General features: G+C 37.7%; 4 protein-coding genes and 1 long non-coding RNA gene across 7 annotated transcripts; 4 read left to right on the top strand and 1 right to left on the bottom strand.

The window, feature by feature from the left end:
• Window positions 1-8,896: 8,896 nt before the first annotated feature.
• LOC121467005 lies at window positions 8,897-9,873 on the top strand. Its single transcript, XM_041707808.1, has 3 exons — window positions 8,897-9,377; window positions 9,442-9,646; window positions 9,806-9,873. Exons 1-3 carry the CDS (start codon window positions 9,279-9,281, stop codon window positions 9,871-9,873), a joined length of 372 nt encoding a protein of 123 aa, XP_041563742.1. The 5' UTR covers window positions 8,897-9,278.
• A 14,167-nt stretch (window positions 9,874-24,040) lies between these two features.
• LOC121467007 lies at window positions 24,041-24,550 on the top strand. The gene is made up of 2 exons (XM_041707809.1): window positions 24,041-24,231; window positions 24,296-24,550. The coding sequence occupies exons 1-2, from the start codon at window positions 24,133-24,135 to the stop codon at window positions 24,548-24,550; spliced, it is 354 nt and encodes a 117-aa protein (XP_041563743.1). The 5' UTR covers window positions 24,041-24,132.
• Window positions 24,551-61,967: 37,417 nt separating this feature from the next.
• Window positions 61,968-62,751, bottom strand: LOC108136686 (60S ribosomal protein L21). The gene is made up of 2 exons (XM_017258012.2): window positions 62,619-62,751; window positions 61,968-62,539 (listed from the first exon to the last, which is right to left on the bottom strand). The coding sequence occupies exon 2, from the start codon at window positions 62,519-62,521 to the stop codon at window positions 62,042-62,044; it is 480 nt and encodes a 159-aa protein (XP_017113501.1). The 5' UTR covers window positions 62,522-62,539; window positions 62,619-62,751; the 3' UTR covers window positions 61,968-62,041.
• Window positions 62,752-79,058: 16,307 nt separating this feature from the next.
• Window positions 79,059-80,080, top strand: LOC121467006. 3 transcript variants are annotated; one of them, XR_005977167.1, is made up of 4 exons: window positions 79,059-79,294; window positions 79,404-79,601; window positions 79,655-79,716; window positions 79,782-80,080. It is a non-coding gene; the product is annotated as an uncharacterized LOC121467006 (long non-coding RNA). The 3 variants fall into 3 exon arrangements; XR_005977168.1 differs by lacking the exon at window positions 79,655-79,716; XR_005977166.1 differs by having other exon boundaries at window positions 79,404-79,716.
• Window positions 80,081-82,376: 2,296 nt separating this feature from the next.
• On the top strand, window positions 82,377-121,761 carry LOC108137722 (serine/threonine-protein kinase GA29083). The gene is made up of 6 exons (XM_041707807.1): window positions 82,377-82,595; window positions 118,873-119,530; window positions 119,590-120,616; window positions 120,687-120,832; window positions 120,902-121,051; window positions 121,118-121,761. The coding sequence occupies exons 2-6, from the start codon at window positions 118,874-118,876 to the stop codon at window positions 121,394-121,396; spliced, it is 2,259 nt and encodes a 752-aa protein (XP_041563741.1). The 5' UTR covers window positions 82,377-82,595; window position 118,873; the 3' UTR covers window positions 121,397-121,761.
• Window positions 121,762-132,506: the final 10,745 nt, after the last annotated feature.

Raw genomic sequence — 132,506 nt, 5'->3', positions numbered from 1 at the left:
AGGGCGGAATAATTCGACCCACACAACAATGTTATGCACATCCTAAATGCTGAGCCGGCATGTCTGCATGCGCGGCCGACCATTCGGTTACCATGTGAGCATAACACTCTCTCTCTCATGCGCGGCCGCTGCTTGCGCCGCCTATATATACTTACGTATACATTAACATATATATTTAGATACATAAGCGTTGGCCGCGGCGCTGCTCGTGGAGCTATATGAATTGTAAGCCAAGCCAACTTTATTCTCAAGTCAAGTGAGTTTCAATTAATAAATCCCGTTTTTAACAAACGGATTTACAAAGACTAAAAATATTAAAAAACTATTTATTACATGGCGACCGTGACATGTGCGAGAGTAAATTGAACAAACATGTACGAAATAAATATCAAAAAAAAATAGTTATTAAGGAAACAAACATGTACGAAACAAATATCTAAAAAAAAAGTTATTAAGAAAACAAACATGTAAGAAATAAATATGAAAAAAAAAATAAAAGTTATTAAGAAAACAATTTATTACATGGCAGTTTACAGTTTATGGTAGTGGCAGTGGACTAAGTCTAAATTAATCAGTCTGTGAGATGACCAGCACCGGCGCCGCCTGAGTCCAAAATACTCGGACAAAATAATAATACAAAACCAATACAAAAAAAAAGAAGGAAGAAAAAGAAAGAAAAGTTGACCAGGACATGTGTGGAAGGAATGACAAACCCTTCTACACCAACGATGGAAGCTGAAGTGTGGCTTCACCACCGGCTACACCAACGAAGAAGGCACATGAGTGCGGAAGGCAGTCCGCCCTCTGCACCGTCGTGGGAGGTCCCTGCTCCTGTTGAGCAAAGAGACGCACCAAGCCTAGAAGAGGCTTTGCAGTTGTGTCCCAACGATGGACCACGCCTCACAATAGAGTACCGGGCACGACAAGAACACAACAAATTAAACCAAAAGAGCTTTGCAGACGAGCAAAGTAATGCAACAAGGGCTGCATTTAAGTTGCCTTTAATTATAAACTTCCAAACCCGAGCCGATGCGCGAAAGCGCTGCTCGAAAAATACTAACCACTGTAAATCAGTTATATGAAAACTAACACAACATTTTTTTTTTCTATTTTCAATTTTATCGAAAGGAAATTTATTAAATTATTTAATCAATCAGATGTGATAACTAAGTTCATAAATTTTAGTTTGATGACAATATTTTGCTGAGTTCTTCTCAGTCCCTAAAAGCTAGGCAGGAATATAATCAAGACAGAAATATTTACGTATTTACGAAGGGAAAAAGAAAACCGCAAGAATATGAGAGTCAAGTTTTTGCTACTTTGAAAAAAGAAAGAAAACACAAAAAACCAACAACACAGAAAATATGTTGAAAAAATGAAAACAAAAGAACAAAAATAAAAAAAAAACTACAAAAAAATGGTAAAACCTATGTAAAAACAGCAAAAAAAAAAGAAAATATATATAAACACACATCCACACAAACACACACACATATTAAACAACAACATATATGAGAAATACAAGAAAAACATGAAAAGCGCTAAAGCGCGAAAAACTTGTGAAGCATAATGATGAAAAAGTGCGACAACCTCCAGGGCAAATAACATGCAAGCAGGATTTTTATGATCACTAAAAGAATGAGAGCGAGAAAGAAACATACATAAATTTATTACAATTTGCAAATATATATATATATATATATTTAATGAGAGCTCGTAAGCGAACGCCGCCGCGATTTTATTTGCGTTCTGACTTTGTTACAAAGAGAATCGAGAATATTACCAGTAAATAATGTTTTTACACCACACATAATACGATATATTAAATCAAAAGCGGAAGTAAAAATCGCCGCTCGGGGCAGTGAAAATTCAAATTTTTTTATTAAACAAAATACAAAACCAAGCGAACATTTTTGAAAAAATTGCAGAACACAAATATTACACAATATTACATTTTCGACCATTCATTTATGGCAAACATTTCATTATCAAAACAGATCACAGACCGTTAACATACTTGTTCTCTATGACTAACCCAAGTTCCAAACTGACACGTATGAGGCTAGAATTAGAAGAATACAACTTCACAGTTGAATATTTAAAGGGAAAAGACAATTACGTAGCTGATGCGTTATCAGGAATAACCATCAAAGAACTACAAAATATAACCGGAAATATAAATAAAGTCACAACAAGATACCAAAGTAGACAGAAATCCTGCGCAGGAGAAAAAGAAATAGACTTGCCTAGGCAATCTATAGAAAAAGCTTCAAAGCCCAACGTATACATAGTTATAAACAATGACAAAGACCGTAAAGTAGTGACCTTGCACGTAAGAAATATGCTATGTCTATTTAAACATGGAAAAAAATTACTGCAAGATATGATATTAGCGATTTATATACCAATGGAATCCTTGACTTAGGTCAGTTTTTCCAAAGGCTTGAGAAGCAAGCCGGTATACATCAAATCAGCCAACTCAAAGTGGCACCGTGGGAAAATATCTTTGAATACGTTTTTATAGATAATTTCAAGAAAATGGGCAATAAAACATTGAAATCATTGAGAGTAGTGGTACTCAACCCGGTGATCCTAATAAATTCTGAAAAAGAAAAAGAAGCAATTATGTCTACATACCATGATGAACCAATTCAAGGAGGTTATACTGGCATTTGTAAAACCTTGGTCAAGGTCAAAAGACATTACACGATATATTACAGAGTACATACGAAAATGCATAAAATGCCAAAAAGCGAAGATAACCACGCATACGAAGACCCCATTAACCATTACAGAAACACCACAAACAGCTTTCGACAGGGTAATCGTGGACACGATCGGTCCACTGCCTAAGTCTGAACAAGGGAATGAATACGCAGTTACTTTAATCTGCGATTTAACAAAATACCTTGTAGCAATACCAATTCCAAAGAAAAGTGCAAAAACAATAACAAAAGCTATATTTCAAGAATTTATTCTGAAGTACGGTCAAATGAAGACGTTCGTTACGAACATGGGAACAGAATATACAAATTCAATAATCCGATATCAAAAACATAAATTCTACTACACACCATCACCAGACTGTCGGAACAGTGGAGCGAGGCCACAGAACACTTAACGAGTTCATACGCTCATACATCTCAGTTGATAAAACAGATTGGGATGTATGGCTACAATACTTCGTGTACTGCTTTAACACAAGCCTCTCTATGGCACATGATTATTGTCCATATTAACTAATATTTGGGAAAACTCCAAACTTACCAAAACATTTCAATAGCATAGATAGAATAGAACCATTATATAATATAGAAGCTTTTGCTAAGGAATCTAAATTTAGATTAGAACAGGCATATAAATGAGAACTAATAGGCAAAAACAAAAAGAAAGATACGACAAAAATAGCTTAGACTTTGAATTAAAAATAGGAGACCAGGTTTTTTTTAAAAATGAAACTGGCTATAAGCTAGACTTTAAATATACAGTACCATATATGGAAAAGAAGATAGAACCCTAATAATATAACAATTTTTATCCAAAAAACAAAACCCAGACATTTCATAAGGATAGACATAAAATTTTTATAGAATAGATTTTGTAGGATGGCCATTCATAAGAAAAAAAAAATAAAATTACATCTTCAAAAAAAAAAAAATAATTTCTTTATTATAATAATAAATAATAAGAAATAGTCGCATAAATTTTCCAAGTTTCGACTTCACTAACTTTTCCAACATTTACTATATAAACCAAAAAATAATAATAATAACAAAAAAACAAGAAAGAAAGCAAACTTCGGCAAGCCGAAGGTCATATACCCTTGCAGCTATTGCATGAATTAAATACTTTTGAAAACATTTAAATTATGATTTACTTGAGTATATGCTGAAAAACATTGAAACTATGATGATTTGCAGCTCAATTATTAGATAGTTATTTTATATATTTTTATTATTTCTATGGGAGCTATTTGCTATAGACGTCCGATTTTGATGAAATTTAAACCGTAATTCTGAAATATTAAACCATTACTATATCTCGAAGAACTAAACAAAAAATTAAAAAACAGCAAAGTTATAATTTTTTTCATTTATTTTTCCGATTGTTCCTATGGGAGCTATATGCTATAGTCGTCCGATCCGGCTCGTTCCGACTTATATACTACCTGCAATAGAAAGACAACTTTTGGGAAAGTTTCATGCAGATAGCTTTAAAACTGAGAGACTAGTTTGCATATAAACGGACGGACAGACGGACGGACAGACGGACGGACAGACGGACATGGCTAGATCGACTCTACTAGTGATGCTGATCAAGAATATATATACTTTATAGGGTCGGAAACGACTCCTTCACTGCGTTGCAAACTTCTGACTGAAATTATAATACCCTCTGCAAGGGTATAAACAAGTTTTTCTAATATATATATTTAACACAATAATTAACAAAAATAACTCCATATATAACGTTATTTTTCAAAAGAAGGGAGATATAGTAAGCTCACATATCGGGTACACATTGTACCGCTTATATCACTGCAACATTGTGGCATTTTCTTATGTCCAAATATTCCCAGCACTTCAAGTGCGGAGTAATTCGACCCACACAACAATTTTATGCACATCCTAAATGCTGAGCCGGCATGTCTGCATGCGCGGCTGACCATTCGGTTACCATGTAAGCATATCATGTATAGCTTGTGCAGCTATATGAATTGTGAGCCAAGCCAACTTTATTCTCAAGTCAAGTGAGATTAAATTAATAAAGCCCGTTCTTAACAGACGGAGTTACAAAGACTAAAAATATTAAAAACTATTTATTACACTACCACTGATTTGAATTTGTAAAAAAAAATAAAATGTATGCTCAAATATTAAAAAAATATATTATAACATATAATATTCATATTTTTATCATAACCCAATAGTTAATACGCCCATATTCTTAGGGTACCAAGTTTGAAAAGTGGCAAAAGACAAAATATTCTTGATACGTCGAAATGAAATAAACGCACACATGGTCCCGTGTATGATAATGCATGATCACGCATACATACAAAGACGAATTCAAGCGCAGGACAGCCTTCTTCAAAAAGCGCCTCTCTGCGACTGAACGACTGAACTCGTGCAATGAGTGCGTGAGCATAAAAATGAGAATAAGAATGAGAGAGCAAAAAACCCGAACGCACACGAAGTGCAGGGGCCCTCTGCTGTGAGCACGGGGTCTCCCGCTTTTCGTTTTTTTGTGTTCAAAATCGTTGTATGAAATGACCAGTCTATTTGTTGAATGATTAGTGGTCCGACGCTGTGAAACATGCCAATGGTACAAGACCTCACAGCAGCAGGCGGCAGGGAAAATGCTGACACAGATAGCAAAAGCACCCCGGGAAACCCTCTCCATAGACTTCGTTGGTCCACTACCGAGGTCTAGCAACGGCAATTACATGCTTCTAGTTATGTTTGATAAGTTCTCTAAATGGGTGGAGCTAGCAGCCGCCAGAGTAGCAACTACGGAAATCGTAATAAAAATATTACGAGAACAGATTCTCACACGATATGGATACTATCAATAGCAGCAGGTCAGAGTCAACAGGATACAGCCCGGCGTATCTACTATACGGACGGGAAATACGACAACCTGGAAGTCTGTACAGGGGTACAGATCTCAGTCAGGTCCAGGAGTCCTTTACAGGAAATTTTTAAATCACCGAAACACCGGACTAGAGAGTTTCATTCAACGAGTGAAAGAGTCGTTTTGGGGGGTCACGCCGAAGGTTCTCATGGACGCCGGGAGAGAGAGTGATGTCGGAGTTGATCGCGTCGTATCTTGCTCCGGAGTTAAAAATCCAACGGGCTGGACGTTGGGGCGAGGCCAAGCCAGGCAAACGATTTCACGAGAGTGGAAACGTTGGGTGATGTCACTGGTCCCTTCCGTGATTGGGGCGCACAAGTCGTTTTCCGTGTGTCGGAGACCAGACGGGCCGGGTGTCCGCGTACCGGTCGCATGCACTACGACGAGGGAAACTGGGGTACTAGACCAGACGGGACGGTCGTCCGCGTACAGGTCACAAATACTATGAGGAAGGAAGCTAGGATTCTAAACCAGACGGGCCGGGTGTCCGCGTACAGGTCACATATACTACGAGGGGGAAGCTAGGGTACTTGACCAGACGTGTCGGGTGTCCGCGTTCAGATCGCATGCACTACGAGGAAAGAAGCTACTGATAGACTACGAATAAAAATCACAAACGAGGGTTTTCACTTTCACTTCTTTTCTTTATTTTTTGCTAGATTGTTTTATTTATCTAATAGCGTGTTTCCTTAACGGAGCGGAATATTATGTACACTAACCTCGGAACGCTGATCAGCCCACTTATTCACTTTCCGCGTGCCGTCGCGCGTTGTGTTACATCGGACTACACGAAAAACGGAGACACGTCTGTCCCGTCTTACTATTCCGACACAAGAGACCGCCAACTCGATCGTTGTACGACCACCTTCCCCACGCTCCCTTTTTCTTGCGTTCGGGAATTCTGGTATATTCCTTACTTTCTAGTATTTTCTATTAACTCGCTAAATATAGGCTAGCATTGCCACTCGGGTTTTGAACTTAACTATGACTTACTATTCGGTTACAACTTAATATTTATTATCCATAACACGTCGCTTACAACTATAATCTTACATACTACTAACTTAATATTTATTATTCATGATAAGTCGCTTACACCTATAACCTTTCATACTATCAATCATTGTATCGTACACCGTCTAAGTGTGTACGTTACAACGGATTTACGGATTTGGAATAGTAAAGGATCGAAGCACGGTTGCATCGCATAAAAGAAACAAGCAAGTTGGTACATCGGAACATGAAAAAAGCAGCACAAGATCAAGCCAGAAAGTACAACCTACGGAAAAGAGGCTGGAGACCCAAAGTAGGAGATCTCGTATGGGAACGACAACATCCATTATCAAAGGCAGCTATTGGGTTTGCAGCCAAGTTAGCACCGAAATACGAGGGCCCATTCAAAGTGACTGGCCCACCGTCACAACAACTAATAAAACTAAGTACAACGACATTATTCAAACGCGCGATTAAAGCCAACAGCACCCGGTCACACTTATTCGATGAAGTTATTGATCGCCGATAATCATCGCCCAATAACTCGATTACCCAAAGCGTGATTATCGTCATCGTCCGATCTGATCACACTAACCGACGCCTATATAGGCGGAGCCATAGCCCCAGACCAGGCACTTGCGTTCCGACGAGCTTCGAGGAAACATCACCCAGGAGGAATATCCGGGTAAGTGTTCTGGTAGAATGTCTTGGTAGCGGTGGTGGATCCGTAAGAGTTCGACTTTAAGTCAGCTCTACGACCTGGAGAGGATCACCGACGCCCGGTGCGGTTTTGGAATACGCACCCAAGACAGGTCGTGATCACTGAGCCCGTCACGGTTTGCGTAATTCCGGCCCATATCAGTGAGTTCCTCCCAGAAGTCACGTTTCCGACTTCCACCCGGAAACGATACGTAATAAACGGCAGGACAAAATTAAGATGCCCGGCATCTCTTCTGGTATATCAAGTGTTAGTCTTACAATTAGAAAATGCGCTGTTGTCAAAATCTCTTCAAGATTATTTTCGTCATCAATCGAATACAACGGCCTGGAATTCAATGTCTTCAATTTCTGCTAATAATGTGCTCATTTCTTCCTAAGTAATTGTGCTGTCTCCTATGACTCGTTTTAAATGATGTTTTACCGAAATTCCTCCAAAGTGAGGACTTGCCGGGGGTATAAATTGCCATTGTATGCTAGGGTCGGATTTATACACTTTCATTTAATTGTTTCTATAAGGACAATATTTAATTTTTTTTAACAAAGTTAGTACCATTGTCAGAATATATAGTCTGCATCGTCCTTTTCTTGCTACGTATCGTTTTAGGGCTGCCATAAAAGCTTCATTAGTAAGATCACTTACTGCTTCTAAGTGAACGGCTTTTGTACTCATACATACAAAAACGGCGATGTATCGTTTTTACGATTTTTGTCCTCTTCCATTTGAAACTATCATATTAATAGGTCCGGCGTAGTCTACTCGTGAATGCGTAAATGGTTGTGATGTAGTAGCTCTTTGATCCGGAATCTGCCCCATTAATTGCAGTGCACATTGCTGTCGAAATCTGGTACACCGTACACAATGATGCACGACGGTTTTAATTGTATTGTATTTTTTAAACACATTATTCACAACATTGAATTGTTTATTATAATTGGATTAAAATTTAGCTCCGAAAATTGTAGTCTGCCTCCGACTCTTAAAATTTCATTATTATCTAAAAATGGATGTAAGGGTGCTTATTTACTCTTGGAGTCTATCTCCTTTTTTCCTTTCAATTTTTCGACTTCTTCTGGAAATTCTTTAAGCTGATGTATCTTAAAATTTTTTATTTCCACTCGTTCCAATTCTTCTAGTGATAAATTATTTGATCCTAACAAGATTTCTTTTTACATCGATCTAAGAATCTCATTACATAAGCCATTACTTTAATCAATTTTTCCATGTTGCTGAATTAATTTTTCATATCATGCAGAACGTTTTCCAGTTTTACCATGCTTAAATTTTGTAGTACTGTCTCCTCCTCTTCCAAGGGCCAGTCTTTCTTTTCTTTTTAAGCCATTTCGGTCCTTCCACCAAAGTTCAGACTTTCCAAGCTTGTCTAATTGCATATCTCTCGTTCCTAAAGCAGCAGGATTTTCCTTTGACCCAATGAGTATCCATGCAGTCGTTAATGCCAATTACTGGTTTTATTGTCTTTATTTCTCAAACTTTTTATCAAACTTAACGCAATTATTGAATCACTCCAAGCTAAGACATCAGTTTTCGTCGCTATGGTCGCAGTAACTAGATTCTACAATTTTGCTGGTATATGTGCGGCACACAATTCCAATTTTGGTAGAGTTTTTCAGTTTTTTGATGGATTAACTTTTGTTTTGCTTTTTTGTGCTACTATGGTAATCCCACTTGATGTATTCCCATATACTTATGAGGCAAACGACGCGTCTGCAAACCCATGTATTTCTATAGGTTCATTTTCCGATCCTCCTAGTTCGTCGTGGAATCCTAACGTTCTCTATTGCTTTTAATTTTGCATTCAAATTTATCCATTCACAAGCAACTTTTTCATCCAGAAATTCATCCCATCCAACTTCAGATATCCACAGCTTTTGGATAAATAATGTTTGCTAAATGAAGACGAAAAGACCAAATAATGGATATTTCATCTGTTTCGAAGTGTCCCAAACGCACCGTGGGATTAACCTTGCCAGTAGCTGAAGAGAGCATCGATGTCAAGCAGTTTATTCAGTTAGTAAGTTTAAGAACAAGTATTTCAGCTGGATGCACCGATATTAAAGATGTATTTCCTTTTTTAGATACCGGAAGCCCAACAAGTTCATTGGAAAGTCCCGTACCTAAATACAAATCATCAATTAAGAAGAAGTCCTTTTCGTGGAATTGGTGGATCATCAATACCTATGCATGGAAAAACATCGTGTTCAATTTTGTTCGAGGATAAGTATTATGAATTAGGAGTTTATGACAATCCCAATCTTATCTTGCCTACAGCGCTCCTACTTGGTAGAGCCCTGTTCAATTACTCAATAATTTACTTTTTTGAAAAGAAATAATTGAAAACGTGAATGGAACGTATAGTTTCTGTAAAAAATCGTATTGCTTTTGTTAATGAATCATTCTGTACATCCTTGCTAATTAATATGAATAAAAAGTTACCCTTAGATAAAACGCAAGCCCTAAAGCTAAGTTCGGGTTCTGTAAGCCCGAATGCACCCTTGGTTCCTGATTAATCCCTGGCTGAATGGCTTTCTGAGATAAACAGGATTTGTGGATCTATGGCTACTGACCTTGATTATGTGAATATAGGCAGCGATTTTTCTTCAGCTGAGACATGCAGTGATATCTATCAGCCTCAATACTTGGATAAGATACCTAATGCATACAGTTAACCGGTACAGAACCCTTTCATAATAGGCCGAGAAGATTGTCATACTTAGAGAGAGGCATTGGTGATACAACCGTTGCCGAGTTGTTAGCCTGTAACATAGTTCTTGTCAAGAAAAAGAATTGGGAAATCAGAATCTGCATCGATTATGGAGGGTTAAAAGAATGACAGTTAGTGATAACTTTCCGTCCCCACTAATCGAAGACCGTCTATCTTGAAGGTAAAAAGTATTTTCAGTTGTCGACTGAAAAGTGTATTTCATCAAATCGGTATGGAAGCTGAGTCAGTAAAATACACCACATTTATTACGCCTGACGGGCTCTTCGAGTACCTGCGTATGCCAATGGGTCTGAAAAATGGGCCTGCTGTGTTTCAGCGATTTATTTCCAACGTACTCCATGAAACTATACGTAAACGTGAGGCTTATGATTATATATGTAGATGACATTATTCTAGCGGCACCTTGTACTTTTCAAATCTTGAAATCAACTACAAGAAAATTAAATTTCTAAAGAACTGCGTTGACTATTTAGGATACAATGTCTGTACTATCACTTGTACCTACAAACGAAGCACACATACAAGCCATTCGTAAATACCCTACACCCCTTAACTACAAGTACCTCCATTCTAGTTTAGGTCTGTTTTCATACTTTCGTAAGTTTTGCTAAGCCGTAATCTGATTTGCTTAAAAATAGAGGACCGTTTCCGAAGAAACAACTGGAAAAATAAGATTTTACTAGTTTAAAGAAAGCCTTGTCAAGCCCGCCTGTCCTTAAGATGCGAGCTCTCACGTGCTTAGAGCCATAATGATGCAACGCCAAAATGATGGAAATTTGTACCCAAGCAACTGCCGTTAAATCCCGTTTAGTTTTGAACTTTAGACCCCACGTCGATACTTTGAGTCGGCAAACGGAATAATTAGATCCCGCGATAGATAAAGTTTGAAAGTGAAAGTGAAAGAGTCGTTTGGGGGGTCACGCCAAAGGTTCTCATGGACGCCGGGAGAGAGAGTGATGTCGGAGTTGATCGCGTCGTATCTTGCTCCGGAGTTAAAAATCCAACGGGCTGGACGTTGGGGCGAGGCCAAGCCAGGCAAACGATTTCACGAGAGTGGAAACGTTGGGTGATGTCACTGGTCCCTTCCGTGATTGGGGCGCACAATTCGTTTTCCGTGTGTCGGAGACCAGACGGACCGGGTGTCCGCGTACCGGTCGCATGCACTACGACGAGGGAAACTGGGGTACTAGACCAGACGGGACGGGTGTCCGCATACAGGTCACAAATACTACGAGGAGGGAAGCTAGGATTCTAAACCAGACGGGCCGGGTGTCCGCGTACAGGTCACAAATACTACGAGGGGGGAAGCTTGGGTACTTGGCCAGACGGGTTGGGTGTCCGCGTACAGGTCACATATACTACGAGGGGGGAAGATAGGGTACTTGACCAGACGTGTCGGGTGTCCGCGTACAGATCGCATGCACTACGAGGAAAGAAGCTACTGATAGACTACGAATAAAAATCACAAACGAGGGTTTTCACTTTCACTTCTTTTCTTTATTTTTTGCTAGATTGTTTTATTTATCTAATACCGTCTTTCCTTAACGGAGCGGAATATTATGTACACTAACCTCGGAACGCTGATCAGCCCACTTATTCACTTTCCGCGTGCCGTCGCGCGACCGTGTTGTGTTACTTCGGATTACACGAAAAATTACTGCCGGAGACACGTCTGTCCCGTCTTACTATTCCGACACAAGAGACCGCCAACTCGATCGTTGTACGACCACCTTCCCCACGCTTCCTTTTTCTTGCGTTCGGGAATCCTGGTAAATTCCTTACTTTCTAGTATTTTCTATTAACTCGCTAAATATAGGCTAGCATTGCCACTCGGGTTTTGAACTTAACTATGACTTACTATTCGGTTACAACTTAATATTTATTATCCATAACACGTCGCTTACAACTATAATCTTACATACTACTAACTTAATATTTATTATTCATGATAAGTCGCTTACACCTATAACCTTTCATACTATCAATCATTGTATCGTACACCGTCTAAGTGTGTACGTTACAACGGATTAGTAAAGGATCGAAGCACGGTTGCATCGCATAAAAGAAACAAGCAAGTTGGTACATCGGAACATGAAAAAAGCAGCACAAGATCAAGCCAGAAAGTACAACCTACGGAAAAGAGGCTGGAGACCCAAAGTAGGAGATCTCGTATGGGAACGACAACATCCATTATCAAAGGCAGCTATTGGGTTTGCAGCCAAGTTAGCACCGAAATACGAGGGCCCATTCAAAGTGACTGGCCCACCGTCACAACAACTAATAAAACTAAGTACAACGACATTATTCAAACGCGCGATTAAAGCCAACAGCACCCGGTCACACTTATTCGATGAAGTTATTGATCGCCGATAATCATCGCCCAATAACTCGATTACCCAAAGCGTGATTATCGTCATCGTCCGATCTGATCACACTAACCGACGCCTATATAGGCGGAGCCATAGCCCCAGACCAGGCACTTGCGTTCCGACGAGCTTCGAGGAAACATCACCCAGGAGGAATATCCGGGTAAGTGTTCTGGTAGAATGTCTTGGTAGCGGTGGTGGATCCGTAAGAGTTCGACATTATGTCGGCTCTACGACCTGGAGAGGATCACCGACGCCCGGTGCGGTTTTGGAATACGCACCCAAGACAGGTCGTGATCACTGAGCCCGTCACGGTTTGCGTAATTCCGGCCCATATCAGTGAGTTCCTCCCAGAAGTCACGTTTCCGGCTTCCACCCGGAAACGATACGTAATAAACGGCAGGACAAAATTAAGATGCCCGGCATCTCTTCTGGTATATCAAGTGTTAGTCTTACAATTAGAAAATGCGCTGTTGTCAAAATCTCTTCAAGATTATTTTCGTCATCCATCGAATACAACGGCCTGGAATTCAATGTCTTCAATTTCTGCTAATAATGTGCTCATTTCTTCCTAAGTAATTGTGCTGTCTCCTATGACTCGTTTTAAATGATGTTATACCGAAATTTCTCCAAAGTGAGGACTTGCCGGGGGAATAAATTGCCATTGTATGCTAGGGTCGGATTTATACACTTTCATTTAATTGCTTCTATAAGGACAATATTTAATTTTTTTTAACAAAGTTAGTACCATTGTCAGAATATATAGTCTGCATCGTCCTTTTCTTGCTACGTATCGTTTTAGGGCTGCCATAAAAGCTTCATTAGTAAGATCACTTACTGCTTCTAAGTGAACGGCTTTTGTGCTCATACATACAAAAACGGCGATGTATCGTTTTTACGATTTTTGTCCTCTTCCATTTGAAACTATCATATTAATAGGTCCGGCGTAGTCTACTCGTGAATGCGTTAAATGGTTGTGATGTAGTAGCTCTTTGATCCGGAATCTGCCCCATTAATTGCAGTGCACATTGCTGTCGAAATCTGGTACACCGTACACAATGATGCACGACGGTTTTAATTGTATTGTATTTTTTAAACACATTATCCACAACATTGAATTGTTTATTATAATTGGATTAAAATTGTAAGGATGCTCTCTGGCCGGGGTACAGATCTCAGTCAGATCCAGGAGTCCTTTACAAGAAATTTGTAAATCACCGAAACACCGGACTAGAGAGTATCATTCAACGAGTGAATGAGTCGTTTGGGGAGTCACACCGAAGGTTCTCATAGACGCCGGGAGAGAGAGAGTTGGTGTCGGAGTTGGTCGCGCCGTACCTTGCTCCTGGGTTAAAAATTCCACGGGCTGGACCTTGGGGCGAGGCCAAGCCAGGCAAACAGTTTTCGCGAGTATGGGGACGCCGGATAGTCCCGCTGATCACTTCCGCGATTGGGACACGTAAGTCACTTTCCACGTGCCGTAGGCCAAAATTTCACCGGGCTGGACCTTGGGGCGAGGCCAAGCCGGATAGGATTTGTCGGACACGAGGGGGGATTGGAGGAGAAAGGATGGCGGTACGATTGACCAGTCGGGAATGATGTCCGCGCGCAGGTCACATGCACTACGAAGAGAAAAGCTATTGTACTAGACCAGACGGGCCGGGTGTCCACGTGCCGGTCGCATGCGCTACGAGGAGGAAAACTAGGGTACTAGACCAGACGGGCCGGGTGTCCGCGTGTCGGTCGCATGCGCTACGAGGAGGAAAGCTAGGGTACTAGACCAGACGGGCCGGGTGCCCACGTACAGGTCACATGCACTACGAGGAGGGGAATCTAAGGTACTAGACCGAACGGGATGGGTGTCCACGTCGGGTCTCAAATGCTACGATGTGGGGAACCAAGATACTGGACCAGACGGGCCGGGTGTCCACGTACAGGTCCCAAATACTACGGGGAGTGAGGTTAGGATACTAGACCGGACGGGACGGATGTCCACGTACAGGCCCCATGCACTACGAGGGGGGAGGTCAGGGTACTAGACCGGACGGGACGGATGTCCACGTACAGGCTACATGCACTACGAGGAAGGGAGCTAGGCTACTATAAATAAAAAGAATCACGATCATGGAATTCAATCATTTACTTTGTTTTATTATTCTATTTTATTATTATTATTATTATCTTTTTATTTATCTACTGTCTTCCTACGAGTCCGATACACCGTCTTTGCTTGACGGATAGGAATTTTGCATACACTAACCTCAAAAACACTCACTAGTCCACTTCTTCACTAACCGCGTGCCTTCGCGCAGTCGAGGCGTAACTCGAATTATCCGGCAAGCGAGTTAAGGGAGGCGCGTCCGCTCCGTTCTACTTTTACGGCACGAGAGACCGCCTGCTCGATCGGTGTGAGACCACCTTCCCCACGCTCTCCTTTTCCCGCTTTCGGGATTTCTAGTATATTTCTTAATTTCTAGTATTTTTCCTTACCCACTAAAAATCTGCTGGCGTTGCCACTCGGGTTCGGAACTTAGCTTAATATTCAATTTCAACTTAAAATTTATTATTCATTATGTGTCACTATATATAACTATAACTTACATACTACTAACTTAATATTTAATATTCACGGTCAGTCGCTTATACCTATAACCTTACATATTATTCTTCAAAAATTGTATTGTACACCTAAGTGTGTACGTTACACCCCCCCTTTCTTCCCGCGGCGCGATAAAGAGGCGCCCGTCGCTCTTGATGGTGACGATGAAGCGGAGTCCGTCACCTCCTATGGCTATGCGGACTCGGCGTCCGCGGCCGGCCCGGGTCGCTACCTTCCTCTCGATCTCCTGGACGATACGCCTGGGTAGGTAACGTAAACCGTTACCACCAATCCAGCCCTCCGGCAACGGGCAAAAGTCGTCCTCCCCTCCTGTGGGTTCCGTCAACTTCAGTGCGGAATTCGATACGGCTTCTACGCCGTCCGTCGTCGTGGCATTCGGTGGGGTATTCCTAGCGGCGGATTCGGTCGAATCGATCTCCGAAATATCCATTAGGACCTGGTCCAGCAAGCGATCTTCCCACTCGGTCAGCTGGTCGATTGGATGAGCACAGCTGGGGAAGTGCTGGGGATCTACGGCCCCGTCCCACCGCTGTCCAGCGTCGCCTCGATAGGGATAATCTGGCCGAGATCTGGCCGATGTGTCCACGTCCCGCAGATCCTGCTGCGGCGACGTCTGGAAACACCGGCGGAATAATGGCCTTTCCCCTTCGTCGTCCTCGCTGTCGGAGATCAGTTCGAATCCCGCCAGGTATACGGGATCCGGGGAGTCTGATGTTATGATCCTGGGTTCGGGGAGTCCCGCTTCCTGTACGGGTTCTACCTCCTGTACCCGAACTTGGTTAGCCGGAGAGGTCTGGGTACTCTGGCTAGACATTTTCGTCTCCTTGACCCGCTCCACGACTGGGGATGTCTGAACCCCTAGAGAAACCGACACAGGGGGCACTACAGTACGTCGGGGCGGGGTCCTCGGTTGTCCTATCCTCTCGCCGACTGCCTTCTCGACATCAACGTCGGGATCTATCACTCTGCTGTTTTCCAACGCCGGGGGCAGAGGCGGGGATGGCGGTTCGTCGACGTAGGGTCCCTCTGCAGGTAACCCCGGGACTTTGACTACCACCGAGCGGACGTCGATGCGCATGAACGAGACGTGTCCCGCGTACCGGCAGACCTGGTCTTCGGACGTATGATGGTATGAATGTTCCACGTCCGGGAATCGCGGAGGACTGGGCTTTGGGTAACCCGGATGGCCTGACCGAGGGTCGCGTCGGGTCCACGGGTACTCCTCCTCCGAGGTGGGCCGTCGGGACTCCGCATAGTACGGCTCCCCTGGCCGTCGTCCGTTGGGGTAACCGCTGGACCCACCTGGTGAGCTTTCCCTGGAACGTGGGGGCCTGCTGAACATCTCCGAATCCTGGTCACTGGCGTCGTCTTCGTCGTCTTCCAGGCGGTAGGGAGCGGACTGGGGCGACGTCGGATGATGATATTGTCGCGACCCGTCGGGTCGGGGGCTCCACAAGCCTCCGCGGAGTCCTGCGAACCGGGATCCTTCCGGAGCCTGGGAACAGTCGTCTGTCTCCACCGAGCTACCGTCTGTTTCGCCGTCCGACGTGAGGAACTCCCCTTCCATCGCTTCGTCGCCTCCGTCATGATGACCCGTCTCCATGTGGAAGACCTCCGTGTCGTTGGAGTCGTCCGACAACACAATTACTTCATCCATCTGAAACGGTAAACTTAACTTATTGATATTGCCCCACCTCTTCGAACTCCCTACCTGACGGTGTAGCTAACAAAGGACTCGGCCTTAATCTATTATAATGGTTATACAATAGTTACTCGACTGGTTACACAATGGTTATTCGGTGGTTATACAGTGGTTATACAGTGGTTATACAATGTTTACTAGACTAGTTGTTATACTATTCTGCGGCTGTATGCCGCTTACTGCATCGGGTCGTTCGATCCGACAATACTATCGTCGATCCTATCCGGAGGGGCTTCTGCGTAGTACGGTTTGAGCTGGGATATGTTGGCGATGCGTCGCCGTCGATCTCCGGGACGTTGCAGGCGTACCAAGTTCGGAGATGTGAACTTCGTAACGGTATAAGGGCCGTCATACTTGGGAGCAAGTTTGGCGGCGAATCCCTCGGCTGCTTTCGATAAGGGATGCTGACGCAGCCAAACTTGACCGCCGAGCGTGGGTCTCCATTCTCGCCTTCGTAGGTTATAATGTCTCGCCTGGTCTTGAGACGCTCGCTGAAGATTCGCTCGTACGATGTCGAAGATGCCTTTGAGGTGAGACGCCTTGTCTTCAGGACCTGTATGCACGACCGCCGATCCGGGGGTGAGTTCATCATACAGCATCGCAGGCAAGCGTGGTTCTCGTCCTTGAGTTAGGAACGCGGGACTATACCCCGTCGAATCCGAATCTGCTATTGATCGCGAGGGATATCTCTGGCAGCATATTATCCCACGAACTCTGGTCGCCTTCCGACAGCTGGGATATCAGCGTCTTCACAGTGCGGTTGGTCCTTTCTGTGGGATTCTCTTGTGGACAATATGGAGCCGTGTACTGGACTTCTACGCCGAGCTTGGTGAAATAGTCTTTCAGGACCCGGCTTGTGAATTGGGTTCCATTGTCGCACACGAACTTCCGGGGAATGCCCACTCGTGCAAGTATACGTTCCCGAAACGCTTTCTGCACTTGAGCTGCGGTGGCTTTCCGGAGGGGTATCAGTTCTATCCATTTCGAAAATACGTCGTGAAACACCAGAAGCATGGTATTTCCTTGTTTTGACCGGGGTAGCGGGCCTACAAAATCCGCGCAGAGAATGTCGAAAGGTTCGCTGACAACCCGGGTTAGCATCTTACCTGCCGCTTTGGTTTGTTCCGTCTTAAACTTTTGACAAGATTCACAATGGCGAACATGGCGTTTCGCGTCGCGATACATACCGGGCCAGAAATACCTCTGGGTCAGACGCGTAATTGTTTTTCGGACTCCCAAGTGTCCTGCGGTCGGGGAATCGTGACATTCACGTAAGACGCGGCTTCTCCGAGAAGTTGGCACACAGAGCTTCCACGGGAAGTAGTCCTCATCATCAGCTCGGTAACCCATGTTCCTGTAGAGCTGGTCGTTTTCGATCATGTAGTCAGCGAATTTCTCGGGTTCCTCCTGTATTTGCTCCTTCATCCTTTTGATCCAGTCGCAGTGGTCCTCGAGTTCGACAGCACCCTGCAGTATCTCACAAGGCTGTTGAGAAAGTGCGTCGGCCACGACGTTTAATTTACCTCGTCGATAGCGTACGTCGAATTGGAATTGCTGCAATTCTAGCGCCCAACGCGCTATTCGGCCAGAAGGACTCTCAATAGAATTTAGCCACTTGAGGGCTAGATGGTCAGTAACGACCTCGAATCGGTACCCTTCCAGACAGCATCGCATCTTCCTGATTGCCCAGATTATGGCCAGACACTCTTTCTCCGTGGTAGTGTAATTTTGTTCCGCGGGGGTTAATCGGCGGCTAGCGTATGCGATGACCTTCTCTTGACTTTCGGAGCCCTGTGATAAAACTACGCCCAAGCCGACGTCACTCGCGTCTGTTTGCAAAATGAACTTCTGATCGAAATCCGGACAGCCTAATACGGGAGCAGTAGTAAGGCATCTTTTAATTTCTTCCAAGGCGGCTTGCTGTTCTGGTCCCCAGGTCCACTTCCGTCCTTTCTTTAGTAGCGCGGTCATCGGTTGCACAATAGTCGCGAAGCTAGGGACAAATCGCCGATACCACGATGCCATCCCGATCCATTGGCGGAGTTCCTTTAAGTTAGAGGGAGCCTTCAACCCGTTGATCGCAGACACCTTCTCGGGATCAGTCTGAATTCCGTCACTGCTGATGACGTGGCCGAGGTAAACGAGTTTCTGCTTGAAGAAGCAACACTTCTTTGGATTTATCCTTAAATTCGCAGCCCGCAATCTGCGGAAAACTTCCGAGAGATGAGTAAAGTGCTGTTCTTCTGTCGCGCTTATGATAATAATATCGTCTAGGTAAGCGAAGGCGACCGGTTCCATTTCCACGCCGATTACACTATCCAGAGCGCGTTGAAACGTGGCGCTGGCAGAATGCAACCCGAAGGGCATGACCTTCCATTGATACAATCCTCTCCCAGGGACCGTGAACGCTGTATATTGGCGACTATCCCTAGCCATGGGAATTTGCCAATAGCCATGCTTCAAGTCCAACGTGGAGATATATCGGGCGTGGCGTAATTTCTCCAGAATGTGATTGATTCTCGGGACTGGGTAGGCGTCGGGCACTGAGTGTGCGTTTAACTGACGGTAATCTATACACATGCGCCAATCGCCAGTTTTCTTCTTGACCAATACGATGGGAGCGCTGTGTGGGCTTCTGGAGGGTTCGATGGCCCCGTCACGGAGCAGTTCGTCTACTTGGGCATCGATGACATGTTGCAACGCGGGGTTCCGGGGATAATATCTTTGTTTTACGGGCTTGTCGTCGCGCATGACGATGGTGTGCTCGGCGACGTGAGACACCCCGTGCAGTTTCTCGAATAAGGCCAGTTCCCGATCGATGAAGCTTTGTTGCGCCGGACTCAATAATGTGCTCTGTCGCTGTTCTTCGTCTTCTACCGTCCCCATCCTAATGGGCGCACCGGCATTGATGTTCGGGGTTATAGTTCGCGTGGGAATAGGACTGGGTATCTCTGCTTCTTCTGGCCTGGCAGTTCTGGCTGTAAAAAATGGTCTCAAGCCGCTTGGGCTTCATTTTGCAAGTCGAGGGTAGCTCGACCACATCGCACCTGTGTTCCCGCTACTTTGAGGAAGTCCATTCCAAGTATTATACGATCTAACATGGTGGGCATTACTAACATGGGTAAGAGCACCGTAGTGCCGGCCAACGTAACCGAGGTTCGCCAGAGTTTTGTCACATCCAGACATGACCGATCGGCCAACGCTATTCTAGTGACAACATCCTGTAACTCGTCTGCACTCGCGGCCAGTCGAGTAAAACTTTCACTGACGAAACTCCTCGATGCCCCTGTATCAATGGTGGCGTCCACACGTTGTCCTCCGACTTCTATCGCTGCTGTGATGAGCCCGCCGTGTAATCTCAACGGGGGTTTTACTGGGGTCGGGTTGCTGCTCCGTTCGTCTCCGCCGCACCCGGGTTCCGGCGGAGGCGTTCTCCGTTTCCCGACACATTTCGACGGCAACATTCTATCGTTAAAACTCCTGGTCGCCCACAGTCCCAACAGAAATCCCGACGTGGATTGGGGCAGTTCCTTTGGAGATGTCCGTTCTCTCCACAGCGATTACAAGCCCGTCGTATGTCCACTCGAGAAGTTCCTTGACCGATCATCTGGTGGGTCACGTGTCCTGTCTGCGTTAAAATCACCGGATTCCGGAATGGGTTCGGCGATCGGCGAAGTTGAGGTTCTTCTTGCTTCCTGTCCATGGTTGCTTTTGGCTCGCGTCGAGTCGTCTCGAGTTGTTTGACACTCTCATATTCTGTGGCCATGTGGGTCAACTGTGTCAAAGTCGCGAATTCACTGCGTTTAATATACAGTCGGTATTCTGGAGCCATGTTTTCATACGCCCGGTACAATTCTTCCTCTTCTCGATAACCGGCTTGCTGCATCTTGGTTCTGAGCTCGATCAAGTAGGTCTTGAAAGGCTCTCCTCTCCGCTGAACGTGGGTCCGTATCTCATCTTCCAACCGCTCGAAATATCGAGGTGGTAGGAAGAAGTCGAGGAATTCCCTCCTGAAAGTTCCCCATGAGGCCGACTGTAGGTGGCTCGTGCGAAACCATCGTGCCGCTGGGCCCTCCAAGATCTCGGACATAACGCGGGGTACCTCCTCTGGATTTATCCTGTAAGTCGTCATCTTTTCCTCGAGCGCGGCGATGAGAGTCAACGGATCTGAACTCCCATCGAACCGTAAATTCCATTTGTGCATCTTCTCGGGGAGCAGATGTTGAGTTGGAGCCGTGCTGCTCCGTGTGTCTTGTGCTTGTAGTGCGTCGATCCTGGGTGGATCCTCCGATGGCGGGCTGGAGTCCCGATCGATGTAGCTCCAGACGTCATGGGAATGGTGAGGGATTCTGCGAACTGTCCCGTCTCACCGTTCCTGCTTGGAGGGTTCGGACTTGGGGCCCGGCTACTATATTGCTCCTGCAACTGAGCCAGTCGGTCCCACACACTTTGTGGGAACGACCCTGTGTTGACGAGGTTGGCGAATGCCTTCCTGGTCTCCTCGACGGTTCCGTCGGTTTTAAAACCAAACTCCAGGGCGAGAGCGCTGAGTTCGTCTTTTCGGCGAGCGTATATCCAGCGGACTCCAATACCTGGATTCTTAACAAAATCGGCTTCTTCGTACTCACCGTCAGATTCCTTAGGGTTACTCATCATTGGTTATCCTCTTCGATTTAGTTTGGTGTGAACTTCCTTCTCAAGTCTTCTAGATCCTTCCGGAGATCGGTTCGGGTGACTCTACCCTTCCTTTTCTTCAGTGGGTCTTTAAGCCACTTGGGTGATCCTCTAGCTAGTCTCGGTGTCCCTGCTCGGGCGCCACTTGTAAGGATGCTCTCTGGCCGGGGTACAGATCTCAGTCAGATCCAGGAGTCCTTTACAAGAAATTTGTAAATCACCGAAACACCGGACTAGAGAGTATCATTCAACGAGTGAATGAGTCGTTTGGGGAGTCACACCGAAGGTTCTCATAGACGCCGGGAGAGAGAGAGTTGGTGTCGGAGTTGGTCGCGCCGTACCTTGCTCCTGGGTTAAAAATTCCACGGGCTGGACCTTGGGGCGAGGCCAAGCCAGGCAAACAGTTTTCGCGAGTATGGGGACGCCGGATAGTCCCGCTGATCACTTCCGCGATTGGGACACGTAAGTCACTTTCCACGTGCCGTAGGCCAAAATTTCACCGGGCTGGACCTTGGGGCGAGGCCAAGCCGGATAGGATTTGTCGGACACGAGGGGGGATTGGAGGAGAAAGGATGGCGGTACGATTGACCAGTCGGGAATGATGTCCGCGCGCAGGTCACATGCACTACGAAGAGAAAAGCTATTGTACTAGACCAGACGGGCCGGGTGTCCACGTGCCGGTCGCATGCGCTACGAGGAGGAAAACTAGGGTACTAGACCAGACGGGCCGGGTGTCCGCGTGTCGGTCGCATGCGCTACGAGGAGGAAAGCTAGGGTACTAGACCAGACGGGCCGGGTGTCCACGTACAGGTCACATGCACTACGAGGAGGGGAATCTAAGGTACTAGACCGAACGGGATGGGTGTCCACGTCGGGTCTCAAATGCTACGATGTGGGGAACCAAGATACTGGACCAGACGGGCCGGGTGTCCACGTACAGGTCCCAAATACTACGGGGAGTGAGGTTAGGATACTAGACCGGACGGGACGGATGTCCACGTACAGGCCCCATGCACTACGAGGGGGGAGGTCAGGGTACTAGACCGGACGGGACGGATGTCCACGTACAGGCCACATGCACTACGAGGAAGGGAGCTAGGCTACTATAAATAAAAAGAATCACGATCATGGAATTCAATCATTTACTTTGTTTTATTATTCTATTTTATTATTATTATTATTATCTTTTTATTTATCTACTGTCTTCCTACGAGTCCGCTACACCGTCTTTGCTTGACGGATAGGAATTTTGCATACACTAACCTCAAAAACACTCACTAGTCCACTTCTTCACTAACCGCGTGCCTTCGCGCGGTCGAGGCGTAACTCGAATTATCCGGCAAGCGAGTTAAGGGAGGCGCGTCCGCTCCGTTCTACTTTTCCGGCACGAGAGACCGCCTGCTCGATCGGTGTGAGACCACCTTCCCCACGCTCTCCTTTTCCCGCTTTCGGGATTTCTAGTATATTTCTTAATTTCTAATATTTTTCCTTACCCACTAAAAATCTGCTGGCGTTGCCACTCGGGTTCGGAACTTAGCTTACTATTCAATTTCAACTTAAAATTTATTATTCATTATGTGTCACTATATATAACTATAACTTACATACTACTAACTTAATATTTAATATTCACGGTCAGTCGCTTATACCTATAACCTTACATATTATTCTTCAACAATTGTATCGTACACCTAAGTGTGTACGTTACAAAATTTAGCTCCGAAAATTGTAGTCTGCCTCCGACTCTTAAAATTTCATGTAAGGGTGCTTATTTACTCTTGGAGTCTATCTCCTTTTTCCTTTCAATTTTTCGACTTCTTCTGGAAATTCTTTAAGCTGATGTAGCTTAAAATTTTTTATTTCCACTCGTTCCAATTCTTCTAGTGATAAATTATTTGATCCTAACAAGATTTCTTTTTACATCGATCTAAGATTCTCAGTACATAAGCCATTACTTTAATCAATTTTCCCATGTTGCTGAATTAATTTTTCATATCATGCAGAACGTTTTCCTGTTTTACCATGCTTAAATTTTGTAGTACTGTCTCCTCCTCTTCCAAGGACCAGTCTTTCTTTTCTTTTTAAGCCATTTCGGTCCTTTCCACCAAAGTTCAGACTTTCCAAGCTTGTCTAATTGCATATCTCTCGTTCCTAAAGCAGCAGGATTTTCCTTTGACCCAATGAGTATCCATGCAGTCGTTAATGCCAATTACTTGTTTTATTGTCTTTATTTCTCAAACTTTTTATCAAACTTAACGCAATTATTGAATCACTCCAAGCTAAGACATCAGCTTTCGTCGCTATGGTCGCAGTAACTAGATTCTACAATTTTGCTGGTATATGTGCGGCACACAATTCCAATTTTGGTAGAGTTTTTCAGTTTTTTGATGGATTAACTTTTGTTTTGCTTTTTTGTGCTACTATGGTAATCCCACTTGATGTATTCCCATATACTTATGAGGCAAACGACGCTTCTGCAAACCCATGTATTTCTATAGGTTCATTTTCCGATCCTCCTAGTTCGTCGTGGAATCCTAACGTTCTCTATTGCTTTTAATTTTGAATTCAAATTTATCCATTCACAAGCAACTTTTTCATCCAGAAATTCATCCCATCCAACTTCAGATATCCACAGCTTTTGGATAAATAATGTTTGCTAAATGAAGACGAAAAGACCAAATAATGGATATTTCATCTGTTTCGAAGTGTCCCAAACGCACCGTGGGATTAACCTTGCCAGAAGCTGAAGAGAGCATCGATGTCAAGCAGTTTATTCAGTTAGTAAGTTTAAGAACAAGTATTTCAGCTGGATGCACCGCTATTAAAGATGTATTTCCTTTTTTAGATACCGGAAGCCCAACAAGTTCATTGGAAAGTCCCGTACCTAAATACAAATCATCAATTAAGAAGAAGTCCTTTTCGTGGAATTGGTGGATCATCAATACCTATGCATGGAAAAACATCGTGTTCAATTTTGTTCGAGGATAAGTATTATGAATTAGGAGTTTATGACAATCCCAATCTTATCTCGCCTACAGCGCTCCTACTTGGTAGAGCCCTGTTCAATTACTCAATAATTTACTTTTTTGAAAAGAAATAATTGAAAACGTGAATGGAACGTATAATTTCTGTAAAAAATCGTATTGCTTTTGTTAATGAATCATTCTGTACATCCTTGCTAATTAATATGAATAAAAAGTTACCCTTAGATAAAACGCAAGCCCTAAAGCTTAATTCGGGTTCTGTAAGCCCGAATGCACCCTTGGTTCCTGATTAATCCCTGGCTGAATGGCTTTCTGAGATGAACAGGATTTGTGGATCTATGGCTACTGACCTTGATTATGTGAATATAGGCAGCGATTTTTCTTCAGCTGAGACATGCAGTGATATCTATCAGCCTCAATACTTGGATAAGATACCTAATGCATACAGTTAACCGGTACAGAACCCTTTCATAATAGGCCGAGAAGATTGTCATACTTAGAGAGAGGCATTGGTGATACAACCGTTGCCGAGTTGTTAGCCTGTAACATAGTTCTTGTCAAGAAAAAGAATTGGGAAATCAGAATCTGCATCGAATATGGAGGGGTAAAAGAATGACAGTTAGTAATAACTTTCCGTCCCCACTAATCGAAGACCGTCTATCTTGAAGGTAAAAAGTATTTTCAGTTGTCGACTGAAAAGTGTATTTCATCAAATCGGTATGGAAGCTGAGTCAGTAAAATACACCACATTTATTACGCCTGACGGGCTCTTCGAGTACCTGCGTATGCCAATGGGTCTGAAAAATGGGCCTGCTGTGTTTCAGCGATTTATTTCCAACGTACTCCATGAAACTATACGTAAACGTGAGGCTTATGATTATATATAAAGATGACATTATTCTAGCGGCACCTTGTTTTACTTTTCAAATCTTGAAATCAACTACAAGAAAATTAAATTTCTAAAGAACTACGTTGACTATTTAGGATACAATGTCTGTACTATCATTTGTACCTACAAACGAAGCACACATACAAGCCATTCGTAAATACCCTACACCCCTTAACTACAAGTACCTCCATTCTAGTTTAGGTCTGTTTTCATACTTTCGTAAGTTTTGCTAAGCCGTAATCTGATTTGCTTAAAAATAGAGGACCGTTTCCGAAGAAACAACTGGAAAAATAAGATTTTACTAGTTTAAAGAAAGCCTTGTCAAGCCCGCCTGTCCTTAAGATGCGAGCTCTCACGTGCTTAGAGCCATAATGATGCAACGCCAAAATGATGGAAATTTGTACCCAAGCAACTGCCGTTAAATCCCGTTTAGTTTTGAACTTTAGACCCCACGTCGATACTTTGAGTCGGCAAACGGAATAATTAGATCCCGCGATAGATAAAGTTTGAAAGTGAAAGTGGAAGAGTCGTTTGGGGGGTCACGCCAAAGGTTCTCATGGACGCCGGGAGAGAGAGTGATGTCGGAGTTGATCGCGTCGTATCTTGCTCCGGAGTTAAGAATCAAACGGGCTGGACGTTGGGGCGAGGCCAAGCCAGGCAAACGATTTCACGAGAGTGGAAACGTTGGGTGATGTCACTGGTCCCTTCCGTGATTGGGGCGCACAAGTCGTTTTCCGTGTGTCGGAGACCAGACGGGCCGGGTGTCCGCGTACCGGTCGCATGCACTACGACGAGGGAAACTGGGGTACTAGACCAGACGGGACGGGTGTCCGCGTACAGGTCACAAATACTACGAGGAGGGAAGCTAGGATTCTAAACCAGACGGGCCGGGTGTCCGCGTACAGGTCACAAATACTACGAGGGGGGAAGATTGGGTACTTGGCCAGACGGGTTGGGTGTCCGCGTACAGGTCACATATACTACGAGGGGGGAAGCTAGGGTACTTGACCAGACGTGTCGGGTGTCCGCGTACAGATCGCATGCACTACGAGGAAAGAAGCTACTGATAGACTACGAATAAAAATCACAAATGAGGGTTTTCACTTTCACTTTTTTTCTTTATTTTTTGCTAGATTGTTTTATTTATCTAATACCGTCTTTCCTTAACGGAGCGGAATATTATGTACACTAACCTCGGAACGCTGATCAGCCTACTTATTCACTTTCCGCGTGCCGTCGCGCGACCGTGTTGTGTTACTTCGGATTACACGAAAAATTACTGCCGGAGACACGTCTGTCCCGTCTTACTATTCCGACACAAGAGACCGCCAACTCGATCATTGTACGACCACCTTCCCCACGCTCCCTTTTTCTTGCGTTCGGGAATCCTGGTATATTCCTTACTTTCTAGTATTTTCTATTAACTCGCTAAATATAGGCTAGCATTGCCACTCGGGTTTTGAACTTAACTATGACTTACTATTCGGTTACAACTTAATATTTATTATCCATAACACGTCGCTTACAACTATAATCTTACATACTACTAACTTAATATTTATTATTCATGATAAGTCGCTTACACCTATAACCTTTCATACTATCAACCATTGTATCGTACACCGTCTAAGTGTGTACGTTACAACGGATTTACGGATTTGGAATAGTAAAGGATCGAAGCACGGTTGCATCGCATAAAAGAAACAAGCAAGTTGGTACATCGGAACATGAAAAAAGCAGCACAAGATCAAGCCAGAAAGTACAACCTACGGAAAAGAGGCTGGAGACCCAAAGTAGGAGATCTCGTATGGGAACGACAACATCCATTATCAAAGGCAGCTATTGGGTTTGCAGCCAAGTTAGCACCGAAATACGAGGGCCCATTCAAAGTGACTGGCCCACCGTCACAACAACTAATAAAACTAAGTACAACGACATTATTCAAACGCGCGATTAAAGCCAACAGCACCCGGTCACACTTATTCGATGAAGTTATTGATCGCCGATAATCATCGCCCAATAACTCGATTACCCAAAGCGTGATTATCGTCATCGTCCGATCTGATCACACTAACCGTCGCCTATATAGGCGGAGCCATAGCCCCAGACCAGGCACTTGCGTTCCGACGAGCTTCGAGGAAACATCACCCAGGAGGAATATCCGGGTAAGTGTTCTGGTAGAATGTCTTGGTAGCGGTGGTGGATCCGTAAGAGTTCGACTTTAAGTCAGCTCTACGACCTGGAGAGGATCACCGACGCCCGGTGCGGTTTTGGAATACGCACCCAAGACAGGTCGTGATCACTGAGCCCGTCACGGTTTGCGTAATTCCGGCCCATATCAGTGAGTTCCTCCCAGAAGTCACGTTTCCGACTTCCACCCGGAAACGATACGTAATAAACGGCAGGACAAAATTAAGATGCCCGGCATCTCTTCTGGTATATCAAGTGTTAGTCTTACAATTAGAAAATGCGCTGTTGTCAAAATCTCTTCAAGATTATTTTCGTCATCAATCGAATACAACGGCCTGGAATTCAATGTCTTCAATTTCTGCTAATAATGTGCTCATTTCTTCCTAAGTAATTGTGCTGTCTCCTATGACTCGTTTTAAATGATGTTTTACCGAAATTCCTCCAAAGTGAGGACTTGCCGGGGGTATAAATTGCCATTGTATGCTAGGGTCGGATTTATACACTTTCATTTAATTGTTTCTATAAGGACAATATTTAATTTTTTTTAACAAAGTTAGTACCATTGTCAGAATATATAGTCTGCATCGTCCTTTTCTTGCTACGTATCGTTTTAGGGCTGCCATAAAAGCTTCATTAGTAAGATCACTTACTGCTTCTAAGTGAACGGCTTTTGTACTCATACATACAAAAACGGCGATGTATCGTTTTTACGATTTTTGTCCTCTTCCATTTGAAACTATCATATTAATAGGTCCGGCGTAGTCTACTCGTGAATGCGTAAATGGTTGTGATGTAGTAGCTCTTTGATCCGGAATCTGCCCCATTAATTGCAGTGCACATTGCTGTCGAAATCTGGTACACCGTACACAATGATGCACGACGGTTTTAATTGTATTATATTTTTTAAACACATTATCCACAACATTGAATTGTTTATTATAATTGGATAAAAATTAGCTCCGAAAATTGCAGTCTGCCTACGACTCTTAAAATTTCATTATTATCTAAAAATGGATGTAAGGGTGCTTATTTACTCTTGGAGTCTATCTCCTTTTTTCCTTTCAATTTTTCGACTTCTTCTGGAAATTCTTTAAGCTGATGTAGCTTAAAATTTTTTATTTCCACTCGTTCCAATTCTTCTAGTGATAAATTATTTGATCCTAACAAGATTTCTTTTTACATCGATCTAAGAATCTCAGTACATAAGCCATTACTTTAATCAATTTTCCCATGTTGCTGAATTAATTTTTCATATCATGCAGAACGTTTTCCTGTTTTACCATGCTTAAATTTTGTAGTACTGTCTCCTCCTCTTCCAAGGGCCAGTCTTTCTTTTCTTTTTAAGCCATTTCGGTCCTTTCCACCAAAGTTCAGACTTTCCAAGCTTGTCTAATTGCATATCTCTCGTTCCTAAAGCAGCAGAATTTTCCTTTGACCCAATGAGTATCCATGCAGTCGTTAATGCCAATTACTTGTTTTATTGTCTTTATTTCTCAAACTTTTTATCAAACTTAACGCAATTGTTGAATCACTCCAAGCTAAGACATCAGTTTTCGTCGCTATGGTCGCAGTAACTAGATTCTACAATTTTGCTGGTATATGTGCGGCACACAATTCCAATTTTGGTAGAGTTTTTCAGTTTTTTGATGGATTAACTTTTGTTTTGCTTTTTTGTGCTACTATGGTAATCCCACTTGATGTATTCCCATATACTTATGAGGCAAACGACGCGTCTGCAAACCCATGTATTTCTATAGGTTCATTTTCCGATCCTCCTAGTTCGTCGTGGAATCCTAACGTTCTCTATTGCTTTTAATTTTGCATTCAAATTTATCCATTCACAAGCAACTTTTTCATCCAGAAATTCATCCCATCCAACTTCAGATATCCACAGCTTTTGGATAAATAATGTTTGCTAAATGAAGACGAAAAGACCAAATAATGGATATTTTATCTGTTTCGAAGTGTCCCAAACGCACCGTGGGATTAACCTTGCCAGAAGCTGAAGAGAGCATCGATGTCAAGCAGTTTATTCAGTTAGTAAGTTTAAGAGCAAGTATTTCAGCTGGATGCACCGATATTAAAGATGTATTTCCTTTTTTAGATACCGGAAGCCCAACAAGTTCATTGGAAAGTCCCGTACCTAAATACAAATCATCAATTAAGAAGAAGTCCTTTTCGTGGAATTGGTGGATCATCAATACCTATGCATGGAAAAACATAGTGTTCAATTTTGTTCGAGGATAAGTATTATGAATTAGGAGTTTATGACAATCCCAATCTTATCTTGCCTACAGCACTCCTACTTGGTAGAGTCCCTGTTCAATTACTCAATAATTTACTTTTTGAAAAGAAATAATTGAAAACGTGAATGGAACGTATAATTTCTGTAAAAAATCGTATTGCTTTTGTTAATGAATCATTCTGTACATCCTTGCTAATTAATATGAATAAAAAGTTACCCTTATATAAATCGCAAGCCCTTAAGCTAAGTTCGGGTTCTGTAAACCTGAATGCACCCTTCGTTCCTGATTAATCCCTGGCTGAATAGCTTTCTGAGATAAACAGGATTTGTGGATCTATGGCTACTGACCTTGATTATGTGAATATAGGCAGCAGATTGTCATACTAAGAGAGAGGCATTGGTGATACAACCGTTGCCGAGTTGTTAGCCTGTAACATAGTTCTTGTCAAGAAAAAGAATTGGGAAATAAGAATCTGCATCGATTATGGAGGGTTAAAAGAATGACAGTTAGTGATAACTTTCCGTCCCCACTAATCGAAGACCGTCTATTTTGAAGGTAAAAAGTATTTTCAGTTGTCGACTGAAAAGTGTATTTCATCAAAACGGTATGGAAGCTGAGTCAGTAAAATACACCACATTTATTACGCCTGACGGGCTCTTCGAGTACCTGCGTATGCCAATGGGTCTGAAAAATGGGCCTGCTGTGTTTCAGCGATTTATTTCCAACGTACTCCATAAAATTATACGTAAACGTGAGGCTTATGATTGTATATGTAGATGACATTATTCTAGCGGCACCTTATTTTACTTTTCAAATCTTGAAATCAACTACAAGAAAATTAAATTTCTAAAGAACTGCGTTGACTATTTAGGATACAATGTCTGTACAATCATTTGTACCTACAAACGAAGCACACATACAAGCCATTCGTAAATACCCTACACCCCTTAACTACAAGTACCTCCATTCTAGTTTAGGTCTGTTTTCATACTTTCGTAAGTATTGCTAAGCCGTAATCTGATTTGCTTAAAAATATAGGACCGTTTCCGAAGAAACAACTGGAAAAATAAGATTTTACTAGTTTAAAGAAAGCCTTGTCAAGCCCGCCTGTCCTTAAGATGCGAGCTCTCACGTGCTTAGAGCCATAATGATGCAACGCCAAAATGATGGAAATTTGTATCCAAGCAACTGCCGTTAAATCCCGTTTAGTTTTGAACTTTAGACCCCACGTCGATACTTTGAGTCGACAAACGGAATAATTAGATCCCGCGATAGATAAAGTTTGAAAGTGAAAGTGAAAGAGTCGTTTGGGGGGTCACGCCAAAGGTTCTCATGGACGCCGGGAGAGAGAGTGATGTCGGAGTTGATCGCGTCGTATCTTGCTCCGGAGTTAAAAAATCCAACGGGCTGGACGTTGGGGCGAGGCCAAGCCAGGCAAACGATTTTACGAGAGTGGAAACGTTGGGTGATGTCACTGGTCCCTTCCGTGATTGGGGCGCACAAGTCGTTTTCCGTGTGTCGGAGACCAGACGGGCCGGGTGTCCGCGTACCGGTCGCATGCACTACGACGAGGGAAACTGGGGTACTAGACCAGACGGGACGGGTGTCCGCGTACAGGTCACAAATACTACGAGTAGGGAAGCTAGGATTCTAAACCAGACGGGCCGGGTGTCCGCGTACAGGTCACAAATACTACGAGGGGGGAAGCTTGGGTACTTGGCCAGACGGGTTGGGTGTCCGTGTACAGGTCACATACACTACGAGGGGGGAAGCTAGGGTACTTGACCAGACGTGTCGGGTGTCCGCGTACAGATCGCATGCACTACGAGGAAAGAAGCTACTGATAGACTACGAATAAAAATCACAAACGAGGGTTTTCACTTTCACTTCTTTTCTTTATTTTTTGCTAGATTGTTTTATTTATCTAATACAGTCTTTCCTTAACGGAGCGGAATATTATGTACACTAACCTCGGAACGCTGATCAGCCCACTTATTCACTTTCCGCGTGCCGTCGCGCGACCGTGTTGTGTTACTTCGGATTACACGAAAAATTACTGCCGGAGACACGTCTGTCCCGTCTTACTATTCCGACACAAGAGACCGCCAACTCGATCGTTGTACGACCACCTTCCCCACGCTCCCTTTTTCTTGCGTTCGGGAATTCTGGTATATTCCTTACTTTCTAGTATTTTCTATTAACTCGCTAAATATAGGCTAGCATTGCCACTCGGGTTTTGAACTTAACTATGACTTACTATTCGGTTACAACTTAATATTTATTATCCATAACACGTCGCTTACAACTATAATCTTACATACTACTAACTTAATATTTATTATTCATGATAAGTCGCTTACACCTATAACCTTTCATACTATCAATCATTGTATCGTACACCGTCTAAGTGTGTACGTTACAACGGATTTACGGATTTGGAATAGTAAAGGATCGAAGCACGGTTGCATCGCATAAAAGAAACAAGCAAGTTGGTACATCGGAACATGAAAAAAGCAGCACAAGATCAAGCCAGAAAGTACAACCTACGGAAAAGAGGCTGGAGACCCAAAGTAGGAGATCTCGTATGGGAACGACAACATCCATTATCAAAGGCAGCTATTAGGTTTGCAGCCAAGTTAGCACCGAAATACGAGGGCCCATTCAAAGTGACTGGCCCACCGTCACAACAACTAATAAAACTAAGTACAACGACATTATTCAAACGCGCGATTAAAGCCAACAGCACCCGGTCACACTTATTCGATGAAGTTATCATCGCCCAATAACTCGATTACCCAAAGTGTGATTATCGTCATCGTCCGATCTGGTCACACTAACCGTCGCCTATATAGGCGGAGACATGCCCCAGACCAGGCACTTGCGTTCCGACGAGCTTCGAGGAAACATCACCCAGGAGGAATATCCGGGTAAGTGTTCTGGTAGAATGTCTTGGTAGCGGTGGTGGATCCGTAAGAGTTCGACTTTAAGTCAGCTCTACGACCTGGAGACCGACGCCCGGTGCGGTTTTGGAATACGCACCCAAGACAGGTCGTGATCACTGAGCCCGTCACGGTTTGCGTAATTCCGGCCCATATCAGTGAGTTCCTCCCAGAAGTCACGTTTCCGGCTTCCACCCGGAAACGATACGTAATAAACGGCAGGACAAAATTAAGATGCCCGGCATCTCTTCTGGTATATCAAGTGTTAGTCTTACAATTAGAAAATGCGCTGTTGTCAAAATCTCTTCAAGATTATTTTCGTCATCAATCGAATACAACGGCCTGGAATTCAATGTCTTCAATTTCTGCTAATAATGTGCTCATTTCTTCCTAAGTAATTGTGCTGTCCCCTATGACTCGTTTTAAATGATGTTTTACCGAAATTCCTCCAAAGTGAGGACTTGCCGGGGGAATAAATTGCCATTGTATGCTAGGGTCGGATTTATACACTTTCATTTAATTGCTTCTATAAGGACAATATTTAATTTTTTTTAACAAAGTTAGTACCATTGTCAGAATATATATGTCTGCATCGTCCTTTTCTTGCTACGTATCTATTTAGGGCTGCTATAAAAGCTTCATTAGTAAGATCACTTACTGCTTCTAAGTGAACGGCTTTTGTGCTCATACATACAAAAACGGCGATGTATCGTTTTTACGATTTTGTCCTCTTCCTTTTGAAACTATCATATTAATAGGTCCGGCGTAGTCTACTCGTGAATGCGTAAATGGTTGTGATGTAGTAGCTCTTTGATCCGGAATCTGCCCCATTAATTGCAGTGCACATTGCTGTCGAAATCTGGTACACCGTACACAATGATGCACGACGGTTTTAATTGTATTATATTTTTTAAAAACATTATCCACAACATTGAATTGTTTTTTATAATTGGATTAAAATTGAGCTCCGAAAATTGTAGTCTGCCTCTGACTCTTAAAATTTCATTATTATCTAAAAATGGATGTAAGGGTGCTTATTTACTCTTGGAGTCTATCTCCTTTTTTCCTTTCAATTTTTCGACTTCTTCTGGAAATTCTCAAAGCTGATGTAGCTTAAAATTTTTTATTTCCACTCGTTCCAATTCTTCTAGTGATAAATTATTTGATCCTAACAAGATTTCTCTTTACATCGATCTAAGAATCTCATTACATAAGCCATTACTTTAATCAATTTTCCCATGTTGCTGAATAAATTGTTCATATCATGCAGAACGTTTTCCTGTTTTACCATGCTTAAATTTTGTAGTACTGTCTCCTCCTCTTCCAAGGGCCAGTCTTTCTTTTCTTTTTAAGCCATTTCGGTCCTTTCCACCAAAGTTCAGACTTTCCAAGCTTGTCTAATTGCATATCTCTCGTTCCTAAAGCAGCAGAATTTTCCTTTGACCCAATGAGTATCCATGCAGTCGTTAATGCCAATTACTTGTTTTATTGTCTTTATTTCTCAAACTTTTTATCAAACTTAACGCAATTGTTGAATCACTCCAAGCTAAGACATCAGTTTTCGTCGCTATGGTCGCAGTAACTAGATTCTACAATTTTGCTGGTATATGTGCGGCACACAATTCCAATTTTGGTAGAGTTTTTCAGTTTTTTGATGGATTAACTTTTGTTTTGCTTTTTTGTGCTACTATGGTAATCCCACTTGATGTATTCCCATATACTTATGAGGCAAACGACGCGTCTGCAAACCCATGTATTTCTATAGGTTCATTTTCCGATCCTCCTAGTTCGTCGTGGAATCCTAACGTTCTCTATTGCTTTTAATTTTGCATTCAAATTTATCCATTCACAAGCAACTTTTTCATCCAGAAATTCATCCCATCCAACTTCAGATATCCACAGCTTTTGGATAAATAATGTTTGCTAAATGAAGACGAAAAGACCAAATAATGGATATTTTATCTGTTTCGAAGTGTCCCAAACGCACCGTGGGATTAACCTTGCCAGAAGCTGAAGAGAGTATCGATGTCAAGCAGTTTATTCAGTTAGTAAGTTTAAGAGCAAGTATTTCAGCTGGATGCACCGATATTAAAGATGTATTTTCTTTTTTAGATACCGGAAGCCCAACAAGTTTATGGAAAGTCCCGTACCTAAATACAAATCATCAATTAAGAAGAAGTCCTTTTCGTGGAATTGGTGGATCATCAATACCTATGCATGGAAAAACATAGTGTTCAATTTTGTTCGAGGATAAGTATTATGAATTAGGAGTTTATGACAATCCCAATCTTATCTTGCCTACAGCACTCCTACTTGGTAGAGTCCCTGTTCAATTACTCAATAATTTACTTTTTGAAAAGAAATAATTGAAAACGTGAATGGAACGTATAATTTCTGTAAAAAATCGTATTGCTTTTGTTAATGAATCATTCTGTACATCCTTGCTAATTAATATGAATAAAAAGTTACCCTTATATAAATCGCAAGCCCTTAAGCTAAGTTCGGGTTCTGTAAACCTGAATGCACCCTTCGTTCCTGATTAATCCCTGGCTGAATAGCTTTCTGAGATAAACAGGATTTGTGGATCTATGGCTACTGACCTTGATTATGTGAATATGGGCAGCGATTTTTCTTCAGCTTAGACATGCAGTGATATCTATCAGCCTCAATACTTGGATAAGATACCTAATGCATACAGTTAACCGGTACAGAACCCTTTCATAATAGGCCGAGAAGATTGTCATACTAAGAGAGAGGCATTGGTGATACAACCGTTGCCGAGTTGTTAGCCTGTAACATAGTTCTTGTCAAGAAAAAGAATTGGGAAATCAGAATCTGCATCGATTATGGATGGTTAAAAGAATGACAGTTAGTGATAACTTTCCGTCCCCACTAATCGAAGACCGTCTATTTTGAAGGTAAAAAGTATTTTCAGTTGTCGACTGAAAAGTGTATTTCATCAAAACGGTATGGAAGCTGAGTCAGTAAAATACACCACATTTATTACGCCTGACGGGCTCTTCGAGTACCTGCGTATGCCAATGGGTCTGAAAAATGGGCCTGCTGTGTTTCAGCGATTTATTTCCAACGTACTCCATAAAATTATACGTAAACGTGAGGCTTATGATTGTATATGTAGATGACATTATTCTAGCGGCACCTTATTTTACTTTTCAAATCTTGAAATCAACTACAAGAAAATTAAATTTCTAAAGAACTGCATTGACTATTTAGGATACAATGTCTGTACAATCATTTGTACCTACAAACGAAGCACACATACAAGCCATTCGTAAATACCCTACACCCCTTAACTACAAGTACCTCCATTCTAGTTTAGGTCTGTTTTCATACTTTCGTAAGTATTGCTAAGCCGTAATCTGATTTGCTTAAAAATATAGGACCGTTTCCGAAGAAACAACTGGAAAAATAAGATTTTACTAGTTTAAAGAAAGCCTTGTCAAGCCCGCCTGTCCTTAAGATGCGAGCTCTCACGTGCTTAGAGCCATAATGATGCAACGCCAAAATGATGGAAATTTGTATCCAAGCAACTGCCGTTAAATCCCGTTTAGTTTTGAACTTTAGACCCCACGTCGATACTTTGAGTCGACAAACGGAATAATTAGATCCCGCGATAGATAAAGTTTGAAAGTGAAAGTGAAAGAGTCGTTTGGGGGGTCACGCCAAAGGTTCTCATGGACGCCGGGAGAGAGAGTGATGTCGGAGTTGATCGCGTCGTATCTTGCTCCGGAGTTAAAAATCCAACGGGCTGGACGTTGGGGCGAGGCCAGGCAAACGATTTTACGAGAGTGGAAACGTTGGGTGATGTCACTGGTCCCTTCCGTGATTGGGGCGCACAAGTCGTTTTCCGTGTGTCGGAGACCAGACGGGCCGCGTGTCCGCGTACCGGTCGCATGCACTACGACGAGGGAAACTGGGGTACTAGACCAGACGGGACGGGTGTCCGCGTACAGGTCACAAATACTACGAGGAGGGAAGCTAGGATTCTAAACCAGACGGGCCGGGTGTCCGCGTACAGATCACAAATACTACGAGGGGGGAAGCTTGGGTACTTGGCCAGACGGGTTGGGTGTCCGCGTACAGGTCACATATACTACGAGGGGGGAAGCTAGGGTACTTGACCAGACGTGTCGGGTGTCCGCGTACAGATCGCATGCACTACGAGGAAAGAAGCTACTGATAGACTACGAATAAAAATCACAAACGAGGGTTTTCACTTTCACTTCTTTTCTTTATTTTTTGCTAGATTGTTTTATTTATCTAATACAGTCTTTCCTTAACGGAGCGGAATATTATGTACACTAACCTCGGAACGCTGATCAGCCCACTTATTCACTTTCCGCGTGCCGTCGCGCGACCGTGTTGTGTTACTTCGGATTACACGAAAAATTACTGCCGGAGACACGTCTGTCCCGTCTTACTATTCCGACACAAGAGACCGCCAACTCGATCGTTGTACGACCACCTTCCCCACGCTCCCTTTTTCTTGCGTTCGGGAATTCTGGTATATTCCTTACTTTCTAGTATTTTCTATTAACTCGCTAAATATAGGCTAGCATTGCCACTCGGGTTTTGAACTTAACTATGACTTACTATTCGGTTACAACTTAATATTTATTATCCATAACACGTCGCTTACAACTATAATCTTACATACTACTAACTTAATATTTATTATTCATGATAAGTCGCTTACACCTATAACCTTTCATACTATCAATCATTGTATCGTACACCGTCTAATTGTGTACGTTACAACGGATTTACGGATTTGGAATAGTAAAGGATCGAAGCACGGTTGCATCGCATAAAAGAAACAAGCAAGTTGGTACATCGGAACATGAAAAAAGCAGCACAAGATCAAGCCAGAAAGTACAACCTACGGAAAAGAGGCTGGAGACCCAAATAGGAGATCTCGTATGGGAACGACAACATCCATTATCAAAGGCAGCTATTAGGTTTGCAGCCAAGTTAGCACCGAAATACGAGGGCCCATTCAAAGTGACTGGCCCACCGTCACAACAACTAATAAAACTAAGTACAACGACATTATTCAAACGCGCGATTAAAGCCAACAGCACCCGGTCACACTTATTCGATGAAGTTATCATCGCCCAATAACTCGATTACCCAAAGTGTGATTATCGTCATCGTCCGATCTGGTCACACTAACCGTCGCCTATATAGGCGGAGACATGCCCCAGACCAGGCACTTGCGTTCCGACGAGCTTCGAGGAAACATCACCCAGGAGGAATATCCGGGTAAGTGTTCTGGTAGAATGTCTTGGTAGCGGTGGTGGATCCGTAAGAGTTCGACTTTAAGTCAGCTCTACGACCTGGAGACCGACGCCCGGTGCGGTTTTGGAATACGCACCCAAGACAGGTCGTGATCACTGAGCCCGTCACGGTTTGCGTAATTCCGGCCCATATCAGTGAGTTCCTCCCAGAAGTCACGTTTCCGGCTTCCACCCGGAAACGATACGTAATAAACGGCAGGACAAAATTAAGATGCCCGGCATCTCTTCTGGTATATCAAGTGTTAGTCTTACAATTAGAAAATGCGCTGTTGTCAAAATCTCTTCAAGATTATTTTCGTCATCAATCGAATACAACGGCCTGGAATTCAATGTCTTCAATTTCTGCTAATAATGTGCTCATTTCTTCCTAAGTAATTGTGCTGTCCCCTATGACTCGTTTTAAATGATGTTTTACCGAAATTCCTCCAAAGTGAGGACTTGCTGGGGGAATAAATTGCCATTGTATGCTAGGGTCGGATTTATACACTTTCATTTAATTGCTTCTATAAGGACAATATTTAATTTTTTTTAACAAAGTTAGTACCATTGTCAGAATATATATGTCTGCATCGTCCTTTTCTTGCTACGTATCGTTTTAGGGCTGCCATAAAAGCTTCATTAGTAAGATCACTTACTGCTTCTAAGTGAACGGCTTTTGTGCTCATACATACAAAAACGGCGATGTATCGTTTTTACGATTTTGTCCTCTTCCTTTTGAAACTATCATAATAATAGGTCCGGCGTAGTCTACTCGTGAATGCGTAAATGGTTGTGATGTAGTAGCTCTTTGATCCGGAATCTGCCCCATTAATTGCAGTGCACATTGCTGTCGAAATCTGGTACACCGTACACAATGATGCACGACGGTTTTAATTGTATTATATTTTTTAAACACATTATCCACAACATTGAATTGTTTATTATAATTGGATAAAAATTAGCTCCGAAAATTGCAGTCTGCCTACGACTCTTAAAATTTCATTATTATCTAAAAATGGATGTAAGGGTGCTTATTTACTCTTGGAGTCTATCTCCTTTTTTCCTTTCAATTTTTCGACTTCTTCTGGAAATTCTTTAAGCTGATGTAGCTTAAAATTTTTTATTTCCACTCGTTCCAATTCTTCTAGTGATAAATTATTTGATCCTAACAAGATTTCTTTTTACATCGATCTAAGAATCTCAGTACATAAGCCATTACTTTAATCAATTTTCCCATGTTGCTGAATTAATTTTTCATATCATGCAGAACGTTTTCCTGTTTTACCATGCTTAAATTTTGTAGTACTGTCTCCTCCTCTTCCAAGGGCCAGTCTTTCTTTTCTTTTTAAGCCATTTCGGTCCTTTCCACCAAAGTTCAGACTTTCCAAGCTTGTCTAATTGCATATCTCTCGTTCCTAAAGCAGCAGAATTTTCCTTTGACCCAATGAGTATCCATGCAGTCGTTAATGCCAATTACTTGTTTTATTGTCTTTATTTCTCAAACTTTTTATCAAACTTAACGCAATTGTTGAATCACTCCAAGCTAAGACATCAGTTTTCGTCGCTATGGTCGCAGTAACTAGATTCTACAATTTTGCTGGTATATGTGCGGCACACAATTCCAATTTTGGTAGAGTTTTTCAGTTTTTTGATGGATTAACTTTTGTTTTGCTTTTTTGTGCTACTATGGTAATCCCACTTGATGTATTCCCATATACTTATGAGGCAAACGACGCGTCTGCAAACCCATGTATTTCTATAGGTTCATTTTCCGATCCTCCTAGTTCGTCGTGGAATCCTAACGTTCTCTATTGCTTTTAATTTTGCATTCAAATTTATCCATTCACAAGCAACTTTTTCATCCAGAAATTCATCCCATCCAACTTCAGATATCCACAGCTTTTGGATAAATAATGTTTGCTAAATGAAGACGAAAAGACCAAATAATGGATATTTTATCTGTTTCGAAGTGTCCCAAACGCACCGTGGGATTAACCTTGCCAGAAGCTGAAGAGAGCATCGATGTCAAGCAGTTTATTCAGTTAGTAAGTTTAAGAGCAAGTATTTCAGCTGGATGCACCGATATTAAAGATGTATTTCCTTTTTTAGATACCGGAAGCCCAACAAGTTCATTGGAAAGTCCCGTACCTAAATACAAATCATCAATTAAGAAGAAGTCCTTTTCGTGGAATTGGTGGATCATCAATACCTATGCATGGAAAAACATAGTGTTCAATTTTGTTCGAGGATAAGTATTATGAATTAGGAGTTTATGACAATCCCAATCTTATCTTGCCTACAGCACTCCTACTTGGTAGAGTCCCTGTTCAATTACTCAATAATTTACTTTTTGAAAAGAAATAATTGAAAACGTGAATGGAACGTATAATTTCTGTAAAAAATCGTATTGCTTTTGTTAATGAATCATTCTGTACATCCTTGCTAATTAATATGAATAAAAAGTTACCCTTATATAAATCGCAAGCCCTTAAGCTAAGTTCGGGTTCTGTAAACCTGAATGCACCCTTCGTTCCTGATTAATCCCTGGCTGAATAGCTTTCTGAGATAAACAGGATTTGTGGATCTATGGCTACTGACCTTGATTATGTGAATATAGACAGCAGATTGTCATACTAAGAGAGAGGCATTGGTGATACAACCGTTGCCGAGTTGTTAGCCTGTAACATAGTTCTTGTCAAGAAAAAGAATTGGGAAATAAGAATCTGCATCGATTATGGAGGGTTAAAAGAATGACAGTTAGTGATAACTTTCCGTCCCCACTAATCGAAGACCGTCTATTTTGAAGGTAAAAAGTATTTTCAGTTGTCGACTGAAAAGTGTATTTCATCAAAACGGTATGGAAGCTGAGTCAGTAAAATACACCACATTTATTACGCCTGACGGGCTCTTCGAGTACCTGCGTATGCCAATGGGTCTGAAAAATGGGCCTGCTGTGTTTCAGCGATTTATTTCCAACGTACTCCATAAAATTATACGTAAACGTGAGGCTTATGATTGTATATGTAGATGACATTATTCTAGCGGCACCTTATTTTACTTTTCAAATCTTGAAATCAACTACAAGAAAATTAAATTTCTAAAGAACTGCGTTGACTATTTAGGATACAATGTCTGTACAATCATTTGTACCTACAAACGAAGCACACATACAAGCCATTCGTAAATACCCTACACCCCTTAACTACAAGTACCTCCATTCTAGTTTAGGTCTGTTTTCATACTTTCGTAAGTATTGCTAAGCCGTAATCTGATTTGCTTAAAAATATAGGACCGTTTCCGAAGAAACAACTGGAAAAATAAGATTTTACTAGTTTAAAGAAAGCCTTGTCAAGCCCGCCTGTCCTTAAGATGCGAGCTCTCACGTGCTTAGAGCCATAATGATGCAACGCCAAAATGATGGAAATTTGTATCCAAGCAACTGCCGTTAAATCCCGTTTAGTTTTGAACTTTAGACCCCACGTCGATACTTTGAGTCGACAAACGGAATAATTAGATCCCGCGATAGATAAAGTTTGAAAGTGAAAGTGAAAGAGTCGTTTGGGGGTCACGCCAAAGGTTCTCATGGACGCCGGGAGAGAGAGTGATGTCGGAGTTGATCGCGTCGTATCTTGCTCCGGAGTTAAAAATCCAACGGGCTGGACGTTGGGGCGAGGCCAAGCCAGGCAAACGATTTTACGAGAGTGGAAACGTTGGGTGATGTCACTGGTCCCTTCCGTGATTGGGGCGCACAAGTCGTTTTCCGTGTGTCGGAGACCAGACGGGCCGGGTGTCCGCGTACCGGTCGCATGCACTACGACGAGGGAAACTGGGGTACTAGACCAGACGGGACGGGTGTCCGCGTACAGGTCACAAATACTACGAGTAGGGAAGCTAGGATTCTAAACCAGACGGGCCGGGTGTCCGCGTACAGGTCACAAATACTACGAGGGGGGAAGCTTGGGTACTTGGCCAGACGGGTTGGGTGTCCGCGTACAGGTCACATATACTACGAGGGGGGAAGCTAGGGTACTTGACCAGACGTGTCGGGTGTCCGCGTACAGATCGCATGCACTACGAGGAAAGAAGCTACTGATAGACTACGAATAAAAATCACAAACGAGGGTTTTCACTTTCACTTCTTTTCTTTATTTTTTGCTAGATTGTTTTATTTATCTAATACAGTCTTTCCTTAACGGAGCGGAATATTATGTACACTAACCTCGGAACGCTGATCAGCCCACTTATTCACTTTCCGCGTGCCGTCGCGCGACCGTGTTGTGTTACTTCGGATTACACGAAAAATTACTGCCGGAGACACGTCTGTCCCGTCTTACTATTCCGACACAAGAGACCGCCAACTCGATCGTTGTACGACCACCTTCCCCACGCTCCCTTTTTCTTGCGTTCGGGAATTCTGGTATATTCCTTACTTTCTAGTATTTTCTATTAACTCGCTAAATATAGGCTAGCATTGCCACTCGGGTTTTGAACTTAACTATGACTTACTATTCGGTTACAACTTAATATTTATTATCCATAACACGTCGCTTACAACTATAATCTTACATACTACTAACTTAATATTTATTATTCATGATAAGTCGCTTACACCTATAACCTTTCATACTATCAATCATTGTATCGTACACCGTCTAAGTGTGTACGTTACAACGGATTTACGGATTTGGAATAGTAAAGGATCGAAGCACGGTTGCATCGCATAAAAGAAACAAGCAAGTTGGTACATCGGAACATGAAAAAAGCAGCACAAGATCAAGCCAGAAAGTACAACCTACGGAAAAGAGGCTGGAGACCCAAAGTAGGAGATCTCGTATGGGAACGACAACATCCATTATCAAAGGCAGCTATTAGGTTTGCAGCCAAGTTAGCACCGAAATACGAGGGCCCATTCAAAGTGACTGGCCCACCGTCACAACAACTAATAAAACTAAGTACAACGACATTATTCAAACGCGCGATTAAAGCCAACAGCACCCGGTCACACTTATTCGATGAAGTTATCATCGCCCAATAACTCGATTACCCAAAGTGTGATTATCGTCATCGTCCGATCTGGTCACACTAACCGTCGCCTATATAGGCGGAGACATGCCCCAGACCAGGCACTTGCGTTCCGACGAGCTTCGAGGAAACATCACCCAGGAGGAATATCCGGGTAAGTGTTCTGGTAGAATGTCTTGGTAGCGGTGGTGGATCCGTAAGAGTTCGACTTTAAGTCAGCTCTACGACCTGGAGACCGACGCCCGGTGCGGTTTTGGAATACGCACCCAAGACAGGTCGTGATCACTGAGCCCGTCACGGTTTGCGTAATTCCGGCCCATATCAGTGAGTTCCTCCCAGAAGTCACGTTTCCGGCTTCCACCCGGAAACGATACGTAATAAACGGCAGGACAAAATTAAGATGCCCGGCATCTCTTCTGGTATATCAAGTGTTAGTCTTACAATTAGAAAATGCGCTGTTGTCAAAATCTCTTCAAGATTATTTTCGTCATCAATCGAATACAACGGCCTGGAATTCAATGTCTTCAATTTCTGCTAATAATGTGCTCATTTCTTCCTAAGTAATTGTGCTGTCCCCTATGACTCGTTTTAAATGATGTTTTACCGAAATTCCTCCAAAGTGAGGACTTGCCGGGGGAATAAATTGCCATTGTATGCTAGGGTCGGATTTATACACTTTCATTTAATTGCTTCTATAAGGACAATATTTAATTTTTTTTAACAAAGTTAGTACCATTGTCAGAATATATATGTCTGCATCGTCCTTTTCTTGCTACGTATCTATTTAGGGCTGCTATAAAAGCTTCATTAGTAAGATCACTTACTGCTTCTAAGTGAACGGCTTTTGTGCTCATACATACAAAAACGGCGATGTATCGTTTTTACGATTTTGTCCTCTTCCTTTTGAAACTATCATATTAATAGGTCCGGCGTAGTCTACTCGTGAATGCGTAAATGGTTGTGATGTAGTAGCTCTTTGATCCGGAATCTGCCCCATTAATTGCAGTGCACATTGCTGTCGAAATCTGGTACACCGTACACAATGATGCACGACGGTTTTAATTGTATTATATTTTTTAAAAACATTATCCACAACATTGAATTGTTTATTATAATTGGATTAAAATTGAGCTCCGAAAATTGTAGTCTGCCTCTGACTCTTAAAATTTCATTATTATCTAAAAATGGATGTAAGGGTGCTTATTTACTCTTGGAGTCTATCTCCTTTTTTCCTTTCAATTTTTCGACTTCTTCTGGAAATTCTCTAAGCTGATGTAGCTTAAAATTTTTTATTTCCACTCGTTCCAATTCTTCTAGTGATAAATTATTTGATCCTAACAAGATTTCTCTTTACATCGATCTAAGAATCTCATTACATAAGCCATTACTTTAATCAATTTTCCCATGTTGCTGAATAAATTGTTCATATCATGCAGAACGTTTTCCTGTTTTACCATGCTTAAATTTTGTAGTACTGTCTCCTCCTCTTCCAAGGGCCAGTCTTTCTTTTCTTTTTAAGCCATTTCGGTCCTTTCCACCAAAGTTCAGTCTTTCCAAGCTTGTCTAATTGCATATCTCTCGTTCCTAAAGCAGCAGAATTTTCCTTTGACCCAATGAGTATCCATGCAGTCGTTAATGCCAATTACTTGTTTTATTGTCTTTATTTCTCAAACTTTTTATCAAACTTAACGCAATTGTTGAATCACTCCAAGCTAAGACATCAGTTTTCGTCGCTATGGTCGCAGTAACTAGATTCTACAATTTTGCTGGTATATGTGCGGCACACAATTCCAATTTTGGTAGAGTTTTTCAGTTTTTTGATGGATTAACTTTTGTTTTGCTTTTTTGTGCTACTATGGTAATCCCACTTGATGTATTCCCATATACTTATGAGGCAAACGACGCGTCTGCAAACCCATGTATTTCTATAGGTTCATTTTCCGATCCTCCTAGTTCGTCGTGGAATCCTAACGTTCTCTATTGCTTTTAATTTTGCATTCAAATTTATCCATTCACAAGCAACTTTTTCATCCAGAAATTCATCCCATCCAACTTCAGATATCCACAGCTTTTGGATAAATAATGTTTGCTAAATGAAGACGAAAAGACCAAATAATGGATATTTTATCTGTTTCGAAGTGTCCCAAACGCACCGTGGGATTAACCTTGCCAGAAGCTGAAGAGAGTATCGATGTCAAGCAGTTTATTCAGTTAGTAAGTTTAAGAGCAAGTATTTCAGCTGGATACACCGATATTAAAGATGTATTTTCTTTTTTAGATACCGGAAGCCCAACAAGTTTATGGAAAGTCCCGTACCTAAATACAAATCATCAATTAAGAAGAAGTCCTTTTCGTGGAATTGGTGGATCATCAATACCTATGCATGGAAAAACATAGTGTTCAATTTTGTTCGAGGATAAGTATTATGAATTAGGAGTTTATGACAATCCCAATCTTATCTTGCCTACAGCACTCCTACTTGGTAGAGTCCCTGTTCAATTACTCAATAATTTACTTTTTGAAAAGAAATAATTGAAAACGTGAATGGAACGTATAATTTCTGTAAAAAATCGTATTGCTTTTGTTAATGAATCATTCTGTACATCCTTGCTAATTAATATGAATAAAAAGTTACCCTTATATAAATCGCAAGCCCTTAAGCTAAGTTCGGGTTCTGTAAACCTGAATGCACCCTTCGTTCCTGATTAATCCCTGGCTGAATAGCTTTCTGAGATAAACAGGATTTGTGGATCTATGGCTACTGACCTTGATTATGTGAATATGGGCAGCGATTTTTCTTCAGCTTAGACATGCAGTGATATCTATCAGCCTCAATACTTGGATAAGATACCTAATGCATACAGTTAACCGGTACAGAACCCTTTCATAATAGGCCGAGAAGATTGTCATACTAAGAGAGAGGCATTGGTGATACAACCGTTGCCGAGTTGTTAGCCTGTAACATAGTTCTTGTCAAGAAAAAGAATTGGGAAATCAGAATCTGCATCGATTATGGATGGTTAAAAGAATGACAGTTAGTGATAACTTTCCGTCCCCACTAATCGAAGACCGTCTATTTTGAAGGTAAAAAAGTATTTTCAGTTGTCGACTGAAAAGTGTATTTCATCAAAACGGTATGGAAGCTGAGTCAGTAAAATACACCACATTTATTACGCCTGACGGGCTCTTCGAGTACCTGCGTATGCCAATGGGTCTGAAAAATGGGCCTGCTGTGTTTCAGCGATTTATTTCCAACGTACTCCATAAAATTATACGTAAACGTGAGGCTTATGATTGTATATGTAGATGACATTATTCTAGCGGCACCTTATTTTACTTTTCAAATCTTGAAATCAACTACAAGAAAATTAAATTTCTAAAGAACTGCGTTGACTATTTAGGATACAATGTCTGTACAATCATTTGTACCTACAAACGAAGCACACATACAAGCCATTCGTAAATACCCTACACCCCTTAACTACAAGTACCTCCATTCTAGTTTAGGTCTGTTTTCATACTTTCGTAAGTATTGCTAAGCCGTAATCTGATTTGCTTAAAAATATAGGACCGTTTCCGAAGAAACAACTGGAAAAATAAGATTTTACTAGTTTAAAGAAAGCCTTGTCAAGCCCGCCTGTCCTTAAGATGCGAGCTCTCACGTGCTTAGAGCCATAATGATGCAACGCCAAAATGATGGAAATTTGTATCCAAGCAACTGCCGTTAAATCCCGTTTAGTTTTGAACTTTAGACCCCACGTCGATACTTTGAGTCGACAAACGGAATAATTAGATCCCGCGATAGATAAAGTTTGAAAGTGAAAGTGAAAGAGTCGTTTGGGGGGTCACGCCAAAGGTTCTCATGGACGCCGGGAGAGAGAGTGATGTCGGAGTTGATCGCGTCGTATCTTGCTCCGGAGTTAAAAATCCAACGGGCTGGACGTTGGGGCGAGGCCAAGCCAGGCAAACGATTTTACGAGAGTGGAAACGTTGGGTGATGTCACTGGTCCCTTCCGTGATTGGGGCGCACAAGTCGTTTTCCGTGTGTCGGAGACCAGACGGGCCGCGTGTCCGCGTACCGGTCGCATGCACTACGACGAGGGAAACTGGGGTACTAGACCAGACGGGACGGGTGTCCGCGTACAGGTCACAAATACTACGAGGAGGGAAGCTAGGATTCTAAACCAGACGGGCCGGGTGTCCGCGTACAGGTCACAAATACTACGAGGGGGGAAGCTTGGGTACTTGGCCAGACGGGTTGGGTGTCCGCGTACAGGTCACATATACTACGAGGGGGGAAGCTAGGGTACTTGACCAGACGTGTCGGGTGTCCGCGTACAGATCGCATGCACTACGAGGAAAGAAGCTACTGATAGACTACGAATAAAAATCACAAACGAGGGTTTTCACTTTCACTTCTTTTCTTTATTTTTTGCTAGATTGTTTTATTTATCTAATACAGTCTTTCCTTAACGGAGCGGAATATTATGTACACTAACCTCGGAACGCTGATCAGCCCACTTATTCACTTTCCGCGTGCCGTCGCGCGACCGTGTTGTGTTACTTCGGATTACACGAAAAATTACTGCCGGAGACACGTCTGTCCCGTCTTACTATTCCGACACAAGAGACCGCCAACTCGATCGTTGTACGACCACCTTCCCCACGCTCCCTTTTTCTTGCGTTCGGGAATTCTGGTATATTCCTTACTTTCTAGTATTTTCTATTAACTCGCTAAATATAGGCTAGCATTGCCACTCGGGTTTTGAACTTAACTATGACTTACTATTCGGTTACAACTTAATATTTATTATCCATAACACGTCGCTTACAACTATAATCTTACATACTACTAACTTAATATTTATTATTCATGATAAGTCGCTTACACCTATAACCTTTCATACTATCAATCATTGTATCGTACACCGTCTAATTGTGTACGTTACAACGGATTTACGGATTTGGAATAGTAAAGGATCGAAGCACGGTTGCATCGCATAAAAGAAACAAGCAAGTTGGTACATCGGAACATGAAAAAAGCAGCACAAGATCAAGCCAGAAAGTACAACCTACGGAAAAGAGGCTGGAGACCCAAAGTAGGAGATCTCGTATGGGAACGACAACATCCATTATCAAAGGCAGCTATTAGGTTTGCAGCCAAGTTAGCACCGAAATACGAGGGCCCATTCAAAGTGACTGGCCCACCGTCACAACAACTAATAAAACTAAGTACAACGACATTATTCAAACGCGCGATTAAAGCCAACAGCACCCGGTCACACTTATTCGATGAAGTTATCGATCGCCGATAATCATCGCCCAATAACTCGATTACCCAAAGTGTGATTATCGTCATCGTCCGATCTGGTCACACTAACCGTCGCCTATATAGGCGGAGACATAGCCCCAGACCAGGCACTTGCGTTCCGACGAGCTTCGAGGAAACATCACCCAGGAGGAATATCCGGGTAAGTGTTCTGGTAGAATGTCTTGGTAGCGGTGGTGGATCCGTAAGAGTTCGACTTTAAGTCAGCTCTACGACCTGGAGAGGATCACCGACGCCCGGTGCGGCTTTGGAATACGCACCCAAGACAGGTCGTGATCACTGAGCCCGTCACGGTTTGCGTAATTCCGGCCCATATCAGTGAGTTCCTCCCAGAAGTCACGTTTCCGGCTTCCACCCGGAAACGATACGTAATAAACGGCAGGACAAAATTAAGATGCCCGGCATCTCTTCTGGTATATCAAGTGTTAGTCTTACAATTAGAAAATGCGCTGTTGTCAAAATCTCTTCAAGATTATTTTCGTCATCAATCGAATACAACGGCCTGGAATTCAATGTCTTCAATTTCTGCTAATAATGTGCTCATTTCTTCCTAAGTAATTGTGCTGTCCCCTATGACTCGTTTTAAATGATGTTTTACCGAAATTCCTCCAAAGTGAGGACTTGCTGGGGGAATAAATTGCCATTGTATGCTAGGGTCGGATTTATACACTTTCATTTAATTGCTTCTATAAGGACAATATTTAATTTTTTTTAACAAAGTTAGTACCATTGTCAGAATATATATGTCTGCATCGTCCTTTTCTTGCTACGTATCTATTTAGGGCTGCTATAAAAGCTTCATTAGTAAGATCACTTACTGCTTCTAAGTGAACGGCTTTTGTGCTCATACATACAAAAACGGCGATGTATCGTTTTTACGATTTTGTCCTCTTCCTTTTGAAACTATCATATTAATAGGTCCGGCGTAGTCTACTCGTGAATGCGTAAATGGTTGTGATGTAGTAGCTCTTTGATCCGGAATCTGCCCCATTAATTGCAGTGCACATTGCTGTCGAAATCTGGTACACCGTACACAATGATGCACGACGGTTTTAATTGTATTATATTTTTTAAAAACATTATCCACAACATTGAATTGTTTATTATAATTGGATTAAAATTGAGCTCCGAAAATTGTAGTCTGCCCTTGACCCTTAAAATTTCATTATTATCTAAAAATGGATGTAAGGGTGCTTATTTACTCTTGGAGTCTATCTCCTTTTTTCCTTTCAATTTTTCGACTTCTTCTGGAAATTCTCTAAGCTGATGTAGCTTAAAATTTTTTATTTCCACTCGTTCCAATTCTTCTAGTGATAAATTATTTGATCCTAACAAGATTTCTCTTTACATCGATCTAATAATCTCATTACATAAGCCATTACTTTAATCAATTTTCCCATATTGCTGAATAAATTTTTCATATCATGCAGAACGTTTTCCTGTTTTACCATGCTTAAATTTTGTAGTACTGTCTCCTCCTCTTCCAAGGGCCAGTCTTTCTTTTCTTTTTAAGCCATTTCGGTCCTTTCCACCAAAGTTCAGACTTTCCAAGCTTGTCTAATTGCATATCTCTCGTTCCTAAAGCAGCAGGATTTTCCTTTGACCCAATGAGTATCCATGCAGTCGTTAATGCCAATTACTTGTATTATTGTCTTTATTTCTCAAACTTTTTATCAAACTTAACGCAATTGTTGAATCACTCCAAGCTAAGACATCAGCTTTCGTCGCTATGGTCGCAGTAACTAGATTCTAAAATTTTGCTGGTATATGTGCGGCACACAATTCCAATTTTGGTAGAGTTTTTCAGTTTTTTGATGGATTAACTTTTGTTTTGCTTTTTTGTGCTACTATGGTAATCCCACTTGATGTATTCCCATATACTTATGAGGCAAGCGACGCGTCTGCAAACCCATGTATTTCTATAGGTTCATTTTCCGATCCTCCTAGTTCGTCGTGGAATCCTAACGTTCTCTATTGCTTTTAATTTTGCATTCAAATTTATCCATTCACAAGCAACTTTTTCATCCAGAAATTCATCCCATCCAACTTCAGATATCCACAGCTTTTGGATAAAAAATGTTTGCTAAATGAAGACGAAAAGACCAAATAATGGATATTTCATCTGTTTCGAAGTGTCCCAAACGCACCGTGGGATTAACCTTGCCAGAAGCTGAAGAGAGCATCGATGTCAAGCAGTTTATTCAGTTAGTAAGTTTAAGAACAAGTATTTCAGCTGGATGCACCGATATTAAAGATGTATTTTCTTTTTTAGATACCGGAAGCCCAACAAGTTCATTGGAAAGTCCCGTTCCTAAATACAAATCATCAATTAAGAAGAAGTCCTTTTCGTGGAATTGGTGGATCATCAAACCGTGTTCAATTTCGTTCGAGGATAAGTATTATGAAGATTGTCATACTTAGAGAGAGGCATTGGTGATACAACCGTCGCCGAGTTGTTAGCCTGTAATAACTGACAAGAACTAGTTAAGAAAAAGAATTGGGAAATCAGAATCTGCATCGATTATGGAGGGTTGGAAGAATGACAGTTAGTGATAACTTTCCGTCCCCACTAATCGAAGACCGTCTATCTTGAAGGTAAGTCTTGTCGACTGAAAAGTGTATTTCATCAAATCGGTGTGGAAGCTGGGTCAGTAAAATACACCACATTTATTACGCCTGACGGGCTCTTCGAGTACCTGCGTATGCCATTGGGTCTGAAATAAGGGCCTGCTGTGTTTCAGCGATTTATTTCCAACGTACTCCATGAAATTATACGATTTTACTAGTTTAAAGAAAGACTTGTTAAGAAGAAGATGTTACTGCAGGATATTGTGAGAAATTCTCACCTAAGTAAGAATTATAAAATTAACCATGTATTTCCAAGTGATCGATATGAGATCACCGACTTAGAAAAATGCCAACATAGCTACAGCTACCTTACAAGGGCATACTTGAGGCTGCCAGACTTAAGCAATAGGTGCAATCGTGTATAATAACTCTTAAATTGTGCAGTTGAACATGTTTATAAATATATGTAGATCGAGGTCGATCTAGAGTAATGATTGGCCCAATGTTGGCTTTTTAAACTCAAATTCAATTAATGTATATTGTAAATAACAAAAAAAAGCACACTAAGCCAAGCGACGAGGAAGAGAAGAGATGTCGCTTGCAACAAATAAAAAAATCAAAGAAAATAAAAATTAAAAATACAAAGTTTATATAAGAAAGGAGTCAAATCCTTCAACCCGGAGATTACAGCTGTTTTCAAAATTAAATATTCCTTATAAGACCTACTTTTCGATTAATATGCGCGTATGTTCAAAAACATTGAAGCGATGACGATTTTTAGCCCATTTATTCGGTAGCCCTTATGTGTTTTTTTTTACAAAAATTCAACTTTTTCGTTTTTAAATGCTAACGTATTAAGAAAAAAAACAAACTGGTATGTCACATACCGCAAATTTTAATATGACAGTCTAGTCTGTTATTATAAGGTGTCGAAGTCAAATGTTGCAAGCGAACAGCAAGTGTTTACATTTGACTTTCATTTGAGGTGCAATTTAAAGTTCATAATTCTCCAACAGCAATCTAAAACGTTTTAATTTGAAATAGATATTCAGTACACAGGTTTGTATTATATGTGGTTATCTATATTTTGCTTGTTTTGTTCGTGTATTTCTTAAAATTTTTAAATTTAGCACGTGGTGGTCCCCTGTAGAGCTTTTGTAATAAAAATTATACTTTTAAAATTCTTAAGAAAATTTTTAGGTTTGTTAAGTTCTTGATTTAAAACACGCTTCCTGCGACTTTTTGCGAAATTTAATTTTTTCGAAAGCAATCTGGAAGTGTGGCGTAAGCAAACGGGCAGTCGCGACAAACTAACAGTCTTTTTTTTTAAGTGAACAAATCGATGTCAGTATTCTTGATGTCAACAAAAAGGCTTTAAGGGAGAAAGCGCTAATGTTTTCCGTAAATGTACTGCGAAAATGTCAAAAAAAATGACAGTAGAAAGAAGAAGTTTATACAAGTATATTCGAAATGGATGGCAGAAAATCTAAGCTTTTATTTAATTGGAAATAAAAGCAAAGTAGCGGGCAAAAAGAATATCTGTTGGATGTCCAAAAGTGCCATTTCATTTAAAAGGAGTAATAGGCCTGAGAAAGCAAGCAACCGACAGACCTCACCATGCAAGGAAGCACTGACAAATTAGTAACTTGACTGATGTTTCTCAGAGGGCTATGGACATATCGGACCCTATAATCTCGTCGGTAAATTTAAAGAGGCGCATTCAAAAACACAAGCGTCTTACTCTTCCCCCAGAACTCATTACCCTATTAATATGCGAATCTGAATTTGCAGATGAGTCTTTAGAGAGAACCCAGACTTTGAATTTTGAAAAATATATATAAAAAAAAAAGAAAAAAAAATGTTTGAAAAAACTTTGGGGCGGGGGTGAGGATACCCCCACTTTTCCAAAATAATAGTAGGGGTATATATAGCACTAGAAAAAAAACTGCCCCAAAATATCTTGCCTAGTCTGAAAGTTATTATTTTTTGCCGAAAACCCAGTCAAATTCCCCATAGTGCTATGGCAGCTATTCTGAAATTTTAAATCATTACAATACTCAAAAGAGTTTTTTAAAAATTGAGGTATAGGAAGTTACTTTTTTTTAAATTATTTTTTTTATTTAATTTGCTATAGTCGTCCGATCCGGCTCGTTCCTGCAATATAAAGACGGTTGGACAAACGGAAATGACTAAGTCAACTCTCCTAATGATGCCGATCATGAATATATATACTTTATAGGGTCGGAAATATCACCTTTACTGCGTTGCAACCTTCTGACTGAAATTATAATACCATCTGCAAGGTTATAAAAATGTTTTAAGAATAATAGTATCTATATTATCGACGGTTTTAACTATCACTATCGAAAACATCGAGTGGGGGCACTGTCGCAGTTCTTACAGCTCTGTTAGGGATGCAAAAACATCGAAGTCACTATCGATGGCATCGATGTTTTTAAAATTCGCGATACATTGAGGTTTTTTTCCAACATCGATGATTTTACTACAAGTAAGAGACGTTAAGCACCCTGTACGCAATCTTGATAAATACATATTCACATTTTTTTCAATTTATTAATTATTGCTATAGTTTTTTTCGAAATACTTGTGTATACCGGAGACCTCGAACGAATCCGAAAGAGCGTTCATCAAAGCGGGACAAGTTGCAAGTGACAAGTGTTCTCTCCTTCAAAAAAAGCTTTAAGCTGCTGTTGTTATTAGAAAAAAAAATGGCTATAGACTGATGCAATAGCTGAGATACTAATAAAGCTAAAAAACAACTAAAGTTCCATTAATTTAATTTTTTGTTTTTTTATGCAATGGCTGAGATACTGATAGCGACAAAAAATGTACTGAAGTACCCTTTTTGTTTTTGCATATTTCATATATAGTTTTTGTTTTTTTTTTTTTGTTACATAAATGTTAGTTTATATTAAGGGGCATTAAGACAATCGTTTAATTAGTATTTTGAAAAATTTTGAAAAATTTTAAGGAAACAAAAAAAATTTGAATAACATCGTTGTACTTAATTTCAATGTTTTTGCAATTCTATTGAGTTTGTTATTAGGACGTTGCACTATGGTCAGAACGAGCAAGTGGCACTTACGACACCAAGCAATGCTTGTTATGCGAGAGCGCCCGGGGGCGTTCAAAACGAGATCGCGAGAGGTGAAAGAAAAGGGACAATAAAGGAACGGACGAACTAATTTAAAATACATACGAAACAGCATACTACATTCTAATTTCATGATAAGAAAGATAAGATTAATGCTTTAAAAATCGGTAAAGAGTCGGTAGTAGAAATGTGTTGTAATAGAGTTTATTATACTCATTACATAGTACTCTAAAAGGTTCATGCATATAATAGTTTAATCGACAGTGGTTTAAAATAAGAGGAACATAGTTCCAGTAATTTTATTAGGCACAGAAAAATGTAGGTGATCCAGTAGCTCGGGACTCTCTACTTCTCCGTGAATAAGTTTACGAATAAATGTAATACCAAGCATCGTTCTACGATTAGCTTAGGTTAGTAAATTAATTAAAAGAATTAACTTCTTTTAATTAATTTAATTAATTTAGGGTCAGATGGTAAGATTAGGTTTGCATCCCAATTAAGGCCCCGTAAAGTAAAACGTAAAAAGTTTTGCGCAGACACTATCCGGTCTATATGTACACCATATTATGGACTCCAAACCTGAAAGCAATACTCCAGAACTGGACGAACTAATAAAATGACATAGGGATTATCAAATTACTTAGATTACCTTTTTATGAATCCAAGCACTCCCCTGGCTTTATTTACCACGGAATTAATATGGTCAGAAAACTTAAGTTATGGGTATAAAAGGACGCCAAGGTCATCAATATGTCTTTCTATTCAACTCACAAGCATCTAGCGTATAAATGGCACATTGAGGCTTGACTCGATAAAATGCCATTACTTTGCAATTAGTGCTTTTTAAGTCCAATAGATTTACAGAACACCATGTTTAAAAAACATTATGGTCCGTTTGTAAATTTGAACAGAGGGAAATACCGCTATGTTACCGGCGTAACATCAGGACACGCGACTTGTCAAAACTAGAGGGAGATCGTTAATAAATAAGGTAAACAGAAATGGACCAAGGTGGCTCCCTTGTGGAACGCCTGAAGTAACTTTGATCATTTAAGAGACAGTGCTTTTAATGAGTACTCGTTGTGTCCTACCATTCAGATAACTCAAAATCCATGTTAGATAATTTAAAAACCCTAGTAAATCTAACTTCCGTACAAGAAGGAGGTATTTACAGAATCAAACGTTTTACTAAAGTAAATTTATACGAAGTTCCAAGAGGTTTGTCGACGAAGTCTTCCATCTTATAAACCCGTGTTGGCATGGGGATATAATCGAAATACAGAGATGTTGCAAATGGGGTGTAATTATGTTTTCAAAAAGCTTGGTGATAGCGGACAACGGAGAAATACATCTATATTTAAACCTCTTGTATTTGATTTAATTCCCTTTTTATGAAGGGGAATAACAAATGACTTTTTCCAAATAGGTGGGAAGTCAGACGTTTTTTATGGATAGGGCAATCAATTTACGTAGTGGTCTGCACAGGGTCTATGCGCAGTATCTAAACACACAGCCGGATCAACGAGAACGGAGTTTTCATTTAAATTCGGACCAAAGATTAAGTTATCAGTTAATCAGTGCTTGTCGTTGAATTTTTAAACGACAGAAATGCTGGGTAAGAGGCGGGTTTACGCTTAGTGTTAACAAAATTATAAAAGTGTTTTGGATCTGGTGAAAACTTGAGTTAAATAGCCATTTTAACACTGGGCGTTAAGCACGATAAAATTCGACCGCACTTAAGTATCTGGACGTAAAACATGTATTATAAAGCCTGGACTTAACATTTTTTAGACGTGACAACTCTTTATTAAACCATGGAGCTTATTGGAGTAAGACACATAGTGTAACGGAACACACTATTGGAAGAAGGAGTTCAATGGATTATAAAAGATATTAATGGCCTCAGCCATGTTAGTGCATGAACAAAGTTCGGACTAGACAAAGCCAGATGTACATGTACTTAATCGACCAAAGTTTTTCTTACGAAAGCAGTGTACTCGTTAACAGTTTTTTCAAAAATTTTCCCTAAACCTTCCATCAAAAATCAGATCTAAAGCTGGGTGTTAGGGATCTTCAGGTTGCGTAAGTGGCAAAGTCCTTAAAAAACAAACGCAAGGCTGCGAGTTGAGCGCCAAAAGTAGATCCTTATTTTTATTGCACTTACTTACTTCCGTAACGCAGCCTTTTGTAAGCCGCCTAGTTGCAACAGCATGGTTTTCAAATTTCTTTGGGGGGAGAGCGACATAGCGGGAGCGTTACACCGATTAACTCCGACATTAGGCACCTCGAATCAAAATAGTTAGAAAGAACGGGGAAGAGCGGGAGCGTAATACCGATTAACTCCGGTATTACCACCACTAAGTGTGAGGGACCGAGGGAGTAATATGTCAAGAGCGTAGCAATGTTTAGATTTGCCGTTTCAAACAACTCCCCAACGATATACAACTCCTAAGACAGAAGTTTAAATAGGTAGAAAATAGTATCACCGTTAGAGCGCTTGCCGTTCCAACAGCGTCCAAATACTGAGATCGACAGAAAAGAAAACTTAAAGGGAGGTAAAAAAACTACAATAACAACAAACTAATCACCAAATTAGATGTTCCAAGGTATTTAATTTATTAAACGCGAATTAAGCACAATGCACACGCGAAGTGAACGAAAATTTGTTCAACGGGTATGACATTACATTGACGGATTCATTGAAGCTTAGAGACAGAGACAGCTATAAGAATACTGCTTGAGATTTTTTAGTTTTAGTTACCCAATTACGTCTAGTATTTTACTATCGGGTATCGGGTTTTGTCAATTTTCTTCATTCACTGCTCATTGAAATCGTCATAAGTTTGTCTTGCTCGCAATTACGTAAAATCGTATAATTAAAAAAAATAAATGAGCAATGAATGAAGTCAACAATGTAGTGTCATAAGCCCAATAATAATACAAAATAATGAATATTTAATAAGTTTGAATGCAACCCCTTTGGTTTACGACAAAAATGAAAATATCGGAGCGCAAAACAAAAACACGACCATTCACTGTGAAGAGCGATACTACGAGTTGGAATATAATCGATGGCACTATTGATACCATCGATGTTTTTTAATTGTTCTAAACATCGATGGTTTTTGGTCACTATCGATTGTTTTTAGATTATCTGGGCATTGAACACAGCATGTAAGTGAAGTTTAATTTGTCTTAAATTAATTTTAATTTCTTATGTATTTGGCCATTTTTAGTAAATTGTTTACGTTACCTCAATAACGGTGGTGTCGGTTGCATGCAAAGAAGTTGGCAATGGACAAATTTGTGACAAGTATTATTTTAAAGATTTTTGTACATGCGTTTGAATGTCGGAACGGGTATTGAGCAAAGCTGGACAAATTGTTTCCGATCGCAGGAACTGCCTTAAATTAAATATTGTGGATGAATTCTTATTCATTAAGAAGAACAAAAACCTGATCTCAAAACAAGAATACATTTTTTAGTTGTTAAATAATTTTTTTTACTCTAACTAAAAACGTCGATGTTTCATCGATGTTTTGTTTGAAAAACATCTAAAACATCGATGGTCCCAAATATCTATTGTTTTCCAAGTGTCTGCGAAAAGGTAACTCTGCTGTAAAGTGCAAACGAAATGTTTTTCGAATCACTTTTAGCTGCACAGATATACAATGTTTGATGACAGTTAAACTTTTATTTTCTAAATGCTATTGGCCACAAATCCAGTTTTTAATTTTTCTTTACCAATTTAATCAATCAATTTTTAATTTTTCGTTAGGATTTTTTTGAAATTTTGAATAAAATTTTTGAAATTTTATTCATAGCTCCTAACGACGCTCCCAGTTGCTTATAGCGTTACAGGCCATCAACGGGGCCGGTGATGGCTCATTTGAGTTTTTGTTTCTCTTATTAACATCTATGTTAGTTTAGGGCGAAGGCGGGAGCACAATAAAACTCTCTCTACAAATTCACCTCGTCTCCCAATAAAAGTTTCCGCCACTAATAAAACTTTACGCCACTCGTTTTCGGTTTTATTTAACTAGAAAAAAATACTCAATTTTTTCAGAAAGTACTCAATTTTTTTAATCTACAGCAACGGCAATTGTTATTCTTAAAACAAAAAACAAACAAAAAGATTTTTATATAATTCCGTAAAGTTAGTAACTAAAAGTATGAAATATACAATACATATTAGTTTAAAAACAATAATATATTACTATTTTTAAACAAATATAAAATTTAAAAAAAAAAATTTCAGATAATTACGACACCTTTTTAAGAAAATAAACAAACATCCAAATATTTTATTTTTATTACAAACAAGTAAGGAAGCAAACTTGGACAAGCCGAAGTTCATATACCCTTGCAGCTATTGCAGAAATGAAATATTCTTGAAATATATATCTTGCCTAGTCTGAGAGTTATTAATTTATGCCGAAAAACCCAGTCAAATCCCCATAGTGCTGTGGCAGCTATTCTGAAATTTTAAATCATTACAAAGCTCAAAAGAGTTTTTTTTAAATTTAGGTTAGGAAGTTACATTTTTTTTTAATCATTTTTTTTATTATATTTATTATGCTATTGTCGTCCGATCCGGCTCGTTCCGATTTATTTACTACCTGCCAACATTTGAGAAAGTTTCATGCAAATAGCTTTAAAACTGAGAGTAGTTTGCGTAGAAACGTACGGACAGACGGACATGGCTAGATCGACTCTCCTAGTGATGCTGATCAAGAATATATGTACTTTATAGGGTCGGAAATCTCTTCTTCACTGCGTTGCAAACTTCTGACTGAAATTATAATACCCTTTGCAATGGTATAAAAACAAACAAAAATTGTATTTTGTATATTTGCCTAGTTTGTACTGTTAACTAAAAGTAATACATATACAAAATATATCAGTTAAAATACAAATATATATTATATATATATATATTACAAAAAAAATTTAAAAAAAATCTTCAGGTAATTAAAACACACTGCAAGCAGTAACCCAACAAACGGTATTCTTGAAAAACAATTTTCGAGAACAAAAGGTAACATGCAAAGATGCGCGCAGTCTTTTTTGTTTCTTTTGCTTAATTTCGTTGCTGTTGAAATTTAAGTGAGAAAAAATGTGACTTAAACAACATAAATATTAAGTTGGACTTATAAAAACAAAATGTGAATAAAATAAAAATTATAAGTTTTCATATATACAGTGTACGCTCAAAACATCAAAATAAAAAAAGCGCAAACTTAAAACTAATTGGCTGTTAATTTGAAAAACTAAAAGAACTTCGTTATTTTTTTTAGCAAACACTGCAAAAAGATATCAGTTTTAATCTATTATGCATTTATTTAATGCGTTTTACATTTTCTTTTTGTTTAATTTCAGAACAACAAATTTAAAAATATATGGTCATTAAAGTTTTTTCATATGAATTTTGTTTTAAATTTCAGTTTTATAAACTTGTTTTCTTGATTTGAGTGCTCTTTATTCACTTTTTTTAATTCTGTTTATGGTGAACTCGACATAAAAGTGACCTCTGTTTAGTGGGTACAAAATTGAAGCCTTATTCGTTAAATACTTTCAAATTGGCATTTATATTTTTATCAAAATTACATTTATAACAAACTATAACCTTGAGTTTTGCATTTCGATTTATGTATACAAAAATACAAAGTCGCTGACATCAACAACAATATCAAAAGGGGAATTACACGCCCAACACTTGTCGCATGTTGCAAATGCATGTAAATTACGTACATTTTCCGAATTTGCATTCAAGCCTATATATTGGAAAGCAGATCGCTCATAAATTGGAAATGCATTTAACTTTCACGCACTATAGAAGCTTTAACGACAAAAACTGCATCAAGCTATTTTATCTAAAACCAACAACAATTCCATTCCCCTTTTTGGAGATTTTGTTTTGTTGCTCAAAAGTTTTACATAAGCTCGTTGTACATTCATACATTTGATATTTGAGTTCAATTAGCTTTAGCTTTCAAAAAGTTGCATATTCTTAAAATTACACTCTTTCCGATAGCTTTCCTTGGAAACATTTTTTTTAAATTCTTGTAAACATTCTATACATGTTGCTCTGGAACGAATCTATAGATGTCTAACGCAATGCTTGTTTTGGGACAAGTCCAGAAAGGTTTCCGAGTCACGGTTCTATGTTCGTTCTAATAGTTCGTTGTAGAAAGCTTATTTCGTAAAATTCAAATAACAAGGAAAGCCGAGCGTTTCCGAAGTTGAAAATTCATTACACTGAAACGCATTAAGAACGATAAAAAATGACTTAATAAAGAATGCTTGCTTTCCTGTCCTTGTCCCGTCTTGTGTAAAGATAAAATAAAGTGAAAGCACTGAGACGGACCCATTTGTTAGTTGCAAGTCATTATTTCCGAATAGTTATGCAAGTTGTGTGTGAGTCAACCGCTAATTTACATATATAAAAACCTGCAATTCATAACCCATAATATAGACAAACATATTAGGCTTGCCAAAGATTTTTTTTTATTTTTTTAACGTGCCCTTTTAATAAATCTTAAACTTTTATTTATTGACTGAGGTTTGAGCACTATTTTTACTGGAAATCAGTCCTTTTTATTTGTATTCCAAAACGCAGCCACGCTGCGTCCTCTTGATGTACAAAAAATTTTTAAGAAACCGCGTTAAATAGAAGATTATTTGTTCTAAATTTTTTGGGAACCATAAACATAATAAATCCCTGCCATGAACTGGAAAAAAATTGAATATCAACATATTTTTCTTTGGTGACTTTTTGAACGTTTTGAAAGCTAAGATTTTGCAGCTTTTATGTTTAATTAAAAAATACAACTAAGAAAGCTTGACGAGTGGGCTAGACCAGCATAAACAGGAAAGAAAGCAAACTTCGGCTATCCTTAGCTTATATATCCTTGCAACTATTGCAAAAGTAAATTAGTCTTGTATGTTTAAACATTAAACTTGAATAATTTTCAGCTAAATTATTTGATCGTTTCTATGGCAGCTATATGATATAGTTCTCTTATTTGATTTTCTTTCTTTTGGACATAATAATGGTTTAATAATTCTGAGTTACGCTTTTAATTTTATACAAAAAATAAAAGAGTAATTCTGAATTATAAAACCATTACTATGTCCAAAAGAACGAAAACAAAAAATTGAAAATTAGAGAAAAGTTTTTTTTAAATTTATTTCTTGTAAATATTTTGATTGTTTCCAAGGAAGCTACTATATGAAACAGTCGTCCGATTTAATCAAACAGAACCGATAAACAACCATTGTATCTCAAAGAACTATACAAAATTAAAAACAGCAGTTACAATTTTTTTCCCCGATCTTAATACCAATACTTACAATAGAAAGACAACTTTTGGAAGTTTCATGCAGATAGCTTTAAAACTGAGAGACTAGTTTGAATATAAACGGACGGACGGATATGGCTAGATCGACTCTACTAGTGATGCTGATCAAGAATATATATACTTTATAGGGTCGGAAGCGTCTCCTTCACTGCGTTGATAACTTCAAACTGAAGTTATAATTCCGTCTGCAAGGGTATAAAAACAGTATGATATAATTTTTTTCCCGATTGTTCCTATGAGAGCTATATGCCATAGTCGTCCAGTCCGGCTCGTTCCGACTTGAAGTACCTCACCTGCAATAGAAACAAAACTTTTGGGAAAGTTTCATGCAGATAGTTTAAAAACAGAGCGACTAGTTTGCGCAGAAACGGACCGACAGACAGACATGGCCAGATCGATTCTTCTAGTGATACTGATCATTATTATATATACTTTACATAGGGTCGAAAAGGTCTCCTTCACTGCGTTGCAAACTCCTGACTAAAATTATAATACCCTCTGCCAGGGTATAAACATCTATGCCAGCTGAATCAAAATACCCAAAATGCAAAAGTTTGCAAATAGTGGTTTTCAATAATTATATAGAAAATCAATTCATTTATATTTGAACCAATCACTACAGAATTTTATAGCAAATCAAATAAAAGCTGCTTAGGCAACGAACTCGTATGGAATTGGAGCCAGAGCGATGGGATCCTCCAGCCTCTTAACGAAGTGCGCCTTCTTCGGCTGCTCAGGCTGACGCTTGAGGCTGACCCATTGACCCTTCTCCTTGGCCTCCTTCAGCAGCCGCTCGTTCTCCTTCACGCGACGCAGGAAATCCTCACGGCACTTGGAGTGGTGGATGTGCTCGATGCGCACATTGACACGCTTGGCAAGGATCTTACCGCGAACACGTTTATTTACAATTACACCAACAGCATGCTGAGTCACATTGAAGATCCGACCGGTCTTGCCGTGATAAGCCTTGTAGGGCAAACCTTTCTGTACGGCACCGTGTCCCTTTATGTCCACGATGTCACCGATCTTAAAGACGCGCATGTATGTGGACAGTGGGATGACACCATGCTTGCGGAAGGGACGGGAGAACATATCTCGTGTGCCGCGGCGGTAACCTTTCGAGTTGGTCATTTTATCTGATCTAGTTCCCTGCAACAATATGAAAATTTTAACATAACGAACAATATTCCAAAAATAATGTTTGAAATTACGAAAAATTTTCACTAACCTTTTACGTATTGACGTCCACGCGCTCGTTAAGTTAGGGAAAGAAAGAAAGATGGCTACCTCTATAGAGATGCCACTTTGTGACATTTATCTAGGCTTTCATATCGGGACCTAACGATTAATACCGTATTCACACACAGTCTATCCGTTGGAAACAGAGCACATCCAGCATCTGCATTCCTTTAACAGCTGATCTAAAAAGAATTGGCCCATCGAAACATAAACAAAGATTGTTTAAGTGGACTCTGCGAGACTGAAATGAATAATTTACCGACTTTTTTTTGTTGTTCAACTGCAAATATTAACGGTGGAATTTCATAGCAGATTCAATGAATCATGAAGAAACATCGATTTTTGCAGACATCGAAGTTTTCCTGTTTTATATTATAATGTATGTTATTGCTTAAAAATAGGTGCTTGTCAACAACAGAAAAGCTAAGTCTTGTGCGACCGTCGGAAATCAGTTGGCCAGCCTGGTTGAATACCCTTTTCGTCTTGCATTCAAAAGAAGTTAAGGTCTTAGCATCTACAGCTATATAAGCTTTTGCCCCATTTTGCAAGCAGAACTATTGCTGTAACGCAACGGCGATTTTCCAATATATACCTCCATTTCATTTTGTATTAGTTGAAAGTTGAGCTTTGTCCTTTTCAATATCTAAGGCGATATAGATGTACGTGCCTTATATGGTCGAGAAGGTTTGTTGTGTTGCTGGCCGTCGTTATAGACCTCCTGCATTAGTTGCATTTGCAATGTGTTTTTCAAACAGCTAATTTTAACAATCAAAACTTCTACCATTTCGATCCCGGCTCCTCCAAATTTGCATTTGAAATTCCAAATAAAAGTACAAGTGTACCCAAATGCCTGAAAAGAAGCATAGGCATATTAATAAAACTTAATTATCCGAAATTTATTAATGTCCTCCACGACATTAGCCACCACCGTCGACAGAACATTGAACTTAAAAAAAGTATAATATTTACAAAAAAATTAATTAATTTTCATACCTACAATGCACATGTCCACTTCGCATTTGAAGCCAAACATCGATGTAACCGATGAATTGAATTGAATTGAATTGAACAGCTAATATACAGATTCGATGTCAACTTTTATTTAAAAGTTTAAATAGCCATTTAACCACTAAACAGCTGTGGCTCATGAAAACATAAGCAAAGATGGTTGACCTGTTGCCTTTTTTAAAGTTTTGATGAGCCACAGCTGTTTAGATCAGCTTAAATCGGAAGCTGTAAAATGGATGTTCTCTGTGGAAAGCGAAGTTTCACATTTGTTGAAAATTCCAACCGTTTCCAACGAATGGACAGTGTGGAAAGAGAGCATAACGTCGACATAGAGGGAAATACTGCCATTTTACTCTGAGAATAAATATGATATTTGAAAATTGGTAAGGTAAGTACGGATGCATATTGTTTCTTCCTGTTCAAAATACATTTTACATAACTTTTAATTAAGACCACTGTTGTTGCTAATCTTCTCTCTCAGCTTGTTTTCGCATGAACTCTGATCTGTGTCAGCACTTGCGTATTATATTCTGCAAAAACTTTTAAAGCATTTTTATGAAGAGATATGGATACACAAGTTTTTATACCTAATTGGACTAACATTTAAAAGGCTTCTGATAAATTGGCTCGATGTGCCAGAGTTTATAAATGAAGTTTTATAATAGGCTCCCAAAATATTAAAATAAATAAAAACAAAGTTTTGTTGGTAAAGCTAGTACTCAAATCGACGAACAGTTTCGCCAGCGAAAAAACTTTATTCTTTCTAGTGAGACCGAAGTTTTCAGATTCACCAGAGTACGTGTTCATCTGTAATAATGTCAAACAGCTGGGCTTGTTGACAAACAAATTAATTTGAGAAAGCAAAATCGAAGATGTTGAATATAAACGATTTAGCTTGCATGATTACATATTTTATTCTTTTCGCCAGGGCTTGACAAACATTCATCGAGAGTTCATCCCAGATGTCTGGCAACGCTGCATATTTCTAGAATTTTTTCCGTCGATCTGAGTATCGACACGAAAAAAGGCACCTTTGAAAAGTGTACGGTTATTTGCCTCTCGCTCTATCTCATAGGCATCAAACGGGTTTCGATGAAAACATCGGCCGTTATTGAGGTAACATAAACACTTCATTAAAAAACGGCCAAATACATAAGAAATTAAAATTAATTTAAGACCATTGGCGCATTAAAACGCATTTAGCCTAATGCGCATTTATTTACACAGGGAATCCCATAATGCTAAATGCTGCATATAAAATAAATGCGATAATTAAATGCGATTAAAAATCATTCGCTCCAGAAAATACCGATGTTTAAGAATATTTTGTTCTTGCCACCACTACAACAGCTGATTTTTATATGCAAGGTTGGCGTAATTTTTGATATCTTTTGAATATAAAATCTATTTTGTACGCACGATGGAAATTCTTCTCGCAGTACCACAATGCATTACTGCTGGATCTCTGTCAGGAAATAACTCCCACATATACGGGAATCCTTGCCTATTTTAGAAACTGTAATGGTCTTTATTGCAAGCCCGTCAAACAACGCAATCAGCTTCTCTTCCTTGTCGTCCAAGTTGGCAAATGCCTCGGTCTCATTATGGATGCTGCTGAGCATTAAACAGTTGAGTAAACTCACTTATATTCAATATTTTTGGTTAATTTCTTTTGGATTTGCCAAAATTCATAAGTAAACAAACCCAGATCAGCTGTTCGTGCCACTCAGAGTAGCATTAGCTCAATGCTAATGCGCGAATGGAATCAGGCACATTTAAAAAGTCCACTAATGCCTCATTCATTGCTCATTTTTTGTTTTAACTATACGATTTAAGTGCGAGAAGGACAAACGTATGACGATTCCGATAAGCAATGAATGCAGAAAATTGACTGAACCCGATACCCCATAGTAAAATACTAGACGGAATCGGGCAACAGAAATAACACTGGGGCCGATACATCAATGAGCAAAATGGTATTTAAAAAGTACAAATTTGATCTTTCTTGGAGTTGACGACAAAACGGAATAAAACGGGAGGCTTAACTGTATACAAATTATTATTTATTATTTATAGGTAACAACTGAAAACCTTAAAACGTTAAAACTTGCGGGATAAACACAATATCATAAACAAAACAATAAAATTTTAATTTATTTTTAAACATGCAGTGTGACAATATTTTTTAAACAAAAAATCTTAAGCAGTGTCTATATAGTTGTCTCTGTCTCTGAGCTTCAATGAATTCGTCAATGAATGAGGCGAACAATGTAATGTCATACCCATATAATGAAGCCTTACCCATTTTCACAACCGCATCCGTCGAACAGCGAAATTTTAATTACAGTCTGTCCAAAGCTGGGCGAGTGGTGGAAAATGCGTTTGGCCATTTAAAGGCTAGGTTCCGATCTATTGGAAAAGGTTTTGTTCTTCATAATATATTGAATGAGCACATCAGCATCATCATTACTGGCAACTAACTGCAAATGACTTGAAGGAACAACCAGATCGGACTAATATGCCTGCCGATTTCAGTCATCCGGCAGAGAAAATAAGATCAGCTGTCGCTCAATATTGCCTAAATGGAAGCAATTCATGTTTTTTGTTCGTTTTTGTTATATTTTATCTTCGAATTTTGTTCTATTATATTTTTAATTAAAATATTTCTATAAAATAAGTTTAATCTATTTTAAATTGATTTAATTTAATTTAATCTGTCATTTTCATCACCGTGTTTTGCTCCATGTTGTGGACGCGGAAAAATCCCAAAAATGAGTTCAGCGACTCGTAGTGCTGCCACACAGAAGTAGCCCCCCGCTTGGCACCATTTTTTTTTCCTGCCTGCACGCATATAATAATTATCTTTACTTTTTTGTTAGGTTTTCAATTTTCGTCCTAACATTCTTAAAGGACACATCATGCCCAGTCTCCATCATGGTCTAGGCCTTCTCCATGTACACATGGACATTTTTGCGGTTTCCACGCAATGTCTGTTCTTGTATCATCGTTCTCGGTCTTGTATCATCGACCTGTTGCATACCGGTTTCTTTGACGCGTTCCATTTTTCATTTGTTCCTAGTCATCATTGCTTACGTTTTCGTTGTGAATGCTCAATACTCACTGCCAAATGGAAGATTTTAGAGTTGTACCGAAAAAAACATCGACTAACTATCGCATAAACTACACCGTCAAATTTTAACGGGGGACTACAGCAAAATTTTTGGAACGGCAAAACCTTATGGACCATAAGCAATAGGAACATTTGCAGTTAAAGCCAAGTACTCAGATCGACAAATTCGGTTCGTCAGCTATGAGAGAGAGCGGGAGCTAAAAAACCGGCGTACACTTTTCATCACCGTCATTTCTCACCCTGGTACCTAGATTCACGAAAAAATAAGAAAAAATTACAGAGTGCCGCCAGATTTTTGAGATGAACTCTGAACTTTCGTACGCCGCCGAAAATATAAAAAATTATTCCTTTGAGGTTTGAGTTAGCAGAGCATAGTAAAAGACGGAAAGACTCAAACTATAGCTGAAAACATTTATAGAGATACTATTTCATAATTAATCTGTATTATTTAAACAGTATAGATGTTTATTAAATAAAGTTGCAAGCTGGCGGATTAAATTTGAATTGTTTCCATTGGCGCATTAAAACGTATTTAGCCTTATGCGCATTTATTTACACAGGGAATCCCATAAGGCTAAATGCCGCATTTAAAATAATGCGATAAAAATAATTCGCCCCGAACGATTTTTGACAAAATTCCGGGAAATACCGGTGTTTAACTATATTTTGTTCGTGCTACCACTACAACAGCCTTTTTTTATATGTAAGGTTGGCGCAATTTTTGATTTCTTTCGAATACATTATCTATCTATTTTGTTTAAAAATGACTGAAAACAAGAGCGCACGCGGCAAATTCTGCTCACAGTACCACAATGCATAAGTGCTGGATCTCTGACAGGAGACACATACGGGGATCCTTTATAGCTTTATAAATTAAATTAAAAACAAGACTGCATCATTAATTTTACTGGAAACTCTTCAGAACTGGCTAAACTCCAAGAAACGGGGTCGTATGTAGACTTTAGTCCGCCACTGTATATCTTGCGTTAAAGGCAACCAACAGCTTTATCTGGCCAGAGGAATGGCAATGACCAAATACATCTATACCGTACAGCCGTACAGCAAGGAAGGTGGAATAATATATCTGGCTATTAGAAATTTTATATTAATTGGCAAAAATGCTTTCGTGTACGCTAACTGCCCCAAAATGCCGTATGTTCCGTCGGAGGCCATGTTAATGTGATGATGCCCAGAAAGGGATTTGTTGAAAATAATGCCTTATCTGGTGGCTTGGTCAACAAAACTTATAACTGAACCATCTTTCATAGTTGATGGTAGCTGTCTTGTATCTAAGTCTCGTCTATATGTAACCATTCTTTTGGAGTTGGTTGGATTTATCTCTAGTCCAGATGCTTATTTTTTCAAGTTCAGCATTACAAGATGCTATAAGTTGTTTATTTCTGTTAGCGGTCGACTTACATATGTATATTTGCACGTCATTGGCGTACAATGTACACCACACACAGGCAAGTTATTTGGTAGGTTTATATGTAGACGGAAAACAAAAGGGGCCCAAGACCGAACCATGCGGCACACCACGAGTAGGTTTTAAGAAACTTGACACTCTTGATTCAGATACTACGGCTTGCACACGATCAGATAAACATGACCTAATGAGACTGGTTGCAAAGGTTAAAAAACTATACAAGTTACTTAGCTTTTAACAGAGTATGTTATGATTTAGTGTTTCAAAAGCCTTGCTATGATCAAACAAAGCTAAAATAGTGACATAGCTTTTATCCATATTCATTCGGACATCTTCGTAAATTTTTATAGAAGCAGTTCAGCTTCGTTTTTTTTCGAAATCCTGATTGGTTGTCACTCAATAAGATAAGAATTGCAAATTTTATCTTTGAATAAAGCCCGGTACTCAGTCCGACAAATCCATTTTTCAGATAACTACCGAACATTTTTCGTCAAGGCCTTTTTTCGCCGTAAAAAACATTGTGTTGCTAGCAGTCTGAAATGAACTCTGGGTGAATATTCGTCAGGCCCAAGCGAAAAGAATAAATAATTTAATCTATGATAGTTGATGTTGGCAAAACAGAGTATTTTTCAGATATAAATTTGAACGAAAAAACTTAGAAAAACCGATAACAATGGACTTTTTAAATGTGCCTGATTCCATTGCCGCATTATCATTTAGCTAATGCTACTCCGACATGTGAGTGACATGAAGAGCTGATCTGGGTTTGTTTTCCTTTCAATTCTGGCAAATCCAAAAGAAACGAATTAAAAATAATGAAAATAAGTGAGTTTACTCAACTCTTTAATGCTCAGCAGAACATTCACTATGCGACCGAAAAGAAACTGATGGTGTTGTTTGACGGGTTTGCAATGGAGACCACCACCACCACAGTTTCTAAAAAGGGCAAGGATCCCCGTATATGTGGGAGTTATTTCCGGCCAGAGATCCAGCAGTAATGTATTTTGGAACTGCGGGCAGAATTTGCATCGCATTTATCGCATTTATTTTAAATGCGGCATTTAGCCTAATGGGATTCCCTGTGTAAATAAATAAGCATTAGGCTAAAAACGTTTTAATGGAATCCGGCTATAAAGTCACTTTCCCTTTTGTGAAAAGAGTTCCATAAATAGCTACAAACATTTATATAGATTTTAGTTATAATTTAACAGTAACATATATATAATATACATATATACATATTGAAAATAAATAATACGACATTAAGACCGTGGCACTTCCAGTTCCGAAGAACTCACGCAACTTTGGCCACTCTTGAAACAGTAAAAGTTTTCCCCTAGCGAAACGGTTTTCTGATCTGAATAGTAGGTTTATAGAGTGAAAAGAAAATGTCTGAGGGAAAATAATACAAAAACGCGTATTACCGGAGAATTTCCGTGTTTTTTTTAATTTTAATTTTATTTTTAAACAATTTATTATAATATTCTCAGTTAAGGAATATAAGCAAGCGGTAAAAAATTGCTTCTTGTTTTTCTTTTCCTCCTAGTGTCGGCAATTAATTGATAACTTCTTTCCCGATACATTATCAACTTATAGCCAAGTTATCGATATCGGATTAGACGCAATGAAGCAGAATAGGCTGTTACATTTGACAGACGTGCTTCATTGCGTCTGAACAGCTGTTCTTTGTTTTGTTTTGTCAAGGAAATTCCTCTCGTCTTTTTGTTACCTATTTTTGTTGTTGTTTTCGGTCATTAGTGTTGATAGTTTCCCACGATAGAATATCAATATGCCAAATATCGAGTAAATATGTAAAAAACATTGAATAAACATCAAACATAAACAAATTTTATAGAATGATGCACTTTGACGCACTTTGTCCTCATCTCTATCTGCCTATACAAAACCTATGTAAAAAAAAAACTACCTCTAGACACAGACGCAATGAAGCAACCCAACTAGGCCCTTAATTTACTGTTGCAGGAAAACTTTAATTAAAAAACTAAAATCTATTTTTGGTAACAACAATTCCCTCTTCCGTACAATCACTTCTCATCATCATTTGCCAACTTCTGTACTGATATCCTATTTTAGTGGCAGGTCTCTCCATGATGCCTTGGCTTGTTGGTATAGAAACGCTTCAAACTTGGCCGTCCCTATAGGCAGCAATATATTTTTTCTAATCGTTTTTAAATTAAGAGTGTCTTACAATTTATTTATGAATTAACTATATTTGTAAGAAGCTTGCATTGTTTTGGCAAATTTTTCTGCGAAAACAATCAACATTTTTGAAAAAATATTTTAATTGAGTAAACTATTGCTTGGCTTCCCCGATTTTTTTTCTTTATGTCTGCCAACAGGAGTTGTTAAATGCATGTGAAGCGTTTATAGTAGCTGGAAAACCTTGCTGCCGGTATTGTGGAGGCTCTGGAACTGCAGCACCTTTCTTGCATTTGGACACGATCTGCGTACCGACTTATAAAGGACGCTTAGTTTTGGAACAGTTACATGACACATGTTCTTGACAACCAAAAATGTTATAAAGCTTTGTCTTGGTAGTATTTTGGCATCCTCGTATAGGTTCATATCGTATGAACGTCCCAATTTATTTTTAGCAGTAGGTTATCCAGAAAAGTATTTTTCATTAACATTAAGAACAGTCGAGTTCAAAAATATCGCAATTGAATTTCGGCCTTTCATGTTGAGGCTTTAATAGCCTGGTTCCATTGCCGCATTAAAACGCATTTAGCTAAATGCGCATTTATTTACACAGGGAATCCCATAAGGCTAAATGCCGCATTTAAAATAAATGCGATTATTAAATGCGATTAAAAACCATTCGCCCCGAAGGTTTTTAGAAAAAATACCGGAAAATACCGATGTTTAACGATATTTTGTTCCTGCTGAAAACAGCTGTTTTCTATAAGCAAGGTTGGCGCAATTTTTGATGTCTTTTGAATATAAAATCTATACCGTATAAAAATGACTGAAACCTAAAGCGCACGCTGTAAATTCTGCTCGCAGTACCACAATGCATTACTGCTGGATCTCTGGCAAAAAATAACTCCCACATATACGGGGATCCTTGCCCTTTTTAGTCTCCATGGTGGTCTCCATTGCAAACCCGTCATAACAACGCAATCAGCTTCCCTCCTTGTCGTCCAAGTTGACAAATGTCTCGGTCGCAATATGGATGTCCTGCTGAGAATTACAGAGTTTAGTAAACTCACTCATGTTCATTAATTTTAATTAATTTCTTTTGGATTTGCCAAAATTCAAAAGTAACCAAGCCCAGATCAGCTGTTCGTGCCACTCACATGTCGGAATGGCATTAACTAAATGCTAATGCGCCAATGGAATCAGGCACATTTATAGCCTGATTCCATTGCCGCATTAAAACGCATTTAGCCAAATGCGCATTTATTTACACAGGGAATCCCATAAGGCTAAATGCCGCATTTAAAATAAATGCGATTTTTAAATGCGATTAAAAACCATTCGCCCCGAAAGTTTTTAGAAAAAATACTGGAAAACACCGATGTTTAACGATATTTTGTTCGTGCCACCACTACAACAGCTGTTTTCTATAAGCAAAGTTGGCGCAATTTTTGATGTCTTTTGAATATAAAATCTATTTTGTACAACAATGACTTAAACCAAGAGCGCACGCTGCAAATTCTGCTCGCAGTACCACAATGCATTACTGCTGGATCTGTGGCAAGAAATAACTCCCACATATACGGGGATCCTTGCCCTTTTTAGAAACTGTGGTGGTCTCCATTGCAAACCCGTCATAACAACGCAATCAGCTTCTCTTCCTTGTCGTCCAAGTTGGCAAATGTCTCGGTCGCATTATGGATGTCCTGCTGAGCATTACAGAGTTTAGTAAACTCACTCATGTTCATTAATTATACCCTTGCAGAGGGTATTATAATTTCAGTCAGAAGTTTGCAATGCAGTGAAGGAGACATCTCCGACCCTATAAAGTATATATATTCTTGATCAGCATCACTAGTAGAGTCGATCTAGCCATGTCCGTCTGTCCGTCCGTCTGTCCGTCTGTCCGTCCGTCCGTCCGTTTATATGCAAACTAGTCTCTCAGTTTTAAAGCTATCTGCATTTCCCAAAAGTTGTCTTTCTATTGCAGGTAGTATATAAGTCGGAATGAGCCAGATCGGACGACTATAGCATATAGCTCCCATAGGAACAATCGGAAAAATAAATGAAAAAAAAATTATAACTTTACTGTTTTTCAATTTTTTGTTTAGTTCTTCGGCATTTCGTAATGGTTAAATATATCCGATTTACGGTTTAAATTTCATTAAAATCGGACGACTATAGCATATAGCTCCCATAGGAACAATCGGAAAAATAAATAAAAAAAATTATAACTTTTCTGTTTTTCAATTTTTTGTTCTTCATATAGCAATGGTTAAATATTTCAGAATTATGGTTAAAATTTTATCAAAATCGGACATCTATATCATATCATATAGCTCCCAAAGAAATAATAAAAATATATAAAATAACTATCTAATAATTGAGCTGCAAATCATCATAGCTGCAATGTTTTTCAGCATATACTCAAGGAAATCATAATTTAAATGTTTTCAAAAGTATTTAATTTATGCAATAGCTGCAAGGGTATATGAACTTCGGCTTGACGAAGTTTGCTTTCTTTCTTATTTTAATTAATTTCTTTTAGATTTGCCAAAATTCAAAAGTAAACAAGCCCAGATCAGCTGTTCGTGCCACTCACATGTCGGAGTAGCATTAACTAAATGCTAATGCGCCAATGGAATCAGGCACATTTAAAAAGTCCACTAATGCGGCAATGGAATCAGGCTATTAAAAAGTCCACTAATGCGGCAATGGAATCAGGCTATAACAAAAACTTTGGCCTTTGGAACGATGTGTTCATATTTTGCCACACGCACTCCTGCAACTGCGGCCGTAGTTCCATACGTGAAATCGAAATTGGATTTAGAGTAGCGACTTTTGTTTTCGAAGCTAACAAGACCACGTGTACAGTATCGATCATCTGTACGCGAATGAAATTGGAATTAATCTTTGATCATGCATTCTCATACACGGGTGCATGTGTGCGTTTATTTCATTTCGACGCATCATGAATATTTGGTCTTTTGCTGCTTTTTAAACTTGGTACCCTTAGAATATGTGCGTATTATCAATGAAAGTGTTATAGCTTCATTAGAAGTTCAAAATCGTGCATTGTTGGAACTTGTGAAATCAATGAACACACCGCAAGAGCCATTAAGGAAGTTAAAACGAATTCCATATTGACGAAATTTGACCCTGATAGTGCGGGCGCAGATGCAAGTGCGTGGTGCAATACAGTTGCATTAATGTTTGCTGAAAACATATTACAAGGCAGTGCTCTTGTCATGGCACTCAGCAAGGCTATGCAAGGAAGTACTTCTCAGTGGTTGGCGCAATTTTGTTTCAGCGGCCTGTTTGTTTGTGCAAAGATTTGTTGGTATCGAGAAATACGCAAAGGTTATACGCCCTAGTAGTTCCCCTTTTGCTAGTCCGATAATGCTGGTCAAGAAGAAGAACCGTTCAGTTCGTTTATGCGTAGACTACAGGGAACTAAACACAAATACGGGGTCAGATAAATACTCGTTACCACCTATAGCTGATCAAATTGCCCGTATGAGGGGAGTTAGTTTATTTTCTTGCTTAGACATGGCTAGTGTCTTTTATTAAATTCTAGTTCACCCGGACTCGGTCGAACGTACGGAATTTGTAACGTCCGAGGGGCAGAATGCATTTCTAGCCATGCCATTTGGGCTAAAACGCGCCACCGGTGTTTCATCGTGCAATAATAAATAGTTAACTATTAGCCCATACCTATGTTATTGTTTACATTGACGACGTTTTGATAGTTGCAGAAACGAAAGATCAGGCAATGGAAAGATTAAATGAAGTCCTTAAATCTTAAGCCAGTTTTTTATTTACCATAAAAAAGTGTACATTCCTCGCACAGAAAATAAATTACCTGAGTATGAAGTTAGTGCGAGAGAAACACGACCACATGGTCGCAAAATAAAAACACTTGTGGAACTACCACCTCCTCAGACGGTACCGCAGTTAAGGCAGTTCATAGGATTGGCTTCCAACTTCCGGCAGTTTGTGCCAAAATTTTCAGAGTTATTAAAACCAATATTCTCAAAATGCAAGGAAATGGAAAATTGAAAAACGAACATGAACAACTAAGACAGAAAATAATAGAAATTTTGACTAGTTCTCCAGTATTGACCATCTTCGATCCCAAACACCCTGTCGAGTTGCATACAGATGCAAGTATGGTTGGTTATGGTGACATTTTGATGCACCGAATAGATAAAAAGCCGTATGTACTAGTATTATAGTAAATGCACAACTCCAGTCGAGTCCAAATACCATTAATACGAGTTAGAAACTCTTGCAGTGTTGAACGCTATTAAAAATTTCAGGCATTATAAGCAGGGACTCGAATTGTGATTTTTACGGACTGCGATTCATTGAGGGTGAGCCGTTCCAAGACAACATTGACGCCTAGATAATTAACCTTCATTTGATTGCCACCGGCGCCAGCCGAGCTAACGGGCAAGTCGAACGCGTAACGAGTACGCTTAAAATTACGCTTTCAGCGGTCGAAACAAGCCACCGCTTCTGGAAAGATGCGCTATAAGAAGTCCAGTCAGCTATTAATAGTACGATTAACCGTGTCACCAAATTAAGTTCTTTAGAAATAATGATCGGCAGGGAAAAAAGGCCATTCGGTTTGTTGCCTATTACAGAAGAAGAGGAGGTAATAGATAGGGACAAAATTAGAGCGCAAGCCAAAAAAACATTCAAAAAGAGATTTGATGAAAACAATGTTGTGGCCGGGCTATCGATAGCTATATCGAATGTCGGCGCAGGGGTGATTTAATACTGAAAAATACTGAGTTCGAGAGTAAGGCCATGCTTATGGTGTTTTCATTCCAGAGCCGATCAGACCCAGTTACCAGTTTAAAAAAAAATCACCCAGGTCACCCAAGTTGGCCTGGCGATTTTCTTTTTTGTGAGGCCCGGACAAGAAAGACGACCAGAGATTTTTTTGAAGAAAATTATTACGGCTTACGGCGGCAACGGGAGCCAGTCGGCTTCAGTCAAAATTTTTTTTATTATTGTTATTAGATTTTTAGAATAATTAATTATTATATCGTTTGTTGAAAATTCGTGTGATTATTTATATAATGCTTATTTACATATTTTACATATTTTTTGGTTATTTTTTTTATTTACACATAGGCCATAATATCTACATCTTGTGATTACTACATCTGTGATTATTTATATAATGCTTATTTACATATTTTACATATTTTTTGGTTATTTTTTTTATTTACACATAGGCCATAATATCTACATCTTCTTCAAATATTTTTCTTATTTACATTTGTGACTGTGACGTATAATAACGTCATATACCCATATTATTTATATTTAAATATTGTCAAATTGTTGGTTTATTTGTATGTTTTTTTTTTATATTTTTATTTATATAAATCCATGAGTGGCCCAAGTGAGCGTGGGGATTTGAGCCCGGAGTAATATAATTTCATTTTTTTTTGCGTATACAATTACATTTTTTACCCCCTGGTAAAGGCAGTCTGCATGGTCGGGAGGGATGAGCAGGTGACCTCCAGTTCAGCAGGAGGAAAGAGTTGCCAAATGTGTGTAGGTTTAAAAAGACTAATATTTGTGTATTTTTTGTTTGTTTGTTTGTTAATTGACATTTAAATTCAAAAACGACGGTGCAGTATATGGTGTTGCGAAACATAGGACGTGAGAGTCCAACGTTTTTTGTTGTTGTGTGAGAGGGCAGGGTTAGGGGAACCACGGCCCTGGAAAATCGAGCTAGCTTGGGCAGCCCAGACCACACAGGTCCATGACAACAAAGCCAAGATTGTAAAGCACCGGGTTAATGAATATGTTTTGATTAAAAATGAAGAGAGAAATTAAACGAAGCTAGATCCAAAATTTAAGGTGCCATTTGAAAACTAGTAAACGGCAGCATAAGTATGCACACGAACATTTACGGTCTTTACCGGAAAATAAATACTTGCAGAAATAGATGATGAATTTGATAGTACGATTGATGAAAATAATTAGCCCCGAAGAGACACAATTTTTAGAGAGATAAGTTATAGCCTGATTCCATTGCCGCATTAGTGGACTTTTTAAATGTGCCTGATTCCATTGGCGCATTAGCATTTAGCTAATGCTTCTCCGACATGTGATTGGCACAAACAGCTGATCTGGGTTTGTTTACTTTAGAATTTTGGCAAATCCAAAAGAAATTAATTAAAATTAATGAACATGAGTGAGTTTACTAAACTCTGTAATACTCAGCAGGACATCCATAATGCGACCGATTCATTTGCCAACTTGGACGACAAGGAAGAGAAGCTGATTGCGTTGTTATGACGGGTTTGCAAAGGAAACCACCACAGTTTCTAAAAACAGCAAGGCTCCCCATATATGTGGGAGTTATTTTATGCCAGAGATCCAGCAATAATGCATTGTGGTACTGCGAGCAGAGTTTCCAGCATGTGCTTTCATTTTTATACAAAATAGATTTTGTATTCAAAAGACATCAAAAAATTGCGCCAACCGTGCATATAGAGATCAGCTGTTGTAGTGGTGGCACAAACAAAAAATCGTTAAATATTGGTATATTCCGGTATTTTTTCTAAAAAAGTTCGTGGCGAATGGTTTCTAATCGCATTTAATAATCGCATTTATTTTAAATGCGGCATTTAGCCTTATGGGATTCCCTGTGTAAATAAATGCGCATAAGGCTAAATGCGTTTTAATGCGCCAATGTAATCAGGCTATTATATGTCTATACGGCTGCACCATGATCCTGTGGGGATGATTGGCGGGAGCGTATGTGTAAATCCTATGAGGATGCTTGGCGAGAACAATTGTGTGAGACTGCACCACGATCCTATGTGAATGCGTGGCGGGAGCATATGTGTATACGGCTGCACCATGATCCTGTGGGGATGCTTGGCGGGAGCGTATGTGTAAATCCTATGAGGATGCGAGCACAATTGTGTGAGACTGCACCATGATCCTGCGTGGATACGTGGCGGGAGTCAGGAGGACGAGTTGGTGTCCAATTGGAAATGACTATAAATTGTGAAAATGAATGTTGTTGAGATATAAGTAACGCTGTTATTGGTTGTATGTTTATGAAATAAGTGAATGATTTAGATTGGAAGCTGATGTCAATAAATAATTGAAAGGAATAGTTGTTGTAAAGATTATTGGGTCATGATCACGCATACATGAGGATGTGTGCAGGTCAGAAAGGCCGTGTCGAAGTTCTCAGAAGTGTTTGAATTCGATGAACGCTAAAGTTATTTGGCGGTCAGATTTGGTTGTAGCTAAGTATACGTAGCTGGTTCCTGGAAAATCACGGATTCTAGGAATTCCCTCTCGTTGAGAAAGTGAGATCTCTCCTGCTCTACTCGTGGCGCGACCTAGTCATCGAGTGAGACCCGGTCTCCCAAGAGGGAGAGGGAGAGAGAGAGAACCGGAGAGCAAGAAGTTGCAAGAAGATGGTTTCTGGTATTTGAAGCGGTGGCCAGTTTGAATTTGGCTCTTGGCGCGATCGGGACTTACTGCGCAATCGAAGTGGCAGATCAAGAAAATACTCCTTCTGTGTTATGTTATAATATATTTAGTAATATTTCAGCATACATCTTATTTTTGTTTACAAGTTCCTATCAGTGGTAGCAGTAAAATGTTTTGTATACATGTATGTATTCGAATTAATAGAAATCAGTCTGCTGAGATGGGAACAGGGTATATCGCAGTCATGTCACTTTAAACTCCGAATGCTCTTGAGTGTTTGATCATCAAATCAGCTTTTGTTGTTGTTTTGCGAGCAGATGTTGCTTGCATACCCTACCTACCTACGATTGATTTAAAGGGGAGCGGGCAGAAACAAAAACAGTTGCTAGGCTTTTATTTTGCTTACACTTCTTGAATGTTATGTTTGTTGCGGAACTGCATCTTTCCCGGAGGGCAGCGCCGGCTAGCCACGGAGTCCCAGGGCGGAGTACCCCCTATGCCCTGCAGTCCGAACAATCGATTCCGACTCATCGGACGTCTCACGTCGATTTACCATCTCTACCACAAATCAAAACAAAACAAAGTTATAGCCTGATTCCATTGCCGCATTAGTGGACTTTTTAAATGTGCCTGATTCCATTGGCGCATTAGCATTTAGTTAATGCTACTCCGACATGTGAGTGGCACGAACAGCTGATCTGGGCTTGTTTACTTTTGAATTTTGGCAAATACAAAAGAAATTAATTAAAATTAATGAACATGAGTGAGTTTACTAAACTCTGTAATGCCCAGCAGGACATCCATATTGCAACCGAGACATTTGCCAACTTGGACGACAAAGAAGAGAAGCTGATTGCGTTGTTATGACGGGTTTGCAATGGAGGTCACCACAGTTTCTAAAAAAGGCAAGGATCCCCGTATATGTGGGAGTAATTTTATGCCAGAGATCCAGCGGTAATGCATTGTGGTACTGCGAGCAGAATTTGCAGCGTGCGCTCTAGGTTTCAGTCATTTTTATACGGTATAGATTTTATATTCAAAAGACACCAAAAATTGCGCCAACCTTGCTTATAGAAAACAGCTGTTGTAGTGGTGGCACGAACAAAATATCGTTAAACATCGGTATTTTCCAGTATTTTTTCTAATAACTTTCGGGGCGAATGGTTTTTAATCGCATTTAAAAATCGCATTTATTTTAAATGTGGCATTTAGCCTTATGGGATTCCCTGTGTAAATAAATGCGCATTTAGCTAAATGCGTTTTAATGCGGCAATGGAATCAGGCTATTACATATATGTACATCAAGCAAACTAAGACAATTCGACGAAATTGGTGGCTTCGATGTCCTTGCCACGACGCACCCACCCAACCTTGGGTGCCCCAAGAAAGACGTGGGAGGCACACCCCATCTCCGGCAGACCGGAGTCTATTCCTGGTGGATTAGGATCGGCTCATCTCCCCGCCCAAGGTAATTCACACAACCATCTCGGTAGCTTGTTCACATTTAATTCTTGGCGAGATTAATAAGTAAATACATTCATTATTGATTCCTACTGATAATCTATTCTTTTCGTTAGAAACTCTTAAGGCCGATCTCAGACCGTCGCCCAGATGAGAAGCGGTCAAAGCGGAAACAACCGAAAGGGAAATTTTTAGACGCTTAAAGTTCCAAGTGTCAGGCAAAGTCGCCGCACGGCACTAAATTGGAGGCGTTTGCCAACCGGGTCGCCTAATCCTAAGGAGCTCCAAGGGAAAAGAAGGGACGTGCTGATAAGGTAAGTACGCTAAACAAATCCCACAAGTTATTAAATTTCGCGACCCAATTTAGATGTAGTTGGACGCGCGGCTAGGGTTCGGGCTTGAGCCTCTAAATTTAGATTAGATTTCACAGTAAGTACTTTACAATCTTGACTGCATGATATCACAAAACAATAACTAAAACTTATTTATTGCAGAGTTCAACGTCGGATGTGGTTGAAACTGCAGCCCGAATGGAAAAACGCTAGCGGCGAAAACCAGCGCGAGTCCGCACGGAGCCAATTGGTCCGGAGGATAGCGCAGCGTGGCCGGAGGCAGTGCGTCGGTGGACTTGGAGATGACCACGTGGCCAGCGCGGGCATTCGTTCCCGGAACGGACTCACCGAGGGAATCTCCGTACCTGGCCGTCTTGGAGGCAGTCGCTGTAGCTGCTGGCGCTTGAGGCTGCTGCTGCTGCTACTGATCGCTGCTGCTGCGGCTGATGCTGCTGCGGCTGATGCTGCTGCGGCTTATGCTGCTGCGGCTGATGTTGCTGCTGCTGCGGCTTATGTTGCTGCTGCTGATGCTGCTGCGGCCAATGCTGCTGAGGCCAATGCTGTTGCGGCTAATGCTGCGGCGGCTGGTGGACGACGACCAGGTTAGGTCCGCCTGGTAAGTGTTCACTTCCCAAATCTATTAAATTTCCGGGGCCCTTTAGTTAGGGTCCCCGGCGGCTTCAATATAAAAAAAAACACTGTAATTTACAAGTTCCGGACTAATAAATAACCACTCACTTTGAGTTATTCAAACACTAATCACGAACTTAAATTTTGGGTTTTTTTCCGACCGTTCTCCTACTACTTCTTGCAGCAACTAAAGCAAAACCCTGACCTACACCAAAGTCGCTCGCCATTTTCCCTCCCGCTCTCTCAAGATGGGTCAGCGAACGTGTTCAAGGCCATTTAACCCAGTTAACAAGCGAACCGGGCTAAATTTAAATAGCTAGATCCTCTCCCGCTATCAATAGTCGGTGTCACCACCAAATCTTATCGATAGCGGGACCTGCTGACGTATCGGTTCGTTTCAGTATTTTCCAGACGGCTTCAACTGAAAATGCAACATGTTTAATGATCTACGGTTGATATCTGTTTTTATGATTCGCAGTGTAACTTGTTGTCTTTTTCCTTTGCAATTTCTATGAGGGTTGTTTTTTTTTTTTGGCAATGCAAGAAATAAATAATAAAATATTTTTATATTTTTGTGAAGGTAAATGGAACAAATACAAAAATCCTCATATATTGTTTAAATATTTTTTAACTGATAATAATTTTAATTGTACCAATATCTTGGATTATAACGAATTTTTTATATACAATTAAAATTGTTAAAGACAACTAAAAATACACTGCGAATCAATAATAAATAAATCAACCAAAGATCACTAAACATAACATTCAAAACAAGTGGCCTAAAAAGTGTAGGCAAAACAAAAGCCAGCAGATGTTTTTGATTCTACCCGCTCCCCTTAAAATCAATCGTCGGTAGGGTATGCAGGCACCATGCGCTCGCTAAAGAACAACAAAAGCTGATTTATAGGCTATTTCCACAGAGATCACACCACCTTCCACCAGTTAGTCCGCCGTTAAAATTTGACGGACTTTGACGGACTAACTTATGCGACCCTCATTCCGCGCAGTGAAACTCCGGTTTCCACAGAGCACATCCACCTTCCGATTTTAACTGATCTCAGCTGTAACAGCTGTAGACATAAACATAAACAACGATGGTTGACCTGTTGACTTTGTTTACGTTTTGAGGAGCAACAGCTGTTAGATCAGCTGAAATCGGAAGGTGGAAGTGCTCTGTGGAAATCAGAGTTTCATATTTATTGAAAATTCCAACCGTTTCCAATGGATGGACTGTGGGAAAAGAGGTATTAGTTTGAAGTTTTCTCAACCACTTAAGAGCAGTCGGTGTTTTCAGTGACACGTCTGCAATATTCCCTGTTCCCATTTTAGCTGACTGATTTCTATTAATTCGAATACATACAAACATTTTACTGCTACCACTGATAGGAATTTGTAAGCAAAAATTTCAAAATGCGCCTCTTTGCGACTGAACGACTGAACTGTGCAATGCATAAAAATGAGAATAAGAATGATAGAGCAAAAAACCCGAATGAACACGAAGCGCCGGTCTATATGTTGTACTGTTAGTGATTACGCCTAGTACTCAGATCGACGAAAACCGTTCGCCGCCTATGGGAGATAGCGAGAGGCAAATAACCGGCAAAAACTTTTCGACAGTGCCTTTTTGCACGTTGGTATTCAGATCGACGAAAAAGTACAAGATGTGTACAGATCGTTGCCAGACGTTTGGGGTGAAATCTCGATGAACATTTGTCAGGTCCTGGCGAAAAGAATAAAAAATTAAATATTTTGTGTTGTTGGATTTGAACTTGCAAGCGAAATGGAAGGTAAAACTACTAAAACACGAAAATGCCACGTATCAGTCACGATTATAATACCAAATTTAACTCTGACGTCGTTATATTCAAAATATTCGATTTTAATTTCTCAGATGAATTTGTTTTTCAATCAGCCCAGCTGATTGACAATATGACCGAAGCACACAGTGAAACTGTTCGTCCATCTAAGTATTAGGCTTTACCAAATTATACTACCCTATGCAAGGCTATACAACCAGTTAATTTTCCACAATTCCATTATCGCCACTAAATCACTGACGATAGCTTGACGCACCTTTTTTTATAAGTGCTTGGAAACAAATGTAAGCGATAGGTGGTCACACAGCATCGACAGTTTAAAATTCTACTAAAAGTTTGTTTGCTTCATTGCAAAATATCGCAAACCATTTTAACTAAAAAACTTAAATTTGCTTAATGGAACGCCGTTTGCTAATTCCCCGTTTTGATCCCGTGGCTTGCCAATAATTTGTAATCTGAAAGTGGCGCAAGCAGCGTGGTGCACGGAAGTAGCCCAAATTCATACATATGAATGTGCAAAAACAGGGTATGAACGAAAACGGCTTTCTATTAGATTTTTCGAGTAACTTGCAATTTATAAATATTCGTGCTTCAGCTTTCATCCGCGGCCCTCTGACTGCCTTATTTTAAGTTTTCGAATATAGTACCCGCAGCTGCTGGAGAACAAATAAGCAGACAACAAAAACAGGGAACCATTTATTAACTTGAATGAGTGTATAAAAACTGCCTTGTTGACCAAATGAACTACTCATTTAAATTCGCTACTCAGATTCCAAAAAATAAATAAAAACCACCAACATATAACTTATCTTAAAGCTTTTGATACGCAAGATTTTTTAACATGTATAAATATTAGAGCGAAACAAGTTGGTAGAAACCTGATATTAATATAACCGCATATTCGTTGCTAGCAACATTTTTATATCCTTGCCGAGCGTATTATAATTTCAGTCAAAAGTTTGCAACGCAGTGATGGAGACACTTCCGACCCAATAAAGTATATATATTCTTGATCAGCATCACTAGGCGAGTCGATCTAGCCATGTCCGTCTGTCCGTCTGTCCGTCCGTCCGTTTCTACGCAAACTAGTCTCTCAGTTTTAAAGCTATCTGCATAACACTTTCCCAAAAGTTGTCTTTCTATTGCAGGTAGTATATAAGTCAAAACGGGCCGGATCGGACAACTATAGTATATAGCTCCCACAGGAACAATAGGAAAAATAAATGAAAAAAAATGATTACTTTTCTGTTTCTTAATGTTTTGTTTAGTTCTTCGACATATAGCAATGGTTAAATATTTCAGAATTATGGTGTAAGTTTTATCAAAATCGGTCGACTATATCATATAGCTCCAATAGAAATAATACAAATATATAAAATAACTATCAAATATTTGAGCTGCAAATCATCATAGCTTCAATGTTTTTAAACATATACGCAAGTAAATCATAATTTTAATGTTTTCAAAAATGTTTAATTCTTGCAATAGCTGCAAGGGTATATGAACTTCGGTTTGCCGAAGTTTGCTTTCTTGTTATTTGTATAGTATAGATGACTCAATTAGAGCCGTGGTCTCGCTGTTTCCATCCGTTTTGTCGTCAACTCCAATGAATGAGCAAAATTTTACTTTTTAAATACAATTTTGCCCAGTCATGTAAAGACCCTGGTGGTATTTTATCAAATGGCATTTTTTTTTACCCAATTCAGTCTAGTATTTTTTACTATCGGGTATCGGGTTCTGTCAATTTTCTTCATTCATTGGAATCGTCATACGTTTGTCTTGCTCGCACTTACCTAAAATCGTATAGTTAAAAAAATTAGGAATGAATGAATCAATTATGTTCCTTTATAGCCCCATCATTTGTCATAAGATTTGCAGGATTGAATGCATTATAGGCCGCATTCAGCTAGTATACAGACGAGCTGAACTCCTCCATGGTATGGCTCTTGAAATTTTTTGATGATTGAATATAATATTTTTTTTTAATTTAAAGAAACCTGATCAATAAAAAATTGATTGAAATTTAAAAAAAAATATTTTAAACTTGGCAGCAGAACTTTTTGTAGGTTCATCAGAAGTGAAAATAAAAAACAGGTGTTATATATATAAGTTAAAAGATTGGTTATGATTTTTATATAAAAAAATCAAACTTTCCTTTATTGAGTTGGATTAAGAACTAACTTACTTAGATTAAACAATTGTTTTTATAGCTACGCGTCGCTCCATCGCTGCCGCCGTCTCTGCCGCTGTTGATGTTTCTGCTGACGTTCTTTCATATTATTGGTTGCTGCTCTTGGTCGCCGTCGCCGTTGGCCAAACTTAATTGTAATTGGCCAGTGCATTTTAATTATAGTTTTTGTTGTATGCACTAAGTTGAGTTCAATCAACTTTGGAAATTGACTATTCTGCATTCCCACGATCGCTGACCAAAAGGTGCAAGCTAAGTTCGTTAGAACTTTATTGAGATCATTGCTTTGCTGTTAGTTGTGCAATTAATGCTCTCTTCTTCGGTTTGGGAAATTCTATTATTGAGGGCATTGCTTTGCTGTTTGTTGTGCAACCAATGCTTACTCATTTCCTCTGTCTGAGAAATTGTATTATTTTGGGTGTTAACTCTTCCCTCCTTAAACGCAACTGTCCTCGGTCGCAACGTAGTAGAGTACAGGTCCGGAGTGCGTGGGCTTTTCTTGCGTTTCTGGCACGGAAACTGGTGTCCTTTCCGTTGACTTACGTCTTCGTAGGAGTTCCGTGATTGATCCTATTATAAGTAGTAGTAGGATGATGGCGGATCCGTAGCTAACGGAAGATTCTATGGTTGCCTTGCTTCTTAATTTTTCCAGCGCTTTTGTGTTGTTAATGTTGAGTTCCTTGACCATTTGTAGTGAGAGAACTTCCTCTAACTTAGTCTTTTCGCCCAATAGTTGGAATAACGGAGGTTCTGGTTCGACTACGTTGATTTCCTTTGACTTGAAGATGGTTTCACCAATTGTTACCGTCGAATTACGATATTGTATTATGAAAGAGCCTTGCAGTTGTAGAAGTTTTTCATCTAGTGAGACTGGTCCATTGAAGTTGTTTAGCAGGATGGTGCCTGGTAGTATTTCTTCGAAATCCGGTATATGTTGATTGTTGATCATCTTACATTCTGGTTCTCGAAGGTTTAATAGAGCGTTTACGCAAGTATCATTGCTTAAATCTAACAAATTTTCTGAATTACAAATTGTCTTATCATTATAGGATTCACAAGGTTTAATTATTGCCAATAATTGTCTCTTACATTCTAAAAAATTTTCATATTTTATATCATTGATTATTTGGGCTTTTTTTATTGCTTTAATTTTTAAAGTTTTACAATTATCTGATTCAATGGTTGGTAAGCTAATAATGTAAATAAGGTCGTTGCCATTTGTGGCTAACTTGATTCGAGCAAATTCCAATAATTCTTCTATGTTAAAAAATAAGTTATTTTCTTTTTTAAAAATTTCTTCCACTATTTTGGTTTCTGTGTTTGTAAGTACAAATGAATTTATTGTATTAGATTTGGCCCATGTAATTGCGTATATTATGTTAATTTTTTCTTCTTTTATTAATTGAATTTTATACTTTAAAATATTTGCTTTCTGATTTATGATTTCTTCCGAGCTCTGGGTAATTTTCAACATTGCATTAGTAGCGTTAGTAAGTTGGTTTATTTTTTGATTAATTAACCTGTTAATTACTACTTGTCTATTGTTGTTTTCTAGCTGCTCATTTATCTTGTCTTCTAAGATCTGATAGTCGTGGTGATCTGGCGATCCCGCCAGCCATTTCCATGCAGTACCTATTGCCCTTTTTTGTCTTTTTTGAGTTTGGAGTATGCGTAAATCCGTTTGGATTTGTTTTAGTTCATAGGAAAGATATGGGTGTAATGGATGAGATGGGGTGAGTGAATGAAATGATTCTTCTAACTTCGCCAGAGTTTCTTCATAGCTTTGTAGGTTAAAGATGTGGATGATTTTAAATGTTCCGTCTTGTTTAGCCGCTAATCCGGTTTCGAGTGAGATGATTTGTGAATTGGAATAGTCGAGGACTGTAGTTATTCCCAAGCATGTTGGTAAAAATAATCTGAAAAATTATGTTCTTATATTATTTTTATGTATGATTTTTCCGGTTTGTGTTTTAATGGTGGTCGTTCTATTTTCCGCTACTTTCTCGGGTTTGTATCTAGGTGTAAGTTTAGTTCCTAATCTTTTATCTATTTTTACATGTACAGTTTCGCCTGGCTTAAAAAGTTTTGGTAATATTTTTCCTTGATTATGGTATTCGAGGTCGGCTGTTTGTTTATTTTTAATTTTCTTTTTTATTTCTTCTCGTTTCTTTTCTATGTCTTCTGTTGAACTAGAGATTGTGCTTCTGAAAAATATGTCTATGGGTCTTTCTTTTGTTACAGAATGTATCGATTTATTATATTCTTGAACTGCTTTAAAGATTAAATCTTCAAATGATATGCTCCCATTGTCTTTTTTGAGACACCGCATGATTTCAGATAGGGTTGAATGAAACTATTCTATTTGTCCGTTACTTGTCGATGCGTACGGTGCGGTGGTGTGTAATGATATTTTGAGTTCATCTTCTAACATAAACTTTATTGCTGCTGAGCCAAATGATCGTTCGTTGTCCATTATTATCCATTTCGGCATACCGAAAGCAATTAACATTTCCCTCAACGGATTTTTAATATCTTCAGATGCTCTTGACTCTAAAATTTTTACTTGAACATATTTTGAAAACTTGTCAATTCCCGTTAAGACTCTATGTTTTTCGGTAATATAAATATCTATGTGAACTATTTCTCCTGGGTAATTAGGAATAGGGGTCGGTTGGATTTCTCCTTTTGGGGGGTGTCTATCGTATTTTGATTCTTTACAAGTTTGACAGGCTTGAACTATTGCTTGGATTTTCTTGGTAAGTTGTGGAAAGAAATAATTCTTCAATATTTGTAATTTGTTCTCTTTTGCATCTCTATGGGCTCGTTTATGATCGAGGATAATTATTTCGTTTTGTTGGGACTCCGAAGTTACGTCGTCTATTTCGTTTTGAGTAAACCTTACCTTGTATGATTTAAAATAGGTAGGGTAAATGTTTTGAATTTTTCCCATTACCTCTTCGGATGTAATGATTCCGTTTATAAGCTTCGGATCAAGTTTACTAGTTAAAATTGCAATAAGTTTTTCTTCCGTGTAAGATTTTTGTTTAATTATGTGTCTGTGGTATGTTGGGAATGGCATTTCGAAGCTATAGGATTCTGTATCGGCAGTCAGTAATAATAATTGGTTTTTAAATACGTTAATTGGAGCTTCTACTGAAAATATGAGGTTGTGTGACGAGCTTTCGTCGCTATTGGCTGATGCTGAGGAGCTGATTGAATTAATTTCTGCGGGGGCCCGGGACAACGCGTCCGCTACCACATTAGCTACTCCGGGCTTGTACCTGATCTCGTGGTTATACTCGCCAATGAGGTCTCTCCAGCGTTTAAGCTTAGCGTTATGGTTATTTACGCTATTCGAAAAACTCAAGGGTTGGTGATACATGTATATTACCACTTTTGAATACCCGTAAAGATAATGTCTTAAACTTTGGAGCGCCCAAACGATCGCGAGCATCTCTCTTTCGTTAGTTGCGTAGTTCTCTTCAGTCTTTGACAGGGTGCGTGAAATGAACGTTATTGGCCTATGATTTTGTTCCAATACTGTGCCTATTGCGTAACTTGAAGCGTCAGTAGTCAATTGAAATTCTTTTCCGAAATCTGGATAGGCAAGGGAAACCTCCCTGGAGACGAGAGTATTTTTAAGTTTCTCGAATGCTGTAATCGCATCTTTGCTCAAGTTGATAGCAGTTCTGCTTGACTTGGTCTAAGATATCCGGCCTTCTTCGCCTCTTAGAAGAATGGTTAGGGGTTTTGCTATTTTGGCGTAATCTTTTATGAACCGCCTATAATAACCTGTCATGCCCAAAAAGGAACGGAGATCTTTTAATGTTTTTGGGACTGGAAATTTTGTAATCGCTTTTATTTTATCTATGTTGGTTTTTACTCCATTTTCTGATATTGTGTACCCCAAGAAGTCTACTTCGTTTTTAAAAAAATGGCATTTCTCTATTTGAACCCTCATATTTGCGTTTTGTAGCGTTGAAAATACTCTTTCCAAGTTTTTGCCGTGCTCCACTTCGTTTTTGCTAAAGACTATAATATCATCAACGTATACATAGCAAATTTTCCCTATGTATTCTCTCAATATGTCGTCTAATGCTCTTTGAAAAATGGAAGGGGAATTTTTCAAACCGAATGGGAGTCTCGTAAATTCATATTTTCCGCCATTTACCGCGAATGCTGTTTTTTCTATGTCTGTATCTTTCAGTGGTATTTGATGAAAACCGCTCTTGAGATCTAATACCGAAAAATATTTGTTGTCCCCGAGCTGCGCAATAATTTCTCCAATTTCGGGTATGGGATACCGATCTGAGATAGTAACTTCATTAAGTTTCCTATAATCAATTACTAATCTGTACCTTTTTTCTTCGGACTGGCCGGACTTTTTCGGAACTACCCAGACTGGTGCATTATATGGTGATCTTGAAGGTCTTATAATACCATCTCTTAGCATCTCAGTTATTTGTTTTTCTACCTCTTGTTTGAGTGATATTGGGTATGGGTTATGTTTTCCGTAAACTGGAGAATCTGATGAAGTTCTGATCTCACCTACTACTTTAGTTGTGTATGCTAACTTTGAATCGGGATCTGCGAAGAGGATTTTGTGGCCTTGTACGAGGAGTTTTATTATTGATTTTTGTGACTCGGTCATATGGCTGACTTGCGGTCCAATTGTATTTACTGCTTGTGTCGCTAGTTGATGAATTTTAATTTTGCGTTTATTTCCGAGAATTAATACATCATTTTTTACATCTATTATTGCTCCTAGTCTTTTCATTGTGTCATTGCCCAAGATACCATGAAAGGTTTTCAGGGTGTCTAGTAAAAAGAATTTCATGGGTGTATCCGAAATATTAGCGAGCTTAAGTATTGCGTGTTGTGTTATTTTATTGTTACCACCGACTGAACTAACTGAAAAAGTGTTCTCATTTGGCTTTGGATTTGGTACTAATTGATTTTGAATATAATTTTGATTGGAGCCCGTGTCGATTAAGAATTTTAGAATTTTTCCGTTCCCCGTGGTTACTTTAAAGTAAGGTAGTGAGGAACGATTTATTCTAAAAAATAAAGTTCTGACATATCTATGTATTCTTGTTGTTCGTTATCGCTTTGCCATACATATTCCTCCTGAAGTTCGTTAACGTTATTTTCTTCTGCCAACTGATAATACTCTTGTTCTGAACTTGATGAAGCTTCATCTGAATTTTGCTGCGCGTTACTTCCTGTCTCTGGTTGAATATGGAACTGTCTTGGCATCTTATTATTATTTGGGGCATTAGCGGTGCTGAGAGGTCTTTTCCCTGCATAATCATTATTTGCTGGTTTGTTCATATAATTTATATGACGTGATCGAACTGACTGATCTACGTCCATGGGTACCGGTTTCGGTTGTGGTCGTGGCGGAGGTTTTGGTATGTTATAGGACGCTACTACACCGGATTGGTTTGTATAAGGTTGACTATAAGATTTGAATTGGTTAGTTTGAGTAATTAGGGGTTTTCCGGATTGGTTTGGGTTATGGTAGAGATGCGGATGGAAATTTTGTTTGACGGCTACCATCCGATATGGTTGTTGAGGTTTAGGTGGTAGCATGGGTGCCCTCCCTAAATACGGAGTTTTTGGTGTCTGGTTATTCCTAGCATTTTGATTCTCTAGCAGACTGCATAAATGTAGAGCGTGTCCTAAGTCATGTGGTTCTTTAATGGCCAGCAATTGTGTTAGGTTTCCATTAAGTCCTCTGACAAAAGTGTCTAAGGCTTTTTCCCTATACATGGCTGTCAGAGATTGTATAGTTTCTTGTGAGGCATCTAAGCTGCCAATTTGGTTCAGAATTAGTGATAATTGTTGATAAACTGCCTGATAATATTCATCTATAGTATTGTTACCTTGGTTAAGAGCATATAGTTGATATTCTAAGGTCTTTAAGTCGCGCTTGTCGGCGAGATGCGCTGTTAGGCATTTTGAAATAGCTGTCCAATCTAAGGGGGTATTATATGATTCTAATACTGCGTCCGCTTGACCAGTAATTTTGTTACGGATTGCTAAAAGAATTCCATAATATTTTGGTGAACCAATTCTGTTTTCATAGATTTTTAACACCCTCTCGACACTTCCTCCATGATGAATATTCACTTTTGTTTCCTGAAAAGTCTCTAAGTGTCCGAACAATGTCTGGTAATTTATCTAACTCACTAAGATTGTGCGTTAATTCTCTTTTAATTGTTTGGTCTGTATATTTGGAAAAATCTTTATTTGGATTAAGTATTTCCTTTACTAGTCTACTGAGATTTGTCTCTAAGATTGTTTTTATTTTTTCCTTAATGTCCCTCTCGGTCATGATTCGTGTGTTTATTTGTGTGGAACTGGCTGATGAGGGTCCGGTAAGATTCGCGAGTCTGTCTGCCAAATCTTGTTCGGTCATTTTGGGTATGGATATATGAGCAGCGAAAAGTTTAATTTAATTTTTTTAATTTTAGTTATTCAGAATTCGGAAGTTGTCTTCTAAGAATTAGGGTGTGCGATTTTTTATTACCTTTGTAATTATTGTGTGGGAATTTTTATTTTCCCTATATTTTGGATTTTTTCTTTTTAACTTACTAAAATATGTCTTCTACACTTTATATTTGGGTAAAACTTTTTCTTCTTTGAATATTTTTCGATTAAATATTTTTTATGTTTTTGTTAATAAATTGCTTAAAACTATTCTTACAGTAGTAACATATCTCGGCGTGCTCTCGTGATGACAGGCTCGGCAGATTCCGTTTTATCTCACTCTGCAACGATCTCTCCTGAGTGTGAGTTTACTAAGGGGCCTTCTCTGTACCTTAATTCACGTTCCCTTCGAACGGATACTAAAGGGATCACGGCGATAAAATTTGGACTGATTATTCCACCGGGTACAAGTCCTGTTTTTTTCAGGAGTGACAATTTACGGCACTTTTGCACTTCCGAATCTCGGTATTTTTGGTTTTTTACTTCTCGCTGATTAGGCGGAGGTTTGAAACGAAACGTCAGAATTTTTTACTTTCTGAACTTCGCGAGACGCGGAACTTGTTATCCTTTCGCGGTTTTATTCAGGTCCCTGCTCGGGCGCCAGTTAAAAGATTGGTTATGATTTTTATATAAAAAAATCAAACTTTCCTTTATTGAGTTGGATTAAGAACTAACTTACTTAGATTAAACAATTGTTTTTATAGCTACGCGTCGCTCCATCGCTGCCGCCGTCTCTGCCGCTGTTGATGTTTCTGCTGACGTTCTTTCATATTATTGGTTGCTGCTCTTGGTCGCCGTCGCCGTTGGCCAAACTTAATTGTAATTGGCCAGTGCATTTTAATTATAGTTTTTGTTGTATGCACTAAGTTGAGTTCGATCAACTTTGGAAATTGACTATTCTGCATTCCCACGATCGCTGACCAAAAGGTGCAAGCTAAGTTCGTTAGAACTTTATTGAGAGCATTGCTTTGCTGTTAGTTGTGCAATTAATGCTCTCTTCTTCGGTTTGGGAAATTCTATTATTGAGGGCATTGCTTTGCTGTTTGTTGTGCAATCAATGCTTACTCATTTCCTCTGTCTGAGAAATTGTATTATTTTGGGTGTTAACTTATATACTCGCTGTTGCGAGTAGTATGCTGTACATTCCGTTGTGACTCAGTATTTTTTAAGTATTTAGATTATTTTTGATTGGCTATTTTGTGATTTTTTGGAGATGCATTTTGGCAATTAATTTGGTAATTAAATTAACAAATGCCAACTCTATAATATGGAAAATAGGAAGGTATTGGCTTTCATTTGACCTGCGGGGCAAAAGGCTGGACTACCTACAATTGGCGCGGAAAGCACTCATATTTTTGTGGAAATCCAGCAGAAATTAATGGATGGATCATGGAAAAACTTTCCACTTGCGAATGTCCTAATTGTATTAAGTTTTGCGTTATATCCATTTTGTTTGGCAGTAAAATTGAATTTTTGGTTATATTCTTCTATTAAGGTTTGTTTACTTCTAGTAGGCCGATCAGCTGTTTTTGAATCAGCGGTTGCCTGAGTGAATGGTCGCTACAACTCTTTTAGTAGGATTTTGTTGTGCGGCCTTGTCCAGACGTCCAGCAACGCTGAGTAAATAAACAAGTAAATAGCTTTTAATTTTTTGTTTTGTTTTTTATATTGGGTAAAATGGAACAATAGCACTTGAATTTTTTTTCATATTTTGTAAATACATTTACATTAAAACCTTGCGTTGATTCGCGTGGATTTAAACCTAAAACTTAACAGATCAAAATTAACTTTTGTTTATTTTCGGCTAAAATGTATAAATACCAAACCAGTAATAATTAGACAAAACAAACAGTAACGACAAAATTTAACTAGTGTCAAAAAACACCTTGACGTTGGTTTTCCATATTTTGTATTTTTTATTAACTTTGGAAAACTTTCAAAAAAGTTGGAGTAAAAAAAGCGCATCTTTTACTATATTTATTGATATTAAAATTAATTAGTTCTGTTTTTTTTATTTAGAAACTTCGAAAATTAGCTTTTATGCCAAAAAAACGAGATCTTATCCCAAAGGGAGACGGTTCAGTTTAAATTTTATAGGTCGTTAAAGTTTTGGATGGTGTTTGGTTTAAGTAAGCTGTGATTTTACTGTATATGTAGAAACGATTTGTATATCTGTATTACCCGAGCGTGCTAATTGATTTATGCAATTGACTCCACTGTTTTTATACCCTTGCAGAGGATATTACAATTTCAGTCAGAAGATTGCAACGCAGTGAAGGAGACATTTCCGACCCTATGCAGTATATATATTCTTGATCAGCATCACTAGGAGAGTCGAACTAGCCATGTCCGTCTGTCCTTCTGTCCGTCTGTCCGTCCGTTTCTACGCAAACTAGTCTCTCTGTTTTTAAGCTATCTGCATGAAACTTTCCCAAAAGTTTTGTTTCTATTGCAGGTGAGGTACTTCAAGTCGGAACGAGCCGGACTGGACGACTATAGCATATAGCTCTCATAGGAACAATCGGGAAAAAAATTATAGCATACTGTTTTTATACCCTTGCAGACGGTATTATAATTTCAGTCAGTAGTTTGCAACGCAGTGAAGGAGATGTTTCCGACCCTATAAAGTATATATATTCTTGATCAGCATCACTAGTAGAGTCGATCTGTCCGTCCGTCTGTCCGTCCGTTTGTATTCAAACTAGTCTCTCAGTTTTAAAGCTGTCTGCATGAAACTTTCCCAAAAGTTACTTTTTATTGCAGGTAGTATATAAGTCGGAAAAATAAATTAAAAAAATTATAACTGTTCTGTTTCTTAATTTTTTGTTTATTTTTTCAGTTCAGTAATGGTTAAATATTTCCGATTTAGGGTGTAAATTTCATCAAAATCGGACGATAATAGCATATAGCTCGCACAGGAACAATTGAACAAATAAATGAAAGAAAATTATAACTTTTCTGTTTTTTAATTTTTTGTTTAGTTCTTCGACATATAGCAATGGTTAAATGTTTCAGAATTATGGTTTAAATTTTTCAAAATCGGACGACTATATCATATAGCTCCCACAGAAATAATACAAATATATAAAATAACTATTAAATAATTGAGCTGCAAATCATCATAGCTTCACTGTTTTTCAGCATATACTCAAGTAAATCATAATTTAAATGTTTTCAAAAGTATTTAATTCATGCAATAGCTGCAAGGGTATATGAACTTCGGCTTGCCGAAGTTTTTCTTTCTTTCTTGTTTTATTTATTTTTGAACAGTTAATAGGGTTTTTTTTTTTTTTAATATTTGTTTTTGTCACTGATAGTTTAAAAATATATATATATATATATATACTTTTTTTTTTTTTTTTTTTTTTGCTCTTTTTCGATGTGTGGCCTCGAATACGCCTGATTTTAATTAATCACTTTTTTTTTGTTGTTGTAAGGCCACGAAAACGCCTCAAAATAAAATTGTTCGATGACAATTTATTATATATTTATACCCTTGCAGAGGGTATTATAATTTCAGTCAGAAGTTTGCAACGCAGTGAAGCAGACATCTCCGACCCTATAAAGTATATATATTCTTGATCAGCATCACTAGTAGAGTCGATCTAGCCATGTCCGTCTGTCCGTCCGTCTGTCCGTCCGTCTGTCCGTCTGTCTGTCCGTTTATATGCAAACTAGTCTCTCAATTTTAAAGCTATCTGCATGAAACTTTCCCAAAAGTTGTCTTTCTATTGCAGGTAGTATATAAGTCGGAACGAGCCGGATCGGACGACTATAGCATATAGCTCCAATAGGAACAATCGGATACATAATTGAAAAAAAATTATAACTTTTCTGTTTCTTAAATTTTTTTTTAGTTCTTCAGTTCAGTAATGGTTAAATATTTCAGATTTACGGTGTAAATTTCATCAAAATCGGACGACAATAGCATATAGCTACCACAGGAACAATCAGAAAAATAAATGAAAAATAATTATAACTTTTCTGTTTTTTAATTTTTTGTTTAGTTCTTCGACATATAGCAATGGTTTAATGTTTCAGAATTATGGTTTAAATTTTATCAAAATCGGACGACTATATCATATAGCTCCCATAGAAATAATACAAATATATAAAATAACTATCAAATAATTGAGTTGCAAATCATCATAGCTTCAATGTTTTTAAACATATACGCAAGTAAATCATAATTTTAATGTTTTCAAAAATGTTTAATTCTTGCAATAGCTGCAAGGGTATATGAACTTCGGTTTGCCGAAGTTTGCTTTCTTTCTTGTTATTTGTATAATATAGATGGCTCAATTAGAGCCGTGGTCTCGCTTTTTCCATCCGTTTTGTCGTCAACTCCAATGAATGAGCAAAATTTTACTTTTTAAATACAATTTTGCCCAGTGATTAACGACCCTGGTGGTATTTTATCAAATGTCATTTTGTTTACCCAATTCAGTCTAGTATTTTTTACTATCGGGTATCGGGTTCTGTCAATTTTCTTCATTCATTGGAATCGTCATACGTTTGTCTTGCTCGCACTTACCTAAAATCGTATAGTTAAAAAAATTAGGAATGAATGAGGCCAGCAATGTAGTGTCATAAGCCTATAATCAATTATGTTCCTTTATAGCCCCATCATTTGTCATAATATTTGCATTCATCTAGTATAAAGGCGAGCTGAACTCCTCCATGGTATGGTTCTTGAAATTTTTTGATGATTGAATATAATATTTTTTTTTTTAATTTAAAGAAACCTGATCAATAAAAAATTGATTGAAATTTAAAAAAAAATATATATTTAAAACTTGGCAGCAGAACTTTTTGCAGGTTCTTCAGAAGTGAAAATAAAAAACAGGTGTTATATATATATACTCGCTGTTGCGAGTAGTATGCTGTACATTCCGTTGTGACTCAGTATTTTTTAAGTATTTAGATTATTTTTGATTGGCTATTTTGTGATTTTTTGGAGATGCATTTTGGCAATTAATTTGGTAATTAAATTAACAAATGCCAACTCTATAATATGTAAAATAGGAAGGTATTGGCTTTCATTTGACCTGCGGGGCAAAAGGCTGGACTACCTACAATTGGCGCGGAAAGCACTCATATTTTTGTGGAAATCCAGCAGAAATTAATGGATGGATCATGGAAAAACTTTCCACTTGCGAATGTCCAAATTGTATTAAGTTTTGCGTTAATATCCATTTTGTTTGGCAGTAAAATTGAATTTTTGGTTATATTCTTCTATTAAGGATTGTTTACTTCTAGTAGACCGATCAGCTGTTTTTGAATCAGCGGGTGCCTGAGTGAATGGTCGCTACAACTCTTTTAAGAGGATTTTGTTGTGCGTGCTTGTCCAGACGTCCAGCAACGCTGAGTAAATAAACAAGTAAATAGCTTTTGTTTTGTTTTTTATATTGGGTAAAATGGAACAATAGCACTTGATTCTTTCTTATTTTGTCAATACATTTACATTAAAACCTTGCGTTGATTCGTGTGGATTTTAACCTTAAACTTAACAGATCAAAATTAACTTTTGTTAATTTTCGGCTAAAATGTATAAATACCAAACCAGTAATAATTAGACAAAACAAACAGTAACGACAAAATTTAACTAGTGTTAAAACACACCTTGACGTTGGTTTTCCATATTTTGTATTTTTTATTAATTTTGGAAAACTTTATACATCGTCAAAAAAGTTGGAGTAAAAAAAGCGCATCTTTTACTATGAGGCCATTGATCGATTCTATTGATTATGAAAAATAATAATACGTAGCGCGTATAATTTTATTTTATATTTATTGATATTAAAATTAAATAGTATTGCTTTTTTTATATAGAAATTTCGAAAATTAGCTTTTATGCCAAAAAAACGAGATCTTATCCCAAAGTGAGACGGTTCAGTTTAGATTTTATAGGTTAAAGTTAAAGTTTTGGATGGTGTTTGGTTTAAGTAAGCTGTGATTTTACTGTATATGTAGAAACGATTTGTATATCTGTATTACCCGAACGTGCTAATTGATTTATGCAATTGACTCCACTGTTTTTAAACCCTTGCAGAGGATATTACAATTTCAGTCAGAAGTTTGTAACGCAATGAAGGAGACATTTCCGACCCTATACAATATATATTCTTGATCAGCTAGGAAAGTCGAACTAGCCATGTCCGTCTGTCCTTCTGTCCGTCTGTCCGTCCGTTAATATTCAAACTAGTCTCTCAGTTTTAAAACTATCTGCATGAAACTTTTCCAAAAGTTGTCTTTTTATTTCAGGTAGTATATAAGTCGGAACGAGCCGGATCGGACGACTATAGCATATAGCTCCCATAGGAACAATCGGAAAAATAAATAAAAAAAAATTATAACTTTTCTGTTTCTTAATTTTGTGTTTAGTTCTTCGACATTCAGTAATGGTTAAATATTTCCGATTTACGATTTAAATTTCATCAAAATCGGACGACAATAGCATATAGCTCCCACAGGAACAATCAGAAAAATAAATGAAAAAAATTATAACTTTTCTGTTTTTTAATTTTTTGTTTAGTTCTTCGACATATAGCAATGGTTAAATATTTCAGAATTATGGTTTAAATTTTATCAAAATCGGACAACTATATCATATAGCTCCCATAGAAATAATACAAATATATAAAATAATACAAATATAATAAATAACTATCAAATAATTGAGCTGCAAATCATCATAGCTTCAATGTTTTTAAACATATACGCAAGTAAATCATAATTTTAATGTTTTCAAAAATGTTTAATTCTTGCAATAGCTGCAAGGGTACATGAACTTCGGTTTGCCGAAGTTTGCTTTCTTGTTATTTGTATAGTATAGATGACTCAATTAGAGCCGTGGTCTCGCTGTTTCCATCCGTTTTGTCGTCAACTCCAATGAATGAGCAAAATTTTACTTTTTAAATACAATTTTGCTCAGTCATGTAAAGACCCTGGTGGTATTTTATCAAATGGCATTTTTTTTTACCCAATTCAGTCTAGTATTTTTTACTATCGGGTATCGGGTTCTGTCAATTTTCTACATTCATTGGAATCGTCATACCTTTGTCTTGCTCGCACTTACCTAAAATCGTATAGTTAAAAAAAATTAGGAATGAATGAATCAATTATGTTCCTTTATAGCCCCATCATTTGTCATAATATTTGCGGGATTGAATGCATTATAGGCCGCATTCAGCTAGTATACAGGCGAGCTGAACTCCTCCATGGTATGGCTCTTGAAATTTTTTGATGATGGAATATAATATTTTTTTTAATTTAAAGAAACCTGATCAATAAAAAAATTGATTGAAATTTAAAAAAAAATATTTAAAACTTGGCAGCAGAACTTTTTGCAGGTTCATCAGAAGTGAAAATAAAAAACAGGTGTTATATATATATACTCGCTGTTGCGAGTAGTATGCTGTACATTCCGTTGTGACTCAGTATTTTTTAAGTATTTAGATTATTTTTGATTGGCTATTTTGTGATTTTTTGGAGATGCATTTTGGGAATTAATTTGGTATTTAAATTAACAAATGCCAACTCTATAATATGGAAAATAGGTAGGTATTGGCTTTCATTTGACCTACGGGGCAAAAGGCTGGACTATCACAATTGACGCGGAAAGCACTCATATTTTTGTGGAAATCCCGCAGAAATTAATGGATGGATCATGGAAAAACTTTCCACTTGCGAATGTCCAAATTGTATTAAGTATGGCTTTTGAAATTTTTTGATGATTGAATAAATATTTTTTTAATTTAAAGAAACCTGATCAACAAAAAATTGATTGAAATTTAAAAAAAAAATATTTAAAACTTGGCAGCAGAACTTTTTGCAGGTTCATCAGAAGTGAAAATAAAAAACAGGTGTTATATATATATACTCGCTGTTGCGAGTAGTATGCTGTACATTCCGTTGTGACTCAGTATTTTTTAAGTATTTAGATAATTTTTGATTGGCTATTTTGTAATTTTTTGGAGATGCATTTTGGCAATTAATTTGGTAATTAAATTAACAAATGCCAACTCTATAGTATGTAAAATAGGAAGGTATTGGCTTTCATTTGACCTGCGGGGCAAAAGGCTGGACTACCTACAATTGGCGCGCGGAAAGCACTCATATTTTTGTGGAAATCCAGCAGAAATTAATGGATGGATCCACTTGCGAATGTCCAAATTGTATTAAGTTTTGCGTTAATATCCATTTTGTTTGGCAGTAAAATTGAATTTTTGGTTATATTCTTCTATTAAGGATTGTTTACTTCTAGTAGACCGATCAGCTGTTTTTGAATCAGCGGGTGCCTGAGTGAATGGTCGCTACAACTCTTTTAAGAGGATTTTGTTGTGCGTGCTTGTCCAGACGTCCAGCAACGCTGAGTAAATAAACAAGTAAATAGCTTTTGTTTTGTTTTTTATATTGGGTAAAATGGAACAATAGCACTTGATTCTTTCTTATTTTGTCAATACATTTACATTAAAACCTTGCGTTGATTCGCGTGGATTTAAACCTAAAACTTAACAGATCAAAATGAACTTTTTTTAATTTTCGGCTAAAATGTATAAATACCAAACCAGTAATAATTAGACAAAACAAACAGTAACGACAAAATTTAACTAGTGTTAAAACACACCTTGACGTTGGTTTTCCATATTTTGTATTTTTTATTAATTTTGGAAAACTTTGTACGTCGTCAAAAAAGTTGGAGTAAAAAAAGCGCATCTTTTACTATGAGGCCATTGATCGATTCTATTGATTATAAAAAATAATAATACGTAGCGCGTATAATTTTATTTTATATTTATTGATATTAAAATTAAATAGTATTGCTTTTTTTATATAGAAATTTCGAAAATTGGCTTTTATGCCAAAAAAACGAGATCTTATCCCAAAGTGAGACGGTTCAGTTTAGATTTTATAGGTTAAAGTTAAAGTTTTGGATGGTGTTTGGTTTAAGTAAGCTGTGATTTTACTGTATATGTAGAAACGATTTGTATATCTGTATTACCCGAGCGTGCTAATTGATTTATGCAATTGACTCCACTGTTTTTAAACCCTTGCAGAGGATATTACAATTTCAGTCAGAAGTTTGTAACGCAATGAAGGAGACATTTCCGACCCTATACAATATATATTTTTGATCAGCTAGGAAAGTCGAACTAGCCATGTCCGTCTGTCCTTCTGTCCGTCTGTCCGTCTGTCCGTCCGTTAATATTCAAACTAGTCTCTCAGTTTTTAAACTATCTGCATGAAACTTTTCCAAAAGTTGTCTTTTTATTTCAGGTAGTATATAAGTCGGAACGAGCCGGATCGGACGACTATAGCATATAGCTCCCATAGGAACAATCGGAAAAATAAATAAAAAAAAATTATAACTTTTCTGTTTCTTAATTTTGTGTTTAGTTCTTCGACATTCAGTAATGGTTAAATATTTCCGATTTACGATTTAAATTTCATCAAAATCGGACGACAATAGCATATAGCTCCCACAGGAACAATCAGAAAAATAAATGAAAAAAAATTATAACTTTTCTGTTTTTTAATTTTTTGTTTAGTTCTTCGACATATAGCAATGGTTAAATATTTCAGAATTATGGTTTAAATTTTATCAAAATCGGACAACTATATCATATAGCTCCCATAGAAATAATACAAATATATAAAATAATACAAATATAATAAATAACTATCAAATAATTGAGCTGCAAATCATCATAGCTTCAATGTTTTTAAACATATACGCAAGTAAATCATAATTTTAATGTTTTCAAAAATGTTTAATTCTTGCAATAGCTGCAAGGGTATATGAACTTCGGTTTGCCGAAGTTTGCTTTCTTGTTATTTGTATAGTATAGATGACTCAATTAGAGCCGTGGTCTCGCTGTTTCCATCCGTTTTGTCGTCAACTCCAATGAATGAGCAAAATTTTACTTTTTAAATACAATTTTGCCCAGTCATGTAAAGACCCTGGTGGTATTTTATCAAATGGCATTTTTTTTACCCAATTCAGTCTAGTATTTTTTACTATCGGGTATCGGGTTCTGTCAATTTTCCTCATTCATTGGAATCGTCATACGTTTGTCTTGCTCGCACTTACCTAAAATCGGGTAGTTAAAAAAAATTAGGAATGAATGAATCAATTATGTTCCTTTATAGCCCCATCATTTGTCATAAGATTTGCAGGATTGAATGCATTATAGGCCGCATTCAGCTAGTATACAGACGAGCTGAACTCCTCCATGGTATGGCTCTTGAAATTTTTTGATGATTGAATATAATATTTTTTTTTAATTTAAAGAAACCTGATCAATAAAAAATTGATTGAAATTTAAAAAAAAATATTTTAAACTTGGCAGCAGAACTTTTTGTAGGTTCATCAGAAGTGAAAATAAAAAACAGGTGTTATATATATATACTCGCTGTTGCGAGTAGTATACTGTACTTTCCGTTGTGACTCAGTATTTTTTAAGTATTTAGATTATTTTTGATTGGCTATTTTGTGATTTTTTGGAGATGCATTTTGGGAATTAATTTGGTATTTAAATTAACAAATGCCAACTCTATAATATGGAAAATAGGTAGGTATTGGCTTTCATTTGACCTGCGGGGCAAAAGGCTGGACTACCTATAATTGACGCGGAAAGCACTCATATTTTTGTGGAAATCCAGCAGAAATTAATGGATGGATCATGGAAAAACTTTCCACTTGCGAATGTCCAAATTGTATTATGTTTTGCGTTAATATCCATTTTGTTTGAAAGTAAAATTGAATTTTGTGTTATATTCTTCTATTAAGGTTTGTTTACTTCTAGTAGGCCGATCAGCTGTTTTTGAATCAGGGGTTGCCTGTGTGAATGGTCGCTACAACTCTTTTGAGAGGATTTTGTTGTGCGTGCTTGTCCAGACGTCCAGCAACGCTGAGTAAATAAACAAGTAAAAAGCTTTTAATTGTTTTTTTTTTTATATGGGTTAAATTGGAACAATAGCACTTGATTCTTTCTTATTTTGTCAATACATTTACAATAAAAACCTTGCGTTGATTCGCGTGGATTTAAACCTAAAACTTAACAGATCAAAATGAACTTTTTTTAATTTTCGGCTAAAATGTATAAATACCAAACCAGTAATAATTAGACAAAACAAACAGTAATGACAAAATTTAACTAGTGTTAAAACACACCTTGACGTTGGTTTTCCATATTTTGTATTTTTTATTAATTTTGGAAAACTTTGTACGTCGTCAAAAAAGTTGGAGTAAAAAGAGCGCATCTTTTACTATGAGGCCATTAATCGATTCTATTGATTAAGAAAAATAATAATACGTAGCGCGTATAATTTTATTTTGTATTTATTGATATTAAAATTAAATAGTATTGATTTTTTTATTTAGAATTTTCGAAAATTAGCGTTTATGTCAAAAAAACCAGATCTTATCCCAAAGGGAGACGGTTCAGTTTAGATTGTCCGTCCGTTTTTATTCAAACTAGTCTCTCAGTTTTAAAACTATCTGCATAAAACTTTCCCAAAAGTTGTCTTTTTATTGCAGGTAGTATATAAGTCGGAACGAGCCGGATCGGAAGACTATAGCATATAGCTCCCATAGGAACAATCGGAAAAATAAATGAAAAAAAATTATAACTTTTCTGTTTCTTATTTTTTTGTTTAGTTCTTCGACATTCAGTAATGGTTAAATATTTCCGATTTACGATTTAAATTTCATCAAAATCGGACGACAATACCATATAGCTCCCACAGGAACCATCGGAAAAATAAATGAAAAAAATTATAACTTTTTTGTTTTTTAATTTTTTGTTTAGTTCTTCGACATATAGCAATGGTTAAATATTTCAGAATTATGGTTTAAATTTTATCAAAATCGGACAACTATATCATATATCTCCCATAGAAATAATACAAATATATAAAATAATACAAATATAATAAATAACTATCAAATAATTGAGCTGCAAATCATCATAGCTTCAATGTTTTTAAACATATACGCAAGTAAATCATAATTTTAATGTTTTCAAAAATGTTTAATTCTTGCAATAGCTGCAAGGGTATATGAACTTCGGTTTGCCGAAGTTTGCTTTCTTGTTATTTGTATAGTATAGATGACTCAATTAGAGCCGTGGTCTCGCTGTTTCCATCCGTTTTGTCGTCAACTCCAATGAATGAGCAAAATTTTACTTTTTAAATACAATTTTGCCCAGTCATGTAAAGACCCTGGTGGTATTTTATCAAATGGCATTTTTTTACCCAATTCAGTCTAGTATTTTTTACTATCGGGTATCGGGTTCTGTCAATTTTCTTCATTCATTGGAATCGTCATACCTTTGTCTTGCTCGCACTTACCTAAAATCGTATAGTTAAAAAAAATTAGGAATGAATGAATCAATTATGTTCCTTTATAGCCCCATCATTTGTCATAATATTTGCGGGATTGAATGCATTATAGGCCGCATTCAGCTAGGATACAGGCGAGCTGAACTCCTCCATGGTATGGCTCTTGAAATTTTTTGATGATTGAATATAATATTTTTTTTTAATTTAAAGAAACCTGATCAATAAAAAAATTGATTGAAATTTAAAAAAAAATATTTAAAACTTGGCAGCAGAACTTTTTGCAGGTTCATCAGAAGTGAAAATAAAAAACAGGTGTTATATATATATACTCGCTGTTGCGAGTAGTATGCTGTACATTCCGTTGTGACTCAGTATTTTTTAAGTATTTAGATTATTTTTGATTGGCTATTTTGTGATTTTTTGGAGATGCATTTTGAGAATTAATTTGGTAAATTGGAACAATAGCACTTGATTCTTTCTTATTTTGTCAATACATTTACAATAAAAACCTTGCGTTGATTCGCGTGGATTTAAACCTAAAACTTAACAGATCAAAATTAACTTTTTTTAATTTTCGGCTAAAATGTATAAATACCAAACCAGTAATAATTAGACAAAACAAACAGTAATGACAAAATTTAACTAGTGTTAAAACACACCTTGACGTTGGTTTTCCATATTTTGTATTTTTTATTAATTTTGGAAAACTTTGTACGTCGTCAAAAAAGTTGGAGTAAAAAAAGCGCATCTTTTACTATGAGGCCATTGATCGATTCTATTGATTATGAAAAATAATAATACGTAGCGCGTATAATTTTATTTTGTATTTATTGATATTAAAATTAAATAGTATTGCTTTTTTTTATTAAAAATTTCGAAAATTAGCTTTTATGCCAAAAAAACGAGATCTTATCCCAAAGTGAGACGGTTCAGTTTAGATTTTATAGGTTAAAGTTAAAGTTTTGGATGGTGTTTGGTTTAAGTAAGCTGTGATTTTACTGTATATGTAGAAACGATTTGTATATCTGTATTACCCGAGCGTGCTAATTGATTTATGCAATTGACTCCACTGTTTTTAAACCCTTGCAGAGGATATTACAATTTCAGTCAGAAGTTTGTAACGCAATGAAGGAGACATTTCCGACCCTATACAATATATATTCTTGATCAGCTAGAAGAGTCGAACTAGCCATGTCCGTCTGTCCTTCTGTCCGTCTGTCCGTCCGTTAATATTCAAACTAGTCTCTCAGTTTTTAAACTATCTGCATGAAACTTTTCCAAAAGTTGTCTTTTTATTTCAGGTAGTATATAAGTCGGAACGAGCCGGATCGGACGACTATAGCATATAGCTCCCATAGGAACAATCGGAAAAATAAATAAAAAAAAATTATAACTTTTCTGTTTCTTAATTTTGTGTTTAGTTCTTCGACATTCAGTAATGGTTAAATATTTCCGATTTACGATTTAAATTTCATCAAAATCGGACGACAATAGCATATAGCTCCCACAGGAACAATCAGAAAAATAAATGAAAAAAAATTATAACTTTTCTGTTTTTTAATTTTTTGTTTAGTTCTTCGACATATAGCAATGGTTAAATATTTCAGAATTATGGTTTAAATTTTATCAAAATCGGACAACTATATCATATAGCTCCCATAGAAGAAATAATACAAATATATAAAATAATACAAATATAATAAATAACTATCAAATAATTGAGCTGCAAATCATCATAGCTTCAATGTTTTTAAACATATACGCAAGTAAATCATAATTTTAATGTTTTCAAAAATGTTTAATTCTTGCAATAGCTGCAAGGGTATATGAACTTCGGTTTGCCGAAGTTTGCTTTCTTGTTATTTGTATAGTATAGATGACTCAATTAGAGCCGTGGTCTCGCTGTTTCCATCCGTTTTGTCGTCGACTCCAATGAATGAGCAAAATTTTACTTTTTAATACCAAATTTTGCCCAGTCATGTAAAGACCCTGGTGGTATTTTATCAAATGGCATTTTTTTTACCCAATTCAGTCTAGTATTTTTTACTATCGGGTATCGGGTTCTGTCAATTTTCTACATTCATTGGAATCGTCATACCTTTGTCTTGCTCGCACTTACCTAAAATCGTATAGTTAAAAAAAATTAGGAATGAATGAATCAATTATGTTCCTTTATAGCCCCATCATTTGTCATAATATTTGCGGGATTGAATGCATTATAGGCCGCATTCAGCTAGTATACAGGCGAGCTGAACTCCTCCATGGTATGGCTCTTGAAATTTTTTGATGATTGAATATAATATTTTTTTTAATTTAAAGAAACCTGATCAATAAAAAAATTGATTGAAATTTAAAAAAAATATTTAAAACTTGGCAGCAGAACTTTTTGCAGGTTCATCAGAAGTGAAAATAAAAAACAGGTGTTATATATATATACTCGCTGTTGCGAGTAGTATGCTGTACATTCCGTTGTGACTCAGTATTTTTTAAGTATTTAGATTATTTTTGATTGGCTATTTTGTGATTTTTTGGAGATGCATTTTGGGAATTAATTTGGTAATTAAATTAACAAATGCAAACTCTATAATATGGAAAATAGGAAGGTATTGGCTTTCATTTGACCTGCGGGGCAAAAGGCTGGACTACCTACAATTGACGCGGAAAGCACTTATATTTTTGTGGAAATCCAGCAGAAATTAATGGATGGATCATGGAAAAACTTTCCACTTGCGAATGTCCAAATTGTATTATGTTTTCTGTTAATATCCATTTTGTTTGACAGTAAAATTGAACTTTGTGTTATATTCTTCTATTAAGGTTTGTTTACTTCTAGTAGGCCGATCAGCTCTTTTTGAATCAGGGGGTGCCTGTGTGAATGGTCGCTACAACTCTTTTGAGAGGATTTTGTTGTGCGTGCTTGTCCAGACGTCCAGCAACGCTGAGTAAATAAACAAGTAAATAGCTTTTAATGGTTTTTTTTTTATATATGGATTAAATTGGAACAATAGCACTTGATTCTTTCTTATTTTGTCAATACATTTACAATAAAAACCTTGCGTTGATTCGCGTGGATTTAAACCTAAAACTTAACAGATCAAAATGAACTTTTTTTAATTTTCGGCTAAAATGTATAAATACCAAACCAGTAATAATTAGACAAAACAAACAGTAATGACAAAATTTAACTAGTGTTAAAACACACCTTGACGTTGGTTTTCCATATTTTGTATTTTTTATTAATTTTGGAAAACTTTGTACGTCGTCAAAAAAGTTGGAGTAAAAAAAGCGCATCTTTTACTATGAGGCCATTAATCGATTCTTTTGATTATGAAAAATAATAATACGTAGCGCGTATAATTTTATTTAATATTTATTGATATTAAAATTAATTAGTATTGTTTTTTTTTATTTAGAATCTTCGAAAATTAGCTTTTATGCCAAAAAAACGAGATCTTATCCCAAAGGGAGACGGTTCAGTTTAAATATTATAGGTCGTTAAAGTTTTGGATGGTGTTTGGTTTAAGTAAGCTGTGATTTTACTGTATATGAAAAAACGATTTGTATGTCTGTATTACCCGAGCGTGCTAATTGATTTATGCAATTGACTCCACTGTTTTTATACCCTTGCAGAGGATATTACAATTTCAGTCAGAATATTTGCAACGCAATGAAGGAGACATTTCCGACCCTATACAGTATATATATTCTTGATCAGCATCACTAGGAAAGTCGAACTAGCCATGTCCGTCCGTTTATATTCAAACTAGTCTCTCCGTTTTAAAAGTATCTGCATGAAACTTTCCCAAAAGTTGTCTTTTTATTTCAGGTAGTATATAAGTCGGAACGAGCCGGATCGGACGACTATAGCATATAGCTCCCATAGGAACAATCGGAAAAATAAATGAAAAAAAAAATATAACTTTTCTGTTTCTTAATTTTTTGTTTAGTTCTTCGACATTCAGTAATGGTTAAATATTTCCGATTTACGATTTAAATTTCATCAAAATCGGACGACAATAGCATATAGCGCCCACAGGAACAATCGGAAAAATAAATGAAACAAGAAAGAAAGCAAACTTCGGCAAGCCGAAGTTCATATACCCTTGCAGCTATTGCATGAATTAAATACTTTTGAAATATTTAAATTATGATTTACTTGAGTATATGCTGAAAAACATTGAAACTATGATGATTTGCAGCTCAATTATTAGATAGTTATTTTATATATTTTTATTATTTCTATGGGAGCTATATGATATAGACGTCCGATTTTGATAAAATTTAAACCATAATTCTGAAATAAATAAACATTACCATATGTTGAAGAACTAAACAAAAAATTAAAAAACAGAAAAGTTATAATTTTTTTCATTTATTTTTCCGATTGTTCCCATGGGAGCTATATGCTATAGTCGTCCGATTTTGATGAAATTTAAAACGTAACTCTGAAATATTTAACCATTACTATATCTCGAAGAACTAAACAAAAAATTAAAAAGCAGCAAAGTTCTAATTTTTTTTCATTTATTTTTCCGATTGTTCCTATGGGAGCTATATGCTATAGTCGTCCGATTTTTATGAAATTTAAACCGTAAATCGGAAATATTTTACCATAACTAAATGTCGAAGAACTAAACAAAAAATTAAAAAACAGCAAAGTTCTAATTTTTTTTCATTTATTTTTCCGATTGTTCCTATGGGAGCTATATGCAATAGTCGTCCGATCCGGCTCGTTCCGACTTATATACTACCTGCAATAGAAAGACAACTTTTGGGAAAGTTTCATGCAGATAGCTTTAAAACTGAGAGACTAGTTTGCATATAAACGGACGGACAGACGGACAGACTGACAGACGGACAGACGGACAGACGGACATGACTAGATCGACTCAACTAGTGATGCTGATCAAGAATATATATACTTTATAGGGTCGGAGATGTCTCCTTCACTGCGTTGCAAACTTCTGACTGAAATTATAATACCCTCTGCAAGGGTATAAAAATATTTAAAACTTGGCAGCAGAACTTTTTGCAGGTTCATCAGAAGTGAAAATAAAAAACAGGTGTTATATATATATACTCGCTGTTGCGAGTAGTATGCTGTACATTCCGTTGTGACTCAGTATTTTTTAAGTATTTAGATTATTTTTGATTGGCTATTTTGTGATTTTTTGGAGATGCATTTTGGGAATTAATTTGGTTATTCAATTAACAAATGCCAACTCTATAATATGGAAAATAGGAAGGTATTGGCTTTCATTTGACCTGCGGGGAAAAAGGCTGGACTACCTACAATTGACGCGGAAAGCACTCATATTTTTGTGGAAATCCAGCAGAAATTAATGGATGGATCATGGAAAAACTTTCCAATTGCGAATGTCCAAATTGTATTATGTTTTGTGTTAATATCCATTTTGTTTGACAGTAAAATTGAATTTTGTGTTATATTCTTCTATTAAGGTTTGTTTACTTCTAGTAGGCCGATCAGCTGTTTTTGAATCAGGGGGTGCCTGTGTGAATGGTCGCTACAACTCTTTTGAGAGGATTTTGTTGTGCGTGCTTGTCCAGACGTCCAGCAACGCTGAGTAAATAAACAAGTAAATAGCTTTTAATGGTTTTTTTTTGTTTTATATGGGTTAAATTGGAACAATAGCACTTGATTCTTTCTTATTTTGTCAATACATTTACAATAAAAACCTTGCGTTGATTCGCGTGGATTTAACCCTAAAACTTAACAGATCAAAATGAACTTTTTTTAATTTTCGGCTAAAATGTATAAATACCAAACCAGTAATAATTAGACAAAACAAATAGTAATGACAAAATTTAACTAGTGTTAAAACACACCTTGACGTTGGTTTTCCATATTTTGTATTTTTTATTAATTTTGGAAAACTTTGTACGTCGTCAAAAAAGTTGGAGTAAAAAAGCGCATCTTTTACTATGAGGCCATTAATCGATTCTTTTGATTATGAAAAATAATAATACGTAGCGCGTATAATTTTATTTTATATTTATTGATATTAAAATTAACTAGTATTGTTTTTTTTATTTAGAATCTTCGAAAATTAGCTTTTATGCCAAAAAAACGAGATCTTATCCCAAAGGGAGACGGTTCAGTTTAAATATTATAGGTCGTTAAAGTTTTGGATGGTGTTTGGTTTAAGTAAGCTGTGATTTTACTGTATATGAAAAAACGATTTGTATGTCTGTATTACCCGAGCGTGCTAATTGATTTATGCAATTGACTCCACTGGTTTTATACCCTTGCAGAGGATATTACAATTTCAGTCAGAAGTTTGCAACGCAATGAAGGAGACATTTCCGACCCTATACAGTATATATATTCTTGATCAGCATCACTAGGAAAGTCGAACTAGCCATGTCCGTCTGTCCTTCTGTCCGTCCGTTTATATTCAAACTAGTCTCTCCGTTTTAAAAGTATCTGCATGAAACTTTCCCAAAAGTTGTCTTTTTATTTCAGGTAGTATATAAGTCGGAACGAGCCGGATCGGACGACTATAGCATATAGCTCCCATAGGAACAATCGGAAAAATAAATGAAAAAAAAATATAACTTTTCTGTTTCTTAATTTTTTGTTTAGTTCTTCGACATTCAGTAATGGTTAAATATTTCCGATTTACGATTTAAATTTCATCAAAATCGGACGACAATAGCATATAGCTCCCACAGGAACAATCGGAAAAATAAATGAAAAAAAATTATAACTTTTCTGTTTTTTAATTTTTTGTTTAGTTCTTCGACATATAGCAATGGTTAAATATTTCAGAATTATGGTTTAAATTTTATCAAAATCGGACAACTATATCATATAGCTCCCATAGAAATAATACAAATATATAAAATAATACAAATATAATAAATAACTATCAAATAGTTGAGCTGCAAATCATCATAGCTTCAATGTTTTTAAACATATACGCAAGTAAATCATAATTTTAATGTTTTCAAAAATGTTTAATTCTTGCAATAGCTGCAAGGGTATATGAACTTCGGTTTGCCGAAGTTTGCTTTCTTGTTATATGTATAGTATAGATGACTCAATAAGAGCCGTGGTCTCGCTGTTTCCATCCGTTTTGTCGTCAACTCCAATGAATGAGCAAAATTTTACTTTTTAAATACAATTTTGCCCAGTCATGATTTTTTTTTACCCAATGCAGTCTAGTATTTTTTACTATCGGGTATCGGGTTCTGTCAATTTTCTTCATTCATTGGAATCGTCATACCTTTGTCTTGCTCGCACTTACCTAAAATCGTATAGTTAAAAAAAATTAGGAATGAATGAATCAATTATGTTCCTTTATAGCCCCGTCATTTGTCATAATATTTGCGGGATTGAATGCATTATAGGCCGCATTCAGCTAGTATACAGGCGAGCTGAACTCCTCCATGGTATGGCTCTTGAAATTGTTTGATGATTGAATATAATATTTTTTTTTAATTTAAAGAAACCTGATCAATAAAAAAATTGATTGAAATTTAAAAAAAATATTTAAAACTTGGCAGCAGAACTTTTTGCCGGTTCATCAGATTTGAAAATAAAAAACAGGTGTTATATATATATACTCGCTGTTGCGAGTAGTATGCTGTACATTCCGTTGTGACTCAGTATTTTTTAAGTATTTAGATTATTTTTGATTGGCTATTTTGTGATTTTTTGGAGATGCATTTTGGGAATTAATTTGGTTATTCAATTAACAAATGCCAACTCTATAATATGGAAAATAGGAAGGTATTGGCTTTCATTTGACCTGCGGGGCAAAAGGCTGGACTACCTACAATTGACGCGGAAAGCACTCATATTTTTGTGGAAATCCAGCAGAAATTAATGGATGGATCATGGAAAAACTTTCCACTTGCGAATGTCCAAATTGTATTATGTTTTGCGTTAATATCCATTTTGTTTGAAAGTAAAATTGAATTTTGTGTTATATTCTTCTATTAGGGTTTGTTTACTTCCAGTAGGCCGATCAGCTGTTTTTGAATCAGGGGGTGCCTGTGTGAATGGTCGCTACAACTCTTTTGAGAGGATTTTGTTGTGCGTGCTTGTCCAGACGTCCAGCTACGCTGAGTAAATAAACAAGTAAATAGCTTTTAATTGTTTTTTTTTTTTTATATGGGTTAAATTGGAACAATAGCACTTGATTCTTTCTTATTTTGTCAATACATTTACAATAAAAACCTTGCGTTGATTCGCGTGGATTTAAACCTAAAACTTAACAGATCAAAATGAACTTTTTTTAATTTTCGGCTAAAATGTATAAATACCAAACCAGTAATAATTAGACAAAACAAACAGTAATGACAAAACTTAACTAGTGTTAAAACACACCTTGACGTTGGTTTTCCATATTTTGTATTTTTTATTAATTTTGGAAAACTTTGTACGTCGTCAAAAAAGTTGGAGTAAAAAAAGCCCATCTTTTACTATGAGGCCATTAATCGATTCTATTGATTATGAAAAATAATAATACGTAGCGCGTATAATTTTATTTTATATTTATTGATATTAAAATTAATTAGTATTGTTTTTTTTATTTAGAAACTTCGCAAATTAGCTTTTATGCCAAAAAAAACGAGATCTTATCCCAAAGGGAGACGGTTCAGTTTAAATTTTATAGGTCGTTAAAGTTTTGGATGGTGTTTGGTTTAAGTAAGCTGTGATTTTACTGTATATGAAAAAACGATTTGTATGTCTGTATTACCCGAGCGTGCTTATTGATTTATGCAATTGACTCCACTGTTTTTATACCCTTGCAGAGGATATTACAATTTCAGTCAGATTTTTGCAACGCAATGAAGGAGACATTTCCGATCATTCATGATCAGCATCACTAGGAAAGTCGAACTAGCCATGTCCGTCTGTCCTTCTGTCCGTCCGTTTATATTCAAACTAGTCTCTCAGTTTTAAAACTGTCTGCATGAAACTTTCCCAAAAGTTGTCTTTTTATTTCAGGTAGTATATAAGTCGGAACGAGCCGGATCGGACGACTATAACATATAGCTCCCATAGGAACAATCGGAAAAATAAATGAAAAAAAATTATAACTTTTCTGTTTCCGATCCGGCTCGTTCCGACTTATATACTACCTGCAATAGAAAGACAACTTTTGGGAAAGTTTCATGCAGATAGCTTTAAAACTGAGGTTCAGTTTAAATATTATAGGTCGTTAAAGTTTTGGATGGTGTTTGGTTTAAGTAAGCTGTGATTTTACTGTATATGAAAAAACGATTTGTATGTCTGTATTACCCGAGCGTGCTAATTGATTTATGCAATTGACTCCACTGTTTTTATACCCTTGCAGAGGATATTACAATTTCAGTCAGATTTTTGCAACGCAATGAAGGAGACATTTCCGATCATTCATGATCAGCATCACTAGGAAAGTCGAACTAGCCATGTCCGTCTGTCCTTCCGTCCGTCCGTTTATATTCAAACTAGTCTCTCCGTTTTAAAAGTATCTGCATGAAACTTTCCCAAAAGTTGTCTTTTTATTTCAGGTAGTATATAAGTCGGAACGAGCCGGATCGGACGACTATAGCATATAGCTCCCATAGGAACAATCGGAAAAATAAATGAAAAAAAAATATAACTTTTCTGTTTCTTAATTTTTTGTTTAGTTCTTCGACATTCAGTAATGGTTAAATATTTCCGATTTACGATTTAAATTTCATCAAAATCGGACGACAATAGCATATAGCTCCCACAGGAACAATCGGAAAAATAAATGAAAAAAAATTATAACTTTTCTGTTTTTTAATTTTTTGTTTAGTTCTTCGACATATAGCAATGGTTAAATATTTCAGAATTATGGTTTAAATTTTATCAAAATCGGACAACTATATCATATAGCTCCCATAGAAATAATACAAATATATAAAATAATACAAATATAATAAATAACTATCAAATAGTTGAGCTGCAAATCATCATAGCTTCAATGTTTTTAAACATATACGCAAGTAAATCATAATTTTAATGTTTTCAAAAATGTTTAATTCTTGCAATAGCTGCAAGGGTATATGAACTTCGGTTTGCCGAAGTTTGCTTTCTTGTTATTTGTATAGTATAGATGACTCAATAAGAGCCGTGGTCTCGCTGTTTCCATCCGTTTTGTCGTCAACTCCAATGAATGAGCAAAATTTTACTTTTTAAATACAATTTTGCCCAGTCATGTTTTTTTTATTTTTTTACCCAATGCAGTCTAGTATTTTTTACTATCGGGTATCGGGTTCTGTCAATTTTCTTCATTCATTGGAATCGTCATACCTTTGTCTTGCTCGCACTTACCTAAAATCGTATAGTTAAAAAAAATTAGGAATGAATGAATCAATTATGTTCCTTTATAGCCCCATCATTTGTCATAATATTTGCGGGATTGAATGCATTATAGGCCGCATTCAGCTAGTATACAGGCGAGCTGAACTCCTCCATGGTATGGCTCTTGAAATTGTTTGATGATTGAATATAATATTTTTTTTTAATTTAAAGAAACCTGATCAATAAAAAAATTGATTGAAATTTAAAAAAAATATTTAAAACTTGGCAGCAGAACTTTTTGCTGGTTCATCAGAAGTGAAAATAAAAAACAGGTGTTATATATATATACTCGCTGTTGCGAGTAGTATGCTGTACATTCCGTTGTGACTCAGTATTTTTTAAGTATTTAGATTATTTTTGATTGGCTATTTTGTGATTTTTTGGAGATGCATTTTGGGAATTAATTTGGTTATTCAATTAACAAATGCCAACTCTATAATATGGAAAATAGGAAGGTATTGGCTTTCATTTGACCTGCGGGGCAAAAGGCTGGACTACCTACAATTGACGCGGAAAGCACTCATATTTTTGTGGAAATCCAGCAGAAATTAATGGATGGATCATGGAAAAACTTTCCACTTGCGAATGTCCAAATTGTATTATGTTTTGCGTTAATATCCATTTTGTTTGAAAGTAAAATTGAATTTTGTGTTATATTCTTCTATTAGGGTTTGTTTACTTCCAGTAGGCCGATCAGCTGTTTTTGAATCAGGGGGTGCCTGTGTGAATGGTCGCTACAACTCTTTTGAGAGGATTTTGTTGTGCGTGCTTGTCCAGACGTCCAGCTACGCTGAGTAAATAAACAAGTAAATAGCTTTTAATTGTTTTTTTTTTTTTATATGGGTTAAATTGGAACAATAGCACTTGATTCTTTCTTATTTTGTCAATACATTTACAATAAAAACCTTGCGTTGATTCGCGTGGATTTAAACCTAAAACTTAACAGATCAAAATGAACTTTTTTTAATTTTCGGCTAAAATGTATAAATACCAAACCAGTAATAATTAGACAAAACAAACAGTAATGACAAAACTTAACTAGTGTTAAAACACACCTTGACGTTGGTTTTCCATATTTTGTATTTTTTATTAATTTTGGAAAACTTTGTACGTCGTCAAAAAAGTTGGAGTAAAAAAAGCCCATCTTTTACTATGAGGCCATTAATCGATTCTATTGATTATGAAAAATAATAATACGTAGCGCGTATAATTTTATTTTATATTTATTGATATTAAAATTAATTAGTATTGTTTTTTTTATTTAGAAACTTCGCAAATTAGCTTTTATGCCAAAAAAAACGAGATCTTATCCCAAAGGGAGACGGTTCAGTTTAAATTTTATAGGTCGTTAAAGTTTTGGATGGTGTTTGGTTTAAGTAAGCTGTGATTTTACTGTATATGAAAAAACGATTTGTATGTCTGTATTACCCGAGCGTGCTTATTGATTTATGCAATTGACTCCACTGTTTTTATACCCTTGCAGAGGATATTACAATTTCAGTCAGATTTTTGCAACGCAATGAAGGAGACATTTCCGATCATTCATGATCAGCATCACTAGGAAAGTCGAACTAGCCATGTCCGTCTGTCCTTCTGTCCGTCCGTTTATATTCAAACTAGTCTCTCAGTTTTAAAACTGTCTGCATGAAACTTTCCCAAAAGTTGTCTTTTTATTTCAGGTAGTATATAAGTCGGAACGAGCCGGATCGGACGACTATAACATATAGCTCCCATAGGAACAATCGGAAAAATAAATGAAAAAAAATTATAACTTTTCTGTTTCTTAATTTTTTGTTTAGTTCTTCGACATTCAGTAATGGTTAAATATTTCCGATTTACGATTTAAATTTCATCAAAATCGGACGACAATAGCATAAAACTCCCACAGGAACAATCGGAAAAATAAATGAAAAAAATTACAACTTTTCTGTTTTTTAATTTTTTGTTTAGTTCTTCGACATATAGCAATGGTTAAATATTTCAGAATTATGGTTTAAATTTTATCAAAATCGGACAACTATATCATATAGCTCCCATAGAAATAATATAAATATATATACAATAATACAAATATAATAAATAACTATCAAATAATTGAGCTGCAAATCATCATAGCTTCAATGTTTTTAAACATATACGCAAGTAAATCATAATTTTAATGTTTTCAAAAATGTTTAATTCTTGCAATAGCCGCAAGGGTATATGAACTTCAGTTTGCCGAAGTTTGCTTTCTTGTTATTTGTATAGTATAGATGACTCAATAAGAGCCGTGGTCTCGCTGTTTCCATCCGTTTTGTCGTCAACTCCAATGAATGAGCAAAATTTTACTTTTTAAATACAATTTTGCCCAGTCATGTTTTTTTTTTACCCAATGCAGTCTAGTATTTTTTACTATCGGGTATCGGGTTCTGTCAATTTTCTTCATTCATTGGAATCGTCATACCTTTGTCTTGCTCGCACTTACCTAAAATCGTATAGTTAAAAAAAATTAGGAATGAATGAATCAATTATGTTCCTTTATAGCCCCATCATTTGTCATAATATTTGCGGGATTGAATGCATTATAGGCCGCATTCAGCTAGTATACAGGCGAGCTGAACTCCTCCATGGTATGGCTCTTGAAATTGTTTGATGATTGAATATAATATTTTTTTTTAATTTAAAGAAACCTGATCAATAAAAAAATTGATTGAAATTTAAAAAAAATATTTAAAACTTGGCAGCAGAACTTTTTGCAGGTTCATCAGAAGTGAAAATAAAAAACAGGTGTTATATATATATACTCGCTGTTGCGAGTAGTATGCTGTACATTCCGTTGTGACTCAGTATTTTTTAAGTATTTAGATTATTTTTGATTGGCTATTTTGTGATTTTTTGGAGATGCATTTTGGCAATTAATTTGGTAATTAAATTAACAAATGCCAACTCTATAATATGGAAAATAGGAAGGTATTGGCTTTCATTTGACCTGCGGGGCAAAAGGCTGGACTACCTACAATTGACGCGGAAAGCACTCATATTTTTGTGGAAATCCAGCAGAAATTAATGGATGGATCATGGAAAAACTTTCCAATTGCGAATGTCCAAATTGTATTATGTTTTGTGTTAATATCCATTTTGTTTGACAGTAAAATTGAATTTTGTGTTATATTCATCTATTAAGGTTTGTTTACTTCTAGTAGGCCGATCAGCTGTTTTTGAATCAGGGGGTGCCTGTGTGAATGGTCGCTACAACTCTTTTGAGAGGATTTTGTTGTGCGTGCTTGTCCAGACGTCCAGCAACGCTGAGTAAATAAACAAGTAAATAGCTTTTAATTGTTTTTTTTTTATATGGATTAAATTGGAACAATAGCACTTGATTCTTTCTTATTTTGTCAATACATTTACAATAAAAACCTTGCGTTGATTCGCGTGGACTTAAACCTAAAACTTAACAGATCAAAATGAACTTTTTTTAAATTTCGGCTAAAATGTATAAATACCAAACCAGTAATAATTAGACAAAACAAACAGTAATGACAAAATTTAACTAGTGTTAAAACACACCTTGACGTTGGTTTTCCATATTTTGTATTTTTTATTAATTTTGGAAAACTTTGTACGTCGTCAAAAAAGTTGGAGTAAAAAAAGCGCATCTTTTACTATGAGGCCATTAATCGATTCTATTGATTACGAAAAATAATAATACGTAGCGCGTATAATTTTATTTTATATTTATTGATATTAAAATTAAATAGTATTGATTTTTTTATTTAGAAACTTCGAAAATTAGCTTTTATGCCAAAAAAACGAGATCTTATCCCAAAGGGAGACGGTTCAGTTTAGATTTTATAGGTCGTTAAAGTTTTGGATGGTGTTTGGTTTAAGTAAGCTGTGATTTTAATGTATATGAAAAAACGATTTGTATGTCTGTATTACCCGAGCGTGCTAATTGATTTATGCAATTGACTCCACTGTTTTTATACCCTTGCAGAGGATATTACAATTTCAGTCAGAAGTTTGCAACGCAATGAAGGAGACATTTCCGACCCTATACAGTATATATATTCTTGATCAGCATCACTAGGAAAGTCGAACTAGCCATGTCCGTCTGTCCTTCTGTCCGTCCGTTTATATTCAAACTAGTCTCTCAGTTTTAAAACTATCTGCATGAAACTTTCCCAAAAGTTGTCTTTTTATTTCAGGTAGTATATAAGTCGGAACGAGCCGGATCGGACGACTATAGCATATAGCTCGGAAAAATCGGTAATGGTTAAATATTTCCGATTTACGATTTAAATTTTATCAAAATCGGACGACAATAGCATATAGCTCCTACAGGAACAATCGGAAAAATAAATGAAAAAAAATATAACTTTTCTGTTTTTTAATTTTTTGTAAAGTTCTTCGACATATAGCAATGGTTAAATATTTCAGAATTATGGTTTAAATTTTATCAAAATCAGACGACCCATAGAAATAATAAAAGTATATAAAATAACTATCAAATAATTGAGCTGCAAATCATCATCATGTTTTTAAACATATACGCAAGTAAATCATAATTTTAATGTTTTCAAAAATGTTTAATTTTTGCAATAGCTGCAAGGGTATATGAACTTCGGCTTGCCGAAGTTTTCTTTCTTTCTCGTTTTGTTTGGAAACCTGAAGTAAGGCTCTACATCTCTGGATATATTCGTATTAATTTAAACAAAATTAAGTTATTTTTTTATAACAGTCGTCCGATCCGTCCCGTTCTTATATATATGTTCCATTTTATTTTTATTTAAAAACAAAAAGAATCAATAAAAGCAAAACAAGAAACGAAAACTATCAGATAATAGTTAAATAAGTATGGCACTATTAGATGGCCTTCATTGCAATTCTATTTGTACTGAAATCAACAGAGAGGACCTATTTTCTAGCTGTGACGTGAGGTTATTGACTATTTGTCGATCGGCACTGCTGAGTATCCTGATTATGAATATTTATACTTTCGAAGGAATACAATAAACGCTTTTATTAAAATTGCTAGTATACAGGGGTAATCATAAATATTTACTCAATTTATAAGCATTTTTTCATTTGACCACCCCTGTATATATTTCTTGATAGTTTTCAAAAAACGTAAATTTATTGAACATATTATACTTTTGATGTTTAACTATTTCATATAAGACACAAAACTTCGTTTATATTTAATGTTTTCCATCTCATATTTTTTTAAGGCGAAGCTCTGTTTAGCTGTTCTATTAAAAACCCAATACTGCAAGTACAAGTAAAATTCGTAGCTTGACAGTTAGTACGAGGGAAAAACCATTTCAAAAACAACACAGAACAAAAACAAAACAAAAATTAAAGAAATTAATCAACAAGGGTATTCAGCTAAAAGCACCTATAATTTTGTAATGAACACGCGCATACAATATTTGCTTATCCCTTGTTCTATTCCTCCAGCATGGAATTACAGACAGTAAAGGTGAATAACCTGCGTTGCACCACCACCGTGGTCTCTTCCCTCCAAGCATCTGTTTCTGCAACATCATCTCCCAACCTTACGCCAAAGAAGAGAGTGGCCAAAGTTGCCGTCGCCGAAACCACTCTCTTCGAGCAGCTGAATCCACAGCAAAAGCGGCAGGTAGACTTCAATAGCCGTAATAGGGACTGCGACAGCCTTAAGAGTTCAATCTCGGAGGTCGATAAGGAGTTCAATGACCATAAGAACTTTCTTGGCTCTCTAACTGACAGTGAGATAATGGAAAAACCAAACGGCTCTCTAAGTGGTGCCTCCTCAAACACATCGGTCACGCCTGGAATGAACATCATTGGAAGTGGCGCCGCTACTGGCTCTGCTTCCACGACATGCTTGGCCGTTGTACCCAATATCGCCCAAATTAAGAAGCGCATCTCGAGTAGCCGCACGCCGACACGCAAGGCGCATCGGATTAAATTCTACCGCAACGGTGATCGCTTTTATCCGGGCATAACAATTCCTGTCTCCAACGAACGGTATCGATCCTTTGAAAGTCTCTACGAAGACCTTACCCGGTTGCTCGAGGAGAACGTGAAGATACCAGGTGCAGTTCGCTCCATCTATAGCATGTGTGGGAAGAAGGTGAGTACTGCTCGGTAATATCAAAGCTCGCAGGGAATTTTATGATTTCGCCTTGGCAGGTTACCGCTTTCGATGAGTTGGAGGACGGTCAGAGTTACGTTTGTTCCTGCAATAATGAGAATTTTAAGAAGGTAGAATATAACACTAGTTCCCAGGCTTTGGCCAATCTGACGCTGACCAACACTAGTCGCTCGAACAATCAGCGGTTGGCTAAATTTCATCGACCTTCCTCACCCCTTAAGAACGGATTACTCTCCAGTAATGGGTCAGTTGCAGCATATGCTGGAGGAGCGGCCAATGGAAGTCCGTTGATTGCCTCCCGATTCAGCGAGCTTGACATTGTGGTTCATCCACGTATCGTTACGCTAATACGAAATGGCACTAAGCCACGACGCATCATGCGCTTGTTGCTAAACAAGCGTAACAGTCCAAGCTTCGATCACGTCCTGACCGCCATCACGCAAGTGGTTCGCCTAGATACAGGTTATGTGAGAAAGGTATTTACCCTTTCAGGGTCACCAGTAGTCCAACTCGCAGATTTTTTTGGGCCGGATTACGTATTTTTTGCGTATGGCACAGAGCGTATTAACATAGCGGAGGATTTTAAGCTTGAGGGTGACGAGCAACGTGCTATTAATGTCATACGTAAGACCCTGCGCACCGCGGGGACCACATGCAAGGGACCAAAACCTAAGATGCCTGTCAAAAGCAAAAAGGTGTATCCTCCGTTGGTAAATGCGGAGTCGTTCAAAGCAGCTCCCGCGCTTAAAGATGATGAGCAGCAGGCCTTACTAAAAACAACTGGCGTAGAGGTCGATGATTTGCCAGCTAATATTCGGGACCTTTACACACTGGGACAAATTATTGGCGATGGTAACTTTGCCATTGTGCTCAAAATCAAGGATCGCCAAACGGGCCATCCCTACGCCCTGAAAATTATAGATAAAAGCAAGTGTAAGGGCAAGGAGCACTACATTGATGCAGAAGTTCGAGTCATGAAAAAGTTAGATCATCCGCATATAATATCACTAATAATGGACGAGGGCCAACATACAAATATGTATTTAGTTCTGGAGTATGTTAGTGGTATGTTAAAAGCGAGAATTTCTGTACAGCATTTTCCAGCAAAAGTATGTTATAACTTAATTAATTTTAGGTGGTGATCTATTCGATGCAATTACCAAGGTGACGCGGTTTTCAGAAAGTCAGTCGCGGATTATGATTAGGCATTTGGGCTCCGCCACGTCTTACCTACATTCCATGGGCATTGTACACCGAGATATTAAGCCGGAGAACCTCCTAGTAAGACACTTGCAATTACAAATAATAATCTATGATGCGAATTACAATTAAAATCATATATTTTTTCAGGTTGAATTAGATGAACATGGAAACGTTCTTGAACTTAAGCTAGCTGATTTTGGATTAGCGTGTGAGGTAACCGAACCTCTATTTGCTGTCTGTGGTACTCCCACATATGTTGCACCAGAGATATTGTTAGAAGTCGGATATGGTTTAAAGGTGGGAAATAAATAGCTTTTGAACGGGAAATAGTTTGCTAATTTTTTTCGTTTCTGCTCCCTAAAGATCGACGTTTGGGCCGCTGGTATCATTTTGTATATATTGCTGTGCGGGTTCCCGCCATTTGTGGCGCTTGACAACCAACAGGAACCTCTCTTTGACGCTATTATATCGGGAATTTATGAGTTTCCCGATCCTTACTGGTCAGATATAGGCGACGGCGTGCGCGATTTAATCGCTAATATGCTTCAGTCGGATCCGGACGTTCGGTTCACAAGCGAGGACATCCTTGATCATTATTGGACGATGGGAAATGAAAACGTTTGCAACGATTATAATAGATGAATCGTAGTCGTGTGGAGTGTTTATTATACTCCCCTTGACGTTTTAGACGCAAGTAATTTTTGTATCATGTATCTTAGAACGCTATTCTCTAAGACTAGTTTATTTTTACATTCAACCACAAACAATACGTTATGATAGTCGTATAGCGGTTACCAAAATCTGAACTCGACCATAGAACAACACTGAAGAAAATGAAAACGAGCATTTCTACTATTCCAATATTCACACCTTTTACGGTGGTTTCCATAATATTTTATTTTAAAATATTTTTATGGTACATGTATAAGTACATAAATAATTATATCGCACTTCTAATGTTTTCAGTTCATATTTTTATTAATGAATAAATAAAGTAAAAGTGTGAATATTCTTTTTTTTAAATAAAAATGTTTTGGACCTAGGATCCAGTTTTTATTTTTTCTAGCCTTCTCCTTACTTTCCAACATTTTCTCACGGAGTTTTTGAAACCTCACGGAAACTTTAAGCCAAAAATTCTTTTCAAAGAAAAATATTTTGAGTTTTAAATATTTTGAGAATCGTTTAATGCAAATAATTTCTTTCTTGAACATATTTTTTTGTTAATTACTGCCTTTTTAAACTTCTAAAGCTACCACTCGATTTATTGTACACCTTACCAGCTATTTTCTCAAGCATTTGCAAAACTTTTTGCGAAAAGTAAAGGTTTGGGTTATAACAAAACAATTAATCATTTTTATTTGTTGTTTCTGATTTGATTAATAAATTTTATGAATAAAGTGTACTAAAAGCACAGACAAAAATACATTCGGAAAAACCGTGAATAACCTTTGGCAGTAAAACTTGGGAAAAAAACTTTTTGTCTAGAACGGACAATTAGCAGTCATCTCTTTTATATAAGGAATATTTTCCTTACTTAAACTAAGTGCAACAGCCTGGTAATAGTCTTTAAATTGTATGTAAGTTGCCTAATAACAGCAGTGGTTTTACCCAGGGGGGAAAAGATACTAGGAGGAAAAAGATGCAGGCAAAGTTATTTCCACTCCGAAGAAGAATTCTACCGTGTAGCAGGGGACTGCCTTAGACCCTTTACACTGCCAAAAACTTGAGGAAGGTTGAAAGGATCATAAAATTTCACGTTGGCCAATGTTAAGCAGGAAACTTTTTATTTCTGACAAAAACAGTTGTTTAAAATTGGCCAAAATTAAATTAGTTATTAACATTAATTATCATGGCATACAAATTTATATCGACAAAATCTACCATACATGCATTGACAAGATCCTCCAAAAAATTACATACCCAAATAAGTGTCATATTATGTTTGCTGCTCTTCATGCACGAACTATATTTTTTAAATATGCGGTGACGTCAATTAAAATTTAGAACTTTAACCACCAAGCTAAATTTCTGCTTAAGCTGAAGGGCGAGAGACAAAGTGGATTCGAATGAATTCTGAAAGGACAGCACGGGCAAAGTGCACGATGGGCTCGCCGTTACTTTTCATCCTGCGTCCGTAAGTCCGTCAACCGAACCTTTGCATTAGTGCGGGTGTGCACCACTACCACTCGACCGATCATCCACCGTTGGGGCGGAAGGTTATCTTTGGCGACGACGATAAAGCTCCCTCGCCAATGTTTAGCTCCTCCTGGTGCTACTTGGTTCTCTGCTGAAGACTGGAGGACCATCACTGTCAGAACCTGAGACACGAGACAATGCGCCATCGCAAGCACCTATGCACAATGGTCGGTTCCATAAGCCATAAATAAAAAAATCAAAGTCCAAATTTGATTTTAAATGTAACAATTCTTATTTGTAAATCTCTAGCTTTTTGAATTTATTCATCTTTTTGTTTTGCTTTATCTGTCCTCTTCAAGAATAGCATCGAAAGAGAGAGCATGATATTCATTGGGTATTTCAGCGTAAGCAACGTGTAAGGGAAGCTCTCCTTGAAAAATTTTTTTAAGCTTATTAAAAACAAGTTTTAGTGCAATGAAAGTGTTTAATATTATAAATAAAGGTATTAACTTCCATTTTTAACAAAAAGTATATTTAGTATGTGTTGTGTTTTGTGTAAATCAATATTGTATTTTGAACATAATTGTGAGCTTTCTTGGTTTGTCTTTTCTGTGTTTGGTTAGAGTTTTAGTGTTGATTGGCATTCTTTGGCACAAACAAACAAATCTTTTTGTATAATATTCTTCAGCATTTTAAGAATATAAGAATGCTTAATTGAAGTGCCGAAAGTTGCCGACGGCTTGCAATTATACGAAAAGGTAACCTAACCTCAAATTTATAAAAAAACGTGCTGCTCCTGTTTGTTGTGGTTTGTCCACGTTTGTTGGTTTGAATTGTCGTTTGTATTTATTTTTGTGTTATGTTTTGAGTTAATATTCGTTTCAATAAAATAATAGCTTTTTATTTTCTTGGGAGTGCCAATTTTCACGATTGCGTTCTGTTCTGTGTCGTATCAATAAAATCTATTTAATATAGTTGTCCGATTTCAATAATATTAAAACCGAAACTCGGGAATATTAAACTATTACTAAATCTTGAAGAACTAAACAAAAAATGCAAAAATCAAAAAAGGTATAATTATTTTTCATTTTTTTCCCGACTTATCCTCCGAAAGCTATAGGATATATGGGTACGATCTGGCCAATTCTTGTCATATATATTTAAAACATTTTTCTAGATTTTCGTTATAAGTTTCAAAGGGATAGTCCCACTAGAAGTATTTATGGCCGCGGCTCCCATACAAGTCCGACCACTGTGCAACGGTAACATTGATCAGGGACAGATGATTAAAAGGCCCAAAAGTATTAGCGCTAAATATACAGGACCAAAAAACCAGAGGATAAACCATCTGGCCTAGAAAACGACCCACCAAATGAAATTATGAAATTATGAAAACCCTGATGTAGACGAAGGGGAATGTGGGAACATCGACGATCATCTAGTAAAATACGATGAAATAAATTTTTTAGGCATAGCTCCCAGCTGTCATTCATAGAAAGGGAAAACTAAGTACGATGCAGGGATAGAGGTTAAAATGCAAATTTGATTATATAGATTTTTATAATTATTACAGAGAACACGAAAGGGCTCATGCAGGCCAAAATTTAAGGTACATGTGGACAAGTTAAGAAAATGGTAGTTGCGGGTTGGTCCAAAAGGCACATTAAATGTTAAGCGGCTTACCAATTCTATGGAGTCAATATCACCTTCGACAAGATTGTGCATAAAAATAGTTCCAATCATGATTCAACGATTTACAAGAGTAGGTAAATTAAGCAATAGTAATATACTTGAGTAAGAATACAACCTTACGTTTTGATCCCAGTTCAAACTACAACGGGCAAAAAGAAGAAATTTTTGTACCGAATCAATACGATTAATGTTTACTTGATATTGGGTAATCTAAATGGGAGCGCAATATTATTCAAGTTTTTGGTTTCAAGTGGTTTCAATTATTATTATTATTAAAACACGTGCAAGATAAATCAGCACTGCTGCGTGCGATCGGGTCATGCCAAAGAGAACTATATTTTTAAATATGCAGTGACGTCAATTTAAATTTAGAACTTTAACCACCAAGCTAAATTTCTGCTTAAGCTGAAGGGCGAGAGACAAAGTGGATTCGAATGAATTCTGAAAAGACAGCACGGGCCAAGTGCACGATGGGCTCGCCGTTACTTTTCATCCTGCGTCCGTAAGTCCGTCAACCGAACCTTTGCATTAGTGCGGGTGTGCATCACTACCACTCGACCGATCATACACCGTTGGGGCGGAAGGTTATCTTTGGCGACGACGATAAAGCTCCTTCGCCAATGTTTAGCTCCTCCTGGTGCTACTTGGTTCTCTGCTGAAGACTGGAGGACCATCACTGTCAGAACCTGAGACACGAGACAATGCGCCATCGCAAGCACCTATGCACAATGGTCGGTTCCATAAGCCATAAATAAAAAAATCAAAGTCCAAATTTGATTTTAAATGTAACAATTCTTATTTGTAAATCTCTAGCTTTTTGAATTTATTCATCTTTTTGTTTTGCTTTATCTGTCCTCTTCAAGAATAGCATCGAAAGAGAGAGCATGATATTCATTGGGTATTTCAGCGTAAGCAACGTGTAAGGGAAGCTCTCCTTGAAAAATTTGTTTAAGCTTATTAAAAACAAGTTTTAGTGCAATGAAAGTGTTTAATATTATAAATAAAGGTATTAACTTCCATTTTTAACAAAAAGTATATTTAGTATGTGTTGTGTTTTGTGTAAATCAATATTGTATTTTGTACATAATTGTGAGCTTTCTTGGTTTTGTTTTCTGTGTTTGGTTAGAGTTTTAGTGTTGATTGGCATTCTTTGGCACAAACAAACAAATCTTTTTGTATAATATTCTTCAGCATTTTAAGAATATAAGAATGCTTAATTGAAGTGCCGAAAGTTGCCGACGGCTTGCAATTATACGAAAAGGTAACCTAACCTCAAATTTATAAAAAAACGTGCTGCTCCTGTTTGTTGTGGTTTGTCCACGTTTGTTGGTTTGAATTGTCGTTTGTATTTATTTTTGTGTTATGTTTTGAGTTAATATTCGTTTCAATAAAATAATAGCTTTTTATTTTCTTGGGAGTGCCAATTTTCACGATTGCGTTCTGTTCTGTGTCGTATCAATAAAATCTATTTAATATAGTTGTCCGATTTCAATAATATTAAAACCGAAACTCGGGAATATTAAACTATTACTAAATCTTGAAGAACTAAACAAAAAATGCAAAAATCAAAAAAGTTATAATTATTTTTCATTTTTTTCCCGACTTTTCCTCCGAAAGCTATAGGATATATGGGTACGATCTGGCCAATTCTTGTCATATATATTTAAAACATTTTTCTAGATTTTTGTTATAAGTTTCAAAGGGATAGTCCCACTAGAAGTATTTATGGCCGCGGCTCCCATACAAGTCCGACCACTGTGCAACGGTAACATTGATCAGGGACCGATGATTAAAAGGCCCAAAAGTAGTAGCGCTAAATATACAGGACCAAAAAACCAGAGGATAAATCATCTGGCCTTAGAAAACGACCCACCAAATGAAATTATGAAATTATGAAAACCCTGATGTAGACGAAGGGGAATGTGGGAACATCGACGATCATCTAGTAAAATACGATGAAATAAATTTTTTAGGCATAGCTCCCAGCGGTCATTCATAGAAAGGGAAAACTAAGTACGATAGAGGTTAAAATGCAAATTTGATTATATAGATTTTTATAATTATTACAGAGAACACGAAAGGGCTCATGCAGGCCAAAATTTAAGGTACATGTGGACAAGTTAAGAAAATGGTAGTTGCTGGTTGGTCCAAAAGGCACATTAAAAGTTAAGCGGCTTACCAATTCTATGGAGTCAATATCACCTTCGACAAGATTGTGCATAAAAATAGTTCCAATCATGATTCAACGATTTACAAGAGTAGGTAAATTAAGCAATAGTAATAAACTTGAGTAAGAATACAACCTTACGTTTTGATCCCAGTTCAAACTACAACGGGCAAAAAGAAGAAATTTTTGTACCGAATCAATACGATTAATGTTTACTTGATATTGGGTAATCTAAATGGGAGCGCAATATTATTCAAGTTTTTGGTTTCAAGTGGTTTCAATTATTATTATTATTAAAACACGTGCAAGATAAATCAGCACTGCTGCGTGCGATCGGGTCATGCCAAAGAGAACTATATTTTTAAATATGCAGTGACGTCAATTAAAATTTAGAACTTTAACCACCAAGCTAAATTTCTGCTTAAGCTGAAGGGCGAGAGACAAAGTGGATTCGAATGAATTCTGAAAAGACAGCACGGGCCAAGTGCACGATGGGCTCGCCGTTACTTTTCATCCTGCGTCCGTAAGTCCGTCAACCGAACCTTTGCATTAGTGCGGGTGTGCATCACTACCACTCGACCGATCATACACCGTTGGGGCGGAAGGTTATCTTTGGCGACGACGATAAAGCTCCTTCGCCAATGTTTAGCTCCTCCTGGTGCTACTTGGTTCTCTGCTGAAGACTGGAGGACCATCACTGTCAGAACCTGAGACACGAGACAATGCGCCATCGCAAGCACCTATGCACAATGGTCGGTTCCATAAGCCATAAATAAAAAAATCAAAGTCCAAATTTGATTTTAAATGTAACAATTCTTATTTGTAAATCTCTAGCTTTTTGAATTTATTCATCTTTTTGTTTTGCTTTATCTGTCCTCTTCAAGAATAGCATCGAAAGAGAGAGCATGATATTCATTGGGTATTTCAGCGTAAGCAACGTGTAAGGGAGCTCTCCTTGAAAAATATTTTTAAGCTTATTAAAAACAAGTTTTAGTGCAATGAAAGTGTTTAATATTATAAATAAAGGTATTAACTTCCATTTTTAACAAAAAGTATATTTAGTATGTGTTGTGTTTTGTGTAAATCAATATTGTATTTTGTACATAATTGTGAGCTTTCTTGGTTTGTCTTTTCTGTGTTTGGTTAGAGTTTTAGTGTTGATGGCATTCTTTGGCACAAACAAACAAGTCTTTTTGTATAATATTCTTAAGCATTTTAAGAATATAAGAATGCTTAATTGAAGTGCCGAAAGTTGCCGACGGCTTGCAATTATACGAAAAGGTAACCTAACCTCAAATTTATAAAAAAAACGTGCTGCTCCTGTTTGTTGTGGTTTGTCCACGTTTGTTGGTTTGAATTGTCGTTTGTATTTATTTTTGTGTTATGTTTTGAGTTAATATTCGTTTCAATAAAATAATAGCTTTTTATTTTCTAGGGAGTGCCAATTTTCACGATTGCGTTCTGTTCTGTGTCGTATCAATAAAATCTATTTGATATAGTTGTCCGATTTCAATTATATTAAAACCGAAACTCGGGAATATTAAACTATTACTAAATCTTGAAGAACTAAACAAAAAATGCAAAAATCAAAAAAGTTATAATTATTTTTCATTTTTTTCCCGACTTTTCCTCCGAAAGCTATAGGATATATGGGTACGATCTGGCCAATTCTTGTCATATATATTTATAACATTTTTCTAGATTTTTGTTATAAGTTTCAAAGGGATAGTCCCACTAGAAGTACTTATGGCCGCGGCTCCCATACAAGTCCGGGACAGACGATTAAAAGGCCCAAAAGTAGTAGCGCTAGATATACAGGACCAAAAAACCAGAGGATAAACCATCTGGCCTTAGAAAACGACCCACCAAATGAAATTATGAAATTATGAAAACCCTGATGTAGACGAAGGGGAATGTGGGAACATCGACGATCATCTAGTAAAATACGATGAAATAAATTTTTTAGGCATAGCTCCCAGCTGTCATTCATAGAAAGGGAAAACTAAGTACGATGCAGGGATAGAGGTTAAAATGCAAATTTGATTATATAGATTTTTATAATTATTACAGAGAACACGAAAGGGCTCATGCAGGCCAAAATTTAAGGTACATGTGGACAAGTTAAGAAAATGGTAGTTGCGGGTTGGTCCAAAAGGCACATTAAAAGTTAAGCGGCTTACCAATTCTATGGAGTCAATATCACCTTCGACAAGATTGTGCATAAAAATAGTTCCAAGCATGATTCAACGATTTACAAGAGTAGGTAAATTAAGCAATAGTAATATACTTGAGTAAGAATACAACCTTACGTTTTGATCCCAGGTCAAACTACAACGGGCAAAAAGAAGACATTTTTGTACCGAATCAATACGATTAATGTTTACTTGATATTGGGTAATCTAAATGGGAGCGCAATATTATTCAAGTTTTTGGTTTCAAGTGGTTTCAATTATTATTATTATTAAAACACGTGCAAGATAAATCAGCACTGCTGCGTGCGATCGGGTCATGCCAAAGAGAACTATATTTTTTAAATATGCAGTGACGTCAATTAAAATTTAGAACTTTAACCACCAAGGTAAATTTCTGCTTAAGCTGAAGGGCGAGAGACAAAGTGGATTCGAATGAATTCTGAAAGGACAGCACGGGCCAAGTGCACGATGGGCTCGCCGTTACTTTTCATCCTGCGTCCGTAAGTCCGTCAACCTTTTGCATTAGTGCGGGTGTGCACCACTACCACTCGACCGATCATCCACCGTTGGGGCGGAAGGTTATCTTTGGCGACGACGATAAAGCTCCTTCGCCAATGTTTAGCTCCTCATGGTGCTACTTGGTTCTCTGCTGAAGACTGGAGGACCATCACTGTCAGAACCTGAGACACGAGACAATGCGCCATCGCAAGCACCTATGCACAATGGTCGGTTCCATAAGCCATAAATAAAAAAATCAAAGTCCAAATTTGATTTTAAATTTAATAATTCTTATTTGTAAATCTCTAGCTTTTTGAATTTATTCATCTTTTTGTTTTGCTTTATCTGTCCTCTTCAAGAATAGCATCGAAAGAGAGAGCATGATATTCATTGGGTATTTCAGCGTAAGCAACGTGTAAGGGAAGCTCTCCTTGAAAAATTTTTTTAAGCTTATTAAAAACAAGTTTTAGTGCAATGATATATGGGTACGATCTGGCCAATTCTTGTCATATATATTTATAACATTTTTCTAGATTTTTGTTATAAGTTTCAAAGGGATAGTCCCACTAGAAGTATTTATGGCCGCGGCTCCCATACAAGTCCGACCACTGTGCAACGGTAACATTGATCAGGGACAGACGATTAAAAGGCACAAAAGTAGTAGCGCTAGATATACAGGACCAAAAAACCAGAGGATAAACCATCTGGCCTTAGAAAACGACCCACCAAATGAAATTATGAAATTATGAAAACCCTGATGTAGACGAAGGGGAATGTGGGAACATCGACGATCATCTAGTAAAATACGATGAAATAAATTTTTTAGGCATAGCTCCCAGCTGTCATTCATAGAAAGGGAAAACTAAGTACGATGCAGGGATAGAGGTTAAAATGCAAATTTGATTATATAGATTTTTATAATTATTACAGAGAACACGAAAGGGCTCATGCAGGCCAAAATTTAAGGTACATGTGGACAAGTTAAGAAAATGGTAGTTGCGGGTTGGTCCAAAAGGCACATTAAATGTTAAGCGGCTTACCAATTCTATGGAGTCAATATCACCTTCGACAAGATTGTGCATAAAAATAGTTCCAATCATGATTCAACGATTTACAAGAGTAGGTAAATTAAGCAATAGTAATATACTTGAGTAAGAATACAACCTTACGTTTTGATCCCAGTTCAAACTACAACGGGCAAAAAGAAGAAATTTTTGTACCGAATCAATACGATTAATGTTTACTTGATATTGGGTAATCTAGCGCAATATTATTCAAGTTTTTGGTTTCAAGTGGTTTCAATTATTATTATTATTAAAACACGTGCAAGATAAATCAGCACTGCTGCGTGCGATCGGGTCATGCCAAAGAGAAAATTAAACTTAACTGAGCTTAAAGTTTATCGGCCTAGACTCGCCAACAGCTGACCAAACCAAAATACGAGATCTTTAAGCGGGCGATGCATCTCAAGAGGAGATGTTTACGTAAAGGGAAAAGTAGGAGGGGAAGAGTTTTGGGTGCAGAACTTGGCCGAACTAGTTTAAATGGAGATTTGCACCCCCTATGAATTAGCTGCTCTGGAAGCTGCTAGTTCGGGCCTTTAAAAATAAATTAATTTCGCGTATTTATACCCATTTTTTACATTTTTGTTTAGCTATATTACATTTATTTTGGCTTTAATGTTTATCATTAAGGCAAAGGCGCTTCATAAATATTTTTAAACAGCTAATATTCCAATTAAATAATTTAAACCCAAGTCGATCAAATTGCGATCAATGCGTTGTTGAGGATTCTCGGAAAGAAGAGAGCTGATGAGAAAAAGGTAAGTTCCAAGTTTGTGTCAAGTAGTGCAATACTTATTTGCAGAAATTGGATACCAAAGAAATTCTGATTAACTGCTAATTGGGTCTATAAGTTAACATTGTTTCCCAGCAAAATGGAAGTTCCCAAGCTGATCATGCATAATTGAAGAAAATAATGCAAGGCCAGCGACACCTGCGGACGTTGCACAACGACGTTGCCAAAATCCCAAGCTTCGGTCAGCACAATCAGCGGGCAATGCACTCCGATGCAACGGCGGCTACCCAACAGTCAAAAAAAAAGGCACAAGTTCGGAAATTTTTTTTTTAGAAAAAATTAAATACAACAAAATTATATGAGCGTTAGATAGATAGAAGCATTAGACAGATTTCAAAAACTAAACACCGCGGAAAGTTCACAACATAATAGTTCAAACATGGCATTGACCAATGAACAACTAAAATCCATTATAGAAGGCGCAATTGCGAGCGCACTCGAAGCGCAGGAAAAGAGCTTTTAGCAAAAATTAAAAGATGTTCAGAAGCGATTAGGTGGTGTACATCTCGGCACACCAGAAGTAGAAACATAGAGGGATGCCGAAATCATAATATGTATCGCGTGCTGCGAAACGTTAGATATTATGAAGTCCCTGCCGGAAAGAATGAGACATACGCGGACAAACGACCGATATATTTAATAGAACAGGAGATGTCAACACTCCGTCAAGGAAACATGACACTTCTGCTGTATTATGACGAAGTAGAGAAAAAACTAAATCTGCTAATAAACAAGACAATTATGACCTACGACAACACCGGAGCTGCCTCACTGAACGAAAATTACAGAGCAGATGCGCTATTAATTTAATATTAATTAATGTATTAATTTCGGGCACAAGAAAATCGCTTAGCGACGTTCTTTTTTCGGCAAGACCAACCGATCTTTCTTCTGCTTTAGCACTAGCCCAAGAAGTAGACGCTAATTATGAGCGATACGTGTTCGCAAGTAGTTTTGCGCGTATCACAGAGGAAAAACACCAAAGAGCTGAACAAAGAAGTGCAACGACAGACGCTACTAACCCAAATGATAAAAATCCCCACTTTAATAAAATACCACCAAGTCAGCCACCCAGACAGGATCCGACACAATCAATGAACCAATGACGTCGTTCTTGATAGTCGTACTAATACAAAAAAAGTTGATAACTTAAAACAGTCGAAGGAAATTAAATTTTTGTAGTGTGCAGATGTTAATTTTACAAAATTTG

The sequence above is a fragment of the Drosophila elegans genome, unplaced genomic scaffold (assembly GCF_018152505.1).
Source record: "Drosophila elegans isolate 14027-0461.03 unplaced genomic scaffold, ASM1815250v1 contig_184, whole genome shotgun sequence".
Classification (NCBI taxonomy): Eukaryota; Metazoa; Arthropoda; class Insecta; order Diptera; family Drosophilidae; genus Drosophila; species Drosophila elegans.
This window is presented reverse-complemented; position numbering and strand designations above follow the sequence as displayed.

Bases quoted from the DNA above. Each gene is read 5' to 3' on its own strand.
- LOC121467005 (XM_041707808.1), top strand. From the start codon at position 9,279: ATGGATATTTCATCTGTTTCGAAGTGTCCCAAACGCACCGTGGGATTA. The intron at 9,378-9,441 runs GTAAGTTTAAGA...TTCCTTTTTTAG, and splicing joins TCAAGCAGTTTATTCAGTTA to ATACCGGAAGCCCAACAAGT. The intron at 9,647-9,805 runs GTAGAGCCCTGT...AGTTACCCTTAG, and splicing joins GCCTACAGCGCTCCTACTTG to ATAAAACGCAAGCCCTAAAG.
- LOC121467007 (XM_041707809.1), top strand. From the start codon at position 24,133: ATGGATATTTCATCTGTTTCGAAGTGTCCCAAACGCACCGTGGGATTA. The intron at 24,232-24,295 runs GTAAGTTTAAGA...TTCCTTTTTTAG, and splicing joins TCAAGCAGTTTATTCAGTTA to ATACCGGAAGCCCAACAAGT.
- LOC108136686 (XM_017258012.2), bottom strand. From the start codon at position 62,521: ATGACCAACTCGAAAGGTTACCGCCGCGGCACACGAGATATGTTCTCC.
- LOC108137722 (XM_041707807.1), top strand. From the start codon at position 118,874: ATGGAATTACAGACAGTAAAGGTGAATAACCTGCGTTGCACCACCACC. The intron at 120,617-120,686 runs GTATGTTAAAAG...AATTAATTTTAG, and splicing joins AGTTCTGGAGTATGTTAGTG to GTGGTGATCTATTCGATGCA. The intron at 121,052-121,117 runs GTGGGAAATAAA...TGCTCCCTAAAG, and splicing joins AAGTCGGATATGGTTTAAAG to ATCGACGTTTGGGCCGCTGG.